This window comes from Triticum aestivum, chromosome 2B, assembly GCF_018294505.1.
Source record: "Triticum aestivum cultivar Chinese Spring chromosome 2B, IWGSC CS RefSeq v2.1, whole genome shotgun sequence".
NCBI classification, from domain to species: domain Eukaryota; kingdom Viridiplantae; phylum Streptophyta; class Magnoliopsida; order Poales; family Poaceae; genus Triticum; species Triticum aestivum.
This window is the reverse complement of record NC_057798.1, coordinates 544,952,290-545,096,468: the sequence shown is the minus strand read 5'-3', so window position 1 is coordinate 545,096,468 and position 144,179 is coordinate 544,952,290.

The following is a 144,179-nucleotide window of genomic DNA, read 5'->3' as shown; positions in this document are numbered from 1 at the left end:
TTCCGCTATGTGATCGGCAAAAGGATCAATGGCTCGACTGCAGGTCAACTGCGACGTCGGCTTCTTCGTCACCAGCTCGACTGGTCACCTTGGCTTGACCGAGGACTGCGCCCTACCTCCGATCGTCATGTTCGGATGAAGGCCTTCATCAACACCAACTCCGATCTCTATCAAGATCATGGAGGAGTCACCCATGGAGCTCGGGGGCTCAACGTCAACATTGCCCTCAGGCGACCGTGCTGTTTTTCTGGACATCAAACTTGTATCCGCTGCCACTGCCTCCTCGAGTGTCGCTTAAACGATTACTTCGGTGGAATTATACGGAGTTAAGTCTACAACAACCCTGCAAAAATTTCGTCTAGTTCCGATGGAGGAATCTTCGGAAATCTCCGTTGTACCGGAGCCCTGTTGAATCTGGACGAGAATCCGGACGAGTTTAGGGCGTGGTATCCAGCATCTAGCTCGGATGTCCTTGGGAGGATCCAACCGTTGATTTGCTGCGGAATTCCCATATCTACCACCTGCCAAACATTCAGCTCGATCCGACCGTCCAAACTCCGGGAAACTTCTGATTAGTGCATCACTTTTTGGATCTATTTTTTGCGCGAGAACGAATCCGACCCGAATTCATCTTATTTTTGAACTGGATCTCGAACATCCTTTTTGAAGGAAGTTTTCGTATGGGGCGTTGTGTTTTATTCTCAAACACATCCCAGTAGTAGTAAAAGTATTCTTACAATACGAACTTCACCATCGCGCCGGTGTCAAACCAGCCCGACAACATCACTCCATGGCGGCCGACCTGCGTTAGACACGTCGTCGCTTTGTTGAGCCGAGCTCAATTTCTTCGGATAATCATCTCGGCCAGCTGAACAATAGTTCGGCATCGCGAAGGATAAATCGTCACCGACATTGCCGCCCCACGGATTACACGGAGTGGGCACACCTTCATCGCCACACGGTCACTTCATCAAGCCGGCATCGACCACGTCACGACCTGCATCGCTGGACCGGGGGCTTCATCATCTCTTCATCAACCTACTCCGGAGGCTTCAGCGTCACTGGCCGACCAGCTCCGTCACGTTAGCTGGACCGAGGGCTTTGCCTCGGCGAGCCAACCTTTGCCAGCATCTCCATGCCGTTGCTTTATTGCCCATCAGGCGATAGGTGTGCGGATCGAGTCCCAATTTTGGGAATCACCTTTCTTCGGATTGCTACAACAAATAAGCCAGGTGCTATTAATCCTAGTATTTTTTGCTTGTTAGGGTTCATTTTTCCCAATGAATTATTACTCTGGTTTGTCCGTCATATGTACGCAGGTCTATCAAATGGTGGCTGCATTAACGACGGTCGCATGGTGGTTCGGTAAGTTTCCATACATAGTCTGGCGAACGCCGCATCCGGAACTCGAACCGACCTGTGAATTCAGGCCTTGCCATGTCTTTACCGCATCACGCCGCCGCCCTGCATCGACATTGACTTCGGCGCCAGGCCATATTTCTTTTACTACTCACTTTGCATAAATTATTTGTTATGCAACGATTTTTTTATTATTATTACAATTATCTCCAGTTTGCACTATTTTTTGTGCACAAGAAAATGATCCAGCCGGACTATATCCTTTGGCGTCACCTCGGCTGGACGGGGGGCTTCGCCAACCACTTCATTACCCCATCCCGGGGACTTCGGCATCACCCAATCGTCCTGCATTGCCCGTGCTATGTCACCACTTCGGAGTGCCGAGCTCTTTGCTCCGCCACCTCGGGACCGGCTCGGGGATGTAACCTTGTCCCGCATCAAGCTCGGACCGCGTCATCAATACCGAACACATTAACCAGCTAAGTTGTCTTAATGCTCAAAGTTTTAAATTTTTAACTTGTGTTCGGCTCAGCCAAGCATTATACTTTTTTGGAAAAAAGTTGCTTGTAAAAATTTCCTTGTCCAAACTTTGTTTGTGACGCGCAAATTCAAATACCCCGTTTATTTGGGGGCTTCCTTCATGAAGCTTTTTCCTCTTGCATATGATTATACTTGTACGGCTTCGTTCCTTGTTCATGTATTACGCCACAATATGCACCATATTGACTTAAGCGATTTGCAAGATGGGTTGCCTGGCTCCTGTGCTTACCCCTACGTTCCCGATTGTTTGGCTAGGGAGTAAAGGGAGCACCTCTGCGATTGTCATGATCGGGTCAACCGAGCCGGACCTCAGACTGGGTGAAGCCGAAAGCTAGCGCTCTTATTGTTTTCAATCATGGTTGGCACACAACGGAACTCATGAGTACAAAAAATCTATTGCACAAGTCTCATAATAACAATGAGCACCGAAGAAAGGTATCAGTGGGGGTACTGTTTTCTTCAAAGATTCTTCTTACACTTCGCAGTAATATAGCATAAGTTCCCTGAGCGCGCTTTGTCTGTTATAACCTTATGGCCTGATTGCCTAGTTATTGGAAACATCGTCGATATTCTCGAGAGATGGAGTACATAACACTTTTCGGTCCTTGACCGAAGAGGGAGAAGCCGACGGTGGGTTAAGACGCGTTTAAAGTTCGGTTGAACATAGATATGATATAAGTACTTCGGTACATGCAATCATTCTTTTACCCAAGTCACTTGGGGGCTCTTAAATTTATATGAGCCGTTTTATGATAAGTGTTTTTCTTCTAAGTCGTTGACAAGTTTTTATTATTATTTATCACTCCTTTTTTCGATACAAGTGTGCGGTCACTAGCGGGGAGCCTAATTTCTCTCTCAAAGCCGCTAGAGTTTAGTTTGCTAAACTGGCCTAGTAAGAAGTACTCCGCCTTCGGGATAGGAGGTTGAAGCCGTAGGCTGACCCGCTTGAATTTTTGAGATAGGATGTGTCATGTTAAAGCACGCAGAAGCACCTTTTTTTTCTAAAGTCCAATTTTTGGATTGGCACCGAACACTTGATCTAGTTCGGACATTAACCTTTTGAATAAGTTTTTTGGCTTTTCGAGCCGATGGCACTTCTAAACTATTTGTCTGTTTTCAGCACAAGTCTCACAGTGCAACGCCGGACACCTTTAGAGATTCAGCAAAAACATTCTCGGATATTGCTATATATGCATCGGTTTTGAATTGTGTCTTCGGTCAATAGTTGGGTTGCCCAGCTCCTGTGCTTGCCTCCTATGTTCTGCTTTGTTCGGCTAGGTGTGCAAAGGGAGAACCACTGCGATTGTGCTTCCAGCTCACATGGTTAAGCACCTCAGTGGAGAAAGCCGAAAACTGACTGTCGCAATAAGCGTAAACTGGTCGGTGATCCGATGACAGCGTTAAAATGACGGGCCATTCATAACAATGGCCGAAGTGTTTACGACTTGACCTCGACTGTCGCCGAACACTACCGGGGGCTATTAACTGGCCTCCCAAAGTAAATCCTCGATATTTTGCTCTTACATTGGAGCTGCGGTTTCATGATCATGCTTAGCATGACAACCCAAAGAAAGGAACCGATAGCGGGACTATTTTATTTGGAAGACATTTCTTCTGTTAAACAGTAATATAACATGTCTCTCCGCGTACCTTTGTTTATAAAACCGTATGGCCAGATTGCCTTGTTTGTTGTAAATCTTTGCCCTCATAAAGGCTTTATAAAGTAGGACAAACACTCCTCGGCTATTGGCGGAGGAGGTGGAAGCCGATGGTCGGTCAACAAAGTTTTGTACAATGCGGATCCGAGCATTAATGACGTAAAGTACTTTGATACATAGAGTCATTACACATAATTTGTGATTTTACTATGGATATCGATCCTTAATTCGGCCTCCCGTGCCCGCATTAAGGCTCGGGGCCTACTGGGCTTCGGGCTTATTATTTACAAATATTAAAAGGGCAGATCGATCCCCTGATCTGGTGTTGCCACCCGACCAGTGTCTCGGGGGCCACTGCATTGCCTGTCCAATGAAGAAAATTTTAAGTGTAATACAGTCTCCGAGAAGATTTTGATCCTCAGGTTGGTCGGCCGCACCCAACCTGAGTCTTGAGGACTGAGCACGCCGCTTTTTGTTTCCCAAAGTATTTTGCCGAGCTAGGACTTGATCCTCAGACCGATTTTGCAAATCAACCTGAGTCTCAGCAGCTACGGGGATCAGCGGTCTTATGTCATCCTTCATGTGCATCTCGGGTTTTAGACCGATACCCACCTTGAGGGCTACTGGCACTAATCAAAAATATTGACAAAAATCGGCCCACATTCGGGGTGGTGCACCACCTCGGAAGCAGTCCGGCATAAAGCTCGGGCGCTAGTGGCTGGCTCGATAGAGGGCATTTCTGGCATTAAGCTCGGCTAAACTCCTTCAAACTTCTTTGAACCAAGGTGATTTACGACACCTCGGATAAAGTCCAGCGTTGGAGCTCGGATACATAGTCCGGCGTTGGAGCTCGGATACAGTCCGGCGTTGGAGCTCGGGTACATAGTCCGGCGTTAGAGCTGGGAAGCAGTCCGGCATTGGTGCTCGGTTGCAAAAGATACCTCGAATGCAGTCCGGCGTTGGAGCTCGAACGCAAGAGGACGTTGCCGCCTGGGAACAACTTCAAACCCGAGGTTTGGCATAAAAATAACAAGGCATTGATAAAGGCCAGAAACTTAAAGGGGTCCTCGGATACCCGACATGTAAACTCGTCGAATGCATTTCGGCGATCCTCAAGATAGAAGATGAGAAGTTTTGTTGAACCAGTTTTCAAGACCGGCAACCGAAGATGAAGAACAGTTCGGAAGAATTGAGGAGCGTCCGTAACTTGAAGAACGGTTCAGGGGGCTACTGATGGTGTCCTGGACTAGGGGGTACTCAACGCGTCGTCTCCCGATCAGTTGGATTGGGCCGAGGACCCCCATGGCCGTGTACTCATGGGCCAGTCCGGACAGTTGCTGCATACAAGGAAGAATCCACAAGACTTGGCGATCAAGACAAGGACTCCTCCCCCACCGGCGTATTCAGGTAGGTCTCTTGTTATCCTAGGCCTCTAATACATTATATAAACCGGGGCCAGGCTAGTCGATAGACATATACAACAATCATACCATAGGCTAGCTTCTAGGGTTTAGCCTCTCTGATCTCGTGGTAGATCAACTCTTGTACTACCCATATCATCAATATTAATCAAGCAGGAGTAGGGTTTTACCTCCATCGAGAGGGCCCGAACCTGGGTAAACATTGTGTCCCTTGCCTCCTATTACCATTGATCCTAAGACGCACTGCTTGGGACCCCCTACCCGAGATCCGCCGGTTTTGACACCGACAGGGGGTGTGTGGTTAGTAGACCTTCGTATGATTATGACGGACTTGTCTAGCCGTGTCCGGGGTCCGAAGGACCTGTTCAGGTGCTTGGTTTAGCGGAGCCGGATTAGTGTGTGACTGTCCAAGCAGTCTCACGTTTTTCCGTGCTCGAGTGACACTTGATATTTCCCTTTAATGAGATGATGCCGCGTGGACCGAGCATTTTAAGTGTAAGAGATGCATAATGCAGTATTGCGTTAAAGCGGGCGAAAGCTTCACGTCCCAATAGTGATTGATGATTACTTTTGAATGGGGTGATATGGAAGGTTAACTTTTCGCGGCAGAAGTTGTCGGATGAGCCGAACACAACTTCTAGCAGTAGGGAGCCCGTGCAATGGGCATATAGGCCTGGCATTACCCCCTTGAAGGAGGTGTTGCTGTGGCGAATTTTGGTCGGGTCTATCCCCATTTTGCGGATTGTGTCCTGATATAGCAGGTTTAGATCACTATCGCCGTCCATTAGGACTTCTGTGAATTGGAGTCCGTCGATTAGAGGATCTAATATCAGGGCAGTCCATCCTGCGTTCCGGATACGTCCGGAGTAATCCTGATGATCAAAGGTGATTGGTTTTGACAACCAATGTCGGGACTCTGCTGGGATAGGCCGTGTGGCGCGTATTTCTATGGACGCCGTTCTGATGTTCCCTTTTGTCACTTGAAGTGAGTTTACTGTTTTGACTTCTTGTCGGAAATTCTTTTGTTTTCCGGTGCTCTGCTTGTGGGGTTTGTCATCGTCTTCGCTTGGTGTGTCGAGCCCCTTGTGTCCCGCATTGAGTTTGCCGGACTGCTTGAAGACCCAATAGTCTCTGTGGGTATGATTTGCAGGCTTCCCGGGGGTACTGTGGATTTGGCATATCTTGTCCAAGATTTTGTTTAAGTTGGATAGCTCGTGGCTGTTATCCTTGAGGGGCAGTTTTTTATGATTGTGCCGAGAGCTTTTGAATCCGGCATTGACTGTCGTGCTCTTCGGACTGTTTCCCCTTGTCCGGTGCTTTTTTATGAGACAAGGGACACGATGTTTTTACCCAGGTTCGGGCCCTCTCGATGGAGGTAAAACCCTACTCCTGCTTGATTAATATTGATGATATGGGTAGTACAAGAGTAGATCTACCACGAGATCACAGAGGCTAAACCCTAGAAGCTAGCCTATGGTATGATTGTTGTTCATCCTACGGACTAAAACCCTCCGGTTTATATAGACACCAGAGAGGGTTAGAGTTACACAGAGTCTATTACAATGGTAGGAGATCTACATATCTGTATCGCCAAGCTTGCCTTCCACGCCAAGGAAAGTCCCATCCGGACACGGGACGAAGTCTTCAATCTTGTATCTTCATAGTCTAGGAGTCCGGCCAACGGTGATAGTTCGGCTATCCGAACACCCCCTAATCCAGGACTCACTCAATCTTCGTAGAATATGTGGGATCCAATATGAGCATCCAGGTTCCGCTATTGGTTATTGACCGGAGACGTGTCTCGGTCATGTCTACATAGTTCTCGAACCCGTAGGGTCCGCACGCTAAAAGTTCGATGACGGTTATATTATGAGTTTATGTGTTTTGATGTACCTAAGGTAGTACGGAGTCCCGGATGAGATTGGGGACATGACGAGGAGTCTCGTAATGGTCGAGACGTAAAGATCGATATATTGGACGACTATATTCGGACTTCGGAAAGGTTCCGAGTGATTCGGGTATTTTTCGGAGTACCGTAGAGTTACGTGAAATCGCCGGGGAGTATATGGGCCTTATTGGGCCATACGGGAATAGAGGAGAGAGGCCAAAAGGAAGGAGGCGTGCGCCCCCCCCCCTCTGGTCCGAATTGGACAAGGGGTGCGGCCCCCTTTTCCTTCTCCCTCTCCCCCTCTTTCCTTCTCTCCAACTCCGGAAAGGAAAGGGGAATCCTACTAGGACTTGGGAGTCCTAGTAGGACTCCCCACCCTTGGCGCTCCTTCCTCCTAGGCCGGCCGCCTCCCCCTTGCTCCTTTATATACGGGGGCAGGGGGGCACCTCTAGACACAACAATTGATCCCTTGGATCTCTTAGCCGTGTGCGGTGCCCCCCTCCACCATAATCCACCTCGATAACATTGTAGCGGTGCTTAGGCGAAGCCCTGCGTCGGTAGAACATCATCATCGTCAACACGCTGTCGTGCTGACAGAACTCCCCCTCAAAGGTCGGCTGGATCGGAGTTCGAGGGACGTCATCAAGCTGAACGTGTTCTGAACTCGGAGGTGCCGTGCGTTCGCTACTCCCCATCAACCGCGTTGTGCTAACGCTTCCACTTTCGGTCTACGAGGGTACGTGGACATCACTCTCCCCTCTCATTGCGATGCATCACCATGATCTTGCGTGTGCGTAGGATTTTTTTTGAAATTGCTACGTCCCCCAACAGTGGCATCCGAGCCAGGTTTTATGCGTAGATGTTATATGCACGAGTAGAACACAAGTGAGTTGTGGGCGATACAAGTCATACTGCTTACCAACATGTCATACTTTGGTTCGGCGGTATTGTTGAATGAAGCGGCCCGGACCGACATTACGCGTACGCTTACACGAGACTGGTTCTACCGATGTGCTTTGCACACAGCTGGCTGGCGGGTGTCAGTTTCTCCAACTTTTGTTGAACCGAGTGTGGCTACGCCCGGTCCTTGAGAAGGTTAAAACAGCACTAACTTGACAAACTATCGTTGTGGTTTTGATGCGTAGGTAAGAACGGTTCTTGCTCAGCCCGTAGCAGCCACGTAAAACTTGCAACAACAAAGTAGAGGACGTCTAACTTGTTTTTGCAGGGCATGTTGTGATGTGATATGGTCAAGACGTGATGAGATATAAGTTGTTGCATGAGATGATCATGTTTTTTTGAAGTTATCGACAACTGGCAGAAGACTTATGGTTGTCTCTTTATTGCATAAGATGCAAGTGCCAAATAATTGCTTTACTTTATCGCTATGCGATAGCAATAGTTGCAAGAGCAATAGTTGGCGAGATGACCATGTGACGACACATTGATATAGATCAAGATGATGGAGATCATGGTGTCGTGCCGGTGACGATAGAGATCATGACAATACTTTGGAGATGGTGATCAAAGGCGCAAGATGATCATGGCCATATCATGTCACATATTTTGATTGCATGTGATGTTTATCTTTTATACATCTTATTTTGCTTAGTTTGGCGGTAGATTTATAAGATGATCCCTTACTAAATTTCAAGGTATAAGTGTTCTCCCTGAGTATGCCCTGAGTATGCACCGTTGCGAAAGTTCTTCGTGCTGAGACACCACGTGATGATCGGGTGTGATAGGCTCTATGTTCAAATACAACGGGTGCAAAACAGATGTACATGCGGAATACTCAGGTTAAACTTGACGAGCCTAGCATATACAGATATGGCCTCAGAACACTAAGACCGAAAGGTCGAGCGTGAGTCATATAGTAGATATGATCAACATAATGATGTTCACCATTGAAAACTACTCCATCTCACGTGATAATCGAACATGGTTTAGTTGATTTGGATTATGTGATCACTTAGATGATTAGAGGGATGTCTATCTAAGTGGGAGTTCTTAAGTAATATGATTAATTGAACTATAATTTATCATGAACTCAGTCCTGATAGTATTTTGCAAATAATGTTGTAGATCCATACCTCGCGTTGTTGCTTCCCTATGTTTTACATGTGTTCCTAGAGAAAACTAAGTCGAAAGATGATAGTAGCAATGATGTGGACTGGGTCCGTGATCTGAGGTTTATCCTCATTGCTGCACAGAAGAATTATGTCCTTGATGCACCGCTGGGTGACAGACCTATTGCAGGAGCAGATGCAGACGTTATGAACATTTGGCTAGCTCAATATGATGACTACTTGATAGTTTAGTGAACCATGCTTAACGTCTTAGAATCAGGACTTCAAAGACGTTTTGAACGTCATGGACCATATGAGATGTTCCAGGAGTTGAAGTTAATATTTCAAGCAAATAACCGAGTTGAGAGATATGAAGTCTCCAAAAAGTTCTATAGCTAAAAGATGGAGGAGAATTGCTCAACTAGTGAGCATGTGCTCAGATTGTCTGGGTACTACAATCGCTTGAATCAAGTGGGAGTTAATCTTCCAAATAAGATAGTGATTGACAGAATTCTCTAGTCACCATCACGAAGTTACTAGAACTTCGTGATGAACTATAGTATGCAAGGGATGATGGAAATGATTCCCGAGCTCTTCGTGATGTTGAAATCGACGAAGGTAGAAATCAAGAAAGAGCATCAAGTGTTGATGATTGACAAGACCACTAGTTTCAAGAAAAGGGCAAAGGGAAAGAAAGGGAAACTTCAAGTAGAATGGCAAGCAAGTTGTCACTCCCGTGAAGAAGCCCAAAGCTGAACCAAAGCCTGAAACTGAGTGCTTCTACTGCAAAGGAAATGGTCAGTGGAAGCGGAAATGCCCTGAATATTTGGTGGATAAGAAGGATGGCAAAGTGAACAAGGGTATATTTGATATACAGGTTATTGATGTGTACCTTACTAGTGTTTATAGTAGCCCCTAGGTATTTGATACTTGTTCGGTTGCTAAGATTAGTAACTCGAAACCGGAGTTACAGAATAAACAGAGACTAGTTGAGGGTGAAGTGACGATGAGTGTTGGAAGTAGTTCCAAGATTGATATGATCATCATCGCACACTCCCTATAGTTTAGGGATTAGTGTTAAACCTTAATAAATCTTATTTGGCGTTTGTGTTGAGCATGAATATGATTTGATCATGTTTATTGCAATACGGTTATTCATTTAAAAGTCAGAGAATAATTGTTGTTCTGTTGACATGAATAAACCTTCAATGGTCATACACCCAATGAAAATAGTTTGTTGGATCTCAATCATAGTGATACACATATTCATAATATTTATGCCAAAAGATGCAAATTTAATAATGATAGTGCAACTTATTTGTGGCACTGCCGTTTGGGTCATATCGGTGTAAAGCGCATGAAGAAACTCCATAAAGATGGATTTTTGGAATCATTTGGTTATGAATCATTTGATGCTTGCGAACCATGCCTTTTGGGCAAGATGACTAAAACTCCATTCTTCGGAACAATGGAACGAGCTACAGACTTGTTGGAAATAATACATACCGATGTATGCGGTCCAATGAGTGTTGATGCTCGTGGCGAATATCGTTATTTTTTGGCCTTCACAAATGATTTGAACAGATATGAGTATATCTACTTAATGAAACACAAGTCTGAAACATTTGAAAAGTTCAAAGAATTTCAGAGTGAAATGGAAAATCATCGTAACAAGGAAATAAAGTTTCTACAATCTGATCATGGAGGAGAATATTTGAGTTACGAGTTTGGCCTTCATATAAAACAATGTGGAATAGTTTCATAGTTCACGCCACCTGGAACACCACAGCATTATGGTGTGTCCGAACGTCGTAACCGCACTTTATTGGATATTGTGCGATCTATGATGTTTCTTATCGGTTTCCCACTATTATTTTGGGGTTATGCATTAGAGACAGCTGCATTCACTTTAAATAGGGCACCATGAAAAGACGACACCTTATGAACAGTGGTTTGGCAAGAAACCAAAGTTGTCATTTCTTAAAGTTTGGGGTTGTGATGCTTATGTGAAAAAACTTCAACCTAATAAGCTCGAACCCAAATCGGAGAAATGTGTCTTCATAGGATACCCAAAGGAGACTATTTGGTACACCTTCTATCATAGATCTGAAGGCAAGACTTTTGTTGCTAAATTTGGATCCTTTCTAGAGAAGGAGTTTCTCTCGAAAGAAGTGAGTGAGAGGAAAGTAGAACTTCATGAGATAACTATACCTGCTCCCGTATTGGAAAGTAGTTCATCACGGAAACCGGTTCATGTGACGACTACACCAATTAGTGAGGAAGCTAATGATATTGATCATGAAACTTCAGATCAAGTTACTACCGAACCTCGTAGGTCAACCAGAGTAAGATCCGCACCAGAGTGGTACAGTAGTCCTATTCTGGAGGTCATGTTACTTGACCATGGCAAACCTACGAACTATGAGGAAGCAATGATGAGCCCAGATTCCACAAAATGGCTTGAGGCCATGAAATCTGAGAAGGGATCCATGTATGAGAACAAAGTATGGACTTTGGTTGACTTGCCCGATGATCGGAAAGCCATAGAGAATAAAATGGATCTTCAAGAGGAAGACAGACGCTGATAGTAGTGTTACTATCTACAAAGCTCGAATTGTCGCAAAAGGTTTTCGACAAGTTCAAGGTGTTGAATACGATGAGATTTTCTCACTCGTATCGATGCTTAAGTCTGTCCGAATCATGTTAGCAATTGCCACATTTTATGAAATCTGGCAAATGGATGTCAAAACTGCATTCCTTAATGGATTTATTAAAGAAGAGTTGTATATGATGCAACCAGAAGGTTTTCAATCCTAAAGGTGCTAACAATGTGTGCAAGCTCCAGCGATCCATTTATGGACTGGTGCAAGCATCTCGGAGTTGGAATATATGCTTTGATGAGTTGATCAAAGCATATGATTTTATACAGACTTTTCGAGAAGCCTGTATTTACAAGAAAGTGAATGGGAGCTCTGTAGCATTTCTAATACTATATGTAGATGACATATTGTTATTGGAAATGATATAGAAATTCTGGACAGCATAAAAGGATACTTGAATAAGAGTTTTTCAAAGAAAGACCTTGGTGAAGTTGCTTACACATTGATCATCAAGATCTATAGAGATCGATCAAGATGCTTGATAAGATTTTTTCAATGAGTACATACTTTGACAAGATTTTGAAGTAGTTCAAAATGGAACAGTCAAAGAAAGAGTTCTTGCCTGTGTTGCAAAGGTGTGAAGTTGAGTAAGACTCAAAACCCGACCATGGCAGAAAATAGAAAGAGAATGAAAAGACATTCCCTATGACCCAGTCATAGGTTCTATAAAGTATGCTATGCTGTGTACCAGACCTATTGTATACCTTGCTCTGAGTTGGGCAAGGGAGTAAAATTTTGATCTAAGAGTATATCACTAGACAACGGTCAAGAAAATCCTTAGTGAGGACTAAGGAAATATTTCTCGATTATGGAGGTGATAAAAGAGCCCGTCATAAAGAGTTACAATAGTGCAAGCTTTTACACCGATCGAGATGACTATAAGTCTCAATCTGGATACATATTGAAAGTGGGAGCAATTAGCTATAGTAGCTCCGTGCAGAGCATTGTAGACATAGAATATTTGCAAAAATACATACGGCTCTGAATATGATAGACCCGTTGACTAAACTTCTGTCACGAGCAAAACATGATCACACCTTAGTACTCTTTGGATCTTAATCACATATCGATGTGAACTAGATTATTTACTCCAGTAAACCCTTTGGGCGCTGGTCACATGACGATGTGAACTATGAGTGTTAATCACATGCATATGTGAATATTAGTGTTAAATCACATGGTGATGTGAACTAGATTATTGAATCTAGTGCAAGTGGAAGACTGAAGGAAATATGCCCTAGAGGCAATAATAAAGTTATTATTTATTTCCTTATTTCATGATAAATGTTTATTATTCATGCTAGAATTGTATTAACCGGAAACATAATACATGTGTGAATACATAGACAAACATAGTGTCACTAGTATGCCTCTACTTGACTAGCTCGTTGATCAAAGATGGTTGTGTTTCCTAGCCATAGACATGAGTTGTCATTTGATTAACGGGATCACATCATTTGGAGAATGATGTGATTGACTTGACCATTCCGTTAGCTTAGCACTTGACCGTTTAGTATGTTGCTATTGCCTTCTTCATGACTTATACATGTTCCTATGACTATGAGATTATGCAACTCCCGTTTACTGGAGGAACACTTTGTGTGCTACCAAACATCACAATGTAACTGGGTGATTATAAAGGAGCTCCACAGGTGTCTCCAAAGGTACATATTGAGTTGGTGTATTTCGACATTAGGATTTGTCACTCCGATTGTCGGAGAGGTATCTCTGGGCCCTCTCGGTAATGCACATCACTATAAGCCTTGCAAACAATGTAGCTAATGAGTTAGTTACGGGATGATGCATTACGTAACGAGTAAAGAGACTTGCCAGTAACGAGATTGAACTAGGTATTGAGATACCGACGATCGAATCTCGGGCAAGTAACATAGCAATGACAAAGGGAACAACGTATGTTATTATGCGGTTTGACCGATAAAGATCTTCATAGAATATGTGGCAGCCAATATGAGCATCTAGGTTCTGCTATTGGTTATTGACCGGAGACGTGTCTCGGTCATGTCTACATAGTTCTCGAACCCGTAGGGTCTGCACGCTAAAAGTTCGATGACGGTTATATTATGAGTTTATGTGTTTTGATGTACCGAAGGTAGTTAGGAGTCCCGGATGACATCGGGGACATGACGAGGAGTCTCGAAATGGTTGAGACGTAAAGATCGATATATTGGACGACTATATTCGGACTTCGGAAAGGTTCCGAGTGATTCAGGTATTTTTCGGACTACCGGAGAGTTACGAGAATTCGCCGGGGAGTATATGAGCCTTATTGGGCCATACGGGAATAGAGGAGAGAGGCCAAAAGGAAGGAGGTGTGCGCCCTCCCTCTGGTCCGAATTGGACAAGGGTGCAACCCCCTTTTCCTTCTCCCTCTCCCCTCTTTCCTTCTCTCCTACTCCGGAAAGGGAAGGGGAATCCTACTAGGACTTGGGAGTCCTAGTAGGACTCCCCACCCTTGGCGCGCCCTCCTCCTAGGCCGGCCGCCTCCCCCCTTGCTTCTTTATATACAGGGGTAGGGGGAACCTCTTGTCGGATTTCAGGTTCCGGCTGACCCTCTAGGTTCGAACTCTGGGGTGTGCGCAGAGATTTCACTCTCTACCTACCTGCACCTCGCCGCCATGCTATGATCTAAGCAATCAAAGGAACAACGCAAGAGACACAGAGTTTATACTGGTTCGGGCCACCATTGTGGTGTAATACCCTACTCCAATGTGTGGTGTGGTGGATTGCCTCTTGGGCTGATGATGAACAATACAAGGAAGAACAGCCTCGCGAGGGTCTGTTCTTGGCTGGTGCGATGAACTACTAGGGGTGTTCTTTTGCTCTCTCTACTGGTTTCCTGGTGAGGATTCCCTCGTCCTCTCTCTCTGTTCTCGTTGTTATCTATTGTCCCCTCTCTCTGTTGTTGGTAGTCCTATATATAGGTGTCGGTGTCAAAACCGACGGATCTCGGGTAGGGGGTCCCGAACTGTGCGTCTAGGCGGATGGTAACAGGAGACAAGGGACACGATGTTTTACCAAGGTTCGGGCCCTCTTGATGGAGGTAAAACCCTACGTCCTGCTTGATTGATATTGATAATGTGGGTATTACAACAGTAGATCTACCACGAGATCAAGGAGGCTAAACCCCAGAGGCTAGCCTATGGTATGATTGTTGTAATGGTTGTTGTGTCCTACGGACTAAAGCCATCCAGTTTATATAGACACCGGAGAGGGCTAGGGTTACACAGAGTCGGTTACAATGGTAGGAGATCTACATATCCGTATCGCCAAGCTTGCCTTCCACGCCAAGGAAAGTCCCATCCGGACACGGGACGAAGTCTTCAATCTTGTATCTTCATAGTCTTGGAGTCCGGCGACGATGATAGTCCGACTGATGATGATAGTCCGGCTATCCGGACACCCCCTAGTCCAGGACTCCCTCAGTAGCCCCTGAACCAGGATTCAATGACGATGAGTCCGGCGCGCATATTGTTCAGCATTGCAAGGCGGGTTCCTCCTCCGAATAATTCATAGAAGATTGTGAACACCAGGATAGTGTCCGGCTCTGCAAAATAAATTCCACATTCCACCGTAGAGAGAATAATATACGCAAGTTCAATCTACTGACTTTTTTGTGGCATGACGTCACGCCACTACCAAGCCCTTACTTGAATCGTTTTTTACTTTACCACCTCAGCGCGTTTAGCGAAGCGGTTTCCTAGGCACGTCTTGTGGAAGCAGAGATCGTGTTCCCCTTATTTCGGGATTCTCAGCAATACGGACGTGGGTAACCCAACTGCGTCCGTGCCACGCCCCCTCTATCGAGGGCAAGTCCCGAACGGTCATGGAGACGGCTCTCGGTATTCTCCCTCTTTATAATGGGACCAAGGCTCGTTTCTTTTCTTCAATCCTCCATCGAATCTTCTACTTGCTCCAAGTTCCAACACCCAGAGCCCCAGATTCAAGTGCTTCGGACATTTAACATTGTCCGGTTCCGACCTTCAGGGCCGGTGGATGCCCTCCTCCGTCACGGAGGAGGACGTGCTAAAGCTGCGGGAGGCCAAGTACCTGACTTACGAGATTTCACACAGGTTGCCCGCCGAAGGGCAGGCCATCCCCACCCCCGAGCCTGGTGAGTACGTCGTTTTTGTATCCCACCTCCATCGGGGTTTAGGCTTCCCGATGGATCCTTTTGTGAGAGGGCTCATGTTTTACTATGGGTTGGAATTCCACGACTTGGCTCTAGAGTCCATCCTCCATATTTCCGCATTTATTGTCATCTGCGAAGCCTTCCTCCGCATCACCCCCCACTTCGGCCTGTGGCTGAAGACCTTCGATGTGGAGCTGAAGATGATCGAGGGGCGTCAAGCAGAGTGCGGCGGGGCGACCGTAAGTAGGAGGGCTGATGCCCCGTGGCCCACGGGCTCCTTCCAAGAGGAGCTCGGCCTGTGGCAGTGGGAGTGGTTCTATATTACCGCTCCGAGGGGCAGCAGACAGAAGCCGCCGCCCTTATTCTGCTCGGGACCTCCACGACGGTTGATGTCGTGGGTCAACTAAGGGCTCAACTGGGGGCCGTCAAAGGACGTGCCCCTACTGCAGGGCCGGATTCGAGATCTCCAAGCAAGGGAGACTGATATGGTTGTGGTAATGCAGGTCATGCTGATTAGGCGTCTCCTGCCCTGCAAACGCCGCCCTCTCCGGCTGTGGGAGTTTAATCCGGAGGGGCCACAAATTCTTCAACACTTCATGGGTATGACACCCATGGAGATGTACAAATTATTCTTTGGATCGCGAAAGGCGTGTCCGGAATTGACCGAGGATGCTGGCCTAAGCTGCAATCGCCCGGATACTCAAGTAAGTAGCTCCGAGTCCGGACATACCGTTTGTTTGCCTTTCGATGATTCGCCTTATGACCAATTTCCTTCTAAACTAGAGTGGATAACGCAAGCAAAACTGATATGGTGTCCGGCCCCCCTCCCAGAGACCGCGCCGGATTCCGTGCTGGTCAGGATGCTGGAGGTTGCGCCTTCAGAGGAAGGCGAAGGGGAAAGTAGAAGAGCTACCGCCTCGCCTAAGGAGGCTCTTGAAAGAGGGGGGATCGAGAATCCCTCCCTCCAAGGGGAGAAGAGGACTGCCTCCGAGGACCCGGGGGCCAAAGCCCCTAAGCGGGGGAAGAAATCTTCGCCAGAGGGTCCTGCGTCCGGGGAGGCCCCGGCCGCACAGTCTCCCTAAAGAATCAGCCCTCCAACGAGCCGTAAGTAGAAAGAAGGGAGTTTTATAATAAGGGACACCCCTATTTGTGCTTCTGAGGATAACTCAAGTTTTTACCTTGTAGTTCGGATCTCCGTCCTTCGCAAATGAGCTCGTCTTCGGGGGACCTTCGTCCGTAGATGGTGGAGAGCAAGACGCCTCCGTCCGGGGCGCCGTAGGATAGGGCGGACGAGCCTGAAGTGTCATCACGGAGGGAGCCCCCGGGTTTGGCAAAGCCGGATAGTTCGGCACAACTGGTGTACGGCTGAAGGATCTACTTGAGAAGGCGTCTATCTCAGAAGATCACCATGCATTGATGAGTCTGGTGATTGGAAGGATTTCGTCCACCAAAGGTGGATTGCATAATGCCGTCAGGAGTTTGCTGGCGGGGTTTGAGGTACGTAAAAATGACACACCTTTTGACAGTTTTGCATATAGAGTGCGCCCTGTATAGATAGTAGCCCCTGAGACTCGGTAGGTTGTCGAAAGCGACAGCGTGCCGAGGATCAAAATCGCAGGTTTCAATTTTCGCCATGCCTATGTAGGTGGCGGATCGTCCGGGGGCCAGCCGGACTGATGGAGTTGCTGAACTAAAGCGGCAACTCGATGTTGCGGATGCGGACATCACGCTAGTCAACAGGCGACTTGATGAGTCGCAAGGTAAGTGTTTCTTTGCGGTCGCTTGGTAAGCTACCGAAGCCCGCTTCTTATAACATGTGTGTGAAATGCAGATAGTGCCGCTGCTGTGGAGAGCCTTCGGGCCGAACTTGCTCAAGCCAAGGAGCAAGCCAGAAGGAGTAATGCGGCGGCCTCGAGGGCGGCCGAGGAGTTAGAAGCCGAAAGGGCTGCACACTGCCGAAGCAGGGAAGAGATGGCCGAAATGGCCGTGAAGTTAAAAGATGCTACCGACCGCAATGAGGCTCTTGAAAAGGAGCGCCTAGCGGGGCAAGAAGACCTGGGGAAGGCCACCGCCGAAGCCAAGGATGCCCGTTCTGCAATGCGGGCTATAAAGGAAGAGCTGCGCCAGGCCGGAGACATTGTAGCTGGCAAGCCTTTTCTGCTGCGCCGAAGGTTTACGGATCCAAAGTATGCTCAGCTGGGCCAGCTGTGGGGTCCGGAGGACCCTTATATGGACTTAGCAGCGAGTGCGGCGGATGCCGTTGTGCATTTTCGAAGCCAGAAGGATCACAAGACGGAAGAGCTGTTTTGGTCTCAATTCCATAGTCCGGAGCGTTCACTTCCGCTGACCGACCGGTTGGCCGAGTGGGCTGAGCTGAATAGGTTGTCCGGGCTTGCCATGACGGATATCGTGACCCATGTCTGGCCGGATAGGCCCAAGCCGAAGAGCTACTTTGGCTTATTGCAGCAATTTCTTGGGGCGGTGCCGCATATCAAGGCGATGAAGCGGTCGGCCTGCATAGAGGGTGCGCGGATGGCACTCGCCCGTGTGAAGACACATTGGACAGAGATGGATGCCACCGCTGTTGCGACCCCGGGTTCGGACGATAGCCGGTTACCCGCCGAGCACTATTTTGGCGAAGTTCTGCGTGGTGCTCGTGTAATAGAGTCGCAGTGCTCAAAAAATGTTACGTTCAAATGAACGTTTTATGTTGTAAAACAATGTTTATGATGTAAGCGCCTTTTATACTTGTGCGTTCAAGTAGTGGAATATCTCCTGTGTGGCCGTTCATGTATACGTGTGTATAACCTGAAAGATGCAGTCGTCGGCTTCAGCCCCCACGCACAAGGTGCGGGGGTGTTCGCAAAAATAGCGCATTTTCACACTTAATCCGACGTCTCGGTCCTGTAAAGGAGGTGGTAGCGTAGCAAACGAGGCAACCGGACTATAATGCTTTATCACTTTCACTTAGCCATGGGAGTTCGAGGGTGGGGCTACGATATAGCCCCTGGGGGCACCGCGCTCTCTGAATTTGGGGCGCGTATGTGCCTGACCGGGAAACGGCCCTTCGTCAAAGCGGAGGAATTCTAAACATTCCATTGGTCGATCGAGTGGTTGACCAGTCTCTCGCTGTATCATGACAGTCAGTTTTCGGCTTTCTCTACTGAGGTGCTCGCCCAGCCGAACTGGGGCACAATCGCAGTAGTTCTCCTGGTGCCGCGTTAGCCGATGATACGGAACGTAAGGCAGCAAAACACAGGAGCCGGGCAAACCCAACATTTGACCAAAGACATGATTCGGAGCTGATGCATATAAGGCCTAACTCGAGACGCCGAACACTCCCGAAGGTGTTCGGTCTTTATAATAACGGGCAGAACAATGCCCTAAGCCCCTTGTGTCCAGGTACGGGCAAGTTCCTCTGACGCGGCCGATGCCAAAACGCCAGTCTCCACTCTGGTTATAATGAGAAACCAGGGGATTATAGCAACAAGAGACAGTAAGAAAGGTTTACGCAGGGTCTTAGTCTGAAAAGAATCCTTGAAACGGGTCCCTACTGCACGTCTGCGCCTGTGTCTCCGTTGTGCCGTATCCTGGACGGGTGTGCACGTTGTTCATCTGTAAAAAGAGAGGAACTTAGTTTGAAAAGAAATCGTGCGAAAAAGTGCATAAAAAATTGAAATATAAATTAATAAAGCTGAGCCTATGCTAGCTCATTATAGCTTATATGCACAACCCCTTGTGAAGGGGTGTGCGGCTAGGTAGCCCCTAGCTTATTTATTCCGGACTCGTCCAGCCGTGTCCGGGGTCTTAGACGACCTTTTAATGAAATGATGCCACGTGGACCGGGCATTTTAAGTGTAAGAGACGCGTAGTGTGGTATTGCGTTAAAGCGGACGAAAGCTTCACGTCCCAATAGTGCTTGATAGCTACTTTTAAATGGGGCGACATGAAAGGTTAGCTTTTCGCGTCGGAAGTTGTCAGGTGACCCGAACACAACTTCTAGTAATAAGGAACCTGTGCACCTGGCGTAAGGGCCTGGCGCCACTCCTTTGAAGGAAGTGCGGCTATGTCGAATTGTAGTAAGGGTCTATCCCCAACTTGCGGATTGTGTCCGGATATAGCAGGTTTAAGTCACTGCCGCCGTCCATCAGGACTTGTGTAAATTGCAGTCCGTCTATTATAGGATCCAATATCAGAGCAGTCCATCCTGCGTTCCGGATACTTCTGGAATAATCCAGGTGGTCAAAAGTGATTGGTTTTGACATCCAATCTCGATGTTCCGCTGGGGTGGACCGTGCGACACCTATCTTAGCGGGTGCCGCATTGTGTTTCCGTACTATCACATGAAGTGAGTTTACTGTTTTGACTTCTTGTGGGAAAGTCTTTTGTCTTCCGGTGCTCTGCTGGTGGGGTTCGTCATCGTCCTCGCTTGGCGCATCGAGCCCCTTGTGTTCGGCGTTGAGTCTGCCGGACTGTTTAAAAACCCAACAATCTCGGTTGGTATGGTTTGCAGGCCTTCCGGAGGTACTGTGGATTTGACATATCCGATCCAAAATTTTGTTTAAGTTGGATAGCTCATCACTGTTGTCCTTAAGAGGCAGTGTTTTATTGTTTGGCCGCGAGCTTTTGAATCCGGTGTTCACCGCCGTGCTCTTTGGGCTTTTTTCTTCATTCCAGCACTGATCTTTTTTGCGCCGTGATTTTCCGTTTCCATCTCTGATCTCGGATGTACTCGGGTCGCTGGTGCTGCATCTTGCTAGCCAGCTGTCTTCCCCTGCGCAAAAGCGGGTCATGAGGCTTGTTAGCGCGGCCATTGTTCTTGGCTTCTCTTGGCCGAGGTGTCTGGCGAGCCATTCGTCTCGGACGTTGTGTTTAAAAGTTGCTAAGGCTTCCGCGTCCGGACAGTCGACTATTTGGTTCTTTTTGGTAAGGAACCTGTTCCAGAATTTGTGTGCTGACTCTCCGGGCTGTTGAGTTATATGACTTAGATCGTCTGCATCCGGAGGGCGGACATAAGTCCCTTGAAAATTTGCTCTAAACGCGTCCTCAAGCTCTTCCAAATTGGCTTTTGAGCCAATGCCGAGCTGGCCCTTTGAGCTTGAGGGGTAGGTATTTGATGGCGTGGAGATCATCTCCTCTAGCCATGTGTATGTGTAGTATGTAATCCTCTATCCAGACTCCAGGGTCTGTTGTTCCGTCGTATGCCTCTATGTTTATGGGTTTGAACCCTGCTGCAAATTCATGATCCAGCACCTCATCGGTGAAACATAGTGGGTGCACGGCGCCCCTGTATTTGGGTGTGCCGCTGTCTTCGAACACTTGCCGTGTTGTGTTGCTTCCTGGGGCCCTCTTTTTTGGCCCGTAAATGGACCTGGCTGGGACGTCTGTTTTCCCAGGATCATAAATCGGATTGTGTGCGGCGCCGCTTGTCGTTTTTGGCCTGTCATCTGGCCGTCTATCCGGCTAGGCGGCCTCTTTGTGTTTTGACTGTGAGGGCTCTATGGCTTCCTCGTCAAATTCTGGCAACAGCTTGCGCTTCGGATAGCTCTTTGTTTGGTGCCCATTGCCATATTTGTCTGCGGTCTTGAGTACTTTGCTCCACCTCTTTCTGAGTATGTCTTCCGCTATTTTGAGCTTCCGCTTTTCCTTCTTCGGACTTCTTGCAGTGGCGACGAGCCTTTTGTGGAGGTTCTTATGCTCCGATGGTGTGTCTGGCGTGAGGTTGTCCGGACTGTTGGTTTCGCCGGGCATAGCTTGATTATCCGATTCGTCCTGTTCGGACGGTTGCTTGGTTGCATGTTCGTCGTCCACTGGTTTGCCCTGCTCTATTGCTGGGTCATTAGGAATGTTGTTTTTTGTCGACGCGGGACTTAGGGCGGCGTCTGCGTCGCCATTTTGGTTGTTTATCTGCGGGATTATCCTTTGCCGCGCCCCGTTGTTCCTCGTTATCGCTTCCTTTTGGGGTGTCCACCATATATATGTCATGTGACGGGGTGGCCTTCCAGTGCTCAGTGAGCGCTGCTTCTTGATCGTCTCCCGCATCGTCGTCCATGCCGTCGATGTCTTCGGAGTCGTAGTCTAGCGTGTCGGTTAGATCGTCGACAGTTGCTATAAAGTGGGCGGTGGGTGGGCTTTGAATTTCTTCGTCGTCCGCATCCCAACCATCCTGGCCGTAGTCCGGCCAGGGCTCTCCGGATAGTGAGAGATGCTTTAGCGATTTTAAGATTTCGCCAAAGGGTGAGTGCTGAAAGGTGTCCGCAGCGGTGAACTCCATGATCGGCGCCCAATCAGATTCGATTGGCAGGGGCGCAGGAGGTTCGGAGTCCGGCAGGGAGTCCGGCACCTCGGAGTCACAAGCTTTATAAGGGATGAGGTCAGTGTTCGGATCCATCACCGTGGAAGTTGCAGCTCCCGAGGCGGTGTCCAGCCACCTGTCCTCGATCTGCGCGATCGGCTCCGGACTATGGGTCGGAGCGGATTCGTGTGCGGCCTCCAAGGTACTGTCCGGTGGCAGAGTTAGGTCGTGCCCATCGTGACAGTGTGGCATGCTCGGCTGCGGCTCGGATCCGTCGAAGATCACGTCTCCGCGGATATCGGCCGTGAAGTTTAGGCTTCCAAACCTGACCTGACGGCCAGGGGCATAGCTTTCGATCTGCTACAGATGGCCAAGTGAATTGGCCCGCAGTGCGAAGCCGCCGAAAACGAAAATCTGTCCGGGGAGAAAAGTCTCGCCCAGGACTGCGTCGTTGTTGATTGAAGAGGCCATCAAGCCTATCGGTGACGACATAGAGGAACTCTCAATGAAAGCACCAATGTCGGTGTCAAAACCGGCGGATCTCGGGTAGGGGGTCCCGAACTGTGCGTCTAGGCGGATGGTAGCAGGAGACAAGGGACACGATGTTTTACCCAGGTTCGGGCCCTCTTGATGGAGGTAAAACCCTACGTCCTGCTTGATTGATATTGATAATGTGGGTATTACAAGAGTAGATCTACCACGAGATCAAGGAGGCTAAACCCTAGAAGCTAGCCTATGGTATGATTGTTGTAATGGTTGTTATGTCCTACGGACTAAAGCCATCCGGTTTATATAGACACCGGAGAGGGCTAGGGTTACACAGAGTCGGTTACAATGGTAGGAGATCTACATATCCGTATCGCCAAGCTTGCCTTCCACGCCAAGGAAAGTCCCATCTGGACACGTGACGAAGTCTTCAATCTTGTATCTTCATAGTCTTGGAGTCCGGCTGACGATGATAGTCCAGCTGATGATGATAGTCCGGCTATCCGGACACCCCCTAGTCCAGGACTCCCTCAATAGGCAAAGGCCCTGGGCCTCTTCCCAAATATTGAGCGGGAAGGGCGCCAACAATTGGCCATTTTGAAGGGGAACATCTAGTACACTTATCCTGACTAAAGTTGGTCCTCGCCTGCCAAAGGCTCTGGTGGTGACGCCGGCTTGGGCTCCACGATGACCTCCATCCCGCCGTTCTGCTGGTCTTGGTCTTGTTGCACCAAAATGGATGCCTTTGCCTGATGCCCTCACCCGCGCTTGCTCCCTTTCCACCAAAGAGGAAAGAAGGACTCTGCGCGGGCTGGCGCCGGCCTGGCGCCCTTGGTCGTCATGGCTTGCGTCATGGGCACCTCGTGAGGTACACCGCCTTGATCTCTCCACCTCCTCGCGAGCCAGCCTGACGAGGCCGCGCCTGAGGAAGCCTCCTGTCGTCCGCCCCGCGAGGCTTGGCCCCTCACGAGGGTCTTGAGCTCGCGCCGATAAAAATGGGCCATGCTGGGCCGCCCCTTGAGCCACGCCGCAGGCCGCAGGCAGGCAAGTCTGGGGACCCCCGTTCCCAGAACGCCGACAGTAGCCCCCAGGCCCGAGGTGCGCCCGGACTTGGCTGAGCAGAGAGGCGAAGGGGCAAGTGCGAAGCGCCGCGGGCCCTAACAGCCTGCGGCCTCGGGCGCCGCGTGGCGGTTGATTGGACATGGGCGGCTCCGCTCCCGCACGACGCCTCGGCAACTGCGTGAGCTGATAAGTCCATGGAGTTCGACGGTGCTTCCATGATGCTCTTCAAGGTCTTCGACGAAGATGGGCATCGGCTGGAGTGTTGTCCCAGAGACAGCGGCAGAAGCCCCGGAGCAGCAAGGACCAGGCCTGCCGTCACACGTTCTTCCAGCAGCTCCTCAAGCAACGAGGGTGCCGGAGGATCCAGCGACTCCGCCGAGCTCTTCACGACTCCAGAGACGAGCGACGAGAGCTACGAGCCCCCGAGCCTGCGCCGCTCTCGGAGAAGGACGAGCTCGTTAGGCCGCCGCAGTCTCTGATCTGGATGAGGTTGGCGCCGGTGCCTGGCGGCTCACTGTTGATTATGGCGTCTGCCGTGACGGTTCCTGTAGTTAGGACTCCTTAGGATACGCGTCTTTTGTCCCTGCGAGGTGCCAAGAATACACCCCGTGGGGGCTTGTAAGGTGTCTATATCTCCATTTGTCAATATGATCCTTATCATGAAGCGGTGTGAGATGCTTATTCCGTCTTAGCTTAGTTTCTTCCTTTCAGACCTCACGAGGGCTTGGAGCTCTGCGCCGACAGGTCCCGGTCCCAAGGCGGCTTCAGCCATTGCTAGTATGCCAGGTCGCGATGCCGTGGTCAAGGCCAGGAGGTGAGCGGCCCGGGGTCTAGTAAGAGCCCCTGAGTTGCGATGCTCAGGAGGTCCCCTTTGGTGCTCAAGCACCTATCGTTCGGTGAGAAAGGAATGTGACGTTGCTAACACGGGATTGCATTGGATGCGGTGACGGTGCTGTGATAGGTAGTGTTTCCGGAGAGTGACTTATGTTCAGGGTCAGGTAGCGCTTCCTGGTGCGGCGCTAGGTCCGTGCTTTAGCCGGCGAGAAGCTGCCTGGCAGGGTCTCTGCGTGCCTCTTTCCTCTCGCCTCTGCTTCCCTTTCTGCTCTACGTCCTCAGGTCCCGACCCTCAAGCGAGTCTCAGGCGTCACTGGTTTGCCAGGGCGCGATGTCGTGGGCAAAGCCAGAGGGTGAGGGCTGGAGAGCTAGTAGGAGCCCTGAGTCACGATGCTCAGGTACCCCCCCTTTAACGTGCAAGTGGTTCGCGCGGACGAGAGTGAAGAGGACGCCTTGAGGGCCTCGCCTAGCGCTTCTCCTTGGGGGGGATTGTAACACCCCAAAAATTTAACCAGGTTTTAGTTATTAAAATTTTGCCAAGAGTTAAATTTTTTTTACCTGCAAGAATATTTCTATTGATTTCAAAACCTTTCTTTTAATATTAAGGATTTATTTTTCCCAAGTGGATCCTTCCAAAACATATTGGACTTGTATGCCCTCTCATTAAAAACATCTCTCAATCAGGAGATTTATTTATAAAATTATTCCACCCCCTGAGCTATATTCATTAAAATGACTGGTTTTAAGTTTTGAAGCTCTTTTTGAACTACAACCATTTGATAAATTTAACTAAAAATCTAGCCAAAATTTGGAGATGTCATGTGATGTCTCTAAATGACTTTTGTGAAATAATATATTTAATTCATTGCATATTTTGAGTGCTACACTTGTTTTCCTTCTCTGGTCCAGTGGGCAATTTTGCACTACAACCCTTTTGAATATTTGTTTCTAGCTTCCACCAAAATTTTGTGATGTCAATAGGAGCATATAATTCCATTATATGCAAAAACCCAGGGTTGTTCTTTGAAAATTTTGAGTGGAACAACCTCATCTTCATTCTGGTCCAACATGATGGTTTGTACAGCAACCGTAATTTTGCTTGCTCTTTAGCCCTTGATTCTTTCTCTTACTTGTAGTCCTCCATGTTAAACTCCTAAGTCCATGAGCATGCAACCATTGGCATATTTTTGGTTCATGAAATAATGCCATTCACCTCCTGTCCAGATTTGGAGTTTTGCAAAACTTGCACTAACAAGTATCTGCTTTTGGCAAACTAACTTCAATACCTTCTTATGTATCTAAAGAGACTCCCATCTGGAGTTTTTGACCACTCCAAGACCTGCCTAGATGCCTCTGGCATTTGGTCAAACACCCTTTGTGCATGGTCAGATTTGGCATGGATTTTAGTTAGCAATGTGAACCTGATCCTCTGATCCATCAAGATTGTCCACTGACCTCCTTGCAAGCCCTAGCCTAGTACTGCTAATTCCCAACTCCAACCAAGCCACCTAACAGACCATGGCATTTCGCCGAGCAGCTGGTGGGCGTGCACTGGGCACGCCAAAGAGCGCGCCAATTGCAGCCGCGCGCCCGAGCCGACACGCTGGCCCCCCTGGTTTTCGCCGGCTCTGCAGCGCCATGCCACGCACCGCCCTCCTCGCAGCAACGCGCCAAGCCGCCCTGGCAGCCAACAGCGCCCCCGCCAGAGCACTTTTGGCGGCACACTGGCGTCCGCAGCACGCCCTGCCGCGGTCGGTGCCTCCCAAGCTCCCAACACCCGCCAGCTGCCCCCTTGAACATCTCCAGCTCATCCGCAGCCTCATCACCTAGTGCATGTCGCCGCCACGTCGCCCTAGCTACAGAGAGGCGGTCCGCCGGAGAACTTATCCACGGCCGCCGCGGAACCGCCTTGCCTCGCCTATATAAGGAGCCCGAGCTCGTCTCCGCACGCAGGCGACCTCAAGCCATCTCCCTAGGGCCCCCTTTGGCAGCCAAACGACCCGGGGAGGCCTTCTTCCCCCTCTCCGGCAACCAAAGCCGCCGCCATTGCCCCAGCCCTTCCAGCGCCACCAGAGCTTCCCCCTCTCCGTTCTCTTCACCAAGAACTCCCTCTTCCTCTCGTGAACCATTCCCACTACTCGATTTTGATCGGGACTCACCGCGGGAGAAAAATCACTTTGCCCGAAGCCTTCCTCCGCCGCAAAGCTCGCCGCCGTTAGCTCCGTCCCTCCCCGCCGACCCAACGACTACCGGGAGGACCGCCCTAGTCTGGTGGATCCATCCCCGCCCTCCAGAGGCCGCGAGGAGCCGCCTCTCGCCGACGTTGGTCGCCGGAACCTCGCCCCGCTCGGACAGAGGAGGGAGAAGGGGCGCGGCGACTGGTCAAACCTGACTAGTGGGCCAGGCGGGCCCACTGTCAGTGACCCCACGCCGGTCCACGTGTTTAAGTGAAGATGTATAATCCCCCAGTACGTTTTCCCTGCACCGAAAGCGTATTCGAGACTGAAACGTTTTAAAAAAAAACAGATTTTGACCAGAACTTTGACTGGTTATATCTTTTTAAGGATAACTCCAAATGAATTAATTCTTTTTCCTACCTCTTTCAAATATTGTCTAGTTTATTTTAAGATTTATTTGAAAAAAAATTTAGAACAACTTTTTGTGCTGTTTTTATTTTGTGTGTTAATTCATTTATATTGCTAAAATAGGATTTTTGAAGAGAGGAGAAATATTTCAAGAGGTTGAAATGCACCCTGCCTTCCCTTGACCTGAAGGCAAGCATTCTGAACCCCGGCATGATATTTTTGGTGTGTTCGTTGACACGTTTATAACACCACCTCTTTTCGAAGGACTTGTTATTTCATGTGATATGATCATTTGCATGGATGCATATTAGTGATTTCCATGCTGTTGGAAATGAGTATACTTGTGATGGTAATCATCCTCATGTATCTTGCATGCATGCCGGAAAGGAATCCGGGAAAGCCTCTGCCTAGGGTAGGCGTGAGCTTGTCGCCGGTCTCCGTTGGGACGGGTATGTCCTGTATGGCATGGTAAGATATAATGGGTGTTGATTGTACTGATTGAAATATTTTTGTTATACATGTCATGCAGGAAACTATAAGCCTCCTGAGTCGACCGTAGATCGAGTCTTGTTCTAGTAACCCCACTCGTCTCTACAACAAGTGGAGTACGGTTCAGTAAGTTGTCAACCTATTTCTAGCACACACCGTACAGAGAGGCCAGGGTGGAAGATACCGGTGGTAGCTGGTAGGCAGGCCACCTGGTCCGGGGGCATGGGTGTTTCCGGTTGGGACCGAGAGGGGACGCCACCCCTTAGAGCGCGCGATATAAATTTTATCCCATGCTACGCGAGCTTGTAGCCTCCCCACTTAGAGTTTGCTTGACAGGTGTCGTGGGTGATTCCAGACACGTGTGAGTTAAGCTGGTGTTTGCAAGTTAGGTGTATTTTCAACAAAAAGACTGTAGACGGAATTAGTCCCGATGGACTAAAGAAATCCGTTACTTGTGGGTAAAGAGTACACCCTCTGCAGAGTTTAAACCTATTCGAATAGCCGTGTCCATGGTTAAGGATTACAGTCTGGGATGGGTCAAGCGTCGGTCTTAGTGTCGGTCTTCGAAGGTGAAACTGTTAAACCAGAAATGGAATTACTACTTGCAACTTGTGATAATTATGATTATTATTATTGTTGACTAACCCGTGATATTATTGTTATTATCGAGTATCTCTGGGATGGTTCTACCTCCGGGATATTCATTATGATTGTTTCTTTTAAAGCCCTTTATGTGGTGTCGCTCAGATGCCCGACTGTGGCATTTCTTTTAAATCCCTTTATGTGGTGTCGCTCAGACGCCCGACTGTGGCATTTCTTTTAAAGCCCTTTATGTGGTGTCGCTCAGACGCCCGACTGTGGCATTTCTTTTAAAGCCCTTTATGTGGTGTCGCTCAGACGCCCGACTGTGGCATTTCTTTTAAAGCCCTTTATGTGGTGTCGCTAAGACACCCGACTATGGCATTTCTTTTAAAGCCTTTTATGTGGTGTCGCTCAGACGCCCGACTGTGGCATTTCTTTTAAAGCCCTTTATGCGGTGTCGCTAAGACGCCCGACTGTGGCATTGCTTGTTATTTACTTCATAAATTTTAATACTACTATGTTATTGCAGTTTTATAAATAACTGCCTGCACGCATCAGAATTTTATTTTTTTTTGACTGACTCCATGAGCAAAAAATATTTTCAGCACACCATTGTTATGTTATACCTATGTTCATAATGTTTGCGAGTACATTCAAAGTACTCACTGGCTTGTCCCTGGCTATTGTCTTGGCCAGATTTCTTGCGCGGAAAGGAGCGACCGTGTTGACAGCCCTGGAACCCACACAATGGAGATAGCAGCCTCGCGAATATAGGAGTTAACCTGGTCAGCTGTTCCCGTGGGGAAATGGAGTCCCATAGACATTGATGTTTCACAAACCGCTTCCGCCATCAACCATTAGAAACCATTTGTTGTACTCACAGACCAAAATGGTCTTGTACTGCATATTCTGTATTTTTTTGCTTGGAATTTCTGTATCAAGTTGTTGCCTCATCAGCTAACAGTAATCCTGGGGCTGATGAGCACGATGGCCAATTTCGGGAAATTAATACCCGGAAAACCGGTCGTGACAGACTTGGTATCAGAGCCAGGCTGACCATTGGCTAATCCTATCTTAGCCAGGTCGAAAAACTTAGTCAAACCAACCCACCAGACCATAACCACACCCCAGCCAAACTTCTCGTGCAAGATAGCCACACAGTGACCCAACACCTTTTGGCAGTCGGTGCCCAACCTATCAACTTAGCCTGTCAATCACGCACCAGCAACTAGCACCCAAGGTGTCTCATTCGCAAGCGTGCGAGAGAAGACTCCGTTCCCTTTTTCTATAAAAAGGGCACGCTAGCCCCAACCCAGCACAGCACAGCCTCTAACACAAACCGCGCCAGAATGCCTGGTCCCGTAATACACAATGAGACCAGAGCAACTAACCTTGGAGGCTTTGTGACTATACTCGCAAACCTCACCTGTCGAGCCTATGCGTTAGAAGAGCCACAAGAATACGTTGTGTACCAAGGTCCCATGGGCGGTGAGGAACGTCAATTTTGGGCCACTGTGCACATCTACGGTAGGGGTATGTCACCCCAGCGCCCCTACAGGATCACCGGAAGAACAACTTCCTTTGAGCCACAAGCCATCCAACTAGCCGCTCGAGAGGCTATAGTTCATCTCCGGCACTTGTCACCCAAAGTTAACTGTCGCTCGTTCTACTACTACCCCAGGCATGAAGGGTATGGAAGACCACCCCAAGTTGCCAACGGAGATCACGAGACAGATCCCACCTTATTGCACCTAGTGCGCTATGTAAGTGCACTAGAGGCACTGTTCGACCAGATCACCATTGATCTGATCGCAGCTCGACGAGAGCTGGTTCGTCGAGCCCCAGCAAGGAGAGAAGACGAGCCCGACGCCGACAACCCAGTCGTGCTATTCGGACAACCGATCGAGACCCTGAGATCAGCTCCAGCCATCAACCGAGATACTGTGATGACCCCAGAAGTGCTTCGATGCCTTTTGGGAACACACTCCAACGGGATTGTGGCTAACAATCCCCGCGATGGTCATCATCGCTACCCCGACCATGCAGTTCCTCCGCCATCATCGACTAATCCCGGCAGTGAGACACGTGGAGAAGCCTCGTCATCCACCAGGCACGCCCGTTTAGACATAAACGAGGTAGACTAAGCCGTACGAGTAGTACCGAGTTTCAGTGTATCCTCACCTTGTAATCATGCGACCTTGTGTGTTAACGCAGCCTGTCGTTATGCCTCTGTTTTAATGGTAGCCTTGCGTATTTTGTCAGCGCATAGTTACATATTTTCAGAGCACAGCTACCAAAACCAACCCCGACGACAACCACAGTAACACGTCTCTTTATGGGATATGTGTATCTCTGACACTGACCCGACCTTTGGAGCTAAGCTGGAAAATTTATTACCTTTCACCACGGTAAAGTGACCCAGCTCCATTGCTATATAAAGGCCACCTTGTGATCTTACCCAGCACCCCACACTTTGTGCACCACCCTCACAACCTTTTTCCCGTCATGCCGAGCCCCAATATTCATCTGAGAACCCCAAATGCAACCCCAGGTAGCTTTGTCAAGATATTGTGGGACTTTACCCGCAGTACTATGGGTTCTACATATCCACCCCAGTACGAGCTGTTCAAATCAAGAATCACCCCTTCTACCTCGGAATATTGGGGAGCAGTACACATTCCTCCCGTAGACCCCAACCAAGATCCAACGGAAGTTTCCTTCATGGGGGAATCTATGCCAACCCCACGCTTGGCCATAGAAGCTGCTGCGAAAGAAGCGATTGCTCGCCTTCGATCCGCAGTACCCTATGCCCGCGAACGAGGATATTATTACTTTCCGAGTCGTGCAATGCCCGGAGGAGTAACATCTTTTCCCGATGGACGGATTGAGAGAGACCCAGTACTAGCCAACCTTATCCAGTACATCATCGCTCAAGAGCATTTGAACCAGCGAGTGATGGATTATCTCCAGAATCTCACTGATCTGAATCCTCAGATTGCAATCGGCAGACCACTGAGGCCCGACCCAGAGAGATGCATACATCGACTGGTCAATCCACTTCCTCTGATAGAAGAGGAGTGTATCCCATTGCCAGAGACATTTTATCGGGACCCCACCAGTTACCTTTTTCATTTTAGACGTCACTGCTGTGTTTGTTAGTTCAGCATTTACTATTATGTTGTAACTTATGCATGGTACCCGAATTTGTGCGACGAGTCGAGTACTTAGTTTTTACGTTTGTGAGTGGTTTTCTTCGTGAGCAACCTGTGTAACCGCGAAAAATCCTGGAATGAGATTTTCTTCTTCCGGAATTTGCTGCATCTTTTATCCTCTCGCTGCATGGATTATTCGTTTTATTTCACGCAGCACCACGGCAGCAGACTCACAACCGCTCGAACACATATGGAGCATTTGTTTTTCACAATGGCTCTTAGCAAATCTCGAGGATGAGATTTTTTTAAGGGGGGTAGTAATTGTTACACCCCAAAAATTTAACCAGGTTTTAGTTATTAAAATTTTGCCAAGAGTTAAATTTTTTTTTGCCTGCAAGAATATTTCTGTTGATTTCAAAACCTTTCTTTTAATATTAAGGATTTATTTTTCCCAAGTGGATCCTTCCAAAACATATTGGACTTGTATGCCCTCTCATTAAAAACATCTCTCAATCAGGAGATTTATTTATAAAATTATTGCACCCTGAGCTATATTCATTAAAATGACTGGTTTTAAGTTTTGAAGCTCTTTTTGAACCACAACCATTTGATAAATTTAACTAAAAATCTAGCCAAAATTTGGAGATGTCATGTGATGTCTCTAAATGACTTTTGTGCAATAATATATTTAATTCATTGCATATTTTGAGTGCTACACTTGTTTTCCTTCTCTGGTCCAGTGGGCAATTTTGCACTACAACCCTTTTGAATATTTGTTTCTAGCTTCCACCAAAATTTTGTGATGTCAGTAGGAGCATATCATTCCATTATATGCAAAAATCCATGGTTGTTCTTTGAAAATTTTGAGTGGAACAACCTCATCTTCATTCTGGTCCAACATGATGGTTTGTACAGCAACCATAATTTTGCTTGCTCTTTAGCCCTTGATTCTTTCTCTTACTTGTAGTCCTCCATGTTAAACTCCTAAGTCCAGGAGCATGCAACCATTGGCATATTTTTGGTTCATGAAATAATGCCATTCACCTCCTGTCCAGATTTGGAGTTTTGCAAAACTTGCACTAACAAGTATCTACTTTTGGCAAACTAACTTCACCACCTTCTTATGCATCTAAAGAGACTGCCATCTGGAGTTTTTGACCACTCGAAGACCTGCCTAGATGCCTCTGGCATTTTGTCAAACACCCTGTGTGCATGGTCAGATTTGGCATGGATTTTACTTACCAATGTGAACCTGATCCTCTGACCCATCAAGATTGTCCACTGATCTCCTTGCAAGCCCTACCCTAGTAATGCTAATTCCCAACTCCAACCAAGCCACCTAACAGACCATGGCATTTCGCCGAGCAGCTGGTGGGCGTGCACTGGGCACGCCCAGAGAGCGCCAATGGCAGCCGCGCGCCCGAGCCGACACGCTAGCCCCCTGGTTTTGGCCCGCTCTGCAGCGCCACGCCACGCACCACCCTCCTCGCAGCAACGCGCCAAGCCGCCCTGGCAGCCAACAGCGCCCCCGCCAGAGCACTTTTGGCGGCCCACCGGCGTCCACAGCACGCCCTGCCGCGGTCGGTGCCGCCCAAGCTCCCAGCACTCGCCAGCTGCCCCCTTGAACATCTCCAGCTCATCCGCAGCCTCATCACCTAGTGCACGTCGCCGCCACGTCGCCCTAGCTACAGAGAGGCGGTCCGCCGGAGAACTTATCCACGGCCGCCGCGGAACCGCCTTGCCTCGCCTATATAAGGAGCCCGAGCTCGTCTCCGCACGCAGGCGACCTCAAGCCATCTCCCTAGGGCCCCCTTTGGCAGCCAAATGACCCGGGGAGGCCTTCTTCCCCATCTCCGGCAACCGCAGCCGCCGCCATTGCCCCAGCCCTTCCGGCGCCACCAGAGCTTCCCCCTCTCTGTTCTCTTCACCAAGAACTCCCTCTTCCTCCCGTGAACCATTCCCACTACTCGATTTTGTTCGGGACTCACCGCGGGAGAAAAATCACTTTGCCCGAAGCCTTCCTCCGCCGCAAAGCTCGCCGTCGTCAGCTCCGTCCCTCCCCGCCGACCCAACGACTACCGGGAGGACCGCCCCAGTCTGGTGGATCCATCCCCGCCCTCCAGAGGCCGCGAGGAGCCGCCTCTTGCCGACGTTGGTCGCCGGAACCTCGCCCCGCTCGGACAAAGGAGGGAGAAGGGGCGCGGCGACTGGTCAAACCTGACTAGTGGGCCAGGCGGGCCCACTGTCAGTGACCCCACGCCAGTCCACGTGTTTAAGTAAAGACGTATAATCCCCCAGTACGTTTTCCCTGCACCGAAAGCGTATTCGAGACTGAAACGTTTTCTTTTTGTTTTATTTAAAAAAAACAGATTTTGTCCAGAACTTTGATTGGTTATATCTTTTTAAGGATAACTCCAAATGAATTAATTCTTTTTCCTACCTCTCTCAAATATTGTCTACTTTATTTTAAGATTTATTTGAAAAAATTTCAGAACAACTTTTTGTGCTGTTTTTATTTTGTGTGTTAATTCATTTATATTGCTAAAATAGGATTTTTGAAGAGAGGAGAAATATTTCAAGAGGTTGAAATGCACCCTGCCTTCCCTTGACCTGAAGGCAAGCATTCTGAACCCTGGCATGATATTTTTGGTGTGTTCGTTGACACGTTTAGAACACCACCTCTTTTTGAAGGACTTATTATTTCATGTGATATGATCATTTGCATGGATGCATATTAGTGATTTCCATGCTGTTGGAAATGAGTATACTTGTGATGGTAGTCATCCTCATGTATCTTGCATGCATGCCGGAAAGGAATCTGGGAAAGCCTCTGCCTTGGGTAGGCGTGAGCTTGTCGCCGGTCTCCGTCGGGACGGGTATGTCCGGTATGGCATGGTAAGATATAATGGGTGTTGATTGTACTGATTGAAATATTTTTGTTATACATGTCATGCAGGAAACTATAAGCCTCCTGAGTTGACTGTAGATTGAGTCTTGTTCCAGTAACCCCATACTTGCTTCGTACTACCACTCGTCTCTACAACAAGTGGAGTACGGTTCAGTAAGTTGTCAACCTCTTTCTAGCACACACCGTATAGAGAGGCCAGGGTGGAAGATACCGGTTGTAGCTGGTAGGCAGGCCACCTGGTCCGGGGGCATGGCTGTTTTTGGTTGGGACCGAGAGGGGAGGCCACCCCTTAGAGCGCGCGATATAAATTTCATCCCATGCTACGCGAGGTTGTAGCCTCCCCACTTAGAGTTTGCTTGACAGGTGTCGTGGGTGATTCCAGACACGTGTGAGTTAAGCTAGTGTGTGCAAGTTAGGTGTGTTTTCAACAAAAAGACCGTAGACGGAATTAGTCCCGATGGACTAAAGAAATCCGTTACTCGTGGGTAAAGAGTACACCCTCTGCAGAGATTAAACCTATGCGAATAGCCATGTCCATGGTTAAGGATTACAGTCTGGGATGGGTCAAGTGTCGGTCTTAGTGTCGGCACTACTAGAAAAAGGGCTATAGATGGGATTGACACTAATGGCGCACCAGAAAAGTGGTGCGCCATTAGTATATACTAATGGCGCACCACCCTCTGATGCGCCATTAGAGTTGAAACTACTAATGGCGCACCTGGCTGACGGTGCGCCATTAGTATCAAATTTTTTTTAACTAGTGCGCCTGTCCAAACATACTAATGGCGCATCCTCAGGCAGTGCGCCATTACTAGTTGTAACTAGTAATGGCGCACCTTCCAGAGAGTGCGCCACTAATGTTGTTTTTTTTATTATTTTTTATTCCTTCTTTTGCAAAACTACTAATGGCGCACTCGCACGCGATGCGCCATTACTAGTTTAAACTAGTAATGGCGCACCGTGGTGTAGTGCGCCATTAGTATGTTTTTTTTGCAAAACTACTAATGGCGCACCACCAGGGGGTGCGCCATTAGTAACCTGGATTACTAATGGCGCATTTGTGGTTGGTGCGCCATTAGTAAGTGGGCAGCAACAAAGATATTTTGGACAGCCTCTCCTCCCACACTCACTTTCTCCCCACTTCATTCTCTCCACCGCCTCCTCCTTGTCTCGGGTGCCTCCTCTTTTTCACCTCATTTCCACCATAAATTCATTCAAATTAAGTGGTTAAGTTACCTTGTTTTGCTAGGTAAGTAAGGGCGGAAGCTATATTTATGTTGTTCTCCCTACAACAATGTGCACATGCACTTTTTATGGCCTAGCTAGATCTATGTATGTTCGTGGTGTTGCATATGTTTGTGGTTTTGCATATGTGTTTGTGTTTGGAGGTGTACCGGTATTTGAAATGCGATAGTTGCCAATATTTTGCCGGAATGTTGATTCATTTCCGTTTCGGCAAGAATTTTGGCATTAAGCATTCTTTTTGGTCCTATTTTTAGGGAAAGTCATGCCAAATTTTTTCTTGGTTCTAAAATATCGTTTTGCTCTACCCCGCAGGCGACCATGGTCCGCACGATGACCGAAGGCATCGTGAATAGGTTTTTGAGGTCCGCGAAGGCCGAGATGCTTCAAAAGAACGAGACGGAGATAAGATGTCCGTGTCGAAGATGCAAGCTGAATAGCCTTATTGCGGACCCGGATTCCGGGCAGGTGCGGGACCACCTGCTCTTGCGTGGTTTCATGGATGGCTATCGGTGGCAAGGTGATGAAGATGACTACGAAGTCGTCCATGGGGGCCGGGCAAGAAATGAGGAAGGGCAGCAAGACAACCACCGCTGCTCGGGCGGGCGAGAAGACGAAGAATCCCCAGGAGATGATCACGACGGTGATGCTGTACACAGTCATCATGTAGAAGAAGATGCAGGACATGATGATGATGCCGGCGGAGCAGACGAAGCTGGACCATCGATGGGCTGGGTGCAGGACCCTCATATTCAAGAGCTGCTTCTCAAGCAGACGGATAACGCAAGAGCTGCCGCCCGAGAGAAAGCCAAGATGGATCAACTTGAGTTAGACGCGGTTACTCCATTGTATGAAGGATGCAGGCCCGAGGATACCCGCCTGAAAGTAACGCTCATGGCTCTGGAGATGAAGGTAAAACACAAAATGACCGACGCATGCTTCGACGAGAACATGTCATTCTGGCACGAACGTCTTCCCAAGGGGAACAAGTGCCCGACCAGTTTGGAGGAGGCGAAGAAAATCGTGTGTCCTCTGGATTTACCGCACGTGAAATACCATGTGTGCATGAACAATTGCATCATTTATCGGGACGAGCACGCGGAGTCTACCATATGTCCGGTGTGCGGTGTCACTCGATACAAGAAGAGGAAGAAAGCTCCTCGAAAAGTGGTGTGGTACTTTCCGATCACTCCTCGTCTGCAGCGGTATTTCGCGGACCCTAAGGTAGCAAAGCTCCTGCGTTGGCACGCGGATAGGGAGGAGAAGAAGCGAGAAGATGACGCAAATGATCCGGAGATAGATAAAAAAGACAAGATGCTGAGTCACCCTAAGGATGCGAGCCAGTGGCAAGCGTTGAACTTCGAATACCCAGAATTTGGGAACGATAGAAGGAACATCGTGCTGGGCGCGAGCACCGATGGAGTCAATCCGTTTGGCAGCCAGAGAAGCACACATAGCACCTGGCCTGTGTTCGTGTGGATGTACAACCTTCCCCCCTGGTTGTGCATGAAGAGGAAGTACATTCACATGAGTATGCTAATTGAAGGGCCGAAACAACCAGGGAACGACATCAATCTGTATCTGGGGCTGCTGAAAGAGGAGATTGACACGCTGTGGAAAACGCCAGCCAATACGTGGGACGCCGCAGAGAAAGAATATTTCCCTATGAGAGCCGCACTGCTCACGACGGTGCACGACTATCTCGGTTACGGATATCTTGCGGGGCAGGTAGTCCACGGATTTTCTGGATGCGTAAGGTGCATGGATGACACAACGTATCGCCAGCTAGATAGAGATCCCGGGTCTTCGAAAACCGTGTTCATGGGACATCGAAGGTGGCTTCGCGACGATGACCCGTGGAGGAAACGCAAGGATCTGTTCGATGGTGAAACCGAACCCCGAAAACGCCCGTGTACGAGGAGCGGCGAGGAAATAGACAAGCTGTTGAAAAATTGGAAAGACTGCCCACTGCCGGGAAAGAAGCAAAAGGCGCCAGAGCCGCTGCTGAAGGTATGGAAAACGAGGTCTGTTTTCTGGGACTTGCCGTACTGGAAGATCCACCGTGTGCCTCACAGCCTTGATGTCATGCATATCACGAAGAACGTGTGCGAGAGTCTGCTTGGTACCCTGCTCAACATGCCAGAGAGGACCAAAGATGGGCCGAAAGCAAGGGCAGACTTGAAATCAATGGGCATCAGGCAGGAGCTTCACGCTATATATGATGATGATGATGATGATGATGATGATGATGATGATGAGGCGAAGCAGGACACAGAAAGTCGTCGCAAAGGCAAAAAGGCCAAGAAGACCGGAAATGACTACCCTCCCGCGTGCTTCACTCTAAGTCAGGAGGAGATCGAGCAGTTTTTCACCTGCCTCCTAGGAGTAAAACTTCCTTACGGTTACGCGGGGAAGATAAGCAGATACCTAGACCCAGCGAAGCAGAAGTTCAGCGGGATGAAGTCTCACGACTGTCACGTGCTGATGACGCAGATACTTCCAGTTGCAATCCGTGGGATCATGGACGCGCACGTCCGTGAAACGCTATTTGGCCTATGCAACTTCTTCGACGTCATCTCTCGGAAGTCGATTGGCGTGAGGCAACTCAGAAGGCTACAGGAAGAGATCGTGGTGATACTATGCGAGCTTGAGATGTACTTCCCGCCCGCATTCTTCGACGTTATGGTGCATCTGCTGGTCCATATAGTGGAGGATATCATCCAACTCGGGCCGACGTTCCTGCACAGCATGATGCCGTTCGAAAGGATGAATGGTGTCATCAAAGGATACGTTCGCAACATGTCACGTCCAGAGGGAAGCATAGCCAGGGGCTTTCTGACCGAAGAGTGCATCTCCTACTGCACGAATTATCTAGGCATCGAGAACCCCGTTGGTCTGCCCGTCAACAGGCACCTCGGCAGGCTCGCTGGATGGGGTCACCGTGAGGGTCGCCGCGAAATGCATGTCGACTTCGAGGGTCGACTCGCCGACTTTGAAAGAGCAAACCTAGTCGCGCTACAACACATAGACGTGGTCGATCCTTGGGTGGTAGAGCACAAAACCTTTATTAAGAAGACGTACAATGACCGAGGCCAACAGAGGACGGACGGAGATATACTCAAAGAGCACAACTCATGTTTCACGCGTTGGTTCAAGCAGAAGCTTCTGTCGTACCCTTTACATGAGGATTCTTCCGCGGAAGAACAACTCATATTCGCCTTGTCACAGGGCGCCGAGCACAACCTGATGACCTATGAGGCGTACGATATCAACGGCTACACATTCTACACCGAGGCCAAGGACATGAAGAGCGATGGTTATCAGAACTCCGGGGTAACGATGGAATCCTACACCGGTAACGACAAGGACAGATACTACGGAAGGATCGAGGAGATCTGGGAGCTGAGCTACGCTGGAGAGAAGGTCCCGATGTTCCGTGTCAGATGGGCCAAGAACGTCATAAAAGAAGACCGGTATTTCACCACCATGGTTATACCCGAAGCCAAATCCAAGACCGCGGGCGCAAACGTCACCGCGAAAAATGAGCCATGGGTACTGGCTTCCCAAGTGGACCAATGCTTCTTCATTACCGACCCGCCAAAGCCCAGTCGTGTTGTCGTGAGGAGAGGCAAAAGGAAGATCATCGGAATGGATGGAGTAGCCAATGAGCAAGACTTCGACAAGTACGGCGACCCGAGGATCGAACATGACGACGATGATGAAGTAGCAGCATACACCACAAGAAGAAGCAGGACCACCCTACCTAAAGGACGTCCGTTCCACAGAAGAACTCCATTTGCGAAAAAGAAGGGCAAGAAGATTGTGAACAGATAGCTAGCTAAGATCGATTGTATTTAAATCGTAGCCTTCATTTCTCGATTGTATTTCATGGGTACTTTTTGAACTATCATGAATATTTTTAAATTTCATGGACACTCGATCTCGATCCCCCTCCATCTCGATCGCTATCCCACCTCGCCAGATCCGGTCCCCCTCGCCGCCGAGCACCCCCCAGTCCACCGGCCGCCGCCGCCGACCCCCCGCACCCTCGATTCCCCTACTCAACCGCCGCCGCCGACCCCCCGCACCCCGCGCACCGTCTTATAAAAAAATAAGTATCAAACAGCTTTTTAAATGCTACTGTCTTATAAAAAAATATTACTGTTATTATTTAAACAAGTTTGAACATATTTAAACACAAATAAGTATCAAACAGCTTTTTAAATGCTAAAAAAAATTGTGGAGCCTGGGAGTCGAACCCAGGACCTCCTGGTGTGAGAACTGGCTGCTGACCAGTCGAGCTAGTAGAGGGGACTTGATGTGGATCAGTTCTGGTGGTACATAACCCGTTGGCTCGAGTTGAAATAAAAAAAATACTAATGGCGCACCACGGTGAGGTGCGCCATTAGTATGGATGTACTTATGACGCACCGAGGGGTGGTGCGCCATTAGTATTGTGCCCGATCCCCCCTTCCCGCTGCCCTGACCCACTGCGCCGCAGCCGCCCACGCGCCCTCGCCGCCTCCCTCTCCCCTTCCTCCCCCTCGAGCCCGCGCCATCCGCCCAAACCTAACCCGACGCCGTCCGCCCGCGCCCGCTCCACCGCCTCCGCCCTGCCTCTCCGCCCTCTCCTCGCCCTCTCCCTCTCCCTCCCTCGCCCTCTCCTCGCCTTCCCTCTCCCTCGCCCTCTCCCCGCCTTCCCTCGCCCTCGCCCTCTCCTCTCCCGCCGCCGTCGCACCATCCCGACACCGTCCGTCGCCCTGCCTCCCTCGATGCCACCGTCGCCCCGCCGCCCTAGCGCCGCCCTGACACCACCGTCGTCCCGCCTCCCTCGACGCCACCGTCACCCCGCCGCCCCAGCGCCGCCCCGACACCACCGTCACCCCGCCGCCCTCGACGCCGCCCCGACACCACCATCCCCCCGCCACCTCGACACCACCGTCCGTCGCCCCACCGCCCCGCCGCCCCTCTCGCAGCAAGGTATGCGGCTGGTTTTCCTTGTGCTGAGTTCTAGTGCATCCTAAAATCTGTAGCTCTTTGGTATGTTCAGTTCTGGTGGCACCCTGAAATCTGTAGAAAATTGAATGCCAGGAAGTTGCTATAGAGTATAGAAGTTTTACAGTTTGGCATGCTGGGCAGGTAAATTCGATGTGTGTATGTTGCCAGAAAGATGTAAGCATGCTGGGTTCAGTCTAGACGTGGTTTGCATGGCTGAGAATCAGATCAAATCAAAGTTGCGTCAGTTCGACCAAAATGAATCCTCGTAAGCCATGGTTTGGGTTTTGGTCTAGAGTAGAAGTTATCTCGACATTTACAAGTCCAAAATTAATGCTGTAGAAATTGTGTTGCCCTGGGACTGAGGTTGCTCCTGCCGCTGTCCAGTTATTTGTAGTGGTTAATCTGAGTCATACTCAGTTTTTAGAGAATTTCTTTTTGTTTTAGAGAAAAGCGTCATACTCAGTCATCGCAGGAACACATACAGCACGAGGCTGCATTCTCAGTTGTACGCGATCTCTGGTGAACTTTCCAAGTCATTTCAAGCCTGTTTTATATGACTGGGATTAACACAGATTAAATTGTAATGGTGTGACACGGATCTGAAAAATCCTAATGCCAAACTGTATTCTAGTCTAGTCTAGATGAAAAAAAACAGTATGGTACAAAGCCAGAACAAAGTTTGCAGAATGGATGACCAGTCTTCCAAATACTTAATGCTCCAAGAACAATAATTTCTCCAGCACTTAAACACAGTTGCAGAAGACCAACAAGTGTTTTTTTGAGAAATAGACCAACAAGTGCTGCTAACCAAAGCTTGAGCAATAAGTTTTTTGTCACCAGTTGATGGCCTGCCCCGCTGGATTGCTAGCCCATTTGTAGCGCACAAAAAATAAACTTAATTTCTTGTCTCTTGGGATCTATTTATTTATCAGAAACAGAGTACTCTGCATTTCTGAGACAATGATTACTTTCTATCACCACTAGAAGCAAACCATAATATTACTCCGTCCGTATCAAAATATAAGACTTATGGTACAGAGGTACTCCATCTTTGATAAAGGAGTAGTACATTATATCAACCGCTATGTTCGTGTTACCAAAGTTTATACAGCAAGAACAGAATATAACTTCAGCTTTGGCAATTTGCGGGAGTGAAAATAAGAACCTCTTCTCCCTGGTTAGCAGTAAATACTGCATGGGCAATGCCTGCTGTTTTCTCTTCTGAAATTTATGAATGTCAGTGGATCAACATCTATGTGCCATAAATTGCATTTTCCCTTTTTGCTTGTTGAGGAAACATGTTTTCCATTTACTTGTTTGGCTCATGCTGTTCTTGCTAGGATAACAAAATGGTACCATGTAGGCTCCTGATTGCTGGTATCTGAAAACTGAATTTGTAGCAGTCAGAACTCAGTTTCCAATGTGTTGAAGCAGAGCACATTTGTGTTGAAGCAGAGCACATTTGTTAGCAGAGCTCCTGTGGGTGTGGGATCCATGTGACATGTGACATTGCATCCATGTCCACCTGGGATAATGATTTTGCAGGTACCCCGAGAGGCCCTTGAGTTTGCCGGAATGTCGATTAACTTCCGTTCCGGCAAATTCGGGTACTCCATATGTCCTATTTTCAGCAAAGGTCATGCTGAAATTTTCCGTGAATTTTAGCATGACTTTGCTAAAAATAGGACATATGGGGTACTTGTGACTAATGCATGGGCCGGGGTATCTTAGTAGTTAATTAAGTAGGATCAAGTGCCCCGGCGTACTTGTGACTAATGCATGGCTTTTAGGGTGCCTCGGTGTCGATAAAAACCGAAATGATGAAAGGTTAGGCTTTTAGGGTGCCTCGGCGTCGAAAAACCCTCAATGATAAAAGCTTAGATTTTAGGATGCCTCGGTGTCGACAAACCCTAAATGATGAGACCATGATCTTGTTCCTTGACAATAACCAACTTTTTGACCAAACTTTGTTTCTATTTAGAGAGAAACATGGCCCACAACGATGAGGCCGGGGGTTCGGGCGGCAAGGCATTCTGGGAGCTGTCCCAGGAGATGGAGGAACAACCTCACTTGTATGAGGCCGCCGCCTTCCCCACCGATCCTGAGACCACGGATGGTGCCGCCGAGGATGACCACACTGATGCCACCACTGATGGTGCCGCCGAGGATGCCACCACTAATGATGGCGGCGCACGCATAGATGGCAGCCAACCGAAGAGGCAACGGAAGGACCGGCGCCCGATCGTGCTCCGCACCCTCAAGGAGGAAGTTACTGAAGTGGACTCCAATGGGAATCCAACGGCGCCCGAACGAATAGTCAAGGGGTACTCGCTTCAGCTCGGGTGCATTGTCCGGAGCACCGTCTCGATCAACACCGAGAACCTGAGGCATCCTGACCGAGGGAATTTGCGCAACCTCCTCTTCACGAAGCTGCACGAACGATACAAGTTCCCCGCTGAATTTGAAAACACAAGCCTCAAAGGGAATAAAGTGAACAATGTTGCCCTCACGAAGATGAGCAAGGCCCTATCTACTTTGAAAAGCAATGTGAAGAGAATGATCGAGAAAGGTGAGAGTTATCAGAAGATCAAGGAGAAAAATCCTTCGATCACCGAAGATGACTACAACGACTTCAAGATCAATTGCTCGAGCACCGCAAGCTCCCAATCAAGTGAGTGGGGGAAACAAATGCGGGAGCTGAACATAGGGGAACACACACTCGGTCCCGGCGGTTACAGAGTGGCGGAGCCTATATGGGACAAGGAGGAGGCGGACCGTGCCGAGCAAGGCCTACCGCCCCTCTTCGATAAATACGGTGACAAGCAGACCAGGAACTTTGTCAGGGCCCGGTACAAGAAGGACCTGAAAACAAAGGAGCTTACCACGGATCCGAAGACCAGGCAGCTTGAGCTTGTTCTGGTAAGGAATACACCCCCGCGTAATTAGCTCCATATGGTTGCATTCTAATTAATGAAGCCAAATTTCTAAATGGTTCACATTCCTTCCGCAGGCGACTGAAAGCAGTAGCGCGGGGTCGACTAAGAGCAACCCTTGGGACACCACTCTAAATAGGGGGTTGAATGTAATGAAGAACAAGGATAAGCTCAGTAAGCCGACGTCAGCTGGTCGTGTGGCCGGCAAAGGCTTGTCGACAAAATGGGGGTCATACTATACCGCTGGTGTGCGGAAGGAGAAAAAGACCAGCTCGGAAAGCCAGGCGCGAGAGGTTCAAGAACTCAAGGCACAGGTGGCGCGGATTCCGGAGATTGTCCAAGAGCAAGTGGAACAACGACTCGGAGCGACGATCACCGCCATTGTGCCTACCTTGATCTCGGGGTTGAGTGCGTGGATTGCGGGCGGCCAACAGGGGCCGCCCCCGATTCCTAGCTTCACGGCCAGCAACTCGCATAATGCGATGGCGGGGCCATTGGTGCCTCCGGCGGAGGCGACATTGGTGTCTCCGACGCCGGCACGGGAGCTTAATGCACCCGGGTGTACGCCGGCCGGCACCTCTGCAGCAAGCGGCACCTCCGTCAACTGCACGCCCGCCGTTGGCGGTGCGTCGACATTAGCCGAGCTCGACGCCATCATCACGGTAACTAATTAAGCCTCTCTCGGCCGAGGACTTCATCTCCTTGCCTTTGACTGGGCATCCCTGACGCCCTACATGTTTTCGCAGGGCGCCGCCGACGTTCCGTGCACTCTCCTCCACTTCGTGAACAACGAGTTGGTCGATGTCGCCAAGGGAAAAATCGTTCAACCGGGCAACCCCTTGTTCCACGGTACCCAGATGCCATCCAACTTGTTTAGGGTTCAACTGGTTCGGGTGCTGCCAGGCTGCGACGACTTGTTACCTCCGATTCGACCCGTCGGGGCCGACGATGATGACGTGATGACCCTCAGCGCCTGCCTGAGCTGGCCCCTGCTTTGGCCGAAGAGCCAGATTCGTTTGGGGGCGGGGGACACCACCCCAAAGACAACACCGCCAGTCGTGCCGGCGCCAAGTCGTTCCCATGGCAAGACCGCAGCAACGGTGCCGGACATCCCTATGCCACTGGATCCAAACATGCATATGGCACAGGATCAGAACGACGACGACGATGACGATGATACATTTGGCAACGTCGATCAGTACTTTGCCGATCATGGGTACGATGGCGACTTCATGGGGCCTCCTTCTCAAGAACCAAACCCAACAAAAGACGTGTGCGATCTAGCTCGTACCGCGGAGAAGCCAAGTTGCAACAGGCGCCGTCTGGCGTTCAGCTCTCAGGAGACGCCTCCAGCTGCCGACTTCACCGAGCCTCAGATAGGCGAGGTGCGAAATATTATCAGCCCCAACACACTCAAGAAGGCGGTCTGTGAGCAGAACTCGGTCCCATTACAGGAGAAGAAGAAGGCACGCAAAAGAAAGACTAAGAAGGGTGCGAGCCAGCCGGCACCGAGTACGATCCGTGCTCAGGACGGGCCACCTTCACCGCAGGATATCTCGAGGAGGGTGCATGTGGCGGGTAGGGCGATGCTACCGACAAATATGCTCAATGCTGCAACCGGTGCTATGCGGAGTCTGCATGACAGTGTTCTTTCTTTGGAGAAGCGGCGTCTCAGGGAGAAGGATGTGGCATACCCAGTTTTCGCGGCCAAGGTGCCAGAGGGCAAGGGCTTTGTGGATAACTCCATCGGGCGTATGATCGTCCTGCGTTTTGATGACATCCACGCTATGTTGAACCTTCATCCGCTGCACTACACCTTCGTTCGGCTATTTTCGCTGAGTATGGAGATGCGGATCATTCGCGACAAGACCCCGGACATCGTGATAGTCGACCCCTTCTACATGCGTGCCAAGATCTTGGGCAGCGCTGGGGACCGGCAAGTCGCGAGTTCTTACCTCGAAGGCGTCATTCTGGCAAACCAAGATAAGGATAACTTCCTCGTGCCTTACTTTCCCGAGTAAGTCCTCCCCTCAACCGGCCCGTAACATATGAATTCTTACATTTCGATCGTTTTTCTTTTAACATTCCGTGTTTTCTGCAGTGACACACGTTGCACGCTCATCCTCCTAAGCCCCAAATATTCCATGGCCACGTATTTCGACCCGGACCGTCAGTCGAACGTAGACTACACAAATGTCAAGAAGGTTCTTGATGATGTTCTCCCCGGCTACGCCAAATCTGGAGGCACCTTCACCAGGCCTATTCGTAAGTACGGCAAGCACGTGTTCTCCCACAATACGACGTTCTGCTGCGTCAAGCAGCCGCCTGGCGGTCAGAAGGGTGCCTACTACGCCATCCATCACATGCGGGCGATCGTACGGGACCATCATCAACTTCTGCTACCGAGTAAACTCAAAGATTGGGCCGCGAGCGTGTCGGCAATCCAGGACGCGGACCTCCGACAAGAATTCTTTCGCATCCAGTCGGAGTTTGCGGAAATCATCCATCAAGATGTCCTTCGTACCTCGGGGCAGTTCTACCTCAGAAATCAACCGTCCAACAGTGACATCGACACAATGCTACAAATGCAGGCTGACAACGACCGTTATTTCATGACTCCCACGATAGACGGCGGCTTCATCCACGCTCCGGTCCCTTGAGTCGAGTCGAAAGCAGTGATGCTGTGTCTAGTTCTGAAACATCGATTGGCTCATGTTGTAATTAAACTTTAATGAACTTGTAGTATGTCTCTTTGGTTTCGAGAGTCGTTCAACTTAGATGTAATCGATGCTATTAATGTCTTGCTTTTCTCTTCCGATCGTTCTGTTGCATACTTATATATTGCTTATGTATTGTCTGTGAATTGGTACTAACGTTTCGTTTGGCTAGTGCATAGCGATGCCGACGTATGTCGTGTACAAGGGTAAGGTTCCCGGAGTCTACGATGACTGGGAGGAGTGTCGGAGACAGGTTCACCGATTCAGCGGTAACAGTTACAAAGGGTACACCACTAGGGCCGAGGCCGAATCTAGATACGCCCGCTATCTAGCGGGAGAGGGGAGGGAGCGTTGGAGGAACCGGATGAAGACGAGTTTCATCGTGATGATGCTCATCGTGATGACCGCAGCTCTCTTCTATGTGATGGTAGTTTAGATGATCGATATCGACTTGTAATGTGAAGACAAACTCGCTACTCGCGGTCTCGAGACTTGTAATATAATGTTCTATCTTTGTTCGGTCTTTTCAATTCGGAGACTAATATGATGAATTGTATTCGGAGACTAATATGATGAATTGTATTCAAAGACTAATCTTCTATTGTATTCGATGAATCTGTTGTTGATGTGTGCTGTCTATATTTTGTCAAATTATACATTTTGTAACCTGTGCAAAAAACAGAAAATAAAAAAATAAAAAAAACCCTAATATTCATACTAATGGTGCATCACATGACAGTGCGCCATTAGTATGACAAAGCATACTAATGGCGCATCACTGGTCAGTGCGCCATTAGTATGCCATGGTTACTAATGGCGCATCTCGTGGTCGTGCGCCATTAGTATGCCAAAGCACCTGGGTATACATGGCCCCTGGGAGGCATACTAATGGTGCACCGTAGCCTATACTAATGGCGCACCAGTGGTGCGCCATTAGTATACCAGATACTAATGGCGCACCACTGGTGCGCCATTAGTAAAAATTACTAATGGCGTGCTAGTAATGGCGCACCAGTGATGCGCCATTAATGGCCAAATTAGGTGCGCCATTAGTAGCGGTTTTTCTAGTAGTGCGGCCTTCGGAGGTGAAACTGTTAAACCAGAAATGGAATTACTACTTGTGACTTGTGATAATTATGATTATTATTATTGTTGACTAACCCGTGATATTATTGTTATTATCGAGTATCTCTGGGATGGTTCTACCTCCGGGATATTCACTATGATTGTTTCTTTTAAAGCCCTTTATGTGGTGTCGCTCAGACGCCCGACTGTGGCATTTCTTTTAAAGCCCTTTATGTGGTGTCGCTTAGACACCCGACTATGGCATTTCTTTTAAAGCCCTTTATGTGGTGTCGCTCAGACGCCCGACTGTGGCATTTCTTTTAAAGCCCTTTATGTGGTGTCGCTCAGACGCCCGACTGTGGCATTTCTTTTAAAGCCCTTTATGTGGTGTCGCTCAGACGCCCAACTGTGGCATTTCTTTTAAAGCCCTTTATGTGGTGTCGCTAAGACGCCCGATTGTGGCATTTCTTTTAAAGCCCTTTATGTGGTGTCGCTCAGACGCCCGACTGTGGCATTTCTTTTAAAGCCCTTTATGCGGTGTCGCTAAGACGCCCGACTGTGGCATTGCTTGTTATTTATTTCATAAGTTTTAATACTACTATGTTATTGCAGTTTTATAAATAACCGCCTGCACGCATCAGAATTTTATTTATTTTTTTGACTGACTCCATGAGCATAAAATATTTTCAGCACACCATTGTTATGTTATACCTGTGTTCATAATGTTTGCGAGTACATTCAAAGTACTCACTGGCTTGTCCCTGGCTATTGTCTTGGCCAGATTTCTTGCGCGGAAAGGAGCGACCGTGTCGACAGCCCCGGAACCCACACAATGGCGATAGCAGCCTCGCGAAGATAGGAGTTAACCTAGTCAGTTGTTCCCGTGGGGAAATGGAGTCCCATAGACATTGATGTTTCACAAACCGCTTCCGCCATCAACCATTAGAAACCATTTGTTGTACTCACAGACCAAAATGGTCTTGTACTACATATTCTGTATTTTTTTGCTTGGAGTTTCTATATCAAGTTGTTGCCTCATCAGCTAACAGTAATCCTGGGGCTGATGAGCACGACGGCCAATTTCAGGAAATTAATACCCGGAAAACCGGTCGTGACAGGGATCCTGCAGACCCACCACAAAAAGAGCAAAAGTCCGCTATGACAAGCGTCGGTCAGTCGTTAGTTGCTGTGGAGAGGCGACGAGGCACTAAAGGCCCGACGAGGTGTATTGGGGCACCCGTGAGCCAGCGTGGGACTCACGGGGCCCTTCCCCAAGGCGGGTTGCGCCTGGCACTGGGCCTTAACTCGTGATGTGTTCCTGCAAATTTGGCCAGATGCCGATGCTCTACGTCCTCGGGTCCTGGCCCTCGAGCTGGTCGCAGCCGTTGCTGGTTTACCGGGGCGTGATGCCGTGGGCAAAGCCAGAGGGTGAAGGTTGGAAAGCCGGTAGGAGCCCTGAGTCGCAATGCTCAGGTACCCCCCCCCTTTAACGCGCAGGCTGGGTTAGATGTCGGTGCTCTACATCCTCGGGTCCCGGCCCTCGAGCTGGTCTCAGCCGTCGCTGGTTTGCCGGGGCGCGATGCCGTGGGAAAAGCCAGAGGATGAGGGCTGGAGAGCTGGTAAGAGCCTTGAGTCGCGATGCCTAGGCACCCCCCTTTAACGCGCAAGCTGCCGACATCTAGGAAGAAGAGGTGCCGTGGACAGGCACCAAATAACAAGCATGATGGGTTGAATGGATGGCCCGAAAATAAACGCAAGAGGGATACACGCCGCTGGGTCTGACCCGAGCGACTTGGGGATGATGCAGCCCGAGGGGCGCCCCCAACAAAGTAAGCTAAAAACACGAGCAAAAGGGATACACGCCGCAGGGATGAACCCACGCGGCCTGGGAACGATGCAGCCCTGAGGGCGCTCCTAGCTAGGAACGAAACTTGAAAGATGTCACCTGATAGTGTTGACATCGAAGGGGTGTTGAAGGAGCAAACGTAGCGGGCTGCGGAAAGCCGATCTTCATGAGCCCCCAGGCCCAGGAGCCTCGGGAGGCTCCGGAGGCGCTGGTGGCTCCTCGCGAACCATCTCCATCTGCGCCAGGACTGCAGAACGCCTGGCCTCCTGAGCCTTCAGGATGCTCCTCATGAGGCGCTGGCGTACCGCAACCGCGTTCGGCAAGCCGTAGGGCATGCGAACGTAGCTGTGGGGTGGGCCTCCGCAGCGCCCCACACGTGAGGGCCAGAAGCGCTCTTGAGAGGCGACTCGGTTGAGCCCTAGGATGTCGATGCAGACGCACAGCCCACCATCCTCACCTGGATGGGGAGTTGCGGCGGGTAAGCGGTGGCTGCCACTCATGACTCTTGACTCGTGCAACTCCTGTGTGATCTGACTGACGAACTCCTGAGGGAAACGTGTTCTGAAACACGCCTCCAAGTGGTGCCCAAGCGCCTCCCTCATGACCTCAGCAAGGTAGGTGGCCCTCCAGGTGGGAGCCCCTGAGCCCTGTTTGAGGAGGGTGCTGGGCACGCCTCCCTATGCGACAGAAGGAGGTACCCCCTGAGCAGGCGCAGACCCTGAGGGGCTTGCCTCCTGAGGGGCCGGGCCTAGCGATGTCTTCTTCTTCTTGGGGGCGGTCTCAGGGAGCCTCCCGCTCCTGCGATCTGGGTCTTCAAGTGATGCGGCTTGAAAAGCTCGTTCCAGGGAACACACCGCGTCTCTTTCTTCACAAGGCACCATGATGACTCCACCGCTTCCTGGCATCTTGAGGACGTTATAGCCGTGATGAGTCACGACCATGAACTTGGCGAGAGCTGGGTAACCGAGGATGGCATTGTACGGCAGGCAAATGTGGGCAACGTCGAAGTCGATGAGCTCAGTGTGGTAGTTGTTGCGCGCCCCGAAGGTGACAGGGAGGCGGACCTGCCCAATTGGAACTGTGGAGCCGTTAGTGACTCCGGAGAAAGGCTTGGTTGGCTGAAGCTGATCGTAAGGCACTTGGAGATTATTGAACGTCTCTATTGGCAGGACGTTGAGCCCTGCCCCGCCATCGATGAGGGTCCTGGTGACTTGCACGTTGCTGATGACTGGGGAGCAAAGCATTGGGAGGACTTCGGCTGTGGCTGCACACTTGAGCTGATCCGCTGAGCTGAACATGATGGCGCATGCAGACCACCTAAGGGGGCGCGTGGCTTCAAGCTTGGGGAGGACTGCATTCACTTCGCGGGCGAACTGCTTGAAGATGCGTTTAGAGGCTGGGGCTTGAGCTCCGCCTAGGATGCAGGCGATCGCGCGCGGATCCTGGTAGCCCCTAGCCCCCTCGTCTTGATGATGGTCCTCATTTCTCCTTGGTTGCGGCGGCAGTGAAGGGAGGCCTGTGTTTCCTTGCGGGCGATCCTCGCGAGGCTGATCCCTCTAGTCTCCCTTGCGAGGCTGATCCTGCCAGCGATCCTCGCGAGGTCGGTCGCGCCACCCTTGCCGAGGGCCGCGGTCTTCCCAGCGTCCTGCGTTCCTTCCTCCTCCTCGGCCATAGCCGCGATCGTTGCGGTCGGGGCGTCGGCCGACTCTTCCTTCTCGCACGGCTCGGAGCTCTTGGCATTTGTCGGATTTCGGGTTCCGGCAGACCCTCGAGGTTCGAACACTGGGGTGCGCGCGGAGATTACGCCCTCTGTCTACCTGCTCCTCGTTGAATCGCTAGGATCTAAACTACGAAAAGATCAACACAAGAGACACAGGGTTTATACTGGTTCAGGCCACCATTGTGGTGTAATACCCTACTCCAGTGTGTGGTGTGGTGGATTGCCTCTTTGGCTGATGATGAACAATACAAGGAAGAACAGCCTTGCGAGGGTCTATTCTTGGCTGGCGCGATGAACTGGTAGGAGGATCTTAGTCGCCCTATCTCTCCCTTTCTATCCTAGATGTATGCCAGATACCAGATGCCTCTACCCTGGGGGTGGCTAGTCCTATTTATAGGCAAAGGCCCTGGGCCTCTTCCCAAATATTGAGCGGGAAGGGCGCCAACAATTGGTCATTTTGAAGGGGAACAGCGGGTACACTTATCCTGACTAAAGTTGGTCCTCGCCTGTCAAAAGCTCTGGTGGTGACGCCGGCTTGGGCTCCACTGTGACCTCCATCATGCCGTTGGACTAGTCTTGGTCTTGTTGCACCGAAATGGATGCCTTTGCTTGATGCTCTCGCCTGCGCTTGCTCCCCTTGCACCAAAGAAGAAAGGAGGACACTGCGCGGGCTGGCGCCCGACTGGCGCCCTTTGTCGTCATGGCTGGCGTCATGGGCACCTCGCGAGGTACCCTGCCTTGAACTCTCCGCCTCCTCGTGAGCCAGCCTGATGAGGCCGTGCCTGAGGAAGCTCCTTGTCGTCCGTCCCGCGAGGCTTGGCCCCTCGCGAGGGTCTTGAGCTTGTGTTGATGAAGATGGGCTGCGCTGGGCCCCCCTTTGAGCCACGCCGCAGGCTGCAGGCAGGCAAGTCTGGGGACCCCCGTTCCTAGAACACCAATAGTAGCCCCTGGGCCCACGGCGCACCCAGACTTGGCCGAGCAGAGAGGCGAAAGGGCAAGTGCGAAGCGTCGCGGGCCCTAACAGCCTGCGGTCTTGGGCGCCACGTGGAGGTTGATTGGACGTGGGCGGCACCGTTCCCCCACGCTTCCTTATTTTATGCAATGCTAGGAGGACTTGTAGCCGCACACCGCAGCTTCTCTTTCCGTTGCTTGAGCCCTCTCTGTTCTTTCTCCTCTCGAGCTCTAGTTTCCGCATCTAATCCAATCTCGAACCTCCCCCCCCCTTTTCTGCCACCATGGCTCTGCCGAGGAAGGGAATAGGGAAGAAGCCCATGCTGCCGCCTCGCTCATCGTCGTCGGCGGCCCCCGCCGTCGACCGACCAATCATAATCAATAAGGAGGGCATGGGCAAGGTCAGCTCGGCCCTGGCCACCATCTTCAACGAATGCAGGAGGACGACGGCCTGGCCCGCGTCCCGCTTCTCCATTGACAGGATTGCCACTGAGGTCCGATACTTCGCCGACGCCTTGTGGACGGGATTGATTCCCCCTTTTTCTGATTTCTTCAACGCCGTGCTCTCCCACTATCAGATCCACATGATGCATCTGGGTCCTGACTCCATTACTCTTCTTGTGGTATTCGCCTTCGTTTGCGAGGCCATGGTAGGCATCCTCCCTTTGGTTGCCTTGCTGCCCCACTTCTTCTCTCTCCGCCTTGTCAACCCTACCCAATGTTCGGGGTGCGTGAGCTTCGCCGCTGTGCCTGAGACGGCGGCTTCAAGAATTGACTTCAGTCTTCCACCGCCCGCGCCTGGGTTTCACGAGCGGTGGCTGTATGTGGACGTAGGGGTGCCCAGCCCCCTGAACCATCTTCGCCTGCTGTCCCCAACCCAGGCTGGGGCTAGGAGACGCTCGCGAGCCCCCGGCTCACCTATGTCTGGCGTCGCTTCGAGTTTTTTAGGTTGCTTGGCGTGACGGCGCCCAAGGTGGTGAAGGAGTTCCTGCTACGCCGTGTTGCCCCTCTCCAGCGCCACTCACGCCGCATGTGGGCCTTCAGCGGGCGCGAGGACCGTATGAGGCTCCAGGAAGAGGACCTGACGCCTGAAGCGTTGAGGAAGGTGCTCTTGGTCCTGACCGGGGACCCCAACCCCGGCAGCATCCAGCAAGGGGGAGCCTTGCTGTACCTCTGTTCGAGCAGGAGAGACTTCGTGAATCAGATGCCCGTCTTTCATGAATGGGGACCGTGCCCCACCGGCCTCCAAGGGCCTCGTGAGAATCCAGTGGTGGTGGCCGCTCTTCCAGTTGGCCGAGGCGACTCTTCCTCAAGTGGCGGAGTAGGGAGGCATGAGCCTCCGGAGGCCGAGGGCGCCCCCGCCAAGGTGACAACATCGGGCAGCGCTCATGAGGGAGCGGCCCCTGAGGCCCGTGATGCCGGGGCTGAGGGCGGCAAGCAGCCACCTGCTGCACCCGCGTCTGAGGCCCTCGAGGCCCCAGCTGCTCTTCTTGGTGAGGTGACCGGCGGCGCGCCTCAGGCAGGCGCCCCTGACGCGGGTCGTCTTGACGTTTCCTCCTCGTCACAGGCTGACCCCTACGCTCAACTCTCGGGCCGCTTCTGCGTGGACTTTGAGGCCCTCCGAAAGAGAAGGGAGGCCCTGGGCGACGACTACCCTTGCCGCCTGCTGAAGCATAGAAAGTACTTCGCCATCGATGAGTAAGCCTTCTCCCTTTCCAGCTCCAGATTCTTCTGTTGCCCTTCCTGATCCGAGCTCCGCAGGGCCCTTCCTTCCGAGCTCACGGAGATGGGTGAGGAGCCATCCCTCTCGCCTCCGCCCTCTCCATTGTCTTTGATCGTTCCAAGCAGCTGGGCCCTTATGGTGAGGCCGGTTGGAGTGACGAACCATCCCGAGGTGCAACGTGGCCCCGCGCGCCTCGCGACCTTCCTTTGCGAGCTTTCTCGTGGCATAGCCAGCCTGCCGTGGGCTTCTCGTCTGGTCGTGGACCATGATTGGCTGGGATACTCCCAGCGCTCTTCACTTGGGGATGGATTGGCTCCAGGCTGGGCTTCTGGCGAGCTGTGCCCGGTCGCCTCAAGGGTGCCAGCCCCCAGCCCCCTGCCCGAAGGGGGAGCGCTGATCCGTTCCCCCCGGCGCTTGCTTGGGGCGGATGATGGCGTGGAAGATGTACTTGAGCGTGCCCGGGAGCGTCGCGCTCTTCGCGAAGGGTTTCTTCGGAGGGCGGCTGACGCGGTGAGCCTGCTTGGTGAAGAGCTTGCTGGTGAGGACGCGTGCCTTGAGGCCGAGGGCCTGCGCCTGGTTGCAGAGAGGCGCGAGCTAGAGGCGGTTGTCGCCCTCGCGCGCCGTCAGCGCGATCTCGACGATGAGGAGGCCAAGGCCTCGCTGGCGGCCTCTCGGGAGGTGCATTCCCGGGCCATCGAAGAAGCCCGAGAAGCTGACTTGCGGCGAGAGGCCGCGGAGGAGCAGGCACGGGAACTCCTGGTTCGGAGCCACTCGCTGGAGGAGCAGGTGGAGCTACGCGAGGTGGCCCTCACGTCGATGAAGGTGGTCTCGGGCAACCTGGCGGAGCTCCAGAAGCGTGAGGAGGCGCTGACGCTGGAATCCGCCGAGCATGCATGCGAGTACGAGCGCCTGGAGACGAGGGAGTGCTCGGTGACACGGGCGGAGGACGATGTCGCCGCGCGTGAGACCCGCGTCATGGAGGAGGTCGGACGTCGGGTAGCGACGGTGCGCTCGAACCTCGAGCACGAGTTCGAGGAGAGGCTGGAGTTGATCCAGACCGAGGCTGAAGGTAGGACCACCGCCCTGAGGATCAAGCTGGAGGAAGCGACGCGGCAGGCTGATGTTTTGCGGGCCGCACTTGAGGTGGCGCAGGGGGAGTCAACTACTTCCCGTGCCGAGGTGCTTCTTCTTCGCCATCGAGTGGACGAGGCTGAGGCCGTTGCGTGCGAGAATGCGGACGAGATATGTCAGCGGCGGCTCCTGGAACATGAGCAGGCCCCATGCTCACCACGCTTCGGGAGAGAGCCAACACGGCCTTGGGCAACATCTGCGAGGCGGCCGTTGGTGAGCCGCACGCAATCAGCTACGCCGGCAACCTTCAGTTCTTCACCGACATAGTGACACAGCTGGAGGCGCGGTCGGTCAGGGCCAACAGGTTGGTGGAGGAGAGGAGCCGCGCCCTGCTCGGGCGCGCCTTTTCCAGCGTCTTCAGCCATCTCCAGAACATGGATCCTGACTTCGACTTTGACACAGCCATCACCCCAGTTCCCCAGGCCGTCCGGGGTGACCTGGCAGACTGGGTGGAAGACAACGTGGACGCTCTTGTCAGGGCCTTCGCTTCAGATGATGATGGCGCGATCGTGGACGCGGACGAAGGCGATGTGGTGAACGGTCCTGACGCCGCCGACGACAACGCAGAGGGCAATGGCGAGGCCAGCGACAGTTCGGGTGGTGCTCCTGAGGATGCATTGGGGGCTTTATCCGACTGACTGCACATTGCTCATGTTTCCTTACCCTGCATGAATAGAACTCAGGCTTTCGACCTGATGGTTGTAAGAGCATTTTGGGAGGGGGTGCCCCTCATGTAAAGCTTATGTTTAGCGTACTAGTGGATGCTACATCACCCATATGCCCGCGCCAAGTGGTTGGCTAGGTGACGAGCCGGTTGGCTAGTTTATGTTTGTCCTGTGCGGGTCCTGAGACAATTTGTGGGAAGTTGTGGTGTCTCGAATGCCTCCTGACCGAATTCGTAGGATCTGCAGTGAAAAAAACCTCTTGAGAGGACATGACGGCGGCAGTCTGGGCTGCACGCAAGCTAGGCCTGACCCCGCTCGTGAGATGCTCACGAGGGGAGGCAGCTGAGGCGAGGTCGTAACCAGAACGCGAGAGGTTGCTCGAACGAGACTAAGCACCCCTTCCCCGAACACACGCAAATCTCAAATTCGAATCCAACTTAAATCCAGTGGGGGAAAGCAACAACCAAGGGAAAAGCAATGAAAGCAGAAAAAAGGCCGCGTCCGGCACCTAGTCTAGTCTTGGACGTCTTCTCACCAGCGCGGAGCTAAGTGCTGCCACTGGGCGTGGGAGGGAGCCCCAGGGCCTGAGGTCGGCACCCCTGAGACTCCGGGGCATGTACAGCCCCACTCATTATTATGTGAGAGTGTCACGGGGTGGCGAGCTTCACAAGCACTGGGCCTTCTTCACAGGTACCGACCTTGCTTCATATCGCCAGATGAGGGCCCCGCCTTGTGCCACACTCTAGTGCCATCAATGACGACCAGAAACCAGGACGCCACTGATGGGGTAGAGCGGTCGCCAGCGGTTCCCCCGACAACCACGGGTCCTCCGCCAGGGGCAGGCCCTAAGGCACCTCCCCAGCGGAGGGCCTACCTCCTGGGAACGACTTGCTCCGAACACCGCGGTGGTGATGTCGGATCCCGGCCCCTCCCGAAGGTCACGCCATAGTGCTCTGCGTGCCATGCAGCTCTGCTTGATGTGCCAACCTGGGGGTGGTAGTGCGGCAGCCCACTGGGGCCGTGGGTTGCGACGAGTCCTTCTTTGCTGGCGGGGAGCGGAGTCCGTGCCATTGTTGGCCCGGTGCTGACGGCTTCATTGGTGTCAGGGTAGCCTTGGAGCCCGCGTGCGTGCGTCGGGCCCGCGCGCGTGCTGCCCTGGGCCTGAGGCGGGAGCTGAGTGCAGAAGGGGTGAGCCCCCAAGGCGGCGAAGCCCAGGAGCTCTACCACCCGCTCTAGCGGCACGTCGCGGCCGCCTTCCATCAGCTTGCACTGCAGCAGCTCTCGGGCCACCATGAGCACGGCCCTTGAGTTCGCCTGCTCCCGGCGGGTGTAAAGCGTCGTGGCCGCGGCGTGGTTGGAGGCCCTTGCTGTCGACCACGCCTATCGCGGTGTGAGGGCCTCCGGGGCCTGTCCGCGTCGCCCGCGGCCCACAGCGCCCTGCGGACCGCGAGCTGCCTGGGGCATGGGTTCGCTCGGGGCGAGCGGCTCTGCGTGGGCGGGCGAAGCCGCCCAGGGATCAGGGTTGCCCGCCTGGTCGCCGGACATGGTGATGACGATGCGACGGGACGCAAAGTGGCAGAAGGTGGATCCCGGTGCACCCCTACCTGGCGCGCCAAATGTCGGATTTCGGGTTCCGGCAGACCCTTGAGGTTCGAACACTGGGGTGCGCGCGGAGATTACGCCCTGTGTCTACCTACTCCTTGTCGAATCGCAAGGATCTAAACAACGAAAAGATCAACACAAGAGACACAGGGTTTATACTGGTTCAGGCCACCATTATGGTGTAATACCCTACTCTAGTGTGTGGTGTGGTGGATTGCCTCTTGGGCTGATGATGAACAATACAAGGAAGAACAGCCTCGCGAGGGTCTATTCTTGGCTGGCGCGATGAACTGCTAGGAGGAGCTCAGTCGCCCTATCTCTCTCTTTCTATCCTAGATGTATGCCAGATAACAGATGCCTCTACCCTGGGGCTGGCTAGTCCTATTTATAGGCAAAGGCCCTGGGCCTCTTCCCAAATATTAAGCGGGAAGGGCGCCAACAATTGGCCATTTTGAAGGGGAACAGCGGGTACACTTATCCTGACTAAAGTTAGTCCTCGCCTGTCAAAGGCTCTGGTGGTGACGCTGGCTTGGGCTCCACTGTGACCTCCATCCTACCGTTGGACTGGTCTTGGTCTTGTTGCACCGAAATGGATGCCTTTGCTTGATGCTCTCGCCTACGCTTGCTCCCCTTGCACCAAAATGGAAAGGAGGACACTGTGCGGGCTGGCGCCCGACTGGCGCCCTTGGTCGTCATGGCTTGCGTCATGGGCACCTCGCGAGGTACCCTGCCTTGAACTCTCCGCCTCCTCGTGAGCCAGCGTTATGAGGCCGTGCCTGAGGAAGCTCCTTGTCGTCCGTCTCGCGAGGCTTGGCCCCTCGCGAGGGTCTTGAGCTTGTGTTGATGAAGATGGGCTGCGCTGGGCCCTCCTTTGAGCCACGCCGTAGGCAGGCAAGTCTGGAGACCCCCATTCCCAGAATGCCGACAGCATTCGTTGGTGTTGTGGGTGTGGAGGTCGTGGTACACACAGTACCGGCTGCCCTTGAAAGACTCAGGATGGTCTCTGCCCCGCTTGGTATCTGGTTCTGTCGTGAGCACGGTAGCCCCCTTGCGCTTCACATCCTTGGCCTTGGATTTCTTCTCTTCTGGGTCGGCGGCTGGCAGCTTGAGGAAGGAAAGGCGCCCTTCCTCAGCCCTGGAGCACTTGGTTGCCAAGTTGAACAGCTCCAGGGAAGTGCACAAATCTTCATGCATCGCCAGCTCCTCCTTCATCTTGACGTCGCGCACGCCGTCGGAGAAGGCTGAGATGATGGCCTCCTCGGTCACCTTGGGAATCTTGAGACGTGCGTTGTTGAAGCGCTGGATGTACTTCTGCAGGGTCTCCCCTGGTTGCTGCTTAATGCGGCGCATGTCGCTCACGGCAGGTGGCTGGTCGCGAGTACCTTGGAAGTTAGTGATGAAACGGGTGCACATCTTGTCCTAGGAGGAGATCGTGCCTGGCGCCAAGTTCAGGAGCCAGGTGCAGACCCCGTCCTTGAGTTCCATGGGAAACCAGTTCGCCATGACCTTCTCGTCCCCATTGGCAGCTTCGATGACCAGCTCATAGAGCTGGAGGAACTCCGCAGGGTCGGCTGTGCCATCGTAGCGAGGAGGCAGGTCTGGCTTGAACTTGCAGGGCCACACGATGCTGCGTCGCCCAGCGGTGTAGGCGCGGCATCCTGCTGTGGCCACAGGAGGCCTCTAGTGACGAGGAGCTTGGTCTTGCGGGCCCCCATGCGATGCAGTTGGGAGCAGCGCGGGGTCTTGGCGCGCTGGGACAGGAGCGTGGTCGTGACGGACCGGTGTAGGGAGCACTCGGGCAGCTTCTTGGGGGCGAGGAACCTCTTGGCAGCTCCGGTCTTGCTGTGCTGGCGCCGGACGGGGTGGGTTCTGTCCAGGGGCCACGCGCCTTGGGGCCAGGGCGCCTTCTTGAGGGGGAGGCGGCTGAGGCGCCTCCGGAGCTTCATTGCCCGCTTGGGGCGGGGCGCGGTGCAGCGAGAAGGACGGCACGGGGGAGCCCCCTGCGGCGCGGACGAGCTCGGTGACGCGGTCGAGCCACACTTCATAGACGTCGTCGACTGGGTAGTAGCGCACGAGCTCGTTTGCCGCGATGAGTGCAGCTCGAGCCTCCATGGCCGCGCGGGGCACGCGGGACGAAGAACCAGCCGGGGCGAGCGAGGGAGTGGCAGTGCGGCCGTCTCGCCTCATGGATGGATGATGGGACGATGCTTGCTGCTCATTCCCCGCCGGGCCGGTGGCGGCGTTGATGGCGGGCGATGGGGAACGGCGGCGGTGGCCGCCGACGGGGGCCATCTGGGCGACGCAGGAAGTGAGAGCGGCTCGACGCTCGGCGCGGGCCCGACGAGCGTCTGACATGGACGTGATGGTCGGTGAAGAACAGGGCAGCGGAAGGCGAATTCCGGCGCACCCCTACCTGGCGCGCCAAATGTCGGATTTCGGGTTCCAGCTGACCCTCTAGGTTCGAACTCTGGGGTGCATGCAGAGATTTCACCCTCTGCCTACCTGCACCTCGCCGCCACGCTATGATCTAAGCAATCAAAGGAACAACGCAAGAGACACAGAGTTTATACTGGTTCGGGCCACCATTGTGGTGTAATACCCTACTCTAGTGTGTGGTGTGGTGGATTGCCTCTTGGGCTGATGATGAACAATACAAGGAAGAACATCCTCGCGAGGATCTGTTCTTGGCTGGTGCGATGAACTACTAGGGGGAGTTCAGTCGCTCTCTCTACTGGTTTCCTTGTGAGGATTCCCTCGTCCTCTCTCTCTGTTCTCGTCATTATATGTTGTCCCCTCTCTCTCTGTTGTTGCTAGTCCTATATATAGGCAAAGGCCCTGGGCCTCTTCCCAAATATTGAGCGGGAAGGGCACCAACAATTGGCCATTTTGAAGGGGAACATCTAGTACACTTATCCTGACTAAAGTTGGTCCTCGCCTGCCAAAGGCTCTGGTGGTGACGCCGGCTTGCGCTCCACGATGACCTCCATCCTGCCGTTCTGCTGGTCTTGGTCTTGTTGCACCGAAATGGATGCCTTTGCCTGATGCCCTCGCCTGCGCTTGCTCCCTTTGCACCAAAGAGGAAAGAAGGACTCTGTGCGGGCTGGCGCCCGCCTGGCGCCCTTAGTCGTCATGGCTTGCATCATGGGCACCTCGTGAGGTACCCCGCCTTGATCTCTCCGTCTCCTCGCGAGCCAGCCTGACGAGGCCGCGCCTGAGGAAGCCTCCTGTCATCCGCCCCGCGAGGCTTGGCCCCTCGCGAGGGTCTTGAGCTCGTGCTGATGAAAATGGGCCATGCTGGGCCGCCCCTTGAGCCACGCCGCAGGCCGCAGGCAGGCAAGTCTAGGGACCCCCGTTCCCAGAATGCCGACACCTCTAGACAGAACAATTGATCCCTTGGATCTCTTAGCCGTGTGCGGTGCCCCCTCCACCATAATCCACCTCGATAACATCGTAGCGGTGCTTAGGCGAAGCCTTGCGGCGGTAGAACATCATCATCGTCACCACGCCGTCATGCTGACGAAACTCTCCCTCAAAGCTCGGCTGGATCAGAGTTCAAGGGACGTCATCGAGCTGAACGTGTACTAAACTCGAAGGTGCTGTGTGTTCGGTACTTGATTGTACGGATCGTGAAGACGTACGACTACATCAACCGCGTTATGCTAACGCTTCCGCTTTCGGTCTACGAGGGTACATGGACATCACTCTCCCCTCTTGTTGCTATGCATCACAATAATCTTGCGTGTGCATAGGATTTTTTTTGAAATTGCTACATTCCCCAACAGTGGCATCCGAGCCAGGTTTTATGCGTAGATGTTATATGCACGAGTAGAACACAAGTGAGTTGTGGGCGATACAAGTCATACTGCTTACCAACATGTCATACTTTGGTTCGGCGGTATTGTTGAATGAAGCGGCCCGGACCGACATTACGCGTACGTTTACGCGAGACTGGTTCTACCGACGTGCTTTGAACATAGCGGGCTAGCGGGTGTCAGATTCTCCAACTTTAGTTGAACTGAGTATGGCTACGCCCGGTCCTTGAGAAGGTTAAAACAACACTAACTTGACAAACTATCATTGTGGTTTTGATGCATAGGTAAGAACGGTTCTTGCTCAGCCCGTAGTAGCCACGTAAAACTTGCAACAACAAAGTGGAGGACGTCTAACTTGTTTTTGCAGGGCATGTTGTGATGTGATATGGTCAAGATGTGATGAGATATAAGTTGTTGTATGAGATGATCATGTTTTATTGAATTTATCGGCAACTGGCAGAAGCCTTATGGTTGTCTCTTTATTGCATAAGATGCAAGCGCCAAATAATTGCTTTACTTTATCACGATAGCAACAATTGCAAGAGCAATAGATGGCGAGACGACCATGTGACAACACATTGATATAGATCAAGTTGATGGAGATCATGGTGTCGTGCCGGTGACGATAGAGATCATGACAGTACTTTGGAGATGGAGATCAAAGGCGCAAGATGATCATGGCCATATCATGTCACATATTTTGATTGCATGTGATGTTTATCTTTTATACATCTTATTTTGCTTAGTTTGGCGGTAGCTTTATAAGATGATCCCTTACTAAATTTCAAGGTATAAGTGTTCTCCCTGAGTATGCACCGTTGCGAAAGTTCTTCCTGCTGAGACACCACGTGATGATCGGGTGTGATAGGCTCTACGTTCAAACACAACGGGTGCAAAACAGTTGTACACGCGGAATACTCAGGTTAAACTTGACGAGCCTAGCATATATAGATATGGCCTCGGAACACTGAGACCGAAAGGTCGAGCGTGAATCATATAGTAGATATGATCAACATAGTGATGTTCACCATTGAAAACTACTCCATCTCACGTGATGATCGGACATGGTTTAGTTTATTTGGATCACGTGATCACTTAGATGATTAGAGGGATGTCTATCTAAGTGGGAGTTCTTAAGTAATATGTTTAATTGAACTTTAATTTATCATGAACTTAGTCCTGATAGTATTTTGCAAATAATGTTGTAGATCAATAGCTCGTGTTGTTGCTTCCCTATGTTTTATATGTGTTCCTAGAGAAAACTAAGTTGAAAGATGATAGTAGCAATGATGTGGACTGGGTCCGTCATCTGAGGTTTATCCTCATTGCTACACCGAAGAATTATGTCCTTGATGCGCCTCTAGGTGACAGACCTATTGCAGGAGCAGATGCAGACGTTATGAACATTTGGCTAGCTCAATATGATGACTACTTGATAGTTTAGTGCACCATGCTTAATGGCTTAGAATTGGGACTTCAAAGACATTTTGAACGTCATGGACCATATGAGATGTTCCAGGAGTTGAAGTTAATATTTCAAGCAAATACCCGTGTTGAGAGATATGAAGTCTCCAACAAGTTTTATAGCTAAAAGATGGAGGAGAATTGCTCAACTTGTGAGCATGTGCTCAGATTGTCTGGGTACTACAATCGCTTGAATCAAGTGGGAGTTAATCTTCCAGATAAGATAGTGATTGAGAGAGTTCTCAAGTCACCATCACCAAGTTATTAGAACTTCGTGATGAACTATAGAATGCAAGGGATGACGAAAATGATTGCCGAGCTCTTCGTGATGTTGAAATCGATGAAGGTAGAAATCAAGAAAGAGCATCAAGTGTTGATGATTGACAAGACCACTAGTTTCAAGAAAAGGGCAAAGGGAAGGGAAACTTCAAGTAGGTACATGTTGAGTTGGCGTATTTTGAGAATAGGATTTGTCACTCTGATTGTCGGAGAGGTATCTCTGGGCCCTCTCGGTAATGCACATCACTATAAGCCTTGCAAGAAATGTAGCTAATGAGTTAGTTATGGGATGATGCATTACGTAACGAGTAAAGAGAATTGCCGGTAACGACATTGAACTAGGTATTGATATACCGATGATCGAATCTCGGGCAAGTAACATACCAATGACAAAGGGAACAATGTATGTTGTTATGCGGTTTGATCGATAAAGATCTTCATAGAATATGTGGGAGCCAATATGAGCATCCAGGTTCGGCTATTGGTTATTGACCGGAGATGTGTCTCGGTCATGTCTACATAGTTCTCGAACCCGTAGGGTCCGCACGCTAAAAGTTCGATGACGGTTATATTATGAGTTTATGTGTTTTGATGTACCGAAGGTAGTTCGGAGTCTCGGATGAGATCGGGGACATGACGAGGAGTCTCGGAATGGTCGAGACGTAAAGGTTTCGAGTGATTCTGGTATTTTTCGGAGTACCGGAGAGTTACTGGAATTCGCTGGGGAGTATATGGGCCTTATTGGGCCATACAGGAATAGAGGAGAGAGGCCAAAAGGAACGAGGCGTGCGCCCCCCCCCCCTCTGGTCCGAATTGGACAAGGGGTGCAGCCCCCTTTTCCTTCTCCCTCTCCCCTCTTTCCTTCTCTCCTACTCTGGAAAGGAAAGAGGAATCCTACTCGGACTTGGGAGTCCTAGTAGGACTCCCCACCCTTGGCGCGCCCTCCTCCTAGGCCGGCCGCCTCCCCCTTGCTCCTTTATATACGGGGGCAGGTGGGCACCTCTAGACACAACAATTGATCCCTTGGATCTCTTAGCCGTGTGCGGTGCCCCCCTCCACCATAATCCACCTCGATAATATCGTAGCGGTGCTAAGGTGAAGCCCTGCGTCGGTAGAACATCATCATCGTCACCACGCCATTGTGCTGACGAAACTCTCCCTCAAAGCTCGGCTGGATCGGAGTTCGAGGTACGTCATCGAGATGAACGTGTGCTGAACTCAGAGGTGCTGTGCGTTTGGTACTTGATTGGTCGGATCGTGAAGACGTACGACTACATCAACCGCGTTGTGCTAACGCTTCCGCTTTCGGTCTACGAGGGTACGTGGACATCACTCTCCCCTCTCGTTGCTATGCATCACCATGATCTTGCGTGTGCGTAGGAAATATTTTGAAATTACTACGTTCCCCAACAGTAAAAGCTAGCATCATAAAATGTAGGGTAAAATGAACAAAAAGCAGCGGAACCACATGCTAGTTTGCTGATGTGTAATTAAGCATAGAGAACATTAAGCAGTCTGATGGAACCAACAGGTGGCATCAGAACAACACCATTATCATAAATATAGCATTCAAGAAGTAAAATAGTAGGCAGTGATATCTAGGAAGTACAGTAATAGTACTTAGGACAAAACTAAATCATATTAACTATATGTGCACTGGTATGTAATTTAGCACATGTAACATGTTCACTGCCAGAAGTATGGCCCTACAGGTGCAAGCAGAATAACGCGTCTCATGAAAAACTGAATGATGCCCTGAAGAAATTCAAAGGTCGGTGCTTATGCTAGGAAAGTGAACGTAGGCGCCGGCCGTTGGATAATAGTACCCGATTCTCAGTGGCGTATGGGTATCGTTGTCATACTTGATAGCTAAGGATCGTCAATGGTGCTCGTGTTGCGGTTGAGTTTGGGCCGGCTGTCGCCGTCGCTGAAGCGGCTCCGGTGTTACGGTTGCGGCGCCTGTTGACATACAAGAAAGCTCATTTGTGGTAAGTGAACAGTTGCACGATAAGGAGAAAAACCGAAGGAGTACAAATTGAAATAACCTGATGAGGCTGCGGCGTCGGTAAAGCCGGGCCGGTGGAGTTGAATATGGCGTCCGTGGAGCGGGTCCAGTGCAGTGGACGAAGGCTTCGGCGGGCACGTTGTACAGTGCTTTCGGTGAGGTGGATCTGTTGCGGCGGACGAGGGCTTGTATGAAGGGCCAGCGAAGGGGCGGACGAGGGAGTCAGTGAAGGGCCTACACTTTGGTGGACGAGGGCACCGGTTAAGCAGATCTAGTGTGGTGGACCATGATGGCGGTCAAGGACATCTGGAGCGGTGGACAAGCCAGTCGCTAAAGCGGCTCCGGTGAAGTGGTGAGTTGGCAGTTGGGGGTTCCAAGGTGCGGAAGGTAGATCCGGCGGGGTGTAAGGTCCACCGCTGCGGCGGAGGACTAGATTCGGCGTCTTGCCGTGGTTGGGGGGTCGGGGAGGGGAAGGGGAGGGGCTCTGGGGAAGAATGTTGGGAGCAAAGAGGGGAAAACAATGGAGTTACCAAAGCAGCCCTTTTCCGTTCATGTGGCAGGGGTAAAACAGGAATATTGCAGGGCTAAACTTTCGGGCGCGTGATATTCGATGTGAGCAGGAAGTTTGAAAACTTTTGGCGCCTAAAATTATAAGTATTCTGCTCTCATATGGCCGACTATGATATCATGGCCGACAGTTTGTTTGTTTTGCACGCAAAAAAATGTGCAAGTTTTGAAAATCAATGTCTCCAACTCGAAACTTAGATTGTTCATTCAATTCAAATATGGATCATTGAGCTACTAGAAGCAAATACCATCATACGGTCCAATTCAAATGAAATTCCAAATGTGTTTATCCTAAATATGATGAAAAAAGCAAAAATGTGTATGTGTATGAATAAAGTGGATGATTATAAAGTTTGAACATGCCCGTATGTGTATATCTCTAGGTTTGATATATGAATTTGAAATCACAAAATCCCGGCTTAAAAAATGTACCTCCATTTAAATGAATTACAAAAGCTAATGATGGAGTCGAATTCCAAAATTCCAATCTTAGGTTTGTAATTCTGGTACATCAAGGTATATCACGCATGTTCAAACATATCGTTATCTCATAGTACAAACTGTGAAGCAAATTGATCAACCATGAGTGCACAATATCTCAATTACGCTAAAGTCCCTCAAATATGGACACCTCACTCTTTATCTGAAGCCAACCCCCCCCCCCCCCACTACACACACACATAGAGAATTCGTTCTCTCCCCCAAACACCAACACACGAGCACATTAACACCCCTCTCTCTTGTAAAGTCTGGACCCCAATATAGGTCTCTATCACTTTGTCTCTCGGGCATGCACACATCTCTTCCCTCACTCTCTAGGTCTCCCGCTATCTCTCTTACCCAAGCACACGCACTATGTAGAGTGTATATTTCCCATACACACAAAACGTCACCCCCAAACGTCTATCTCCCTAGTTATGTGGTTCTCGCGCACTCACCTCACACACCACCCCCACTACAAACAAGCACACTTTGTCTCCTTCTGCACCACTCTCCTCTTTCTATCTCTCCCACATGCGGACCCGCCCAAACTCCTTGCATGTATACATATATGTCGTGACTCTTTCCATAGCTCCCTAATGTATCATCGTTCTCGATTTCGCATATTGTTCTCTACACCATCTATTCTAGATCTCTCATGAAGTCCCTATCACACACACGATGACTCGCTTCCCTTGCGTATCCGTTCATAGGCCAATTTTGGACAACATTGATGTCTACTACACAACCTTCTTCTTGTAGATGTTGTTGGGCCTGCAAGTGCACAGGTTTGTAGGACAGTAGAAAATTTCCCTCAAGTGGATGACCTAAGGTTAATCAATCTGTGGGAGGCGTAGGATGAAGATGGTCTCTCTCAAACAACCCTGCAACCAAATAACAAAGAGTCTCTTGTGTCCCCAACACACCCAATACAATGGTAAATTGAATAGGTGCACTAGTTCGGCGAAGAGATGGTGATACAAGTGCAAAATAGATAGTAGATATAGGTTTTGTAATCTGAAATAATAAAAACAGCAAGGTAACTAATGATAAAAGTGAGCGTAAACGGTATTGCAATGATAGGAAATAAGGCCTAGGGTTCATACTTTCACTAGTGCAAGTTCTCTCAACAATAATAAAATAGATAGATCATATAACAAGCCCTCAACATGCAACAAAGAGTCACTCCAAAGACACTAATAGCGGAGAACAAACATAGAGATTATGGTAGGGTACGAAACCACCTCAAAGTTATTCTTTTGGATCAATCTATAAAAGAGTTCGTACTAGAATAACACCTTAAGATACAAATCAACCAAAACCCAAATGTCACCTAGATACTCCATTGTCACCTCAAGTATCCATGGGCATGATTATACGATATGCATCACACAATCTCAGATTCATCCAACCAACACAAAGTACTTCAAAGAGTGCCCCAAAGTTTGTACCGGAGAGTCAAGAACGTGTGCCAACCCCTATGCATAGGTTCCCAATGTCACGAAACCCGCAAGTTGATCACCAAAACATACATCAAGTGGCACATGATATCCCATTGTCACCACAGATAATCACGGCAAGACATACATCAAGTGTTCTCATAAAAGACTCAATCCGATAAGATAACTTCAAAGGGGAAACTCAATATTCATCACAAGAGAGTAGAGGGGGAGAAACATCATAACATCCAACTACAATAGCAAAGCTCGGGATACATGAAGATCGTGCCATAGAGGAACATGAGAGAGAACACGAGAGAGAGAGAGAGAGAGAGAGAGAGATCAAACACGTAGCTACTGGTACATACCCTCAGCCCCGAGGGTGAACTACTCCCTCCTCATCATGGATAGCACCGGGATGATGAAGATGGCCACCGGTGATGGGATCCCCCTCCGGCAGGGTGCCGGAACGGGCTCCCAAGAGGTTTTTGGTTGCTACAGAGGCTTGCGGCAGCGGAACTCCCGATCTCTCTTCTGTTCTGGAAGTTTTAGGGTACGAGAGTATATATTGGTGCAGGGGTTACGTCGGAGGAGCTACGGGGGCCCCACGAGGCAGGGGGCGTGCCCGGGGGGCGCCCCTACCCTCATGAGCACCTCCCGTATCTCCTGACGTGCACTCCAAGTCCATCGGGTGGCTTTCCTTCCAAAAATAACTTCTCTAGTTGATTTCGTTCCGTTTTGACTTCGTCTGATATTCCTTTTCCTCGAAACACTGAAATAGGCATAAAACAACAAATCTGGGCTGGGCCTCTGGTTAATAGGTTAGACCCAAAAATAATATAAAAGTGAATAATAAAGCCCAATATTGCCCAAAACAGTAGATAAAGTAGCATGGAGCAATCAAAAAATTATAGATACGTTGGAGACGTGTCAAGCATCCCCAAGCTTAATTCATGCTCGTCCTCGAGTAGGTAAATGATAAAAAAGAACTTTTGATGTGGAGTGCTACTTGGCATAATTTCAATGGAAATCTTCTTACTTGTGATATGAATATTTAGATCCGAAAGATTCAAGACAAAAGTTCATATTGACATAAAAATAATAATACTTCAAGCATACTAATAAAGCAATCATGTCTTCTTGAAATAACATGGCAAAAGAAAATGCATCCCTACAAAATCATATATTTAGGCTATGCTTCATTTTCATCACACAAAGATGTTCCCAACTTCTATACCCCCGATGACAAGCAAAGCAATTGTTTCATACTTAAATAATCTCAAACTTTTTCAACCTTCACGCAATACATGAGCGTGAGCCATGGATATAGCACTATGGGTGGAATAGAATATGATGATGGGGATTGTGTGGAGAAGACAAAAAAGGAGAAAGTCTCACATTGACGAGGATAATCAACAGGATATGGAAATGCCCATCAATTGATGTCAACATGAGGAGTAGGGATTGCCATGCAACGGATGCCCTAGAGCTACGAATGTTCAACAAAAGAAAACTAGTGGGTGTGCATCCAACTCGCTTGCTCATGAAGACCTAGGGCATTTGAGGAAGCCCATCATAGGAATATACAAGCCAAGTTCTGTAATGAAAAATTCCCACTAGTGTAAAAAGACAACTCTATGAGACACTACATGAAGAACAAGGTGCTACTTTGAAGCACAATATATGAGACTCACTACATGAGGAACAAGGTGCTACTTTGGAGCACAAGTCTGGAAAAAGAGATAGTAGCATTGCCCTCTTTTTTTCCTTTTCTTTTCTTTTTTTCATTTTTTGGTCCTTTTTTGGCCTTTCTTCTTTCTTTTCTTTTTTTTCTTTTTTGGCAATGCTCCAACAATGATGATCATCACACTTCTATTGATTACAACATAAGGATTACAACTCGAAACTTAGAACAAGATATGACTCTATATGAATGCCTTTGGTGGTGTACCGGGATGGTGCAATGAATCAAGAGTGACATGTATGAAAAATAATGCATGGTGGCTTTGCCACAAATACGATGTCAACTACATGATCATGCAATGGCAATATGACAAAAGTAATGTATGTCATGATGATGAAGATGGAAGTTGCATGGCAATATATCTTGGAATGGCTATGGAAATGCCATGATAGGTAGGTATGGTGGCTGTTTTGAGGAAGATATAAGGAGGTTTATGTGTGATAGAGCGTATCATATCATGGGGTTTGGATGCACCGGCGAAGTTTCCACCAACTCTAAAGGTGAGAAAGGGCAATGCACAGTACCGAAGAGGCTAGCAAAGGCGGAAAGGTGAGAGTGTGTATAATCCATGGACTCAACATTAGTCAAAAGAACTCATATACTTATTGCAAAAATTTAGAAGTCATCAAAAATCAAGTACTACGCGCATGCTCCTAGGGGGATAGATTGGTAGGAAAAGACCATCGCTCGTCCCCGACCGCCACTCATAAGGATGCACAAGCCAGGTACACTTCATGTTTCAAATTTGTTACACAACTTTAACCATACGTGCATGCTACGAGACTTGCAAACTTCAACACAATCATTCTTTGAATTCATAATCACCCAACTAGCACGACTTTGATATTATCACCTCCATATCTCAAAACAATTATCAAGCTTCAAATTTTTCTTAGTATTCAACACACTCATAAGAAAGTTTCACATATCTTGAATACCAAGTATATTAATATTAAGCAAATTGCCATGCTATGTAAGATTCTCAAAATAATCTAAGTGAAGCATGAGAGATCAATAGTTTCTATAAAACAAATCCACCAACGCGCTCTAAAATATATAAGTGAAGTACTAGAGCAAATGACAAACTACACCGAAAGATATAAGTGAAGATCAATGAGTAGTTAAATAATTATGTAACTATGTGAAGACTCTCCCATTTAATAATTCCAGATCTTGATACTTTATTCAAACAGCAATCAAAGCTAAAGAAAACTACATTGCAAGGATAGCACAACTCATGTGAAGAAGCAAAAACTTAGGCTCAACCGATACTAACCGATAGTTGTTGAAGAAGAAAGGTGGGATGCCTACCGGGGCATCCCCAATATTAGATGCTTGATACCTCTTGGAATATTATCTTGGGGTGACTTGGGCATCCCCAAGCTTGAGCTTTTATGTCTCCTTAATTCATCTCATATCATGGTTTCTCTTTTTATCAAAAGCTTCATTCACAACAAACTCAACAAGAACTCGTGAGATAGGTTAGTATAAACCAACGCAAAACCTTATCATTTTCTACTGTAACAAATAACTAAAATTATTATTCAACATTGAATACTAAATGCCTCTGCATATTTAATACTCCTATCTTCAAATATTATCATTAAACAAACAAACATATGCAAACAACGCAAACATAACAGCAATCTGTCAAAACAGTACAGTCTGTAAAGAATGCAGGAGTATCAATACTTCCCTAACTTCAAAAATTATGAACTAAAATTACCACTGTAGTAAATTTATCAGAGCTCATTATGCAAAAAGTTTCAACATTATATCATGCTCTGAATTTTCTAAGGAATTTTTTCAACAGTGGTAAACTTTCTGTTTTCAAACAGCAACATGTATACTAGCAAAATAAGCATGACAAAGGCTATCCTTGACTTTTTTTTTGAAACTAAAGATGCAAAACATTAATTTAGACAACAGAAAATACTAACAAAAGAAAATGATGCTCCAAGAAAAACACATATCATGTGGTGAATAAAAATATAGCTCCAAGTAAAGTTACCGATGAACAAAGACTGAAGAGGGGATGCCTTCCAGGGCATCCCCAAGCTTAGGCTCTTGGTTATCCTTGAATGTCTTGGGGTTCCATGGGGATCCCCAAGCTTAGGCTCTTTGCCACACCTTATTCCATAGTCCATCGAATCTTTACCCAAAATTTGAAAACTTCACAACACAAAACTCAACAGAAAACTTGTAAGCTCCGTTAGTATAAGAAAATAAAACAACCACTTAGGTACTGTAATGAACTCATTCTAAATTCATATTGGTGTAATATCTACTGTATTCCAACTTATCTATGGTTCATACCCTCCGATACTACTCATAGATTCATCAAAATAAGCAAACAACACATAGAAAACAGAATCTGTCAAAAACAGAACAATCTGTAGTAATCTGTATCAAACGTATACTTATGGAACTCCAAAAATCCTACCAAATTAGGAAGTCCTAAGAAATTCGTGTACCAATCCAGAGCAAAAAGCAGCAGATCAAAAGCACGTTTCTGTGAATTAACAAAACTAATTTACTGGATGCAAAAGTTTCTTATTTTCAGCAGGATCAACACAACTATCACCATAAGCTATCCTAAAGGTCTTACTTGGCACTTTATTGAAACAAAAGCTATAAAACATGATTACTACAGTAGCGTAATCATGTGGACACACAAAAACAGTAAGGATAAATATTGGGTTGTCTCCCAACAAGAGCTTTTCTTTAATGCCTTTCTAGCTAGGCATGATGATGGCAATGATGCTCACAAAAAAGATAAGAATTGAAACATAACGGGAGCATCATGAAGCATATGGCTAGCACATTTAAGTCTAACCCCCTTCCTATGCATAGGGATTTTGTGAACAAACAACTTATGGGAACAATAATCAACAAGCATAGGAAGGTAAAACAAGCATAGCTTCAAGATTTTAAACACATAGAGAGGAAACTTGATATTATTGCAATTCCTACAAGCATATATTCCTCCCTCATAATAATTTTCAGTAGCATCACGAATGAATTCAACAATATAACCAGCACCTAAGTCATTCTTTTCATGGTCTACTTGCATAGAAAAATCACTACTCTCCACATAAGCAAAATTCTTCTCATGAATAATAGTGGGAGTATCATAAGAGACTTGAACACTAAAAATTGTTTCCACATTAAAAGAGTAATGTTCAGAAAAAGGGTAATCATAATAATGACAAGATTTGTAAATATAATCATCACTACTTTTTATAGCATAAGTTTCATCACAATAATCATCATAAGTAGCAACTTCATTCTCATCATAATCAATTGGAACCTCTCCCAAGATAGTGGAATCACTAAATAAAGTTGACACTCTTCCAAATCCACTTCCCTATTCCTCACAATAAAATTTAACATCCTCCAAAATAGTGGGATCACTACTTCCTAAAGTTCACTCTCTTCTGAACCCACTTTCATCAATATAATCATCATAGGTAGGAGGCATGCTATCATTACAACAACTTTGCATATCAAAACTTGGGATGCTAAGAATATCATCTTCATTAAACATAGCATCCCCAAGCTTGGGACAAACATTAATTCCAGCAAATATATTCTCAAATATTTCATCCCAATCAAACATAGCTTCCCCAAGCTTGGGCCCTTTCATATCATAAGCATAATCACTCTCATCATTAAAAATATTGATAGCACCAATGATATAGCAATTATCATCATTACAATGAGTAGTCGGAGCAACATCATTTGGGAGGGATACCTTTCTACCTTTGTTGCTCCTTCTTTTCTTCTTCTTCTTCACATTATGTGTGGGTTCAACCTTCCTCTTTGAGCTCCTTATTGATGAGATTGGTTGAATCGAAGGCTCCTCCTCGTTACCTGATTCATCATAAGAAATAATAGGAGGAGATTGGGAAGCCTCTTCCCTTTCATTAGTATTATCATCATCTTACATTTGCTTTCTTTTCCTTATGTAATTGGCAATATAAGGATTTTCAATACAATTCACCGCACAATACATGTGAATTTTCTCTAGATCAAAATGAAGAACTTTATCAAGGGCAAATTTTGGAATACCCTCAGTTATACGTTTCATTTCTTCATAACCCAAAAGAAGGCTAAGCTCTTTATGATGCTCAAGGGTAATCAAATTATCACAATATTTGGACACGACTTGATCATGAAACAAATAGCATTGGAGCTTTAAATGACCATGTTCATTGCAAAGTTCACAAGGGGTACTATAAATGTTGAATCTTTCAGCACATTCATCTAGCTCTTCTTACAACCATTTGGTTTCTAAGTACTTATGCCTCTTGCAATAAATATCTTCTCTATTTGGTGTGTTCATGCAAACATGCACTCCACAAAAGTTGACATGCTCATAAGAGATATTTTCATCATAACTAGTGCAATCATCATTAGCATCATGGATATTCAAAGAATTCGTACTAACAACATTGCAATCATGCTCATCATTCAAAGATTTAGTGCCAAACAATTTAGAGATTTCTTCTTCTAGCACTTGAGCACAATTATCCTTTCCATCATACTCACGAAAGATATTAAAAAGGTGAAGCGTATGAGACAAACTTAACTCCATTTTTTTGTAGTTTTTTTTATAAAATAAACTAGTGATAAAACAAGAAACAAAAAGATTCGATTACAAGATCTAAAGATATACTTTCAAGCACTCACCTCCCTGGCAACGGCGCCAGAAAAGAGCTTGATGTCTACTACACAACCTTCTTCCTGTAGACGTTGTTGGGCCTGCAAGTGCACAGGTTTGTAGGACAGTAGCAAATTTCTCTCAAGTGGATGACCTAAGGTTTATCAATCCGTGGGAGGCGTAGGATGAAGATGGTCTCTCTCAAACAACCCTGCAACCAAATAACAAAGAGTCTCTTGTGTCCCCAACACACCCAATACAATGGTAAATTGTATAGGTGCACTAGTTCGGCGAAGAGATGGTGATACAAGTGCAAAATAGATAGTAGATATAGGTTTTTGTAATCTGAAATAATAAAAACAGCAAGGTAACTAATGATAAAAGTGAGCTTAAACGGCATTGCAATGATAGGAAACAAGGCCTAGGGTTCATACTTTCACTAGTGCAAGTTCTCTCCACAATAATAACATAGATAGATCATATAACAAGCCCTCAACATGCAACAAAGAGTCACTCCAAAGACACTAATAGTGGAGAACAAACATAGAGATTATGGTAGGGTACGAAACCACCTCAAAGTTATTCTTTTGGATCAATCTATAAAAGAGTTCGTACTAGAATAACACCTTAAGATACAAATCAACAAAAACCCTAATGTCACCTAGATACTCCATTGTCACCTCAAGTATCCGTGGGCATGATTATACGATATGCATCACACAATCTCAGATTCATCCAACCAACACAAAGTACTTCCAAGAGTGCCCCAAAGTTTGTACCGGAGAGTCAAGAACGTGTGCCAACCCCTATGCATAGGTTCCCAATCTCACAAAACCCGCAAGTTGATCACCAAAACAGACATCAAGTGGCACATGATATCCCATTGTCACCACAGATAATCACGGTAAGACATACATCAAGTGTTCTCATAAAAGACTCAATCCGATAAGATAACTTCAAAGGGGAAACTCAATTCATCACAAGAGAGTAGAGGGGGAGAAACATCATAAGATCCAACTACAATAGCAAAGCTCGGGATACATGAAGATCGTGCCATAGAGGAACACGAGAGAGAACACGAGAGAGAGAGAGAGATCAAACACATAGCTACTGGTACATACCCTCAGCCCCGAGGGTGAACTACTCCCTCCTCATCATGTATAGCGCTGGGATGATGACGATGGCCACCGGTGATGGGATCCCCCTCCGACAGGGTGCCGGAACGGGCTCCCGAGAGGTTTTTGGTGGCTACACAGGCTTGCGGCGGCGGAACCCCCGATCTCTCTTCTGTTCTGGAAGTTTTAGGGTACGAGAGTATATATGGGTGCAGGGGGTACGTCGGAGGAGCTACGGGGGCCCCACGAGGCAGGGGGGCGCGCCCCGTTGGGGGGGGGCGTCCCCCACCCTCGTGAGCACCTCCCGTATCTCCTGACATGCACTCCAAGTCCATCGGGTGGCTTTCCTTCCAAAAATAACTTCTCTAGTTGATTTCGTTCCATTTTGACTTCGCCTGATATTCCTTTTCCTCGGAACACTGAAATAGGCATAAAACAGCAAATCTCGGCTGGGCCTCTGTCAGGACCCCGACTCAATGCCACATTGATCTAGCATGTAACACCTCATATCACTTTGCGGCCTCACGCACGGTATTCCCACGGGTGTCGCCTTACCTTTGCCCGGGACCGTTTGCACCTTTTGGCACACGTATATGACAGTGTCGCTAGCATCCATATGATAAGGAGCCCGGGCTGACATGACTAGTCGTAAACCCAAAGCGGCACAGACTTACAGGGACAGGCATCCATGACCCAGCATCGAACGTGTCGGTCATCAGCGAGTGAATCCAGGCTGTAGCACTGGGCTAGCAGGACTCCGGTGAACCGGGCTGTAGCGGGCTAACAGGACTCCGGTATTCACGCGTGACATTTCCCCGAAGGGACAGACACAGGAACGAAGAAGGACACATGCCGGCCAGCCTAAGTGTTCCGGAGCAGTAGCAAGCTACCATGGCTCAGTGGAAACACTAGGAGACATTTCCCGGTAAGAGAGGCTACTAAAGATAAACAACTAGATGGTCAGATCCCACACATACCAAGCATTTCAATAACATACACACAATATGCTCGATATGTGCAATACAACATGGCATCACAAAATGACTCTACGACTCAAGTAGTTTATTCAATAGGCTCCGAGGAGCGAGATATTACAAACATGGGTCTCATGACCCAACACTCAGAGCATACAAGTCAAAGCACAAGCGGAAGCTATCATGTCTGAGTACAGACATCTATAAATGAAAAAGGCTGAGAAGCCTGACTATCTATCAGATCCTGCCGAGGGCACAAGATCGTAGCTGAGGTATCAAGCTAAACGTCGAAGTCCACGTGAACTACTAGTGAGACTGAAGTCTCTCTGCAAAAACATAAAATAGGCAAACGTGAGTACAAATGTACCCAGCAAGACTTACATCAGAACTATCTACATATGCATCATTATCAACAAAGGGATGGTGGGGTTTAACTGCAGCAAGCCAGCTTTGACTCGGTGGCTATCCTAACTACGACTGCAAGCGACTCTTTTGAGGTGGCGCACACGAGTCCACATATTCACCATATCAATACACCACTATGGATTCGCTCCCGTCTCCCTACGAGAACGCCATCCATAGCACTCACGCTTATCTTGCGTATTTTAAAGTATCCACTTTCACTTGTCTATGAACTGATATAAGCAACCCAGAAGTCCTTTTCCGTGGACACGGCTATTCGAATAGATGATATTAACCCTGCAGGGGTGTACTTCTTCATACATGTTTCCACCACTTAGCGTCTGCACACGACATGTGCTCGGCAGACTTCAAGCGAAAGCCGACGTGGGTGTAGACCACGACCTACCTAAACACTCAAGTCTCTAGTCCAGGTTTATCGCCTATTCGGGTTCCATCCATGAGGAGATCCGGCCGGAGTTTCGCTCACAGCCCCAAACGATGTGAACAGGGTTCCCGAGATACCAAACGGGCATCCGGTACACCGTGCCACGTACCTACCGCATCACAGCCCACCCCTACGGTCAGCGCTGTCCACGGCCTCCAGCATAGCTACAAACACCAGAAACTACTTGCAACTCCTGGACAGAGAGCTAGGGTGAATAAGAAGTCGAGCGGGGTCATATTTCAGGGCCCAATGTATGGTAGTAACTGAATCATGGATCACAAACACAGAACTCAGTTCCTGAGGACGGCTGCAATGAGACAACCCACCATGCACTCCTACATGGCCTCTCACCGCTACCTTTACCAAATCGTGTTCACACACTTAGCTCACACACAGTAGGACATGTTCACACGCCTCTGATTCATCCCCGATGAATCAGACCTGACTCAACTCTAAGCAGTAGCAGGCATGACAAACAAGCATGAATGAGTAGGCACAACAGGGCTCAAACAACTCCTACTCATGCTAGTGGGTTTCATCTATTTACTGTGGCAATGACAGGTCATGCAAAGGATAAAGGGGTTCAACTACCGCAGCATGTAACAGTTGAATCGGTGTTGTCCTAATGCAGTAAAAGAGAGCAGGAGCGAGAGGGTAGGATTGTATCGGAATGAACAAGGGGGTTTTGCTTGCCTGGCACTTCTGAAGATAACATTGAGTCTTCATCAGTGTCAACGATCACATCATCGGTATCACGTCTATCGAGAGGGGACAAATACCGGCAACACAGAAGGAACACAATCAATGCAATGCACAATATGATGCATGATCATGACATGGCAAAATGAATGTGTTTTGGGCTAATGCAACTAGCAACAGTTAAATGAAGTTGGTTTGAATACAAGATTCAAATTCAAACTCCATATGTGATTATTTAAATGCCCTTTAATTGATTTGTGCTAAACAGCAGCTATAAGTTGTTCTAACATGCATGAAAATGGTACAGATGGATTCCTTGAATTTTTCTGATAATTTTTCATATATAATTTATTTCATTTGGAGTTACGGTTAATTTTCTATGATTTATTGGAAGTTTTAGGCATTTTCTGAAATTTCCTGAATATTTAGAATTAAAATAATTCCAGAAAATGAATTATGGCGTCAGCATTGCGTCACTATGACGTCAGCAGGTCAACAGACGCTGCTGCTGGTCAAACCTGACGTGTGGGGGCCACACGTCAGTGACACAGGGCTAGTTAGTGTCAATGGCAGGTGGGGCCGGGTCAAAGGCCACGTCATCAAGTCAACTCTGTCAGGTGGGGCCAGTCAACGTGTGACGTGGCCAGGTCAAACTGACCTGTGGGCCCGTGGGGGTTAGTTTAACACTTAACAGAAAATAATAAATATTAACTAAGGCGTGGGGCCCATACGTCAGTGGCTCTGGGGAGGTTAGCTGGGTCATTAGTGGTTAACTAGACCGGAGTTAGGCCGACGGCTCGTCGCCGGCGAGGTCAGTGGCGGCGGAGCGCGTCGGGTTTCGCCCACAGGCGACCATTTGGACGGCGGATTGGTCCTACGCGTAGCTGGGGGTCGCGCGCGTCTGGTAGTGCAAGTGGGAGGAGCTGGGGTGGCCGGAGCTGCCGGCGGCGAGCTCTTTTGCGGCTGCCGGAGCTCGGGCAATCTCGGGGTGGCGTTACAGAGCACGGGAGGAGGCGTTGTGGGTGTCTACGGTTTCATGCGATCGTGCTGATCACGATGGTGGGCTCGGGAACGAGCTGCGGTGGCTGTGGCCACGGCCACGCCATGGCCGGCGGCGAGAAGCTCTCGGCCGCGGTGGGAGATGGGGCTAGGGGGCGAGAACGGAGGGGGCGAGCACAGGAGAGGCAGCGGAGGCTCACAGCGGATCCATTCGAGGCGGAGACGAGGCCGGGGATGGTCCGGAGCCGGCGAATCGAACGGCGGCGAGTTCCGGTGGCCGAGGAGGGGAACGGCGACGTGGGCGCGATGCAGGGCTCCCGGCGTCACGTGAGTTGGTGGGGACGAAGAGGAAGGCGCGGCGGTTCCTCTGGAAGCATCGCCGAGGCGAGGGGTGGACACTGGCCGCGGTGGAGCTCGTCGGTGCTCTCGGGTGCTCGTGGTCGATCGTGAGAGAGAGAGAGAGAGCAGAGGGGATAGGGACGGAGGGAGAGATACGGGAGAGTGAGAGAGTTCGTGGGGCCGCGTGGCGTCGCGAGGGGGTCGGGGAGGCTGCCACGGCGAAGCAGGAGGTGGCCGGCGTCGGCGCGCGTGCGTCTCGCCTCTGCCTACTGGCAGAGGAAGAAGAGGACAAGGGGGAAGGTGGGCTGGGCCGGCTGGGGGGGAACTGGGCCGGCTGGTGGCTGCACGGGTGAGGCCAGGTATGTCCTTCTCCCTCTTATTTTTGTTCTGTTTTATTTTTTTCTATTTCTGCAATTTGTTTTTGATTTGTTTTAAATATCAAATCATTTAATAAAATCCTGGAAATAATTATGGGTGCTTTCTGAATTATTCCAGTGACCCTTATCAATTTCCAACATTTATTTGAGCATTTAAAATATTTATAGTACTTAAATGCCCAAAGTCAAATACAATATGATTTAATTCAAAAATCCAAAAATGACCTAAGGATATATTCATCATTTTTGGCAGAGGTTTCCCCCTTAACCAGAAATCATGAACTTTTCTTAGGGGCCTTTTGGGTTTATTGAAAAGATTTTAACTTACCCTAGTTGAGTTGATTTAATGCTAGGGTTTGAACATCCCCATTTCAATTTTAGGCAAAATTTAAACATGATGCAACACATGACTAGCTAGCTCAGAGCATTACCAGAAGCTAGGGATGTGACAACTCACCCCCACTAAACAAGAATCTCGTCTCGAGATTCAAGCGTAGGGTAAGGTGAAAGGTAAACGCAACTAGTATAATCTTCACGATCCAGGTTGCACTTCATAGAAACGTTGATTCGATCACCATCTTTGTCTTGTCGTCTTGCTCTGAGAAATCCTGCCAACATGACCTAGAGGGAAAGAGACTCTAGAAGGGTCGATCTTCTCGAAGATCGAACAACTCACGGAATGAGACATAGCAACATCTCTTGAGCTGGGAGACGAAGCACAGATTTGAAGAAATGGAGTGGAACAGATGACGAAGGTTCACTAGGTAGACAACGATTCCACGCTTAAGAAGGTGGCAAACGATTGTCAACGTAGCGAGGAGTTGAGTTGCCATGATACCATAACGATACACCTTAGGGAAGGTGACTCGTAGAGATATCCCCTTAAGTGGCAAAAAGAATTACTTTTGATTCAAAGATCATTGAAACTCTTTAAACCAGCCTAAGGCAATTCTCGAGCGATCGTTTGGAGGGGGTCAGTAGAATGGCATACTCGGACTTGGATGATGTGGATTACCTTGTTGAAGACAACGTAATGGATGAGTTTGCTTATCACCGGAGGTGGAAGAGACCCATGGTAGAATGGCACATTGGCGGTGCAAGCTGGGAACAAAATACAAATGCTGGGAATGATTCTGGTAACTGGGGAAGAACCCAATAATAGAGAGTGAATTCACTGTTGGAGTGGTTATAGCATAACCGAAGAATCTGGGGCAATCCCAGCTAGTGCCAATGATAAGACGTAGCGTTTGTGCGTGCTCTCAAGAACTTAAGCATTTCCACAATCATCAAGGTTTTATCAACAACCGCGTCAAGGGTGCTGACAACACAACATACTACCATGATGAATAGCGATGGACGATGCAGATGCGAAGGAGAATAACACTTTCTCAGATTTCACCTTAGCGAGGCCAAGCAAATAAAATCTGGATGATCGACCGAGAGACATTTAGCACTCCGCTTCTAATGTTCTCCTTGATGTGCTAGTATAACCCATTCATAGATATGGTTTGATATCTAAAACATCAAGTAAAAGGTCGGACTTCGGGAACACAATAAGCATAAGGCACAACTAGGAAGTAAATCCTACGAAGTCCTTATGGGAAGGTGGCCAACTGCTTCAATCAAGATACCACAATAATAGGTCCTTCGGCTGGGTGGTGCTGGCCACGACATCCACTTTACCGGTTATCAAGGGACCAATATTATAGTTCTTGGGAAATGTTCCAAACCATCATATCTGCCTGAGATTCAGATCTGGTTGGTGTCAGGATAATCCAGACTCATCGAGTCTAGGAAGAAAAATGAAAGTTTGCAACACAATTCGACGAGATGACGTTGCGAGATTCTCGGGAAATGAACTACGATAGCAAGCTCCAAAACATGAGCTGGTTCTGCTACAAACATGTGAACACGTTGTCGAAGACAAGCATGACCACAAAGTAGTCTTATAATAAAACACTACCGAGTTCAGGAGGGGGAACCATCAGCGAGGATATCGAAGTTTTGTACAAATCCATCTGGTACCTTCGGGACTAGCACTTAAAACTTATTAATCTTGAACAAATCAATCAGTGGCTTGGTGTGCTAGGGACCCATATAGAATGGAGGTTGCAAGTCTCCGAACCACAGAATACTTCGCACGTATGCATGACTGATTTGGGATGATTCCAAAGGAAACAACATTGACTTTCTCGAATCCACGGCGGCAACTTGCATCAAATGCACATGGACTGGAGGAAGTCACTTCTTACATCCGAACATATGCTTCATGAACTAGCATGAAGAAATGCTTTCAAAAGTTTCCAACACTAACTTAATGTTCAACAAAATCATGGAGGGAATAAGGATGTTGTCAATGGGCTCAACAACAATTCATCCGGGTTTCCTTTTAAAAGGAATTCCATAGTTAAGTGAACAAGTGATAGCATTGGTCAGACCAAAGATGTAGGGGTGTATGCTCGAGGGATCAACCACGAGTAAGACAACATTACGAGCATCGTTGGTACTGATTTGATTTGACGATAGCCCACACTCAAATCAAAGGATTGATAAGACAATAGGTCCAGCAACTGATCACAGGGACCAATCGATGAAGATATCATCTTTCTTCAACACACACTACACAAGAATATCCCTTTGGAACGAACTAAGTCAGACAAGCTTTTATCTTCCAACTCTCCAAGTTGTTGTCTAGCTTAACCAACTAGCTCAGGGATATCTAACACCGATTCTTGGAGAGAAGGTGGTTCACAAGAAACCAACTTGATCACGGGCTCAACATAACGGTCAGGTGACGACCTGGTAATACTTCCGAGAAGATCTTCGAAAATCACGAACCACCGATATGTTACTAAGCTCGAGAACAATCTTGCTTTTCAGGGCAAGATGATATGATCAAATGAGCGAGGACTTGACAAAATCCTAACTCATCAATCAAAGAGTGCACCAGGAAATAAGGACTAGGTAGCACGATCAATCTTAGAATGATGATTCAATAAACAACACGCTAAGAATGAAATTATTGTCCTTTAGCTACCAAGCAACATAGTTGCTAGCAGTATTGATTTCACACATCACAATTCATTTGTCGGTATTCCGGTTGCATCAACACGAGGGCCGAGGAATGAACAGTGATGGCAAGAAGTATCACTGTACCAAGAGTTCATAGGATGGGGTGCAATTCCTATAACAATCCCGATTTAAAGATGGTAATACTCCAAGGTAGAACAGAACGAAAGCTGGATTAGCAATTTGATCTGCGGAGCACAACTTCTCTGACCCAATCCTGGATATGGAAGAGGTACTGGAGTTTGTTTCTCCTAGTCATTCTGCGATAGAATGGCTTGACGGACCACAAGAGTAATAGGCATCGATAAACCAACGCACGCATACTCTTGGCTATCAATTGATAGACGAGGGTCAGAATGCAACTAAAGAGAGACAACTCAAGGAACATATGATTTTCTGAGTTGTGGATGCATGGTTTAGCATGTCGAACGAATTCCACATGTTTCTTCCGGATAACCCATGCAGAAAAGTAGAACTGGCAGAGTTACGATTTATGAATGGAGAACTCCTCAAGAGTACTCTAATTGTGATTTTTTTTTGATCCAATAAACATCTGCCATAAGTAGTTCATGGTATTTGGAAGAAGAAGATACCACGAACTTCAAGGACTATCGCAAAGGTTACTAATATCCTAAAGGCACTAGCAATTACTATCAACATGAAGTAGGTAGAGTGAATCTCGGGTTCAGAACCCAGGAGTAGAATACCTACTACTAAGTGGCATCACGGGATGCTTTCGAGAATAAAAGCCAGAATCATCACACTGGGACACAAAACATGGCTAGACTACTAGATGATCCCCTGAGACACCTAGGGTCATAGTAATAACTCTAGCATAAAGGTTGAGGCAGTAGAGTACCTCAACTCAACAATTTGTGTGATTAATCTGACCAAAGGCACATCGGAAACAGGAGGAAGGGATTTGCAAATGCATCAGACTGTTTGGAAACGTGGGGTAACTCGGACAGCATAACGGCTGTAAATGCTCAGAAAAGATTTGAGACATTCACAAAAATGGTGGCATAACCACTCAGAAGCACAATATCAAGGTTCCGAGATCAACAATTAACATACAGAAGTAGTAGGAACTGAACTGAGACTTAAATCCAACAATCTTATAAGTCTACTGATTAGTAACACGTGATCCTAATAGAAAGGAGAGATAGCCTAGTTCTTAATCCCCGCAGAAAAGATAAGATGACTCAGATCAGAAGGCATAAGGTATAAGGAATAAAAAGAGCCTTACGTTCCATCCCACAATCAATTCCCTTATATAACTAAAGAATTTCTAGACTCAACTTCGACCAGTTTGGCTTGGTAATCCTACAGGCAGTCAAGCTCTGATACCAACGCTGTCAGGACCCCGACTCAATGCCACATTGATCTAGCATGTAACACCTCATATCACTTTGCGGCCTCACGCACGGTATTCCCACGGGTGTCGCCTTACCTTTGCCCGGGACCGTTTGCGCCTTTTGGCACACGTATATGACAGTGTCGCTAGCATCCATATGATAAGGAGCCCGGGCTGACATGACTAGTCGTAAACCCAAAGCGGCACAGACTTACAGGGACAGGCATCCATGACCCAGCATCGAACGTGTCGGTCATCAGCGAGTGAATCCAGGCTGTAGCACTGGGCTAGCAGGACTCCGGTGAACCGGGCTGTAGCGGGCTAACAGGACTCCGGTATTCACCGCGTGACATTTCCCCGAAGGGACAGACACAGGAACGAAGAAGGACACATGCCGGCCAGCCTAAGTGTTCCGGAGCAGTAGCAAGCTACCATGGCTCAGTGGAAACACTAGGAGACATTTCCCGGTAAGAGAGGCTACTAAAGATAAACAACTAGATGGTCAGATCCCACACATACCAAGCATTTCAATAACATACACACAATATGCTCGATATGTGCAATACAACATGGCATCACAAAATGACTCTACGACTCAAGTAGTTTATTCAATAGGCTCCGAGGAGCGAGATATTACAAACATGGGTCTCATGACCCAACACTCAGAGCATACAAGTCAAAGCACAAGCGGAAGCTATCATGTCTGAGTACAGACATCTATAAATGAAAAAGGCTGAGAAGCCTGACTATCTATCAGATCCTGCCGAGGGCACAAGATCGTAGCTGAGGTAACAAGCTAAACGTCGAAGTCCAAGCGGAACTACTAGTGAGACTGAAGTCTCTCTGCAAAAACATAAAATAGGCAAACGTGAGTACAAATGTACCCAGCAAGACTTACATCAGACCTATCTACATATGCATCATTATCAACAAAGGGGTGGTGGGGTTTAACTGCAGCAAGCCAGCTTTGACTCGGTGGCTATCCTAACTACGACTGCAAGCGACTCTTTTGAGGTGGCGCACACGAGTCCACATATTCACCATATCAATACACCACTATGGATCCGCTCCCGTCTCCCTACGAGGACGCCATCCATAGCACTCACGCTTATCTTGCGTATTTTAAAGTATCCACTTTCACTTGTCTATGAACTGATATAAGCAACCCAGAAGTCCTTTTCCGCGGACACGGCTATTCGAATAGATGATATTAACCCTGCAGGGGTGTACTTCTTCATACATGTTTCCACCACTTAGCGTCTGCACACGACATGTGCTCGGCAGACTTCAAGCGAAAGCCGACGTGGGTGTAGACCACGACCTACCTAAACACTCAAGTCTCTAGTCCAGGTTTATCGCCTATTCGGGTTCCATCCATGAGGAGATCCGGCCGGAGTTTCGCTCACAGCCCCAAACGATGTGAACAGGGTTCCCGAGATACCAAACGGGCATCCGGTACACCGTGCCACGTACCTACCGCATCACAGCCCACCCCTACGGTCAGCGTTGTCCACGGCCTCCAGTAAGCTACAAACACCAGAAACTACTTGCAACTCCTGGACAGAGAGCTAGGGTGAATAAGAAGTCGAGCGGGGTCATATTTCAGGGCCCAATGTATGGTAGTAACTGAATCATGGATCACAAACACAGAACTCAGTTCCTGAGGACGGCTGCAATGAGACAACCCACCATGCACTCCTACATGGCCTCTCACCGCTACCTTTACCAAATCGTGTTCACACACTTAGCTCACACACAGTAGGACGTGTTCACACGCCTCTGATTCATCCCCGATGAATCAGACCTGACTCAACTCTAAGCAGTAGCAGGCATGACAAACAAGCATGAATGAGTAGGCACAACAGGGCTCAAACAACTCCTACTCATGCTAGTGGGTTTCATCTATTTACTGTGGCAATGACAGGTCATGCAAAGGATAAAGGGGTTCAACTACCGCAGCATGTAACAGTTGAATCGGTGTTGTCCTAATGCAGTAAAAGAGAGCAGGAGCGAGAGGGTAGGATTGTATCGGAATGAACAAGGGGGTTTTGCTTGCCTGGCACTTCTGAAGATAACATTGAGTCTTCATCAGTGTCAACGATCACATCATCGGTATCACGTCTATCGAGAGGGGACAAATACCGGCAACACAGAAGGAAACACAATCAATGCAATGCACAATATGATGCATGATCATGACATAGCAAAATGAATGTGTTTTGGGCTAATGCATCTAGCAACAAGTTAAATGAAGTTGGTTTGAATACAAGATTCAAATTCAAACTCCATATGTGATTATTTAAATGCCCTTTAATTGATTTGTGCTAAACAGCAGCTATAAGTTGTTCTAACATGCATGAAAATGGTACAGATGGATTCCTTGAATTTTTCTGATAATTTTTCATATATAATTTATTTCATTTGGAGTTACGGTTAATTTTCTATGATTTATGGAAGTTTTAGGCATTTGCTGAAATTTCCTGAATATTTAGAATTAAAATAATTCCAGAAAATGAATTATGGCGTCAGCATTGCGTCACTATGACGTCAGCAGGTCAACAGACGCTGCTGCTGGTCAAACCTGACGTGTGGGGGCCACACGTCAGTGACACAGGGCTAGTTAGTGTCAATGGCAGGTGGGGCCGGGTCAAAGGCCACGTCATCAAGTCAACTCTGTCAGGTGGGGCCAGTCAACGTGTGACGTGGCCAGGTCAAACTGACCTGTGGGCCCGTGGGGGTTAGTTTAACACTTAACAGAAAAATAATAAATATTAACTAAGGCGTGGGGCCCATACGTCAGTGGCTCTGGGGAGGTTAGCTGGGTCATTAGTGGTTAACTAGACCGGAGTTAGGCCGACGGCTCGTCGCCGGCGAGGTCAGTGGCGGCGGAGCGCGTCGGGTTTCGCCCACAGGCGACCATTTGGACGGCGGATTGGTCCTACGCGTAGCTGGGGGTCGCGCGCGTCTGGTAGTGCAAGTGGGAGGAGCTGGGGTGGCCGGAGCTGCCGGCGGCGAGCTCTTTTGCGGCTGCCGGAGCTCGGGCAATCTCGGGGTGGCGTTACAGAGCACGGGAGGAGGCGTTGTGGGTGTCTACGGTTTCATGCGATCGTGCTGATCACGATGGTGGGCTCGGGAACGAGCTGCGGTGGCTGTGGCCACGGCCACGCCATGGCCGGCGGCGAGAAGCTCTCGGCCGCGGTGGGAGATGGGGCTAGGGGGCGAGAACGGAGGGGGCAAGCACAGGAGAGGCAGCGGAGGCTCACAGCGGATCCATTCGAGGCGGAGACGAGGCCGGGGATGGTCCAGAGCCGGCGAATCGAACGGCGGCGAGTTCCGGTGGCCGAGGAGGGGAACGGCGACGTGGGCGCGATGCAGGGCTCCCGGCGTCACGTGAGTTGGTGGGGACGAAGAGGAAGGCGCGGCGGTTCCTCTGGAAGCATCGCCGAGGCGAGGGGTGGACACTGGCCGCGGTGGAGCTCGTCGGTGCTCTCGGGTGCTCGTGGTCGATCGTGAGAGAGAGAGAGAGAGAGCAGAGGGGATAGGGACGGAGGGAGAGATACGGGAGAGTGAGAGAGTTCGTGGGGCCGCGTGGCGTCGCGAGGGGGTCGGGGAGGCTGCCACGGCGAAGCAGGAGGTGGCCGGCGTCGGCGCGCGTGCGTCTCGCCTCTGCCTACTGGCAGAGGAAGAAGAGGACAAGGGGGAAGGTGGGCTGGGCCGGCTGGGGGGGAACTGGGCCGGCTGGTGGCTGCACGGGTGAGGCCAGGTATGTCCTTCTCCCTCTTATTTTTGTTCTGTTTTATTTTTTTCTATTTCTGCAATTTGTTTTTGATTTGTTTTAAATATCAAATCATTTAATAAAATCCTGGAAATAATTATGGGTGCTTTCTGAATTATTCCAGTGACCCTTATCAATTTCCAACATTTATTTGAGCATTTAAAATATTTATAGTACTTAAATGCCCAAAGTCAAATACAATATGATTTAATTCAAAAATCCAAAAATGACCTAAGGATATATTCATCATTTTTGGCAGAGGTTTCCCCCTTAACCAGAAATCATGAACTTTTCTTAGGGGCCTTTTGGGTTTATTGAAAAGATTTTAACTTACCCTAGTTGAGTTGATTTAATGCTAGGGTTTGAACATCCCCATTTCAATTTTAGGCAAAATTTAAACATGATGCAACACATGACTAGCTAGCTCAGAGCATTACCAGAAGCTAGGGATGTGACAGCCTCTGCTTAATAGGTTAGTCCCAAAAATCATATAAAAGTGGATAATAAAGCCCAATATTGCCCAAAACAGTAGATAAAGTAGCATGGAGCAATCAAAAATTATAGATACATTGGAGACGTATCAAACATCAACATTGTCTCCCTATCTATACGCCATTTATGGACACAAACGACCCCTCTCGCCCCCTCTCTTCCTCTCTCCCTCTCTCTCTCCGTCGCTAGATCTCTCTCTCTCTCTCTCGCTCTCACACCCATCTCCCACACACACACACACTCGATATCTCTTCCAAATAGTCTGCTCCCCCCGCCCACACCCGTGCTATCCCGCTACTACACATGTCAGACCATTCCCCCTTCCCTTATACTAGGTTTACATCATTAGTGGTCTCTCTACTCCACATACACACACTCCCTCTCACACACAAACGCGTGCACAAACACACACAGACGAGCACAAACACCCATTTATCTGGATCCTCATCTCTCCTCATGTCCGCATGTGTATCTCACACACTCACTCTCTAATTATGTATATGTGTCTCCATGTTACCCAACACAAAGCCCCATGTGCATGTCTCTCTCTATCCTCGACACACATAGACACAAAGAATCTGTTATTATTGTCTCAGTCTCTAACATATCACACACGCACACTGTCTCTCTCTCTCGCAAACACGCTCAACAAGGGTTTCCCCGTAAATAACTTACAGTCTATTCATCAACAGTGGTGGCAGTACGGCGAACACGAGACGTGAAAAAGAATAAATCTACACGTGCTTAGACCACCTAGTATGACTACTAGGACTAGAGCAAGCCAAAAAGCGCGCCGCTGTCACCCCCTCCTTAGCGGCGACGGGAAAAATCTTTGTTTTACACAGTCGAGAAGTCATTGTGCTAAGGCCCCACATGCCAAGGCGTTGAATAGAATGTAGATGCTAGTTTACGGAAGCAAGCATCGGTAATACATTTGTATCTCCATACTTATATTTCTTCTCTTATAAAAAACCGAGTTGGTGATGATGGTACGTGTGCCATCTTGCAATATAGACCGTCCGATCTATATCTGACGGATGGAAATTAAACTAAAAGATACCCGCACCCCTCTCCACATTTGCAGACAAGGCCTTCCCTCGTTCATCCTTATCTCCAACAAACCTCATTGTTGAGCAATTAAGAAAGGAAGCCTCTGGAACAAACTGGCCTGGTGGCCGCTGCCGGCGTCGTCAATCCCCATGCCTCCGCCCAGTCCGATCACAAATCACCACCACACCCCACTCCTCTTCACCTTATCTCATATTTCTCGAGATATCATTAGTTTTTACACATTGGATTACTCCCACAAGGGTCAATCACAACAAGTGTTTTATAAAAAATGCATCTTAATGTTCCGTGCAATGCACGGATCTTGCTAGTACTCCTACACAAGACTAAGTTGGTGATGATGGTGTGTCTGCCATCCGTCATTTCTGACCATTAGATCTACATCTAACGACTGTGAGGTAAGTTGTTGCCTTTTCTCACCAACATCCCACTTGTTTACATATTTGTAGAAAAACCCATAATTAGTATCTTAAAACCAACCACATCCCTCCCTGACCTCACCAAAACAGCCCAAGGAATATATTCTAATTGAAACATAATATATCTCTAGTGACATATGTATATCAAAATTAGAGTGTTTTGTACCAAGTTTGTGAATAAGTATTATTCTAATTATGATTCGTTGCAACGCACATGAACATTGCTAGTATTTCCAACCATGCATTTTTTCCTAGTATTCCATAGTTTCGAGTTTTCCATCAAGATATTAGTCACTCATGGTTGATATTTACTTTCAATCATGTACACATATGCACTATGTAACTAGCCTTGCTTATTGGCTTCCAAAGCTTAACTTTCACTCCTACTTACAATATGTAGAGTATTTAACAAAAAACTACCACTTTCAACTAGCCCTAGGAAGAATCTATTGTACAAAAATAGCAAAAACATACCCAAAATTTCTTAATCCACACCAAAAACTACTACCTAGTACTCCTACCAATTAGGTTCGTTTAAACCCATTTATGACAGGGTTGGCCCACATGTCCGTGCTGACGAGGCAGCTTAAACCAGCACATTTTGTTTGACCGTTGACACGAGGGACCCACATCTGACCTTCTATCCTGTTATTCCCCCTCAAATCATTATTTTTCCTGAACATTACTTCAAACAGTACTGATGCATGTTCGTTGGTGGCGCCGGTGATGAGCGAGTTGGCCGCCGCTCCGCTGGACGGGCTGGACACTGTGCTGGCCTCCGCATGGGTTGGCAGGCTGGCCCGAGCGTGACTCACGAGCGAGCAAGCCGTCGTGCTGGCCTTTGCTCGAGCCAAATGGCTGGTGAGGGAGTCCTGGATTAGGGGGTGTCCGTATAGCCGAACTATCACCGTTGGCCGGACTCCCGTACTATGAAGATACAAGATTGAAGACTTCGTCCCGTGTCTGGATGGGACATTCCTTGCCATGGAAGGCAAGCTTGGCGATACGGATATGTAGATCTCCTACCATTGTAACTGACACTGTGTAACCCTAACCCTCTCCGGTGTCTACATAAACCGGAGGGTTTTAGTCCGTAGGACGAAAAACAATCATACCATAGGCTAGCTTCTAGTATTTAGCCTCTTTGATCTCATGGTAGATCTACTCTTGTACTACCCATATCATCAATATTAATCAAGCAGGAGTAGGGTTTTACCTCCATCGAGAGGGCCCGAACCTGGGTAAAAACATCGTGTCCCTTGTCTCCTATTACCATCCGCCTAGACGCACAGTTCGGGACCCCCTACCCGAGATCCGCCGGTTTTGACACTGACATTGGTGCTTTCATTGAGAGTTCCTCTGTGTCGTCACCTTTAGGCCCGATGGCTCCTTCGATCATCAACAACGACGCGGTCTAGGGTGAGACTTTTCTCCCCGGATAGATCTTCGTATTCGGCGGCTTTGCACTGCGGGCCGATTCACTTGGCCATCTGGAGCAGATCGAAAGCTACGCCCCTGGCCATTAGGTCAGATTTGGGAGTTTGAACTACACGGCTGACATCCGCGGAGACTTGATCTTCGACGGATTCGAGCCACAGCCAAGCGCGCCGCACTGTCTCGATGGGTATGATCTAGCTCTGCCATCGAACAGTGCCCTGGAGGCCGCACCAGCGCCCGCTCTGACCCTTAGCTCAGAGCCGACTTCGCCGATCGAGGACGAGTGGCTGGACACCGCCTTGGGGGCTACGATCTCTATGGTGATTGAGCCGAACACCATCCCTATACTTTGCAAATCCCGTGACTCCGAGGTGCCGGACTCCTCCCTGGACTCCGAACCTCCCGCGCCCCTGCCAATCAAATCCGATTGGGCGCCGGTTATGAAGTTCACTGCCGCGGACATCTTTCAGCACTCGCCCTTTGGCAACATCCTGAATTCACTAAAGTCTCTCTCTTTGTCAGGAGAGCCCTGGCCGGACTATGGTCAGGAAGGTTGGGATGCGGACGACGAAGAAATTCAACGCCCACCCACCACTCACTTTGTAGCCACTGTCGATGATTTAACAGACATGCTCGACTTCGACTCCGAAGACATCGACGGTATGGACGATGATGCAGGAGACAACCAAGAACTAGCGCCTACAGGGCACTGGAAGGCCACCTCGTCATACGACATATACATGGTGGACACCCCAAAAGATGGGAATGACAATGGAACAGCGGAGGATGACCTCTCCAAGAAACAGCCCAAGCATCGGCGTCAGCAGCGCCGCTCTAAATCCCGCCACAGCAAAAACGGTGACTCCGGCACGGGAGATAATAATACCCCGGACAGTGCCGAAGACAACCCCCTCCAGCAGGATTCAGCACAGGAGGAGGGAGAAGCCAGCCCTCATGATAGAGCGGCAGACAGAGAGGTAGAGGACGATAATTATATTCCTCCCTCAGAAGATGAAGCAAGCCTTGACGACGACGAATTTGTCATGCCCGAGGATCCCGTCGAACAAGAGCGTTTCAAGCGCAGGCTTATGGCCACGACAAGCAGCCTAAAGAAAAAGCAGGAGCAGCTTAGAGCTGACCAAGACTTGCTAGCTGACAGATGGACCGAAGTCCTTGCAGCCGAAGAGTACAAACTCGATCGCCCCTCCAAGAGCTACCCAAAACGCAGGCTGCTACACCAATTAGAGGAGGAAGCAACCAAACCTACATCACCAGCACATGACGCGGCCGACCGGCCACCTCGTGGCCAGGACAAAGAGGCCTCTAGGCCCTCCACTAAAGCCGCACGCCGGCGTCGCTCGAAAAGTACAAAGCCACGGGGAAATGAGCCAGACTTGTGAGACATATTGGAGGACTTCGCAAGGCAAATAAGATCGATCTACGGATTGCGTGGGTGCCCCACGACACGTGATGACAACCGTCACGCCGGATACAGCAATTCCTGCCGGGCCGAACACAGTAGACAAAGCTCATTTGAGTTGCGTCGTGATATAGCCCAATACAGAGGCGCCGCACACCCACTATGCTTCACAGACGAAGTAATGGATCATCAAATCCCAGAGGGTTTCAAACCCGTAAACATTGAATCATATGACGGCACAAAAGACCCTGCGGTTTGGATCGAGGACTATCTCCTTCACATCCACATGGCCCGTGGTGATGATCTACATGCCATCAAATACCTCCCACTCAAGCTTAAAGGACCAGCTCGACATTGGCTCAACAGCTTGCCAGCAGAATCAATTGGTTGTTGGGAAGACCTGGAAGCCGCATTCCTTGATAACTTCCAAGGAACACACGTGCGACCACCAGACGCCGATGACCTAAGCCACATAATTCAGCAGCCAGATGAATCAGCCAGACAATTGTGGACACGATTCTTAACCAAGAAAAATCAAATCATTGACTGTCCGGATGCAAAGGCCCTTGCAGCCTTCAAACATAACATCCGCGACGAGTGGCTTACCCGACACCTAGTGCCAGGACCCCGATCCTAAGTCACACCGATCTAGCATGTAACACATCATATCACTTTGCGGCCTCACGCACGGTATTCCCATGGGTGCCACCTTACCTGGCCCGGGACCGTTTGCGCCTTTTGGCTCACGTATATGATAGTGTTGCTAGCATCCATATGACAAAGAACCCGGGCTGACATGGCTAGTCGTAAACCCAAAGTGGCACAGACTTACAGGGACAGGCATCCATGACCCAACATCGAACGTGTCGGTCATCAGCGAGTGAATCCAGGCTGTAGCACTGGGCTAGCAGGACTCCGGTGAACCGGGCTGTAGCGGGCTAACAGGACTCCGGTATTCATCGCGTGACATTTCCCCGAAGGGACAGACACAGGAACGAAGAAGGACACATGCCGGCCAGCCTAAGTGTTCCGGAGCAGTAGCAAGCTACCATGGCTCGGTGGAAACACTAGGAGACATTTCCCGGTAAGAGAGGCTACTAAAGATAAACAACTTGATGGTCAGATCCCACACATACCAAGCATTTCAATAACATACACACAATATGCTCGATATGTGCAAATACAACATGGCATCACAACATGACTCTATGACTCAAGTATTTATTACTTAGGCTCTGAGGAGCGAGATATTACAAGCAGGGGTCTCACGACCCAGCATTCAGAGCATACAAATCAAAGCACAAGCAGAAGCTATCATGTCTGAGTACAGACATCTATAAATGAAAAAGGCTGAGAAGCCTGACTATCTATCAGATCCTGCCGAGGGCACAAGATCGTAGCTGAGGTAACAAGCTAAACGTCGAAGTCCACGTGGAACTACTAGCGAGACCGAAGTCTCTCTGCAAAAACATAAAATAGGCAAACGTGAGTACAAATGTACCCAGCAAGACTTACATCAAAACTAACTACATATGCATCATTATCAACAAAGGGGATGGTGGGGTTTAACTGCAGCAAGCCAGCTTTGACTCGGTGGCTATCCTGAACTACGACTACAAGTAACTCTTTTGAGGTGGCGCACACGAGTCCACATATTCACCATATCAATACACCACTATGGATCCGCTCCCGTCTCCCTACGAGAACGCCATCCATAGCACTCACGCTTATCTTGCGCATTTTAAAGTATCCACCTTCACTTGTCTATGAACTGATATAAGCAACCCAGAAGTCCTTTACCACGGACACGACTATTCTAATAGATGATGTTAACCCTGCAGGGGTGTACTTCTTCACACACGCTCTCACCACTTACCGCCGTTTACACGACATGTACTCGGCAACCTTCAAGCGGAAGCCCAATGTGGGTGTCGGCCACGGCCTGCCTAAACACTCGAGTCTCTAGTCCAGGTTTATCGCCTATTCGGGTTCCATCCATGAGGAGATCCGGCCGGAGTTTCGCTCACAGCCCCAAACGATGTGAACAGGGTTCCCGAGACACCAAACGGGCTCCCGGTACACCGTGCCACGTGCCTGCCGCATCACAGCCCACCCCTACGGTCAGCGCTGTCCACGGCCTCCAGCATACTACAAACACCAGAAACTACTTGCAACTCCTGGACAGAGGACAAGGGTGATCAAGAAGCCGAGAGGGTCCATTGGTTTCGGGCCCAATGCGTGGTAGTAGCTGAATCATGGATCACAAACACAGAACTCAGTTCCTGAGGACGGCTGCAATGAGACAACCCACCATGTACTCCTACATGGCCTCTCACCGCTACCTTTACCAAATCATGTTCACACACTTAGCTCACACACAGTAGGACATGTTCACACGCCTCTGATTCATCCCCGATGAATCAGACCTGACTCAACTCTAAGCAGTAGCAGGCATGACAAACAAGCATGAATGAGTAGGCACATCAGGGCTCAAACAACTCCTACTCATGCTAGTGGGTTTCATCTATTTACTGTGGAATGACAGGTCATGCAAAGGATAAAGGGGTTCAGCTACCGCAGCAAGTAACAAATATGTCGTTGTTGTCCTAATGCAGTAAAAGAGAGCAGGAGCGAGAGAGTAGGATTGTATCGGAATGATCAAGGGGGTTTTGCTTGCCTGGCACTTCTGAAGATAACATTGAGTCTTCATCAGTGTCAACGATCACAACGTCGGAACATCGTCTACCGGGAGGGAACAGATACCGGCAACAAAGAAGAAATACAATCAATGCAATGCGCAATATGATGCATGCTCATGACATGGCAATATGAATGTGTTTTGAGCTAATGCAACTAGCAACAGATTAAAAGTTGGTTTGAATACAAGATTCAAATTCAAACTCCATATGTGATTATTCAAATGCCATTTAATTGATTTGTGCTAAACAGCAGCTATAAGTTGTTCTAACATGCATGAAAATGGTACAGATGGATTCCTTGAATTTTTCTGATAATTTTTCATATATAAATTATTTAATTCGGAGTTACGGTTGAATTTCTATGATTTATTGAAGTTTAGGGCATTTTCTGAAATTTCCTGAAATAATAATAAATCCAGAAATGATTTATGGCGTCAGCACCACGTCACTGTGACGTCAGCAGAGTCAACTGGGCTGGTCCGGGTCAAACCTGGCGTTCGGGACCCACATGTCAGCTGCACAGTGATTTAACAGAGTTTAATTAACTTAACTAAATTGTTAGCCGGGTTAATTAAACGGTAGGGCCCACCGGTCAGTGGCCCTAGGCCTGGGTTAGCGGGGTGGTTAGGCCCTAATGACCGGCCACGTCGGATTCGCCGGCGGTTGGACGACGGCGACGACCCAGAGCGGCGGTGGCTCGCCGGAGTTACGCCAGAGGCGACGGACCGACGCGCCAAGGGCACCAGGAGGTAGCCCGTGCCCGTGCGCATCTAGGGGGACCAACAGGAGGTGCGGGGGTGGCCGGGGTTCGTCGGAATGGAGCTCGTGGCGGCGCCGGCGTTCGGGTGAACTGGGTTTCGGGGTTAGGGAGCACGACAGGAGGCAAAGAGGGGTGTTACGACCTCCTGGGGTTGCACTGAGCACGACCGCATGCTCGGTTGCAGCTCTAGCTAACGGTGGCTACGGCGGCGACATGGCCGGCGGCAAGCAAGCTCCGGATCCGGTGGGATCGAGGCTACAGGGCGCAATCGAGGCGGGGAAGAGAGAGGGGAGGCGTAGGAGCTCACAGTGAGTTCGAAGAGCAGGTCGGCGTGCTCGGGGAGATGGCGGAGAGGATGAATCGGACGGCGGCATCCGGCGGCCGTGGTCGGGAAGAAGCGCCGCGGCATCGTCTTGGGGCATCCGGGCTTCGGTGGGTCGATGTAGAGGGGCTTGGGGTCCGGGCTGAGCTCGGGTACGCAGAGAGGGAGCGAGGAAGTGGCTGTGGCCACGGTGGTTGCGAGCGACGTCGGCGGCGACTCTCGGGTGAGAGATGGAGAGATCCAGGGAAGGGGGTGAGAGCGCGGGAGAGTGAGGGAGAGAGGCAGGGAGGTGTGTGGCGCTCGGGGAAGGCGTCCAGAGCGTCGAGGAAGGAGAGCGGCAAGCAGGAGGTGGCCGAGGCAGCGTCGGCGCCCGTCGGCTACGCGCGCTGCCTACTGGCGCGGGGAAGACGACAGGAGGGGAGCCCCTGGTGGGCTGGGCCGGCTTCTGCAGCAGGCCGCACAGGTAGGCGCCAGGTAGATCTTCTGCTCTCTCTCTTATTTCTATTTAATTCTATTTTTCTATTTTCTGTAGTTTGTTTTGATTTGATTTAAAAATATCAAATCATTTTATAAAATCCTAGAAACAATTATGGGTGCTTTCTGAATTATTTCAGTGACCCTTAACAATTTCCAACATTTATTTGAACATTTAAATTATTTATAGTATTTAAATGCCCAAGGTCAAATACAATAGGATTTAATTCAAAAATCCAGAATGGCCTAGAAATATGTGCATCATTGTTGGCAGAGGTTTTCACCTTTAACAAAAATAATGAACTTTCCTAAAGGGCATTCTGGGTTTATTGAAAATATTTTAATTTTGATCCTAATTGCATTTTATTTAGTGCTAGGGTTTGTCATCCCCAGTTCAAGTTTCATGAACTTTAAACATGATGCATGAATGCCTTAATGCAACTAATGACAAACAAATTCTAGGGCCGTGACACCTAGGACAGGAAAAGCCGAAATCCATGGCAGCCCTCACTTCACTCATGACCCGCTTCTGCGCGGGAGAGGACAGCTGGCTAGCTCGCAGTAACAACCTGACCAAAAACCCTGGTAGTTCGAATACCAAGGACAGCAATGGCAGGTCGCGTCGCAACAAGCACAAGCGCCGCATTAACGGCGATAATGCTGAAGATACGGCAGTCAATGCCGGATTCAGAGGCTCTAAATCCAGTCAGTGGAAAAAGCCGTTCAAAAGAAATACTCAGGGCCCGTCCAATTTGGACCGAATACTCGATCGCTCATGCCAGATACATGGCACTCCCGAAAAACCAGCCAACCACACCAACACAGATTGTTGGGTGTTCAAGCAGGCAGGCAAGTTAAATGCCGGAAACAACGACAAGGGGCTGCATGGCGATGACGAGGAGGAGCCCCTGCCACCGAACAATAGAGGACAGAAGGGCTTTCCCCCAGAAGTGCGGACGGTGAACATGATATACGCAACCCACATACCCAAAAGGGAGCGGAAGCGTGCACTAAGGGACATATACGCGATGGAGCCAGTCGCCCCAAAGTTCAACCCGTGGTCCTCCTGCCCGATCACTTTTGATCGAAGAGACCACCCCACTAGCATCCGCCATGGGGGATTCGCCGCATTGGTTCTTGACCCAATCATTGACGGATTTCACCTCACTAGAGTCCTGATGGACGGCGGCAGCAGCCTGAACCTGCTTTACCAGGATACAGTGCGCAAAATGGGCATAGACCCCTCAAGGATTAAACCCACAAAAACGACCTTTAAAGGCGTCATACCAGGTGTAGAGGCCAACTGTACAGGCTCAATTACACTCAAAGTGGTCTTCGGATCCCTGGATAACTTCCGAAGTGAGGAATTAATCTTCAACATAGTCCCGTTCCGCAGCGGCTATCATGCACTGCTCGGACGAACCACATGTCGGGGAAACTGATCCACAAACACCTATGGGACCGGTGGACCGAGCCCCTTTCGGTTCGGCGGGGGGCGGAGGTCGCACGAAGAGCAGATCGACGCGAAACACACGAGCAGTTTACCCAGCTTCGGAGCTCTCCGAAGAGATAATACTCCTACTGCTGCATGTATGTGTATATTGAGTTCTTGCTCGGGAGCGCTGAGAGCTACGAGACCGAGCGTGAGAGTGTTTCTATCTTCGAACCAGCCGAACCTCCTCTACGTTGCGGATGGGCCTCCTTTTATATGCTCAAGGGGTCACCGACAGGTGGCAACGTAGACAAGGGTAAAAATGGAAAAAGAACTATGGTAGGTACAACTACCATGTACAGTGTAGCCTACCTAACGCTGAAGGCAGGGGACAAAGGCAATAAATGCCCGTCTGTGTCGCCCAAACAGTGTAGAAAGGGACCGTCAGGGATGCCACCGCTTGCCACGATGGAGGTCTTGTTAGCGCCGCTTGCCACCATGCACCGCTGGCTGCACAGCCTTCCGCCACGTGCGCCTGGAAAGGTCCCAAGGCGACACGTTGGTGGATGTGCTGGAGCGTGGGTACAGAGTGGTAGCTTGTCGCGGCAAGCGCCTTGCCGCGGTCGTTGTCTTGTCGCGTCCGGAAGCTTGTCACTCACCGGGCCTTGCCGGGACGCATGGTGCGTCGCGGCAAGTTCCTTGAGATGCCTTGATTGGCCTTCCCGGCAAGCTCCTCTTGCCGGGGCCTTGTCTCCTTGGCTTGAATACTTTGTTCTTGAATGGCTTCACGGCAAGCTCCTCTTGCCGGGGCCTTGTCTCCTTAAGGAGCCACGGAGAATCTTGGCGGTCACCCGGCAAGCCTTGCCGTGGGGTGCTGCGACTGCCCGTGCACAAGTTCGGGATACTAGGGTACCCCTACTCTAGTACACCGACAGGAGCCCCCGGGCCTGGGCCACACACGGTGCTGAGCGCTGTTGGGCCAGGCCCAAAACAAGGCACGGGCACGCGCGGCCTAGGTTACGCCGTATCTTACTCCGTATCCACCGTGCCCTCCCCTAACGGCACGCGTTGAATGCGGCGTCGTGGGAGAGATCGTGGGTGGTTTCTTTATTCGGAAAGGCGGAACGTCCGCCCCCTCCCTCTTTATAAGCAGGGGAAACAGGGGCAGTTCGCCCATCTTGCTGGTTGCTACTTCGTTCTCGGAAATCTCCGCCGCTCCCCCCTTCTTCCCAAAACTGAAACAGAGCAGCGCTCCGCCCCTCATCGCCACCAGCACCGCCGACGCCGTCGATCTCCCCCACCACCTCCGCCATGGCTCCGAAAGCTGACAAGGGGAAGGGCGTGAAGTCGGCCGAGGCGCAGCGACTCGCGGCGCTGCGAAAGGAGCGGGCAACCTCCCCCCCCCCCAGCTCGCCGCGAAGGAGCTGAGGGAGTACTACTACCTCTTCTGGTCGACGGAGACGCGAGCGCATCCGCGCACGAAGGTACTCTCGGCTGCCACTTCAGAACTGGCTCCGAGCGGATATCCTTTCTTCGCATTGTTCTTCTACTGCGAGCTCTGCCCGCCTTTCTCCGAATTCTTCTGCGATATCATGAACACCTACGGGCTCCACCTCCTTGACTTCACCCCCAATGCCGTTCTGACCATGGCAGTTTTCGCACATCTCTTCGAAAACTTTGTCGGAGTCCATCCAAATGTAGCCCTTTTCCGCCACTTCTTCATTCCCTGAGTCGAGAGAGAGAATAGCCTGGATCTTGAGACTCGGCAAGAAGGATGCTTATCTGGAGGGAGAGCTCCGCAACAAGTGGGACGAGTGGAGGGCAGACTGGTGCTGGATTGTCGAGGAGAACCCGCAGCCATTTACCGCCCAGCGCCAAGCTCCAGTAGTGTGCGGCAACGATTGGAGCAACGTGGCCCCGGAAGACGCTAGGCTGAAGATTGCCATCACCAGGATCCTACGCCTCAGGCTTGTCGGGCTGACTGTACGCGCCATTGGTGCAGATTTCCTTCGCCGCCGCATCGCCCCCCTGCAGGAGAGGAGGAGACCCGCCTGGGAGTTCCAGAACGCGGCGGATATCATGAGGCTGCACCCGGGCCTCAACTTCAACTTCACTATGCAGGAACTGGACGCGATGCTGCTGGAGCTGTTCAAGCATGATCCTGAACATCCCGGAGCATTCAGGTTGCCGAGGAACGTCGTTCCGCTGTGCAACAACTCCTCGCTCGACTGCATCCGTGCAATGATGCCGCTGTGCGACTCGCATGGGATTGTCCCAACCTGGCAAGAGCTTGCCGACGACGTCGTGCAGGAGTTTTTTGATAGCTTGGTAGAAGTTCCGGTCCGCGCCGATGAGCAGAAAAGCCTCACCCGCGACACCACCGACGATGAGACGCAGCACATCGCCACTAGGCTGGAAGAGGCGGCGGCAGCCGCTGCCGCGGGCGTTTTGGATTCACCGTGGAAGAGGCGGAGGCAGCAGAGGCGGCAAGCCTTGCCGAGCGAGAGGAGCTTGCCAGCGAAGAAGAGCTTGCCGGTGAGGAAGAGCTTGCCGGGCCTGAAGCTGAGTCGAGCGAGCCTGATGAGGGCGCGAGCGACTCGTTGGGGATCGGCTCCACTTCTTCTCCACCTCCAGACAGCTCGCCGCAAGCGGAGCCCCCAGCTCCACCAAGAAGGCGTCTCCGCAAGGCCGGGGACGTAGCGGGGCGGCAGACGAGTCAACAGCCGCCGCGCTGCGCGACGCGCTCCACCGCGGCAAGCACCGTTGCCGCGGGAGCACCTCACGCCGCTGCGGCAACTGGAGCGGGGCCTTCCCGGTCCGATGCTTCTGTTCCCGCCAAGCGCTCAAGGGAACCTACTCCTCCGCCTCGTCGCGCCGAAGGTGGGCCGGACTTCGACCTTTCCGCGCTCAGCTCCGACGAGGAAGAAGAAGAGTAAGATTCTTCGCTGTACTTGTAGTTCTTCAACTTTTGTTGTTTTTGTTTTGTATCTGATTTGCTTTACTCTGAACCCTTTCCTTTTCAGGACTCTGGCCCAGAGAGCGGCGAAGAGAGCCAAGGCCCTGGTGATCGTCATCGAGGACGAACCCACCGCGACAGCAGGGGACGTGCCCGAGACCACCTTGCCAGACCCGGCAACTACTCCCCGAAGTAGCCCCCAGCGCAGCCCCTCTCGTAAGTATATGGTTTACTTCCTGTTGTTAGGCGCGCATGGGTGCTCTTTCTTTGCTGATATCTGACTGTTGGTTTGTGTAGGGGCAGAGCAGCCTCACCAGGAGTGCCCGGAAGCCGCTCCCGAAATGCCATCTGCTTCGACTACACCGCCAAGGGAGGATTCCCTGGCAAGGGAGCGTTCTCCGGCAAGGGAGAATTCTCCGGCAAGGGACAATTCTCCGGCAAGGGACAACACCAGCGACCCTCCGGTGGTTGAGACCACGACTGCAGATCCCAGTGCAGCTAATCCTCTTGCTTGAAAACTGCCCTTGAGTTCTTCTTCTCCTGATTTTCTTTTTGAATATTTGCTTGACTTTTCTCCCTCCTCCGGTCTTCAGATCCATCTGCCACGGAGCCAATGGAAACCGAGGTCGCCGGCGAAGAGAACGCGCGTGGCAACACCGACGACGCTGTTGCCACCGAAGAAGGAGCTGGCGCTGATGATCCCGCCGGCGAAGAGGCCGCCAAGGCTGCCGCTGCAGAAGCTGGCGAGGGGTCTGGCGATCGCACTGACGGGACTGAGGCCGCAGGAGCGCCAGGCGCTACGCCGACTGCCGATCCCTCCGCCGCTGCTGCAGCGCCAGGCTCCGAAGAGCCCCAGCCCGGCGCCTATTTGAAGGCCGGTGATGGCATCTTCATCAAGCTCCCCTGGGCGTCGAGCTCCAGGGCGCCGGTTGAAGGAGAAATCCTGGATGGAGAAGTGCTTGCCTCCGCTGGGTTGACGCTTGTCGACGCGCCGGGCAGCAGCAGCGACGAGGCTGAGGAGGAGCGGCTACTGCGGAGGCTGATGTCGCTCTACCGCGCCCGACAGGCCAAGCTGGAATCCTGTGAAGCGCTTGTCGCGAAGGTGGGAGTGGATATCGAGAAGCGCGCAGAGGAGCTCCGGGGTCTTCGCCAGGAAGCTCTCCGATCCCTGGCAGAGGAGCGGGAGCAACTCGCCGAGGAGCGGAAAGCCTTCCTCCTCGAGAAGGCCGAAGCTGAAGAGCAACAGCGGCTTGCCGCCGAGAAACTGTTTGCGCAAGAAGGTGAGTTGGCGCAGCGGAAGGTTAACCTTGACAGCCACGAGGAGGAACTTGCCGCGCGCGAGCAATCAATTGGCGGGGCCCTCCAGGAAGCAAAGGACGCTGCCGCAGTTGCCGAGGCCGCCAAGAAGGAGCTGGAGATGAAGGTGGTGCAGCTGGAGGCTGGTCTCAAGGCGAGTGGCGAGGAGCTTGCTACGCTCAAGCGTGAGCGTGAGAAGGACGCCCTCACCCTTGGCGAGCTGCAGGGTCGTCTCGCCGAGAGGGGCCAGGAGCTTAGCGCCGCCAAGGACTCCAACGCAGACCTTGAGTTGAAGCTGGCCACCTTTACCCAGACACTGGACGGCGCCAGGAAGCAGGAGGTGGCCTTGAAGAAGGAGATCAAGGCTAACGAGGCGCTGCTGGCGAGTGCCACTGCCGCCCAGAACACCTTTAGGGAGAATGTGGAGCACTGGACGGAGGGGCTCATGGATGTTGCCGCAACCATCGACGGGGAGCTGGCGCAGCTGGGGATGGAGGATCTCGGGTACTCCTCCGATGAGCACCTCCCACCCAGCGCCAAGCTCAGCTTGTTCTTCAAAGGCGTGGCGACGTCCCTCCAGCGACTCCGGGAGAGGATCCCAAAGCAGCTGGTCGACAAGTCGCGCAAGATCTGCGCGGGCGCTCTTCAAAAGGTGCTGGTGAAGGTGGCCTTCCGCAACCCAGGCCTCAACCTCACCAACGTCCTCAGGTCCTTGCCGCCGGATGCTGATCTAGAAGCGCTCAAGACCCTTGTCGCACCCATTGTGGACAAGGTGAGCGGGATCAAGAGGGTTGAGGGCGATCGCGTAGATTAGGCCGCCCGTTTTCTCTTTTTCTTGTCGCTGCTGGTCATGTTATGAAAACAATCTGTTAGAGCTGCGACAAGCTATCTTGTAATATAACTCTATTTTGGTTAGCGATTGCTATGTTATTTCCTTTACTTGATTCCTTGCTTTGTATGTTTTTGCCCTACGCTTTTAGGGAACTTGTCGGCGCAGGCACCCTAGCCGCGAGTGCTGAGTGCGGGACGTCAGCAGCCTGCTGGCGGCGCCGCTACCGACAAGAAACCTTGTCGCAACTAGTTGGAGCTCACTTAAGTTGTTGAGAGGACTCGACACAAAGTAAGGAAGCAACTAGCTACGAGTTGGTTCCTCTGCGCACATGTTTTCCATACAAAGCACGGTCGTTCGAGGAGGATAACTTAAAAATTAAAAACTGATTGCTCAAACTTTGGCAACTTAGCTTTTCTGTCGTTTGCTTCCCGGTAAGGCGAAACTTTCTTGAACGACGCCTGGTCCACACCATTATCTTCTCCTTTCCCCCCGGCAAACTTGTGTGCGAAGGAACCTTCCTTTCTTTGAGAAAGAGAAAGAAGAGAAAATAAAGATATGGAGCCTTACGGCTCGTTGTTGCTTACCATGGGTAGGTGCTGCACAAAGTGTCAGATAACATATGCAAACAATAGAAAGCATGAAATTGACAAGATGTGCGGAGCACATGAGCTTTATTTATGCACGGGGTCTGTGCCCGGCTTTGTACGAAGGATTATATGCAACATCAGCAAGACTTGTACAAAAGATGGTTGCCGGAACAGGTTTTGGCAATCGCGCCCTACGGGTAAAACTTACGAAGATGCTCAATGTTCCAGGAGTTGCTCACCAGAATGCCATCTTCGGTCTCAAGGCGGACAGCACCAGGCCTAGTGACTCGATTCACCCGGTAAGGGCCTTCCCACTTCGGCGTCAACTTGTTGGAATTCTTGGCGGACTGAACGCGCTGAAGAACAAGGTCGCCTTCCTCGAAACTTCTGGCATTAACTTTGCGGCTATGGTAGCGACGCAAAGCTTGCTGGTATCGAGCAGCTGGTACAGCAGCCTGAAGACGGTCCTCCTCAAGGAGCAGCGCGTCATCTTGTCGCAGCTGCTCTTGCTCAAGCTCATCATAAGCGAGCACTCGAGGTGACCCGTATACGAGTTCCGTGGGGAGAACTGCCTCTGCTCCATAGAATAGAGCGAAAGGTGTCTGGCTAGTGGCTTGATTTGGCGTCGTCCTGATCCACCAAAGAACCACCGGCAGCTCCTCAATCCAATTCTTTCCACACTTGTGCAGCCTGTCGAAAGTTCTGGTCTTGAGCCCGCGCAGCACTTCAGAATTTGCCCTCTCCGCTTGACCGTTGCTTCTCGGATGAGCAACAGAAGCAAAGCAGACCTTGGCGCCAAGATCTTGGACGTATTGCATGAAGGTGCGGCTCGTGAATTGCGTGCCGTTGTCGGTGATGATCCTGTTAGGAATCCCGAAAAGGCAAACAATCGACCTGAAGAACTTGACTGCTGATTCTGCTGTCACCTTCCTCACTGGTTCCACTTCCGGCCACTTTGTGAACTTGTCGATTGCAACGTACAAGTACTCAAAGCCCCCGATAGCTCGGGGAAAGCGGCCGAGGATGTCGAGCCCCCAGACCGAAAATGGCCAGGATAAAGGGATCGTCTGGAGAGCTTGAGCTGCTGGTGTATCTGCTTGGAATGGAACTGGCACGCTTCACACTTGGTTACTTGTGCAGTTGCATCCTGGAGGGCTGTCGGCCAAAAGAAACCCTGCCGGAACACTTTGCCGGCAAGTGCTCTTGCGCCAATGTGGTGACCACATATGCCTCCATGTATCTCTGCCAACAGCTTTTGTCCATCTTCCCGGTGAATACACTTCAATTTCACTCCGTTGAGTCTTATTCTGTACAGTGTGTTGTCGACAAACTTGTACATACTTGACTGCCGGGCTACTTTTTCCGCTTCTTCTTGCTCTTCGGGAAGTTCCCCTGTCTGAAGGAAACGGACAATCTGCTGTGCCCATGCTGGAGCTTGCGGCTCGACAACAAGGACTAAAGGCACATTTGCTGCTGCAGGAACATCCGATTCTACGGCGAGAACCTGCAGCTCAGCCGGAGCTTGATGTTCCCCAGCAAGCTTGCCGGAGCAAAACTTGTCGGGAGCGTCTGCTTCAACGGAACAAACCCGAAGGCTCGCCGGAGCAGACTGCTCCTCAGCACTCTTGGCGTTGATCTTGGGGACTTTCTTGGCGGCCGCTTCGGGGAGCTCTGCCGGAAAATAGTCACCAGAAACCAACTTCCTCTTCTTGCTCTATCCAGTTGATGGCGCTACAGATGGTTGAGTCAGCTTGAGCACAAAGATCCCTGGTTCCACAGGTAACTTAAGTGCGGTGCACTTTGACAGGCCATCGGCAATGTAATTCAGAGCACTTGGAACATGTTCCGTCTGTAGGCCGTCAAAGTGCTCTTCTAGCTTCCTCACTTCATCAAAGTAAGCTTCCATCAACGGACTCTGATAATTCTTGTTCACTTGGCGGACGACAAGCTGTGAGTCACCCCTGACAATGAGCTTCCTGATCCCAAGGTCCGCTGCGATCCTGAGACCAGCAAGCAAACCTTCATACTTTGTGGTATTGTTCGTTGCTTGCTCCTTCGGAAAGTGCATCTGGACTACGTACTTGAGGTGCTCTCCGATGGGTGCAACAAGTATCACGCCCGCACCGGCGCCTTGCAGCGAGAAGGCACCATCAAAGTACATCAGCCACTCTTTGCTTGCTTCCTTGACGGGGATGCTCGTTTCTGGAATTTCTTCATCTTGTGTTGGCGTCCACTCTGCTATGAACTCTGCCAATGCTCTGCTTTGGATAGTTGAAGTGCTCTCAAACTTGAGGCCAAAGCTTGACAGTTCTAGTGCCCACTCGACAATCCTGCCTGTTGCTTCTGGATTCTGCAGTATCCTCTTCAGCGGAAAACGAGTGACAACTGTGATCTCATGTGCTTGGAAGTAATGGTGCAGCTTTCTCGAGGCCATGAGAAGGCCGAAAAGCAATTTCTGCACACCAGAGTACCTTGACCTAGCCCCCTGCAGAAGAGAACTGACAAAGTAAACTGGGTGCTGCAACATTCTTTTCTGTATCTCCTTACACGCCTGCGCAGATCCATCTTTGTCGGGACCAGAGCTTGTCGATGAAGCCGCCTGCTTGTCGCTAGATGCATCTGCCGTGGTTGCTGGCTCATCATCCGCCTCCCTCTCCGCCACTAACGCAGCACTAACCACTTGATTGGTTGCCGCTATATATAGCAGCAACTTCTCTTGTGGCTTAGGTGCGACAAGTGTTGGAGCAGAGGACAGGTATCTCTTCAAGTCCTGCAGCGCAGCCTCCGCTTCCGGAGTCCATTTCATTGGACCTGTCTTTTTCAATATCTTGAAAAATGGCAGGGCGCGCTCAGCAGACCTAGAGATAAACCTGCTGAGAGCAGCCACGCAACCGGCAAGTCTTCGTACATCCTTGACACGCTTTGGTGCTTCAATCTGCTCAATGGCCTTGATCTTGTCGGGATTGGCTTCGACTCCTCGCTGAGACACGAAGAACCCGAGAAGCTTGCCGGAGGGCACTCCAAACACACACTTCTCAGGGTTAAGCTTGAGGTTGATCTTGCGCAGATTTGCAAAGGTTTCGTCTAAATCTTGAATCAGGGTTGCCCTGTCCTTGCTCTTGACCACTATGTCATCCATATAGGCTTCCACATTTCTGTGTATTTGTGGCTCAAAAGCGACATGAACTACTCTTGCAAATGTTGAACCAGCATTCTTTAAACCAAAAGGCATCTGTACGAAACAGTATGTGCCACATGGAGTGATGAATGCGGTCTTCTCCTCATCCTCTTCTGCCATGAAGATCTGATGGTATCCTGAGTATGCATCACGAAATGAAAGCAAGTCACATCCGGCCGTGGAGTCAACAATCTGGTCGATGCGCGGCAAAGGAAATGGGTCTTTGGGACAAGCTTTATTGACATCAGTAAAGTCGATACAAAGCCTCCATTTCCCGTTCGCTTTGCGCACGACTACAGGATTGGCCAACCACGTAGGATGGAGCACTCCTCTGACAAGGCCTGCTGCCTCCAATTTCTTGATTTCTTCTGCAATGAATTCTTGGCGCTCCACTGCCTGTTTCCTGACTTTCTGCTTGACGGGCCACGCATGAGGACAGACGGCAAGATGGTGCTCGATTACTTTCCTGGGAACACCGGGGATGTCAGACGGTTGCCACGCAAACATGTCGATGTTCGCCCGCAGGAAAGCAACAAGCGCGCTTTCCTATTTAGGGTCGAGAGTGGCACTGATGGTGAAGGTACCACCAGTGCCGTCCTCCTTGGCGGACACCTTCTTGGTCTCTGGTGGAGCTGCCATTGTCTTCTTACACTTGCCGGTGGAGCTCGATGGTGCGTCCTCGACGTTGCGCAGCACTCCGAAGAGGTGCGTTTGCCGGAGTGGGCATCAGAACTCTTGCCGGACTTGGTCTTCTTCTTCCCCCCGGGAGCTTCAACGGCAAGTGACTTGTGATCTGCTGTGGCTGCTGCTTCCCAGTAGATCTTGTCGGCGCAGATAAGGGCATCCTTCTTGTCGCCAGGGACAGAGATGACACTTATCGGGCCTGGCATCTCCAGCATGTTGTATGCATAGTGAGAGGCTGCCATGAATTTGGCGAGTGCTGGACGGCCGAGTATCCCATTGTAAGGCAATGGAAAGTCAGCAACGTCAAAAGTGACCCTCTCAGTCCTGAAGTTCAACTCGCTGCCAAATGTTACCGGCAACATGATCTTTCCCTTCGGTTTGCTCCTTCCTGGATTGATTCCTTGGAATGTGCCGGTCTCTTCGAGCTCGTTGTCAGGGATCTGGAGTTTCTGGAGTACCGCGGAGGAGATCAAGTTCAAGCCGGCCCCGCCGTCAACTAGCATCTTAGTAACCTTGAGGTTGCGGATAGTTGGTGAAACCAACAACGGCAAGCACCCGACCGCAGTTATGCGATCAGGGTGGTCCTCAATATCAAAGATGATAGGCGTGCTGGACCATTTCAGAGGCATGCGTGACTCGATGGGTGGTTCTGCTGCATTGACTTCCTGCACCCATTGCTTGAGCTGGCAGTGTGAAGTATGCAGAGAAGCACCACCGTCAACGCATAGGACCTCTGTGGCTTTTTGGAACTCCTGCTCATCGGTCTCATCATCATCCATATCTTCATCGTCGTCGTCATCTTCATCCTTGTCGCGGCCATGAGGAGGTCTGTCTCCTTGCCGCTGCTTGGCCTTGCCGCGGCGTCCTCCTCGGCCAGGACATTTCTTGCCGGCTCCTCCAGCACCTTCTTGGGCCTTCTCCTTGTCGCGCCGCTCGTACTCAGCCTTTTGCTGCTCGACAAGCTGCTCAACCTTTTTGCAACTCTGGAGGTCATGGCCCTTGGTGCGGTGGATCTTGCAGTACTGCTTGTTGGTGCCGTCCTGCTTGTCGGCGGCCGCCACAGCCTGGTAGTTGGTGCCTTCAGCAACCTCCTTGCTGGAGCTACCAGCTTTGGTTTTCTTGGCGCCACCTCCGTTGCCGGACTGCTCAACGACTAGTACAGCTTTGCCTTTCTTCTTCTTGTTGTTTCGCCGCCGGCCTTTCTTTGCCGAGGCAGCATCCTCACTATCAGATCCTCCTGCTTCTGTATTCTCTCCGGGGAGTCTCCTCCCTTCCTCAGCACGCGCACACTTGTCGGCTAGGGCATATAGCTCACTAACGTCTCTGATCTTGCACATCGCCATATCCTCCCACATCCTGCGGTTTCGCACGTTCTGATGAAACGCGCTGATGACCGCGGCAGGGTGGATATCTGGGATGTTGTGCTGTACGCGGCTGAATCTCTGAATATACTTGCGCAGGGGCTCTCCTTCCTTCTGGGCGAGCAGATGAAGGTCGCTCTCTTGGCCATGAGGCTTGTGGCCTCCTGTAAAGGCGCCGACAAACTGATGGCATAGATCTGCCCAGGAAGATATGGAGTTGTCCGGCAAGTGCATGAGCCAGGATCTGACATTGGGCTTGAGCACTAGCGGGAAGTAGTTGGCAAGGATCTTGTCGTCTCGCCCCCTGGCAGCTTGCACTGCGATGGTGTAGATGCTGAGGAACTCCGACGGATGCGACTTGCCGTCGTACTTCTCTGGTACGTCTGGCTTGAAATTCTTCGTGCTGGGCCACTGGACTTGCCGCAGCTCATGAGTGAACACAGGGCAACCTACCGCGTACGGCAAGTCGCCTGGTTCCCTTGGCGCATGCATGTCGATAGAGGCCCAGCGCGCTGGTCTGATTGACGCCGCGCTTCTCTTCGGCGCTCGATGCGAGTACGAGCGTCTTCTTGCTGTTGTTCGTGAAGAACTTGGCACTGATCACGACGAGCTCGTGGATCTGATGACGCGGTGGAGTCGCTGTCGAGGTGGATCTAGCAAGTCGGCGATCTTGGCCTTCGGGGTGGAGAGTGCATGGTGGTTGCACCCCAACCGGTCTTGTCGCCATCGTCTCGCGCCTGGCAGTCCTGTCGTAGCAGCGAGGTACTCGGCTGCCGCGGAGTGTCGCCGTTAGCGAAGCCGATGAGACTCTGAATGGTGGCCCTCCATTCGTCGATCTTGTCCGTTGTTGGAGGGTAATCCAGGAGTAGTTGAGCTCGCGCCAAAGCTTCTGTTGGAGTGGTGGGCGGCAGTGGTGAACGGTGCGAGGAGCGGGATATGCTCGGACTTCTAACTACGTTAGAAGGAGCAGTATCCCATCCGGGCGACCGTGCCTCGCTCGCGCCAGCATGTTGGCGTGCATGCTGGTCTTGAGCACCGCGAGATCCACCAGCTCGATCTTGGCCCAACAAGCGTATGGTACTGCGAATACCATGACGCTGTTGGTCTCGCGCCTCCTGAGATGGGCATGGTGCGCGTACGGACGCCGAGGTCTGCGCAACCTTGTCCTTGGACTTGGCAGCACTGTGAGCTCCCTCATCGACGCCCATTCTTCCGCCGGCGTCTTCCCCACCGCCCGTTTGCTCCGGTGGTGGTGGGATCGACGCGGACGGAACAGCTGCCTCCGAAGCCTTCTTCTTCGGTGGCATGTCGATGAAGAAAATGAAGATCTAGCTCGTGCGAACGCCGGATCAGGTTCACACAATCTCGATGCCCCCTACCTGGCACGCCAAAGATGTCGGGGAAACTGATCCACGAAAACCTATGGGACCGGCGGACCGAGCCCCTTTCGGTTTGGCGGGGGGCGGAGGTCGCACGAAGAGCAGATCGAGGCAAAGCACACGAGCAGTTTACCCAGCTTCGGAGCTCTCCGGAGAGATAATACTCCTACTACTGCATGTATGTGTATATTGAGTTCTTGATCGGGAGCGCTAAGAGCTACGAGACCGAGCGTGAGAGTGTTTCTAGCTTCGAACCAGCCGAACCTCCTCTACGTTGCGCATGGGCCTCCTTTTATATGCTCAAGGGGTCACCGATAGGTGGCAACATAGACAAGGGTAAAAATGGAAAAGGAACTATGGTAGGTAAAACTACCATGTACAGTGTAGCCTACCTAACCCCGACGGCAGGGGACAAAGGCAATAAATGCTCGTTTGTGTCACCTAAACAGTGCAGAAAGGGACCGTCAGGGACGCCACCGCTTGCCATGATGGCGATCTTGTCAGCGCCACTTGCCACCGTGCACCGTTGGCTGCACAGCCTTCCGCCACGCGCGCCTGGAAAGGTCCCGAGGCGACACGTTGGTGGATGTGCTGGAGCGTGGGTACAGAGTGGTAGCTTGTCGCGGCAAGCGCCTTGCCGCGGTCGTTGTCTTGTCGCGTCCGAAAGCTTGTCGCTCACCGGGCCTTGCCGGGACGCGTGGTGCGTCGCGACAAGTTCCTTGAGATGCCTTGATTGGCCTTCCCGGCAAGCTCCTCTTGCCGGGGCCTTGTCTCCTTGGCTTGAATACTTTGTTCTTGAATGGCTTCCCGGCAAGCTCCTCTTGCCGGGGCCTTGTCTCCTTAAGGAGCCACGGAGGATCTTGGCGGTCACCCGGCAAGCCTTGCCGCGGGGTGCTGCGACTGCCCGTGCACAAGTTCGGGATACTAGGGTACCCCTACTCTAGTACACCGACACCACATTTGCAAAGTTCAATGCGGTGCCGCACTACGCATACCTCAAGCTCAAGATGCCAGGCCCTCGAGGAGTAATCACGGTCAATGGAAACACCGAACGCTCTCTCCGAACGGAGGAGCATACGGCGGCCCTCGCGGCGGAAGTACAAAGCAGCCTCTTAAGGTAATTCTCGAGTCCGACTACTAAACGTCTGGACACCGTCAAGCGCGCCCGGAGTAACCTACAACAAGACCGCCTGGCACGTTCCGAGCACGCGTAGCAATGCGGCCCCAATCCCAGCCCTAGCGAAATCGCGAGACCAGTACCATGCATACATAACTACACTCTGGAGATACCATGGGCATAGGGGGAGGGGCACGACCACGGCATGCCCAGAGTACGGCTCAACCGCACCAGGGGCTCCCAATTGTGTCATTGTTTTTTATTCTTATTCTCAGGGACTCCATTTTCCAGAAGCCCTGCCCGGCAGTAGAATCGCCGAACTCACGATGCAACAGCCAGGGAAGCAGAAAAGCTACGTCGAGTGTCTAGGTGGTCTCTATTACGAGCAGTATACCTGTTTTACATACCATCCCGCAGCCTACCCCTGGAGGGGGACATGTTAAATAGTCCCATCCCTTGCTTATCGCACTATTTGTATCGTTCTGCTGTCATTGAAGTATCTTTTGAATAAACAATACATAGCTTCTACTTATTATTGCATTCCTTATTTTAAATGTTCATCTATGACATGTTGCACCCGTACAACTTGGTACGGTCAATACACCAGGGGCTTAAGTACCCCAAAACATGGTGTGATAAGTACGAACACTTTCACAAGTGCGGCACCCTGAACTTATAGCATTATATGCATCGGCTCCGAATCATGTCTTGGGTCAATAGTTGGGTTTGCCCGGCTCCCATGTTTTGGTACCTTACGTTCCGTTATATCGGCTAAGGTAGCGCTGGGAGAACCACTGCGATTGTGCCCCGGTTGAGCTGGGTTGAGCACCTCAGTGGAGAAAGCTAAAACTGACCATCATGATAGGGCGTGAGACGGTCGCTGTTCAGAGGTTTTTCGGGTCCCTAAAGACTCATGCCACTTAGAGCGAGGAGTCGACATTGTCCGGCCAAGGGTGGATAGCGCCCCGAACTCGGTCTTCCGAATACCAGGCGCTTCGCCGAAATTTAAAATAGAACTCTATGGCTAAGTGAGAGTGTTCAAGCATTATAGTCCGGTTGCCTCGTTCGTCGTGTTGAACGCCTCCCTCGAAAGACCCAAGAATGGGAACAAGAGCGCTCAAGTATATCCCGAACACCCCAGCACTCATGGCATGGGGGCTGAAGCCAACGACTCGCCATCTCCCAAATTTGATAAATGGACGCACAGAAGGTAATATTTTAAATTAACAAGCGTTGCTTAGCGCATATGAACAAAGTTTTCAGCGTACAGGATAACAATTGTGAGTCTACTCAAAAATTACATCTTTGGAGCATTCACCCGCTATAAGGTGGGCACCCTTCAGGACGCCCTCATAGTACATCTCGGTCTTGCGATACTCCTTGCCCGGCGGTGGCGCGTCCGTCACAAACTTCTCGGCGTCCATCTTGCCCCAGTGCACTTTAGCATGGGCAAGGGCCCGACGGGCACCTTCAATGCAGACGGAACGCTTGATGACTTCAATCCATGGAGAGGCGTCCACCAGCCGCCGCACCAGACCGAAGTAGCTCCCAGGCATGGCTTCTTTAGGCCACAGCCGAACTATGAGGCCCTTCATGGCCTGTTCGGCCACCTTGTGGAGCTCGACCAGCTGCTTCAGCTGGTCGCTCAGGGGCACCGGATGTCCAGCCTCAGCATATTGGGACCAGAACACCTTTTCCGTGGAGCTCCCCTCCTCGGCTCGGTAGAACGCGGCAGCATCGGACACACTACGGGGCAGATCTGCGAACGCCCCTGGAGAGCTCCGAATTTGGGTAAGTAACAGATAATTCACTTTTACATGCTTGATTTGCATGAAGAATGCCTTACCCGCCGCTATCTTTTTATCGCCTCAATCTCCTGGAGGGCCTTCTGGGCTTCGGCCTTAGCGGCTTTGGCACTCTCAAGAGCCAAGGCGAGCTCGGACTCTCGAGTCTTCGAGTCACGCTCCAAACTCTCGTGTTTTTCCACGAGAGCCTGGAGCTCTTGCCGCACCTCCGCCACCCGCGCTTCCTGCTTCTCTCGCTCGGTGCGCTCCGCGGCCACACTGTTTTCGGCCTTGGACACCGCTTCCTTCAGGGTCGCCACCTCGTTCGTGGCCCCTGCAATACTCACGTTATTCCTGTCATCTTTTGCAACCAAATCCTTTCTATAAGGTATTACTTTAATAAGGTATTACTTACCTTCCTTGTCCTCGAGCTGCTTCTTGGCAAGGCCGAGCTCGTTCTCGGATCGCTCGAGGCTCTCCTTCAATGCATTGACCTCCGCAGTCAGTGCGGTAGAGGTCACCAGCGCAGCCTGCATTCCCATATTGACATATTTATGTTAGACTCCTGCGTATATCTTTTTAGATCCTCAGCTTGGCTTTTCTTTCCGAACACCGAACTAAGCATCAGGGGCTACTGTCTATGCGGTAATATTCTTACATATCTTAAAAACATACCTCAAATCCTGTTAGAAGGCTGGTACAGGCTTCAGTCAGCCCGCTCTTGGGGGACTGAACTTTCTGGATCACCGCACTCATGATAATGCAGTGCTCCTCGTCGATGGAGGCGCCGTTAAGCGCCTCCAGCAAGCTATCCGGTGCCTCCGGTTGGACGGAGGCCACCTGTGTCACAGTCTTGCCCTTCTTACGAAGGGGCCGCCTGCCGGTCTTCAGAACCACTGTAGGTTCCGGTACGGAGTTCGGCACAGGGCCGGACTTAGATCCCTCTGGGGTTTTGCCCCCTTTGCGCCCGGCGTCCGGGAGGTCACCTTGCGGCGCCTCCAGGACCACCTCCTCCTGGTCGGGCCCCTTTTAGGACTCCACCACGGCGTCGTCTGCGTCACGAGGGGAGGAGGCGGTCGGAAGTGAAGTGCTATTCACATCCGACGAATCCAGGGAGCAGCTCGACGAAGCGGGGAGCTCGTCCTTGGGCGGGCTACATGGTGGTATTCGGCGTTAGAAGACACTATGCGACAAATGAAAAATCATGAGTTATTCTGGAATCCAGACACTTACGATCTCGCCAGGGGCTTGGTCCTCGAGGGCCACTCCTCTTCGCCGTCGTCGGTGTTGGTGGAAAAGTCCAGAGGAAGGGTCCTTCCTTTCTTGGACCCTCCGCCCCCCCAGCTAGGGCGTCCTTCCTTTTCTTCTCTCCCCTCGCTAGGGGAGAGGCCTCCTTTTCCTCCTCCTCGTCTTCACGGGAGGAGTCCGCCTTGGAATCGTTGGACGATGAGTCCGACAACACCTGGCGCCGGGCACTCCTTCGAGTTCCCGTGGCCTTCTTCTTGGCCTTCTTCTCCATCACCACGTGAGGTGCCGGAACCAGCAGCGCCATCAATCGGGCGTCCGCTGGGTCTTCTGGTAAGGGAGCCGGACAGTTAACCTACCCGGACTTCTTCTGCCAGGCCTGTCAAAGGTAAGGGAGTTTAGATCCGGCATAGAGTCAAACTATGAAAAACAAGTGTCTTGTAAAGGGTAAAATAGCTTACCTCACCGGCTTGACGCTGCGAGCTGTATCCGCGATCTTCGGTAGCGGATGCGGGAGCCTTGGTTCCCTTGAACAGCACCTTCCAGGCATCTTCATACATAGTGTCGAAGAGCCTGCTCGAGGTTTGGTGCTGTGCCGGATCAAACTCCCATGAGTTGAAGGCCCGTTGTCGGTGTCAAAACCGCCGGATCTTGGGTAGGGGGTCCCGAACTGTGCGTCTAGGCGGATGGTAACAAGAGACAAGGGACACGATGTTTTACCCAGGTTCGGGCCCTCTTGATGGAAGTAAAATCCTACGTCCTGCTTGATTGATATTGATAATGTGGGTATTACAAGAGTAGATCTACCACGAGATCAAGGAGGCTAAACCCTAGAAGCTAGCCTACGGTATGATTGTTGTAATGATTGTTGTGTCCTACGGACTAAAGCCATCCGGTTTATATAGACACTGGAGAGGGCTAGGGTTACACAGAGTCGGTTACAATGGTAGGAGATCTACATATCCGTATCGCCAAGCTTGCCTTCCACGCCAAGGAAAGTCCCATCCGGACACGGGACGAAGTCTTCAATCTTGTATCTTCATAGTCTTGGAGTCCGGCTGGCGATGATAGTCCGGCTGATGATGATAGTCCGGCTATCCGGACACCCCCTAGTCCAGGACTCCCTCAGTAGCCCCTGAACCAGGCTTCAATGACGATGAGTCCGGCGCGCATATTGTTCGGCATTGCAAGGCGGGTTCCTCCTCCGAATAATTCATAGAAGATTGTGAACACCAGGATAGTGTCCGGCTCTGCAAAATAAATTCCACATTCCACCGTAGAGAGAATAATATACGCAAGTTCAATCTGCTGACGTTTTTTGTGGCATGACATCACGCCACTACCAAGCCCTTACTTGAATCATTTTTTACTTTACCACCTCAGCGCGTTTAGCGAAGCGGTTTCCTTGGCATGTCTTGTCGAAGCAGAGATTGTGTTCCCCTTACTCCGGGATTCTCATCAATACGGACGTGGGTAACCCAACCGCGTCCATCGCCACGCCCCCTCTATCGAGGGCGAGTCCCAAACGGTCACAGAGACGACTATCGGTATTCTCCCTCTTTATAATGGGACCAAGGCTCGTTTCTTTTCTTCAATCCTCCATCGAATCTTCTCCTTGCTCCAAGTTCCAACACCCAGAGCCCTAGATTCAAGTGCTTCGGACCTTCAACAATGTCCGGTTCCGACCTTCAGGGCCGGTGGATGCCCTCCTCCGTCACGGAGGAGGACGTGCTAAAGCTGCCGGAGGCCAAGTACCTGACTTACGAGATCTCGCACAGGTTGCCACGCCAAAGGGCAGGCCATCCCCACCCCCGAGCCTGGCGAGTACGCCGTTTTTGTATCCCACCTCCGTCGGGGTTTAGGCTTCCCGATGGATCCTTTTGTGAGAGGGCTCATGTTTTACTATGGGTTGGAATTCCACGACTTGGCTCCGGAGTCCATCCTCCATATTTCCGCATTTATTGTCGTCTGTGAAGCCTTCCTCCGCGTCACCCCCCACTTCAGCCTGTGGCTGAAGACCTTCGATGTGGAGCCGAAGATGATCGAGGGGCGTCAAGCAGAGTGCGGAGGGGCGGCCGTAAGTAGGAGGGCCGATGCCCCGCTCGCGGGCTCCTTCCAAGAGGAGCTCAGCCTGTGGCAGCAGGAGTGGTTCTATATTACCGCTCCGAGGGGCAGCAGACAGAAGCCGCCGCCCTTATTCCGCTCGGGACCTCCACGACGGTTGATGTCGTGGGTCAACCAAGGGCTCAAATGGGGGCCGTCAAAGGACGTGCCCCTACTGCAGGGCCGGATTCGGCATCTCCAAGCGAGGGAGATTGATATGGTTGTGGTAATGCAGATCATGCTGATTAGACGTCTCCTGCCCTGCAAACGCCGCCCTCTCTGGCTGTGGGAGTTTAATCCGGAGGGCCCACGGATTCTTCAACACTTCATGGGTATGACACCCATGGAGATGTACAAATTATTCTTTGGATCGCGAAAGGCATGTCCGGAATTGACCGAGGATGCTGGCCTAAGGTGCAATCGCCCGGATACTCAAGTAAGTAGCTCCGAGTCCGGACATACCATTTGTTTGCCTTTCTATTATTCGCCTTATGACCAATTTCCTTCTAAACAGGAGTGGATAGCGCAAGCAAAACTGATATGGTGTCCGGCCCCCCTCCCAGAGACCGCGTCAGATTCCATGGTGGTCAGGATGTTGGAGGTTGCGCCTTCAGAGGAAGGCGAAGGGGAAAGTAGAAGAGCTACCACCTCGCCTAAGGAGGCTCTTGAAAGAGGGGGGATCGAGAATCCCTCCCTCCAAGGGGAGAAGAGGACTGCCTCCGAGGACCCGGGGGCCAAAGCCCCTAAGCGGGGGAAGAAATCTTCGCCAGAAGGTCCTGCGTCCGGGGAGGCCCCGGCTGCACAGTCTTCCCTAAAGAATCAGCCCTCCAACGAGCCGTAAGTGGAAAGAAGGCAGTTTTATAATAAGGGACACCCCTATTTGTGCTTCTGAGGATAACTCAAGTTTTTACCTTGTAGTTCGGATCTCCGTCCTTCGCAAATGAGCTCGTCTTCGGGGGACCTTCATCCGGAGATGGTGGAGAGCGAGACGCCTCCGTCTGGGGCGCCGTCGGATAGGGCGGATGAGCCTGAAGTGTCATCACGGAGGGAGCCCCCGGTTTTGGCAAAGCCGGATAGTTCGGCACCAACTGGTGTACAGCTGAAGGATCTGCTTGGGAAGGCGTCTATCTCAGAAGATCACCATGCATTGATGAGTATGGTGATTGGAAGGATTTCGTCCGCCAAAGGCGGATTGCATAATGCCATCAGGAGTTTGCTGGCGGGGTTTGAGGTACGTAAAAATGACACACCTTTTGACAGTTTTGCATATAGAGTGCGCCCTGTATAGATAGTAGCCCCTGAGACTCGGTAGGTTGTCGAAAGCGACAGCGTGCCGAGGATCAAAATCGCAGGTTTCAATTTTCGCCGTTCCTATGCAGGTGGCAGATCGTCTGGGGCCCAGCTGGCCTGATGGAGTTGCTGAACTAAAGCGGCAACTCGACGTTGCGGATGCGGACATCGCGCTAGTCAACAGGCAACTTGATGAGTCGCAAGGTAAGTGTTTCTTTGCGGTCACTTGGTAAGGGAGCCGAAGCCCACTCCTTCAACATGTGTGTGAAATGCAGATAGTGCCGCTGCTGTGGAGAGCCTTCGGGCCGAACTTGCTCAAGCCAAGGAGCAAGCCAGAAGGAGTAATGCGGTGGCCTCGAGGGCAATCGAGGAGTTAGAAGCCGAAAGGGTTGCACACTGCCGAAGCAGGGAAGAGATGGCCGAAATGGCCGTGAAGTTAAAAGGTGCTACCAACCGCAATGAGGCTCTTGAAAAGGAGCGCCTAGCGGGGCAAGAAGACCTGGGGAAGGCCACCGCCGAAGCCAAGGATGCCCGTTCTGCGATACGGGCTATAAAGGAAGAGCTACGCCAGGCCGGAGACATTGTAGCTGGCAAGCCTTTTCTGCTGCGCCGAAGGTTTACGGATCCAAAGTATGCTCAGCTTGGCCAGCTGTGGGGTCCGGAGGACCCTTATATGGACTTAGCAGCGAGTGCGGCGGATGCCGTTGTGCACTTTCGAAGCCAGAAGGATCACAAGATGGAAGAGTTATTTTGGTCTCAATTCCATAATCCGGAGCGTTCACTTCCGCTGACCGACCGGTTGGCCGAGTGGGCTGGGCTGAATAGGTTGTCTGGTCTTGCCATGACGGATATCGTGACTCATGTCTGGCCGGATAGGCCCAAGCCGAAGAGCTACTTTGGCTTATTGCAGCAATTTCTTGGGGCGGTGCCGCATATCAAGGCGATGAAGCGGTCGGCCTGCATAGAGGGTGCACGGATGGCACTCGCCCGTGTGAAGACACATTGGACAGAGATGGATGCCACCGCTGTGGCGACCCCGGGTTCGGACGATAGCCGGTTACCCGCCGAGTACTATTTTGGCGAAGTTCTGGGTGGTGCTCGTGTAATAGAGTCGCAGTGCTCAAAAAATGTCATGCTCAAATGAACGTTTTATTTTGTAAAACAATGTTTATGATGTAAGCGCCTTTTATACTTGTGCGTTCAAGTAGTGGAATATCTCATGTGCGGCCGTTCATGTATACGTGTGTATAACCTGAAAGATGGCAGTCGTCGGCTTCATCCCCCACGCACAAGTTGCGGGGGTGTTTGCAAAAATAGTGTATTTTCAAACTTAATCCGATGTCTCGGTCCTGTAAAGGAGGTGGTAGCGTAGCAAACGAGGCAACCGGACTATAATGCTTTATCACTTTCACTTAGCCATGGGAGTTCGAGGGTGGGGCTACGATATAGCCCCTGGGGGCACCGCGCTCTCCGAATTTGGGGCGCGTATGTGCCTGACCGGGAAACAGCCCTTCGTCATAGCGAAGGAATTCTAAACATTCCATTGGTTGATCGAGTGGTTGACCAGTCTCTCGCTGTATCATGACAGTCAGTTTTCGTCTTTCTCTACTGAGGTGCTCGCCCAGCCGAACTGGGGCACAATCGCAGTAGTTCTCCTGGTGCTGCGTTAGCCGATGATACGGAACGTAAGGCAGCAAAACACAGGAGCCGGGAAACCCAACATTTGACCAAAGACATGATTCGGAGCTGATGCATATAAGGCCTAACTCGAGACGCCGAACACTCCCGAAGGTGTTCGGTCTTTATAATAACGGGCAAAACAATGCCCTAAGCCCCTTGTGTCCAGGTGCGGGCAAGTTCCTCTGACGCGGCCGATGCCAAAACGCCAGTCTCCACTCTGGTTATAATGAGAAACCAGGGGATTATAGCAACAAGAGACAGTAAGAAAGGTTTACGCAGGGTCTTAATCTGAAAAGAATCCTTGAAACGGGTCCCTACTGCACGTCTGCGTCTGTGTCTCCGTTGTGCCGTATCCTGGACGGGTGTGCATGTTGTTCATCTGTAAAAAGAGAGGAACTTAGTTTGAAAAGAAATCGTGCGAAAAAGTGCATAAAAAATTGAAATATAAATTAATAAAGCTGAGCCTATGCTAGCTCATTATTGCTTATATGCAAAGCCCCTTGTGAAGGGGTGTGCGGCTAGGTAGCCCCTAGCTTATTTATTCCGGACTCGCCCAGCCGTGTCCGGAGTCTTAGCCGACCTTTTAGTGAAATGATGCCACGTGGGCCAGGCATTTTAAGTGTAAGAGACGCGTAATGCGGTATTGCGTTAAAGCAGATGAAAGCCTCACGTCCCAATAGTGCTTGATAGCTACTTTTGAATGGGGCGACGTGAAAGATTAGCTTTTCGCGTCGGAAGTTGTCAGGTGACCCGAACACAACTTCTAGTAATAAGGAGCCTGTGCACCTGGCGTAAGGGTCTGGCGCCACTCCTTTGAAGGAAGTGCGGCTATGTCGAATTGTAGTAAGGTCTATCCCCAACTTGCGGATTGTGTCCGGATATAGCAGGTTTAAGTCACTGCCGCCGTCCATCAGGACTTGTGTAAATTGCAGTCCGTCGATTACAGGATCCAATATCAGAGCAGTCCATCCTGTGTTCCGGATACTTCTGGAATAATCCAGGTGGTCAAAAGTGATTGGTTTTGACATCCAATCTCGATGTTCCGCTGGGGTGGACCATGCGACACCTATCTTAGCGGGTGCCGTATTGTGTTTCCGTACTATCACATGAAGTGAGTTTACTGTTTTGACTTCTTGTGGGAAAGTCTTTTGTCTTCCGGTGCTCTGCTGGTGGGGTTCGGCGTCGTCCTCGCTTGGCGCACCGAGCCACTTGTGTTTGGCGTTGAGTCTGCCGGACTATTTAAAAACCCAACAATCTCGGTGGGTATGGTTTGCAGGCCTTCCGGAGGTACTGTGGATTTGACATATCCGATCCAAAATTTTGTTTAAGTTGGATAGCTCATCACTGTTGTCCTTAAGAGGCTGTGTTTTATTGTTTGGCCGCGAGCTTTTGAATCCGGCGTTGACCGCCGTGCTCTTTGGGCTTTTTTCTTCATTCCGGCGCTGATCTTTTCTGCGCCGTGATTTTCCGTTTCCATCTCTGATCTCGGATGTACTCGGGTCGCTGGTGCTGCATCTTGCTAGCCAGCTGTCTTCCCCCGCGCAAAAGCGGGTCATGAGGCTTGTTAGCACGGCCATTGTTCTTGGCTTCTCTTGGCCGAGGTGTCTGGCGAGCCATTCGTCTCGGACGTTGTGTTTAAAAGCTGCTAGGGCTTTCGCGTCCGGACAGTCGACTATTTGGTTCTTTTTGGTAAGGAACTTGTTCCAGAATTTGCGTGCTGACTGTCCGGGCTATTGAGTTATATGACATAGATCGTCTGCATCCGGAGGGCGGACATAAGTCCCTTGAAAATTTGCTCTAAACGCGTCCTCAAGCTCTTCCCAACTTCCAACAGTGTTTTCTGGGAGGCTTTTGAGCCAATGCTGAGCTGGCCCTTTGAGCTTGAGGGGTAGGTATTTGATGGCGTGGAGATCATCTCCTCTAGCCATGTGTATGTGTAGTATGTAATCCTCTATCCAGACTCCAGGGTCTGTTGTTCCGTCGTATGCCTCTATGTTTATGGGTTTGAACCCTGCTGGAAATTCATGATCCAGCACATCATCGGTGAAACATAGTGGGTGCGCGGCGCCCCTGTATTTGGGTGTGCCGCTGTCTTCGAACACTTGCCGTGTTGTGTTGCTTCCTAGGGCCCTCTTTTTTGGCCCGTAAATGGACCTGGCTGGGCCGTCTGTTTTCCCAGGATCGTAAATCGGATTGTGTGCGGCGCCTTGTCGTTTTTGGCCTGTTATCTGGCTGTCTATCCGGCCAGGTGGCCTCTTTGTGTTTTGACTGTGAGGGCTCTATGGCTTCCTCGTCAAATTCTGGCAGCAGCTTGCGCTTCGGATAGCTCTTTGTTTGCTGCCCATTGCCATATTTGTCTGCGGTCTTGAGTACTTTTCTCCACCTCTTTCTGAGTATGTCTTCCGCTGTTTTGAGCTTCCGCTTTTCCTTCTTCAGACTTCTTGCAGTGGCGACGAGCCTTTTGTGGAGGTTCTTATGCTCCGATGGTGTGTCTGGCGTGAGGTTGTCCGGACTGTTGGTTTCGCCGGGCCTAGCTTGATTATCCGATTCATCCTGTTCGGACGGTTGCTTGGTTGCATGTTCGTTGTCCACTGGTTTGCCCTGCTCTATAGTTGGGTCATTAGGAATGTTGTTTTTGTCGAGGCGGGACTTAGGGCGGCGTCTACGTCGCCGTTTTGGTTGTTTATCGGCGGGATTATCCTATGACGCGCCCCGTTGTTCCTCGTTATCGCTTCCTTTTGGGGTGTCCACCATATATATGTCATGTGACAGGGTGGCCTTCCAGTGCTCAGTGAGCGCTGCTTCTTGATCGTCTCCGGCATCGTCGTCCATGCCGTCGATGTCTTCGGAGTCGTAGTCTAGCGTGTCGGTTAGATCGTCGATAGTTGCTATAAAGTGGGCGGTGGGTGGGCTTTGAATTTCTTCGTCGTCCGCATCCCAACCATCCTGGCCGTAGTCCGGCCAGGGCTCTCTGGATAGCGAGAGATGCTTTAGCGATTTTAAGATGTCGCCAAAGGGTGAGTGCTGAAAGGTGTCCGCAGCGGTGAACTCCATGATCGGCGCCCAATCAGATTCGATTGGCAGGGGCGCAGGAGGTTCGGAGTCTGGCAGGGAGTCCGGCACCTCGGAGTCACGAGCTTTATAAGGGACGAGGTCAGAGTTCTGCTCCATCACAGTGGAAGTTGCAGCTCCCGAGGCGGTGTCCAGCCACCCGTCCTCGATCTGCGCGATCGGCTCCGGACTATGGGTCGGAGCGGATTCGTGTGCGGCCTCCAAGTTACTGTCCGGTGGCAGAGTTAGGTCGTGCCCATCGTGATAGTGCGGCACGCTCGGCTGCGGCTCAGATCCGTCAAAGATCAAGTCTCCGCGGATATCATCCGTGAAGTTTAGGCTTCCAAACCTGACCTGACGGCCAGGGGCGTAGCTTTCGATCTGCTCCAGATGGCCAAGCGAATTGGCCCGCAGTGCGAAGCCGCCGAATACGAAAATCTGTCCGGGGAGAAAAGTCTCTCCCAGGACTGCGTCGTTGTTGATTGAAGAGGCCATCAAGCCTATCGGTGACGACATAGAGGAACTCTCAATGAAAGCACCAATGTCGGTGTCAAAACCGGCGGATCTCGGGTAGGGGGTCCCGAACTGTGCGTCTAGGCGGATGGTAACAGGAGACAAGGGACACAATGTTTTACCCAGGTTCGGGCCCTCTTGATGGAGGTAAAACCCTACGTCCTGCTTGATTGATATTGATAATGTGGGTATTACAAGAGTAGATCTACCAAGAGATCAAGGAGGCTAAACCCTAGAAGCTAGCATATGGTATGATTGTTGTAATGATTGTTGTGTCCTATGGACTAAAGCCATCCGGTTTATATAAACACCGGAGAGGGCTAGGGTTACACAGAGTCGGTTACAATGGTAGGAGATCTACATATCCGTATCGCCAAGCTTGCCTTCCATGCCAAGGAAAGTCCCATCCGGACACGGGACGAAGTCTTCAATCTTGTATCTTCATAGTCTTGGAGTCCGGCTGATGATGATAGTCCGGCTATCTGGACAACCCCTAGTCCAGGACTCCCTCACCCGTTGTTGGCATGGGAGGATCCGGCGGATGAGCATGACCTGGACTACGTTGACGAGCTGCCCCTCGTCTGGAAGCCGGTGCGCAATGTCGTTGTGCAGGTATCCGGTTTTCCTCAACTTTTTGATGTGCCCCTCCGTGACGGAGGAGGCCATCCACTTGCCTCCCGCTCCAGACATGGCTGGGGAAGGTTGAGGCGAGATGTGCGGACTTGGGCGCTGGAGCTCGAGTGCGCGGAAATGGATAAGCAAAGGAGGAAGAAGGCGTAGGTAAAATGGTGGATCCTTATCCCCTTATATGGACGGACGAAACTATGTGTCCCCACCAGCCTGGTAAAACTCTCTTATCTCCCAAGCACCGTAATCAATGGTGTGGTTGGGATACCCACGCCCGTATTGATGAGAATCCCGGAATAAGGGGGCACGATCTCCGCTTTGATAAGACGTGCCAAGGAAACCGCCTCGCTAAACACGCTGAGGTGGGACAGTAAAAATGATTCCAATAAAGGCTTGGCCGTGGTGTGATGTCACGCCGCAGAATACGTCAGCAAATTGAATTTGTGTAAAGATTATTCTCTCTACGGTGGTATGTGGAACTTATTTTGCAGAGCCGGACACTATCCTTGTGTTCAAAATCTTCTATGAAGTATTCGGAGGAGGAACCCGCCTTGCAATGCTAGAGACAATATGCGCGCCAAACTTGTCGTCATTGAAGCCTGGTTCAGGGGCTACTGAGGGAGTCCTGGATTAGGGGGTGTCCGGATAGCCAAACTATCACCGTTGGCCGGACTCCCGGACTATGAAGATACAAGATTGAAGACTTCGTCCCGTGTCCGGATGGGACTTTCCTTGGCGTGGAAGGCAAGCTTGGCGATACGGATATGTAGATCTCCTACCATTGTAACCGACTCTGTGTAACCCTAACCCTCTCCGGTGTCTATATAAACCGGAGGGCTTTAGTCCGTAGGACGAACAACAATCATACCATAGGCTAGCTTCTAGGGTTTAGCCTCTTTGATCTCGTGGTAGATCTACTCTTGTACTACCCATATCATCAATATTAATCAAGTAGGAGTAGGGTTTTACCTCCATCGAGAGGGCCCGAACCTGGGTAAAAACATCGTGTCCCTTGTCTCCTGTTACCATCTGCCTTGACGCACAGTTCGGGACCCCCTACCCGAGATCCGTCGGTTTTGACACCGACAGCTGGCCTTAGTGCGGCGCGTGTGAGCAAGCCGCCGCGCTGCCGTGCCAATCTAGCTAGCAAACGTTGTAGACAAGCAGCTGGACGGAGCTATCTTGGCTAGCTAGCGGCCGCAAGCGCCGGACGGAGCTGGCATCCGGGCTGCCGCAACATGGGCTCCGCACCGCCGACGGTTTTGACCTTGCCTTCTGCCCGTGGCGGTAGCTGCGTTCCATGGCCGAGGATTACTAGGTAGACGGGCCGGAGGTAGGAGGTCACTCGGGGATTTTTGTGCAGACTGACATGTAGGTCCCACAAGTCAAAACGTCCGGTCAAATAGAAGGCGTTGACTTAATGGGAGACATGGGCCCTGTCAGAGGTTCGAGTTAGATTCTAACCCTGAACTAACTCTAACCAAAGTGGTGTTTGGATGGCAGGGTTAGATTGACAACAAATGTATCCAAACAGGGCCGTGGGTAGAAACGTGCCTATAACGGCACTTTGTAGAGTAGTCATTTCTTGGTAGGGCTGGTTGGTAAGAGCATGTACATTGGTTGATAACGTACTCTTATCTTAAGTCTGCCACGTATGCAAGTGGTAGTAGTTTCTTGGCATTTTAGTGGTTTCTTGCATTATTAGGGGTTTCTTGTAAGGAACAATGTACGTACTACTAGCGTCAAAAGGCGATTCTAGGTTGCATTGTACTCCAACGAGCACAACTAGTGGTCGCGAGAGTGTATACCTCGTTTTGTGGTTTGAACGCATGGCGGCCTTTTTAAAAAAAATAGTACTACTACACTTTGCTGCGAGCCAATATTTTACATGGGTAGTTTGAGTTTTGAAGTCACCCCACAATCTGGGTGCACTGGATAGCCTAGCCACGTGAATGGGGTTTCCTTCCCAGCATCCCGTGGCTCGCATTCTCGCCCTAGCCGCACCTTGCTTGCAGCTTCCTCATCAGCTAGTAGCATATTTAAACTAGCGCCTCCCAATTAAGCCCGAGGAGCTGGAAAAGCCTGGTGGTGCATTGGGAACTGTGCAATATGGCTGTGTATGTAAAGTGCTCTACTACTACTCTGTAGCTTGTGGCGTTGCATGCATGGACTTCACTCCATTATCGGCTCTACTATAAAAGAAATTTCTCTTCACGTGTTTTTTTTGAAACGGAGGCAAAAGCTTTACTTCATCTCATTCATAAAGAAGGAACTACTAATAAAGTTCGACATTACACCTCCACAAATGGAAGCCAAAAGCCTAGTCTCGCTATATGAAATAACTCAAATGTTCTATCCCCGCAGTAACCATCGCTGATAAACAGGCTGCTAGTGTGTGCGTGAGAGGAGCGGCTGAGTAGGCTAGCTGCGTGAGAGGAGCGGCTGAATAGAGCACCGAGAGTACCCACTAGGCCACTACGCAAGTGTACTTTCCCTGCATTGATAGTACAGCGATGGTTCTAGAGAACAATAGTACCCTCCACTTCCAACTATAGCTCCTTGGCCCTGAGATTCAAGAGTTCAAAACTGGTGCACTATACTAGACTAGACTAGAAGTACAGTACATCACACTACTAGTTGAGAAAAAGTAGTACTAGTACTGCTACAGTACGAGTACGTACTCCTCCGTCACATAATGTAAGATGTTTTTTGACACTAGTTGGCGTGTACAAAAAATGGCAAAAACATACCCAAAATTTCTTAATCCACGCCAAAAACTACTACCTAGTGCCAAAAATTTCTTACTAGTGCTATTATTTACAGTATAATGCAATCCCATAACGTTCCATAATGCTAGTACTAGTAGTAAGTAATAGCCTCACCCCTTCGCTGAGGAACGATCTACAATTGGAAGGGCCAGGTCCTGCGGTTACTGTCGGTGTCAAAACTGGCGGATCTCGGGTAGGGGGTCCCGATCTGTGTGTCTAGGCTGATGGTAACAGGAAGCAAGGGACACAATGTTTACCCAGGTTTGGGCCCTCTCGATGGAGGTAAAACCCTACTTCCTGCTTGATTAATACTAAAGATATGAGTAGTACAAGAGTAGATCTACCACGAGATCGTAGAGGCTAAACCCTAAGAGCTAGCCTATGATGGTATGATTGTAATTGTGATCGGCCTTCTAAGGACCAACCTCTCCGGTTTATATAGACACCGGAGAGGGCTAGGGTTTACATGGAGTCGGTTACAAGGAAGGAAACACAATATCCGGATCACCAAGCTTGTCTTCCATGCAAAGGAGAGTCCCATCCAGACACGGGCCGAAGTCTTGAGTCTTGTATCTCCACGCTTCAATAGTCCGGACGATGTATACAGTCCGGCTGTCCGGATACCCCCTAATCCAGGACTCCCTCAGTAGCCCCGGAACCAGGCTTCAATGACGATGAGTCCGGCGCGCAGTCTTGTCTTCAGCATTGCAAGGCGGTTTCCTTCTCAGAATACTCCAAAGTGGTTATCGAACACGTAGACCGTGTCCAGATCTGCAAGATGATCTTCACATACCATAGCATAAATCTGATCCGCTGGCAATCTTTGTACGTCGTGCCCTTGCATCGTGGCCTGGTCCAACGCGAACTAGCATTTCTTGCCCCACCTCGACTCGTGTTGCAAGGCGGTTTTATTGGCACGTCCCGTCGAGGCAGAGATCGTGTTCCTCTTATTATGGGATTTTCCATTAATATGGGCGTGCGTGATCCCACAACGCTATTGGTATAACTTCGTGTGTTTTTAGATAAGCCTCAAACGGTCACACTGAGGACTCTTGATATTCACCCCCTTTATAAAGGGGTCGAGGCCTATGCCTCTTTTCCACCTTCCTCGCACCTTCTCGCACCTCGAGTTCTAACACCCGAAACCTAAGCTCCAACACCCCAAATCCTCCAATATGTCCGGATCTGATCCTCAAGGCCGGTGGGTGGCCTCCTTGATTCAAAAGGAAGACATCGTGAAGCTTAGGGAGGTCGGATACCTGACCGCCGACATCCAGCACAGGCTTCCTACTCCAGGGCAGGTCATCCCTACACCGAAGCCCAATGAGTGCATCGTGTTTGTCCCTCACTTCCTCCGCGGCTTGGGCTTCACCCTCGACCCCTTTGTGAGGGGGCTCATGTTCTACTATGGGTTGGATTTTCATGATCTGGCTCCGGACGCTATCCTCCATATCTTGTCGTTCATTATCGTGTGCGAGGCTTTTCTTCACGTCAATCCACACTTCGGCTTATGGCTCAACACCTTCAATGTGAAGCCAAAGATGATCGAGGGGCGACATGTGGAGTGCGGAGGTGCCATAATAAGAAGGAACGCCGGTGCCCCATGGCCAGAGGGTTCTTTCCCAGAAGTATCCGATGTATGGCAGCAGAGGTGGATTTACGTTACGTCTCCCAGGGGCACAAAGTGGGTAGCCGCCCCGAGTTCCACTCGGGCCCTCCGTCACATTTGGCGTCTTGGACCGATGTAGGACGGAATTGGGGGCCCGCTGGTGATGTACCAGTACTGCAGAATCACATCCGAGTGCTTCTTGAGAGGGACATTAACCTTGTCAGCATAATGCAATTGATGTTAATCCGACGGATGTTGCCATGCCAACGCCGGCCTCTTTGGATGTAGGAGTTCAATCCAGAGGGTCTGCGGACTGTCAAGCACTTCTTCGGCTTGAAGCTCGAAGGGATGTGCAAATTATTCTTCGGACCGAAAGTAGAGTGTCCGGACACCACCGAGGATGCGGGCCTAAGCTGCAATCGCCTAGATACCCAAGTAAGTAACCTTGATACCGGACACCTTGTTTTGTATTTGTCACAATTGTTTATTCTGAAATTCATCCATGGCCAAGAATGGCTCAGCAAGGTAGAGAGAATCAGGTGTCCGGCGCCACTTCCCGAAGGCTCGCCTGGTCCCACCATGGCCAAGATGCTTGACCGGGTACTCAGCAGAATGCCCTCAGGGAAAGACAAGGGGAAGAACAAAGAAACCGAACTCCACACGCTACGCATCCAAACCAGGGGAATTGTTGCCTCCCCTGAGGAGGATAGTCGGGGAGGGGAGGCTAAGGCCTCCTCCCCACGCAGGAAGAAGAGGGCTGCCTCCGAAGACTTGGAGGCGGAGATGCCCAAGCCAGGGAAAAAGGTATCCCCAGGGGGCCTTGCCCTGACGGGAACCCTCACCGCGTCATGCCCGCCAATGGGCCAGCCCTCCACCGAGCTGTAAGTCAATCATTAATTTGAAGGTACTATGCTTCTCCTAGATCAATAACCGTGATTCGTCTTTTGCAATCCGGCTAGCAGCTCTTGTCAATAGAGTTCGTCTTGGGGGATCATCCTCCGGAGATGGAGAGCGAGACCCCACCCGCCTCTCCGACTCATGAAGCGGACGACACCGAGGTGTCGTCACAGAGGAGTCCGGATCTGCCGAAGCCGGAAGCCAATCCATCAGCCGCCCAGAGCCCAGAGCATTTGGCTCCCACGGGCGGTGATGGGAAGGGTCCGGCACAGTTCAATGTTCGGCCGGACGTGCTGACAGGCCTACTAGAGCGAGCCGCGCTCTTGGAGGAGCACCACTCATTAACGAGTGCGGTGCTCAAGAAGATTTCATACGCTACAAGCGGCTTGAATGAAGCATTTACAAGCCTGCTGAGAGGCTTTGAGGTATGTAGTGAAGAATACACTATTTTTTGGCTGTGAGGCACGCGCTAGATGTGCTCCATATAGATAGTAGCCCCTGAAACTCTGGTTGCCCGCCCTAGGCGGCAAACAGGGGATCACAAACCAATGATTGTGCTGCAAATATGTGCAGGTACCTATGGGTCCGGCCGACGGCCAGTCCGTTGAAGTTGCCGAACTAATGAGGCAGATTGGATCGATTGATGCTGATATCACGCTGGTGAATGAGCGGCTGGACAAATCACAAGGTATGTGCTCTGCCTTCCTTTGTATAGGAAAATATGAAGGTTGCATGATATTAATACTGTATGTTTGGACTGCAGATGGTGTTGCTGCCATGGAGGCCCTGCGGGCGGAACTTGTCCAGGCCAAGGAACAAGCTCGGGTTAGCAATGCGGCTGCCCTAAAGGCGGCCGAGGAATTGAGAGCCGAACAGGTTGCTCATCACCGAAGCGAGGAAAAGATAGCCGACCTGAAAAAGGCACTTAATGCCACCAAGGAAATACGGACCGAGCTCAGGGGTGCACGGGAGGAGCTTCAACAGGCCGGTAAAATTGCGGCTGGGGGCTCTTACTTGCTGCGGACGAAGTTTTTCGATCCGAAGTACGCTCCCCTAGATGGACGATGGAGTCCTGCGGACGCGTATGCGGATTTGGCAAAGAGTACAACTGACGCTGCCAAGTTCTTCGAAGATCAGGGTGACAAGGAAGTGGAGAAGCTTTTCTGGTCGCAATTCAATGCTCCCACTCGCCCGCTGTCGTTAAGTGACAAGATGGCTGCCATAGCGAAGCTTCACAGGCTGTCCGGGCTAGCAATGCAGTCTGTAATAGACCATCTTTGGCCGAAGGGGCCTAAGCCGGACAGTTACTTTGGCTTGGTGCAACAATTCCTTGGGGCCGTGCCTCGGATCGGCACCATGAGGAGGTCAGCATGCATAGAAGGTGCGTGAATGGCTCTTGCCCGCGTTAAAGCCTATTGGACGGATATGGAGGCCACCATTATAGCGACCCAGGATCCAGCGGGGGGTCAATATCCGGCCGAGCACTACTTGGCGCAGGTCACAGAAGGTGCCCACCTAATAGAGGCGCAGTGATCGAAGAATGTCTTGTTCGAGTGACAAATCAGATCATTGTAAAAACAATGTTATTTTGGTTGTGAGGCTATATTTATACTTTTTGCCTGAAAGTATTGTTGTGTCTCCTGTGCGGCCTTTTTTGTATATATATATATATATATATATATATATATATATATATATATATATATACATGTAATCCGAAAGTTAGCAGTCGTTGGCTTCAGCACCCACGCGTATAATGCGGGGGTGTTCGAGAAAAATATGCATAATCACACTTGATGCAACGTCTTGGTCCATTAAGGAGTTGATCGCACGTCGAACTAGGCAACCGGACTATATAGCTGTAACGCTTTTGCTTAGCCATGGGAGTCTAATGGTGGGGCTACTATGTAGCCCCTGGTACTTTCGCTTGTATCCGGATACGAGCGCGTGTGTACATGACCGGGAAACGGTCCTTCGTTAACGCGGAGGGATCCTTAAGATTCCGATAAGTCTTCGAGTGGTTGAACAGTCTCTCGCTGTATCATGACAGTCAGTTTTCAACTTTCTCTTCTGAGGTGCTCGTCCGGAATAACCAGGGCACAATCATAGTAGTTCTCCTTTGGCCACCTTAGCCGATAATAACGGAACGTAAGGCGGCAAACCCAGGAGCCGGGCAAACCCAACATTTGACCAAAGACATGATTCGGACCTGATGCATATAAGGCCAAACTCGTGACGCCGAACACTCCCGAAGGTATTCGGACTTTATAACAGACGATGGGCTCAAGAATGCCCATTCATTATAAACCCTATGTTTCCAGGTACGTGCATTAATCTGTTGTGTCGAAATGCCAATAACGGCAGTATCCTCTGTGGGTATGGAACCCATGGGATGGTTAAACAACAAGAGGCAATAGAAAAGGTTTACACATGGGCTTAATCTAAAAAGAAACCTGTTGAACGGGGTCCTGCTGCACGTCTGCGCCTTTGTCTCCGTTGTGCCGTATCCTGGAAGGGTATCACATGAACGTTGTCTGTGAAAAAAGCAAACTCGTAGGAGAGTACAACATAAGTATGCGATGGATAGTAAAAGTGTGAGATGTTGGCCTGCCAATAAGGTTGAGCCAAGTGTGGGGTTGTATATTAAATATTTATAGCCCCTGGTGTACGCTATGGGATTACATATACGGTGCCCTGGTTCAATTTTATCCGGGCTATCGGACTCGTCTAACTGTGTCTTTGGTCTTAATGACCAGTCATGTTTTCTGATATTGGAGGCCGCTTATAGTCCGGCCACTAGGGCCGTCGCGTGTTCCTCTGCGCGTGAAGAGCGCTCTGTGATTCCGCTAACGGTGATGACGCCACGTGGACCGGGCATCTTGAGTATAACGTAGCCATAGTGCGGCAATGCATTGAAGCGGGTGAAGGCCGTTCTTCCAAGCAATGCATGATAGTCACTTTGGAAGGGTGCGATGATGAAGAGTAGTTCTTCGCTTCTGGAGTTGCCTGGAGAGCCGAATGTTACCTCTAGTACGACGGAGCCCCTGTTGTGGGCTTCAACGCCTGGTATCACCCCTTCAAAGGTGGTGTTGCTTTGACTAATTTTGGATGGGTTTATCCCCATCCTGCGGACAGTGTCCTCGTGTATTAAATTGAGACTACTACCGCCATCCATGAGGACACGGGTGAGACGGTATCCATCGATTATTGGGTCAAGCACCAAGGCCTTTGATCCTCCGTGCTGAATACTAGTTCGACCATCCAAGTGATCGAACGTGATCGGATAAGATATCCAGTAGCTGGGTGTGGGTACGATGGGCTCTATGTCACGCGCGTCTCTATGCGCGTGTTCGTGCCTTCTCATGGATGTTCGAGTCGTGTGGATCATGTTCACTGTTTTAACCTCTAGCGGGAATTTTTTCTGTCCCCTAGTGTTCGGCTGGCGAGGTTCATCCTCGTCTTCACTTGGTGTATCCCTTCCCTTGTGTTCGGCATTTAATTTGCCGGCCTGCTTGAAGACCCAGCACTCTCTGTGCGTGTGGTTTGTAGGTTTGCCAGGGGTGCCATGAATTTGGCACAGTTTGTCTAGAACTCTATTCAGACCGGACGGTCCCTCTTTACTACCTTTAAATGGCTTCTTTTGTTGATCAGGTCGAGAGCCCCTGAATCCGGCATAGACCTTTGTGTTATCCGGGCTCTCTTCCTTGTTTTGGCGTTTGTTTTTATTACGCCGTGGCTTCTCGTTGCCATCCCTTATTTCGGATGTGCTGGGGTCGCTGGTGCCTTTACGGGCTAGTCAGCTGTCTTCTCCCGTGCAAAAGCGGGTCATAAGGCTTGTTAAGGCTGCCATTGTCCTTGGCTTTTCTTGGCCGAGGTGTATGGCGAGCCACTCGTGGCGGATGCTGTGTTTGAATGCTGTTAAGGCTTCGGCGTCCGGACAATCGACAATTTGATTCTTCTTAGTGAGGAATCTATTCCAAATCTTGCGGGCGGACTCTCCGGGCTGTTGGATTATGTGACTTAAATCGTCAGCATCCGTAGGCCGGACATAAGTCCCTTGAAAATTGGCCCTGAAAGCGTCTTCAAGTTCCTCCCAACTCCCAATTGAATTTTTGGGGAGGCTTTTCAACCAGTGTCGAGCTGGTCGCTTCAACTTTAGGGGAAGGTATTTGATGGCGTGTAGATCATCCCCATGAGCCATATGAATATGCAGGATAAAATCCTCGATCTAGACCCTTGGGTCTGTCGTTCCGTCGTATGCCTCTATGTTCACAGGTTTGAAACCTTGTGGGAATTCATGGTCCAGTACTTCTTCGCTGAAGCAGAGGGGGTGAGCAGCCCCTCTGTATCTGGACGTGTTGTGGCATGCGGTCGGCTGTTGTTGTGTCCAGTGTTTATTCCGAACTGGTATTTGATTAGCGTAATCGTTTTGGTGACCATAGTCCCTCGCCGAGGTGTGTCCTTTAGATCTGTAGATGGACCTAGCTACGCCAGCCTTCTTATCCAGGTGCTCACGTAGATCGTGCGCAGCATTGGTGGCTGTTCCGTTGCGGTTGTGGAGCGGTACATTGGGCCTCCTGGTCATATTAGTCTTTGGTGGAACGGCCTCGTCGTTGAATCCTGGCACTAGCTTGCGTTTTGGATAGCTCTTTGTATGGCGATCGTCGCCATATCTTTCTTTAGTGTCTACCACTTTATTCCATCTACGGTTGAGCGTTTCCTGTGCGGCTTTGAGCCGTTGCTTCTGCTTCTTCAGACTTCTCGTTGTGGCCATAATCTTTCTGTGGAGGTTATCTCGTTCCACACGTTCTTCCGGAATGATGAATGCATCATCGTCCGGACTGTCTCCTTGTCCTGGGCCGGTTTGATGAACTCGTCCCTCTGGATCATTGTCCTTGGGCGTCTGCTCCGAACTGTGTTTGGCGTGACCTGGTTCTTCCTGCTCCATCGCTGGTTCTGTATGGTCGTTGTTGCCTTTGGGGTTGACCGGAGTATCGATCCTTCTGGCGCTCCTGGTGCTATTTTTACTGTTGCTGGACTTGGAACGGTGTCTGCACCGTCGCTTTGGCTTTTGCCCGGGGGTTTTATCTTCCGGATTGTCACCGTCGTCCTCCTTGGGTGTATCCACCATGTATATCTCGTGTGACGAGGCGGAAGTCCGGCACCCCATAGATTCTGAATCTTCTTATGCATCATCGTCTATACCGTCGATGCCTTCGGAGTCAAAGTCAAGCACGTCGGTTAAATCATCAACTGTGGCTATGAAGTTGGTGGTGGGTGGGTAACGAATTTCTTCGTCGCCAGCTTCCCACTCGAGCTGGACATAGTTCGGCCCGAAATTTTCTATCAAAGAGAGAGTTTTTAATGAATTCAGCATGTCGCCAAAGGGCGAGTGCTGGAAGATATCCGCAGCGGTGAACTCCATTACCAGAGCCCAAGCTGGCTCGACTGGCTCGGGAGTGCGCGGACAGGAACCAACATTCGGATGCGAATCTGGGGGTCCGAAGTCACAGGCCACCACAGAGGTGAGACCCGTGTTTGGCTCCACCGTCGATGAGTGTGCGGCCTGCGGGACGGGGTCCAGCCCTCCGTCTTTAGCCAGCACAGCCCACTCCGGATTTAGATCCGAGGCTACTGTGGGGGTGATATCCCGAGCTTTGTCCGACAGCAGGTTAAAGCCATGCTCGTCGTGACTGTCTAGTGCTCCTGGCATGGGCCCGAATCCGTTGAAGATCAAGTCTCCGCGGATGTCCATCGTGTAGTTTAGGTTTCCGAACATGATCTGGTGGCCAAGGGCGTAGCTGTCGATCTGCTCCAGGTGGCCAAGCGAATTGGCCCGCAGTGCGAAGCCGCCGAACACGAAGATCTGTCTAGGGAGAAAAGTCTCACCCTGGACTGTGTTGCTGATGATTGAAGGCGCCATCAAGCCTTGCAGCGAAGACACAGATGAACTCTCAATGAAAGCACCAATGTCGGCGTCAAAACCGGTGGATCTCGGGTAGGGGGTCCCGATCTGTGCGTCTAGGCTGATGGTAACAGGAAGCAAGGGACACAATGTTTACCCAGGTTCGGGCCCTCTTGATGGAGGTAAAACCCTACTTCCTGCTTGATTAATACTGAAGATATGAGTAGTACAAGAGTAGATCTACCACGAGATCGTAGAGGCTAAACCCTAAGAGCTAGCCTATGATGGTATGATTGTAATTGTGATCGGCCTTCTAAGGACCAACCTCTCCGGTTTATATAGACACCGGAGAGGGCTAGGGTTTACATGGAGTCGGTTACAAGGAAGGAAACACAATATCCGGATCACCAAGCTTGTCTTCCACGCAAAGGAGAGTCCCATTCGGACACGGGCCGAAGTCTTGAGTCTTGTATCTCCACGCTTCAATAGTCCGGACGATGTATACTCTCCGGCTGTCCGGATACCCCCTAATCCAGGACTCCCTCAGTTACTACGCTCTTATCTCCTCCTCGCTAGTTCCCCTCCCCCCGAAGAGAAGGCAGTTTGTCGCTGCTCCCACAGATTCGCCAAGCGGTTCTCCTCCTCGTCGGGGCTGGGAGACCTTGGATGACGATCCTCTAGGAGAAATCGCACGCCGCTCCGACGTTCTCACCGCAACAAGACTCGGTGCTTCCTGCACCAACTTTTTCAAGACGCTGCTTAAACAAGCTTGGGAGCCATGCTTGTTGGTATTACATGCGTCCTCGAGGAGAAGGTTCTTCTATGGGACAATCCTTCGAACAGTCCACCATTCCCTGGCCATGCTTGCACGTTGACTCTGCTAGAGTTCCCGACGTTGAGAGGTTGTCGGATTTTGTCCGATGAGCAGGTCAGTAATGGAGTTTGATCATGTAGTACTTAGTTATTCCATTTCCATCCCGTAATTTCTCCGCTGCCCATCGTCTTATATATAGGTCTGGGTCGGTGCCAACGAAGATTGGCTTGCATACCTCCGGCCAGATACCACCATCATTTTGCACAACATCCACAGCAGTGCAACCGTTCCGGTAGACCCCTTCTCCACCATTGGGATCGGTCTTGCAGACTGGTTGGGCTTGAATACATATGATGATGCCTACATGAGATTGAAGAAGATAGCAATTGTGGACCCACCAACAAAGCAACGCGGCTACGACGATTACTATCTCATAGTGGTGTTCCACATAAGGATTGCCATCAATGCAAGAGGCAGTAAAGGCAGAGGCTGGCGCATGTTGGCGGCAGCAGATTTGTACCCCTACACGTTCGAAGACGCCGTGCACCATCTAGGCCGCATCTTCACGGTGACAAGCGAGGGGACTTGTTTTATCTAGTTGCCACCCTACGGTATGGGAGATTACAAACGGAATGCACAAACCATCAATTGCATCCCTAACGGTACTCCATTATTTTGCAGGGACAAGTCATCCCCCGATCAAAATAAGATCGCCGATCCTGGATGTGCATTTGCATCCGCGATTCGGTCTAACCTGGAACCTTGTAGCTGACTTTGGCATATTGGGATCAACTATCTTAGTAGTCGTTACCCATGGTACCACTGATGTGCAATTGGTCACACAATCTACCACGATCGGACCATCACCATCTACCAAGGTATTCCATTTTTAACCCTCCCGCCTTCTCTTTCATTGTTGTACTAGTAGTATACTTAGTAGTAGTACTAGTAGGAGTATTTTTTACCTTGGAGGACGTGTATAGCTAGCTAGGCCCTTGAAGACTTGAACCCACTAGCTGCCACCATTTTTGTTTTTCCATGTCTTACTATCTCATCCATGTAGCCAAGAGTGGCTATATATAATAAGCCGATTATTTTACTTACTCTATACCAGAGTAGTACTATTTGCTGCATAGTATTACTGACCGCCATATTTGAGCACAACATTATTATGCATGGACCTTAACTATGTACGTCACCATGTGTCCAGATCTGGGATGCCACGTGTACCAGATGAGCGGTGCCGAGTTTGACCCCCGTGATGCTACGTGGGTGACGAGGAACACTCTTGGAGAGTACTCGCTTTTCATCGAGGATAGCTACCCCGTTATGAAGCGGATGCCACCTTCCGTGCACGACACGGAAGGCCTGCCGTTCATGAAGCATGGTTGTGTCTTCAGTGCGCACCGCCGGATGAATGACATGCTGGGACACGCTATCCCTGATTTATGCCGCTTCAGCTTGGATGAGTCTCCATCGTGTGGAACCGGTCTAGAAAGCTGCGACAATGATTCCCGTTGCCCACCGCTATGGATCATGCCATCCATGAAGAACACCTGGGACTGGAACCTGGAGGAGGACATGTAGCCCATCTATAACGTGTAAGTGGAGTACGGTAATTGTGAATGGTAGCGCTGTGAATATATGTAGACTACTCGTGCACAAATTTATCACATGAATTAGAGATGAACTTGTGTGGCATACTGGCATTTGTCCTTAGAATTTATTACTAGTAAATGTGTTATGTGTACGTGCAACTTGTGTGGTTGTTGCACGGGCTCCAACACGCTCTTTGAGAAAAAAAGGTGGCACAGCTTTGGATATACGTGACATGGCGGCATCATATAGTTGAATCGTTCGCTATAGTTGTAGTACACTCCTGCTAGGACGACAACTCCTATAAAACCTTGCGCTTGGCTCTTTGCCTCTTCGGGAGGTTCAACAGTTCGTACTCGTGTGAACCTTGCACTTGGCTCTTTGCCTCTTCGGAAGGTCCAACAATGATGATACTACCATACAATATGCTTCTGGCAATCTGACACCGATTGAACTGTTGCACGTCCACTGCGAGGGCAAGGGAGAGGGAGAGGGTGCTGTAGTCAAAACCCTCTCCTCGTCCTGCGAACCACCATGCGCGCGGGCGAGGGAGAGGCGTAGTAAGCAAGCTTCTCCTCGTTCGGTGAGTTGACAGGACACATCAAAGCAGTACTAGTACTAGTAGTCCATACTGCGTCCTTTCTGATTAATATGGCTTAATTTGAAATGAGGAAAATACACTGGCAGTCAATGTATGTAACAATACACTCTTTACGGTCACTATATATAGTTTTGCGGTGATTATACGATCACTAGCTCATCGTAGAGCACCGTATTGCACCCTACTGACCGGCCACATAGTCAACACAGCACTTTGTTGACTGGATAAATTGTCACTTGGTTTCTGGGTCCCACCTATTAGTTGGCAGAGCAAAGAAATCAGTTAAACAAAACTTTACGCAGGCGCGACAGGAGTCCAACCCTTGCGCGCGAACCGCCCAGCTGTGTATGTGAGTGCATGCACGTGTACTCCCTCGGTCTTCCAACAAAGAGTGTACATCGGCTATAAAACAAAGAGTGTAGTACATGATGTACATCTACACTTCCAATGCATTTAGCCTTTAATCTAAATCGATATTGATTCACTAATGCACCAACTTGTGCTGTAGGTATAAGCTACATGTCTATCCTTAATTATAGCATGCAACGGCCTTCATTTAATCTTCTTCTCTCAATGGTCGCATGCACACATAAGTCTGCTACTTTTGGGCGTTAATTATGCCCTGGTGAATGTGTAAATCTCTAAATGTATAGTATTTCACGGACGTAGGGAGTAGGTTGAGCACTTGAGCGTGAGCGTGTGTGTTGCGTCATGTGTTGTGTGCCGCATGGGTGCGTGAGTGTTGCGTACGTGTGAGTGTTGCATGTTGCATGCATGGGGCTTAATCCCTCCCATTGACATGTTCATATTTCAAGCTTCCTCTGTTCCCTCCAGATGGTGATACTCTCTCTGTTCCCAAATACGGAGTAAAAGCCTCCCTCTGTTCCCAAATACGGAGTATTTGTCTTTCTACAGATTTCAACAAGTGACTAGGTACGGAGCAAAATGAGTGAAGTGAGTGTAGAGGCATAGGGATACTGTAGAAAGGAAGTCCTTGCGATCCATTATTCCCCATCTCGGTCAGAGGGAACTATTCAACTAGTCTTCGCAGTAAAATGACAATACACGCTTCAGCAAATGGGACATGTAATTAATAAGCTGAACTAGCGTGTTGGTGTTACTAAATCAGCCTTACCCAGTATTGCCATCATAATTGCCAGTATAGCACGGTTCCACAAATACGCCTACGCACCTCTGTCTTCCATTAACTGACATATGGGCCCTCTTGTGGTAGACCCACATGTCATCGGTGTAACTATTTACACTCCGAAGGACGGTATATCCTGGTAGTAGTACTAGTAGAATTGAGATTTAATGCACTTTCTTCCCCGTCTTCCACTCTTCTTCCTTCTCTCTTCTTCTTCCTCCTCTCTTCCCCATCGTCGGCCGCACACCATTTACCCCCACTCACTGCTCGCCCGCTCGTGCCATCTTCCTTGGTAGCTCGCGCATACCATATCCCCCCTCTCACTGCTCGGCCACATGAGGAGAAGCTTCTTCGCTCGCCCGCCCGAATCCACTTCCCCGCTGGCTCGCAGGCACCAAAAACCCCAATGGCAGAACCGACTGACACGTAGAGCCGCGATTGGAATTCCCTCCCCGATGTTCTCTTGGAGCAGATCTGTAATCGTATGGACCTACTCAGCACCGTCCGTCTGGCCACATGCTCGGTGTCTTTGTACCGTCTACTCTTCTGCAACCGGCTGGCTCTTTTCAAGACACCCTGCTTGCTGATGCCCAATCCTCGCAGGTGGCCTAGACACCGACTTGATGATCCTATGGAGGTTGGCGTGGTGCCCCACGACATGCTACCACTACCCGTCCACATGTCCTTCATGCGCGGCCACTACTGGGCGGGCATGAAGGCCAACTGGATCGTCCTCATCCCCCAATCTGGTAGTCTGTGGCGTCTCGTGGATATCTACACCCAGCAAGAGATCACCCTTCCATCGTTGGATACTGCCGCCATCGAGTCTCGCGGCCCGCCGGACACTCCTGCCTACTACGCATGAGACGCATCAAGCTTTTGGCTCGACCTCTGTTTGCATAAAGTTGTAATTTGCGAAGTTCCCACACCATCAGAAGACTACATGGATTACAAGCTCATTGCCTTGTTCAACATGGGATTAGTCTATCTAGAATCTTGTCGCCATACATGGTTATGGATCATCATCAATCCTATTGAGGCAACATTTCTGTCTGATGCTATACTGCATGATGGCATCGTTTACGCGGTCAACGCACAGATTGGCTGCCTATACTGGCGGAATCTATTGTCGTGTAATTGTTCTATATCATCTCATCTTTACCTTAAGAATACGAATTCCTGTTCATTTGTTACAAATTTAGAATACATAGCATGTCTATAACCACATCATTCCTATATTTTCCTCTCATTTCCTAGATTTTTATGACCACACATGTTATTGTTAGAGTTGATATGAGAACAATTGGCATCTAATGATTGTTAGAATACATATTATGAGCATAACATCATGATTGCTATATGTTACTCTCGTTTACAAGATTTTTATAACAACGCATGTTATTGCTTAGAGTTGATATGAGAACAGTAGTAGTAAGTGCTATGGTAGAATATGAGTAGGCGATGTCATAGCTGTTTTCCTCTCATTGTTACATGATGTTTGAACTATGGCATATTGCTAGAATATGAAAGCCATTGGCTTATTTCTTAGCTTGGGGTATGATTATGACCACGACATTGCAGTTCTCTGTCTATGATATGTGTCACTGTTACAATAATCTTAATTCCACACATACTCTGAACATGATTGTTTATTTTTGTCCTTTTGGTCTCCAATTTGAATTGCTGCAGCAGACGCAAATGCGCTGGCCTTCATGATTCCAGGACCTAGAATCATGCCAGCCGATGGGTGCTGGTTTATCGCTTGTTCAACTGACGGTGGTTATTTGATTCTCATTCGCATGTACCAAATTGACCAAACCATTACATCAAACCACATGCAATACAATGTGTGGGGCGTTCGTGACATTCATGGCTATGGCTGCTTCGTGTTCGAGAAAGATCCCAGCTCCGTTGGGCCAGGCGTATTCAACTGGAGGCGGGTTTATAGCCTCGGCAACGACTCCTTGTTCCTCGGGCTTAGTTATCCGATCATCCAACCAATCATCGATCATATCACTAGCGATGATTACTGTCCTATGCAACTTCCATTGGAGGACTGTGTTTACACATCATACCATTGGTTTCATGAATCACCATATCCAGAGATTCGTCGACACAGCTTGTTGCCAGATAATCTTCAATGTGTGAAAGGCATCAAGCTTCAGTTAGGCTTCAAGTGTGTACTTGTTAGTTAAACCTATGTATAAATTGTGACACTAAATACGACTAGTAAGTAGTCCAGTAGCAGTACTAGTATACGTCGGTCAAACTATTCATCATGTCCACACATTGAATTGACGTGACAACACGCTGCGCGTGAGGTGACACAAGAACCCCGGCGGCGTGTTCGGGTATTCTGGACTTCAGATTTGGAGTACCACTTATCTGTCGAAATCTTTCATCATTCACTTAAAACAGTCGATTGATCATACATTGAGTACCATATAATTGGAATTATCGATGCAAGTCGAAGAAGGATTGGCCGGTGCTGCCGGCTGGCGTCAAGTTTGATCCCACGGATCAGGAGCTGATCGAGCACCTGGAGGCCAAAGTGAGTGCTGATAGCGCGAGATTTCAGTCTCTCATTGATTTGTTCATACCAACCATTGACAGCGAGCACGACATATGCTACACCCAACCTGAGAAACTTCCAGGTAAGACATCGATCGGCCGTCTACTTGCACAAACATATTCCTTTGTTTATAGCTCTATTTTTCTTCTTAGACGCAGACCTGGTGAAATTACAATTTGACTGTTAATAAAAAGTGAAACAAGTGACTGAAACATGCCAAAGATGTTATGAAAATGCCAACTACATACACTAAAACATGTATTCCACAATACTGCGGGTATCACACTGAGTGGCCTAAGGAAGCATTTCTTCCAGCGCAATTCCAGGGCGTTCAAAAGGGGCACGTGGACGCGTCGCAAGATACAGTCGAAGTGCGGCATGCACGCGATGTGGCACAAGACCGGCAATACCTTGCCGGTGATGGTCAACAGCCGACAGACGGGCAGCAAAAAAGGTTCTGGTGCTGCACACCAACAAGAACTTCGACCAGCAGAGGACCAACTGGGTGATGCACCAGTACCACCTCGGGGACCTGGAGCAAGAGAAGGAGCGGGAGCTGGTCTTCTGCAAGATTTTATACCAGACGGACACTAGGGCCAGGAGTAAAAAGATTATAAGTTAGTGTGGTATTGGTAGTTGTACTACCTTGTCGTCCGCAAGTTGGTATTGTTTTTAACGATCTTTTGGTATGAACTTGCATTTGCTTCCAACCATCATGCCGAGGGTCGACGTGGATATAAAGCTGAATCATTTGTTTCGAAACGAATCACCTGATTTTTATTTGATGGGTAGCATAAGTACCTGCCATTCGACTTCCCAGTTCTCCAATTCCTAGTTATCAGTCTGTACTTGCAGAATTCTCTCGTTTATTGAGCACGTATATTGTTTTTCCGGTCGAGCAAGTTTCAACTGGGCTGTAGACAGCCCAGGGTTGGTTTTGTTTTTAACAGGCCCAACCCATAACAGGCCCGCCAGCGTTAGTTATATTTTGTCTTACAACATCTGCAGGCAGTATTTTACTGAATCAAACACACAACCCAGTTCTATTTTCCTCTTGAAATGCATGTCCTACATTTGTTTTCTAATCTCTGCCTATAGTTTTACTAGTTCATATACATGTATCATTATATTGAAAACACATAAAATTCCCTTTTCACATTCACATCCTTATTTTTGTTGTTATTTCCAACCCAGCGCTGATTTTTTTTACCACTGGTTTTCCCTTAAACCAACTCAATTGTCCCACGTCTTATTTGCTTACAAAAATAAAACAATTTCTTTGGCAAATCAATAAGTTCTTAAAAAATGTTTATCATTTCGGGATTACAACAGTTCGGACTCCACCGATATATGCAAAATAAGGTTGAACTTTTTGACCGTGGTCCTGGGCAGAAAATGGGCTGTAATAAATTACTTAAGAATTAGCAAATGGGCTGCAAATTATAAAAAATAGCAAATGGGCTTTATGTTGTCTGCCACAGATTTGGAGGCTGACTTGTGGGCCTACTAAGTTTATGCGTACACAAGGTTTCCCAAAAAAGAAACTTAGTCAACAATCGACTCTACTAGTGTCAGACCGTTAGATGTCAATCTAACGACAATCGTGCTTCTTCAGTCTCTAATCTTCCTGCCCCAGCCTCCCGAACCAGCACCATCGGAACTGCCTGCTCCCGCCTCCTGTGGTCGGCTGTGCTGCCGGGCAGGCCTCAGGACCCCATCATACTCGCATCCCTGGTCTGTCTATCCCTCTACTCCCCCACACCTCCTATTATTTTCCGACGATGGTAGCCGAACTAGTCAACCCTCGTACTCTCCATCGCGTGGGAAGCCACTGCCGTGTCTTCCCCGGCTCCGTGTCATTCCCTTCGTAGGCCTCGCCGTCGTCCACCGCCGTGGTGCTCTCAGTGCGGCATGGTCAACGATGTCCATCCAACGGCCGTAGTGCTTCTTCAACCTCTGGTCTTCTTGCCCCAGCCGCCCAAAGCAGCGCCGGTCGTCCCGCATGCTCCTGCCTCCCGTGACCGGCTGTGCTTCCGCGGAGGCCTCACCGCCCCCATACTACTCCCACCGCTGGCTAGGTCATCCCTCCACTCACCCACTCCCCCTGTTATTCTGCGGCGACGGCAGCCTCACACCGCAGCCGAACCAGTGAACCCTCGTACTCCTCTCTGCGTGGGCATCCACTGCCGCGTCTTCCCCGGCTCCGCGTCGTCCCCTTAATAGGCCTCACCGTCGTCCGCCGCTATGGTGCTCTCGGTGCGGCGTGGTCAATGTGGTCAACGACCGACTTCCATCGGAAGAGTACTATACGTGCAGAGGCTGACAGCTGGGTCCACGGCAGCCGCAAGGAAGTGCCTCCTTATTACGCGCAAAAAAATTATTCCTCCACCTGACAGCAGGGACCCACCGGACGGGCCACCAATATTTCATGAAAAAATACGTTTCCCCCTGATAGCTGGGACCCACTGTACGGGCCACCGTATTTCGCGAAAAAACGTTTCCCCCTGACTGTTGGGACCCACTAGATGGACCACCGTATTTCGCAAAAAAACGTTCCCCCCGCTGTCACCTCGGACCCACCGGAAGTGCCTCCTTATTACGCACAAAAAAATGAATACTCCCCCTGCTAGCTGGGACCCACCATGGTAGGAGGCTGACTTGTGGGCCTACAACGTTGACGGGGACGGAGGGCTTTGTCAACTTAGTCAATATGAACGATTCTAGCTCCAGTGACCATATGATGTCAATCCAACGACCGTCGTGCTTCTTCAATCTCTGCTCTTCCTGCTCCAGCCTCTCAAACAAGCGTCGGCGGGACTGCCTGCTCACTCCTCCCCGCGGCCAGCTATGCTGTCGCGCAGGCCTCACCGCCCCACCGTACTCCCATCGCTGGCCTAGCCATCCCTCTACTCACCCGCACATGTTATTATTCTCCGGCGATGGCAGACGAACCAGTAAACCCTCGTACAGTCGTACTCCCCTCCATGTGGGAAACAACTGCCGAGTCTTCGCAGCCTCCGTGTCATTCCCTTCCTAGGCCTCGCCGTCGTCCACCGCCCTGGTGCTGTCGGTGCGGCCTGGTCAACATGGTCAACGACCGACATGCATCTGAAGTGGACTATACGTGGAGAGGCCGACAGCTGGGTCCACGGCCGCACGCAAGGAAATGCCTCCTTATTATGCGCAAAATAATGATTCCTCCACCTGACATCAGGGACCCACCGAAATGGCCTCTGTATTTTGCGAAAAAATGTTATCGCCACTGACAGCTCGGACCCACCAGCTATATCTTCGCACGCAAGGAAGTGCCTCCTTATTACGCACAAAAAAAT